Below are 144179 nucleotides of genomic sequence, written 5' to 3' on the forward strand. Positions count from 1 at the left end.
CAAGAGTAACGCTCCAACCAATTGCCTCACTGCCCTTCCCGTTGCTGCTCCAGAACCCTCCCCACCAGAATTTACCAATGGTTCTTCAAGTGATTGATCAATCCCATCATCTTCACGTATATCATCATAATGGAAAGGATCTATATTGCCTGCCCTGGCCTGAGCCCTTGTATAATATACTCAAGAGTGTCTCCTACCCCTCTCAGACATGCATTATTCCAGAAAATACCTTCATAAACAAAAATAAAATACCTGATAACTGCATATGTCCTCAGCACAAAGAACATAACCAACAGGATTGCCAAATGTGTTGTGGTTCATCAACACAGAGAAAAAATTGGTTCATCATAATACTCTTATCCTCTCATAACTCAGATTTAACATTTAGAAACAGTAACATGACAGAGAGTGAGAGAAGAAGTAACTCAGAAAAGAGAGTAAGAATGCTTCATTCATCAAGAAAGAACTACAGATATCTCAATACAATCCGCCCTTCACAGCGTATAGAACCAACTTATATAAACTTTCCCAAGAAGTTATAACAACCTCTATCTTGATACAGTATAACTGTAAAATATCCGATTAATCAGCATCCGACTGACTACAATCCAACTTACTACATATCCGATGAAGCATATCTGACTGACTAATAAAATAGACCTGACTAACTACTAAATTGTCATACTAATATGCCTGTCAACATTTGATTTTTGGGAGAGAAAACAAAATGATGAGTAATGAAGATGGGGAAAATTTTTAAACATAGGGGGGTATGCATTTTTTACCACCCCTGGTAGTTCTTGGACGTGTTGGACGTACAAGCACCCCCTTTGTCTCCTTCTCTGGGTGCGGGTTCTGTACAAAGCTACAGGTTTAGGGTATTCTTTGCGCGCAGTTTTTGCATAGAGCAGAGCACCTTTCTCTCCTTCTTCGTGCAGTGTTTCTGTAGCGCATTCCCTTTCTTTCCTCTACACGCGGTTATTTGCTATGTGTGCTTAGTTCTCTCTCTCTCTCTCTCTCTCTCTCTCTCTCTCTCAAGGATGGAACCTTCTCGCTAATTAGGTGTGTGTGAGTGTCTGTAACATGTTTGGTCTTGTTGATGCATGGGCTCTTCATGATGTATGTTCATGTGTTGAGATCTTTTTCTTTAGGTTTTCTTGATCCAGCCCCGTGCCCACCAGTACACAGTCGAGTAGAGTTTCCCGAGCACTTCACAAGCTACTTACGTGATTATTGGGCGGCAAAGAAAAGGGAACAAAGAGAGAGGCAAAGGTAGTATACTCTCTATACTGAAAAGCGAAAGGATGTCTAGCTCAATGAGAAGCAAAAAAGGAAGATTCTTTGTGCCATGTCAAGTAGCTAGCAAGAGCAGACGCAAGGATTGACAACCAAACTCCAAGGAGAGATTTTTGAATAGTTACTTAAGAAACCAGTATTTTGCAACCTGCAAAACTTGGCACATTCTATATAAAGAGCAGTGCCTTCCAACATTGCAACACCTTGTCAGAAGTCAAGGTCCCGCATTCAACCATGGAAATGCTTTTCAAGAGGGCAATAATGATGGCATGCATTAATTTGAGGGATGAAGTAGATGCACTTTCCCTTTATAGATAGAGCACTTGCAAAGTCGTTGGGCATACATAGAAGAAACATCGATTTTGTGAATGTACAACTCCATTTAGAGGATGAGAAGAGTCCTTTTCCAGTCTTAGCATGTCAACAACAAGCTCATGGTTCTACAAACATCATAGAGGACATTAAGGAGCTTGTGTTTGGTTTCTGGACAGCAGAGACCGGAGTCTCTCCAAACAAGAAAAACATATGCCAAAGGCGTATCGGCAGAAAGGTTATTCTTATGCATCCATTGCATTTGCTGGATCAACCTCAGGTATTATGAACTATGCATTAATACTTTGTCAAACTATAACAATGGTCAATTTGTAAAAAACCACTTTGAAGTAGTATATTGAACCCTATTCACCACTATCAAACTGTAAAAAAACACTTCCAAGTAGTATATTGACCAATGTTGACCACTGTCAAGCTGTCACAACCACAATCAAAGTGTAAAAAACCACTATCAAGTAGTATAGTGACCACTATTCACCACTTTCAAGCTGTCAGAACCATTGTCAAACTATGAAAAAACCTTTGAGAGGTGAGAAAACAATCGAAAAGTGGTTTGATCCCCCTTCTAGTACTTTGCAAAGCAATTAAATTACTGATAGTGATTTAAAGTACCTAAAATACTGCTTTCAACCCCCCTTCAAGTGGAAGCTTGTACTTTGCAAAGTGCTAAAATAGTTTGTCACCACTTTAAAGTATTTCAAGAACCACTTGCAATCTGCCAAGAGCTTAGGTGAGCACCTATGTAAGCACTTGGAAGTTTTCAAACCACCTGAAGGTGATTGAAAGTGAAAAACAAACCACTTGAAAGTGGTTTAATGACCACTTTAAATCCTTTCTAGGTGGTTTTAAGTGCTTCAGGTGGTTTGAAATCTGCCAAGTGATTGGGTGAGAACCTTGAAGATTTCAAACCACCTGAAGATGATTAAAAGTGGTTTAATGACCCTTTTCAATCACCTTTAGGTGGTTTTAAGTGCTTCATGTGGTTTGAAATATGCCAAGTGCTTAGGTGAGAACCTATGTAAGCACTTGGAAGATTTCAAACCACCTGAAGGTGATTGAAAGTGGTTTGATAAACTTTTTCAATCACCCTAAGGTGGTTTGAGGTGCTTCAAGTGGTTTCAAGTAGTTCAAAGCCACTTTCAAACATGCAAAACCACTTTTAAGTGGTAAATGTTCCTCTTGAGTGCTTTTACGAACCCAAGATTTGGGTATTATCCAACTGAAGGTGATTGAAAGTGGTTAACAAACCACTTTAAATTGGTAAATTGAAAGTGGTGATTGAAAGTGGTAAACAAACCACTTTAAAGTGGTTAAATGACCACTTTCAATCACCTATACGTGGTTTACAGTGCTTAGGTGAGAACCTATGTAAGCACTTGGAAGATTTCAAACCAGCTGAAGGTGATTGAAAGTGGTTTGATGACCTTTTTCAATCACCTATAGGTGGTTTAAAGCGCTTCACGTGGTTTCAAGAAGTTTAAAGCCCCTTTCAAACATGCAAAACAACTTCTAAGTGGTAAATGTTCCTCTTATGTGCGGTACCACCAATTTGGTTATTTGTTCTCACATTATCTCTTTATTGCCTACCTTTTTGTGTAGGTGGAATTTTACAGGCGGTTTTAGGAAATGCATCCAACGGTGCGCATTTCACTGAGATGCTTTGAGAATTTGAAGCCCTTTTTTAAAAAAAAATTTGCTTGACCGCAATACCTTCTGCTACGAATATAATGTGCAAGATGTCTACCTGAAAGATGCTTTCAACCAAATGCATCAAGGTATGTCTAGAGTACATGGAGGCTCTTGTCACTGTGCTTGTGATGTTTGTGACCCTACAGTAAGTGGCATTATATGTGTGGCTGCAAAGTCAACATTGGAGAGCCTCACAACACTATGTGAGTCTTTTTTGTGTCCTAAACCAAAAAATTTCATGTTTCATTTACACATCTTCTTGAGGGGAAAATGCGATCAGTGCGGTGCCAAACAACTCAGATGTTGTCCTCTTCAAGTACACAACAACAACTTTCAGGTGGTTGCTAAGGTTTTTGTTGGTGTGGAGACACAATCTATAGATGAATATGGCCAGCACCACAAAAGGAAAGATCTTGTTATTCATCAGATTGGGTGCTCCACTTTCATTTCATTCATGAAAGACCAAGTTTATCAAACATAACTACATCTACAGATGGAAGGCCAACCAATTCAAAGAGTGTCTATAGAGTTTTCCAAGTGATAATGCTGTCTCTCTTGTGGAATTTTCAAAAGATTACAATTTTAAATTTCAAAATGAGATCCAATCCATGCACTAGTACTCTAGTCACGTGAGCATTTTGGTCCACATCTAACACATTGTTCGTTCAACACTGCTTTCTTTTGCATGACCAGTGGTTGAAGGACCAGGGTTTTTGTTTAAAGTGACACTGGGTATGGTCTTATGGTGCAAGATCACAATTCAAAGCACGACGACATTTCTTCTTTGTTGCAAGGTTTTCTCAGCTTACTGGGCTTGAGATGATGCACAACTATTTTGGGTCAGGTCATGGAAAAGGTGAACATGACGGTGCTGGCACGGTCATAAAGAGGGCATTAACCCATGAGCAATTGAAGGTGGATGGACACCCCCTGTATAACGCAACAATAGTGGTCAATTACCTCACCCTAATGAACAATAGGAAATAATGTTGGTCATCTACGAACAAGGTTGATAGGGTCTTTTGGGAAATCAAGGTGGGTGATGTGCTGAGAGTTATAGAATGGGATTGCAAGAAAATGAGTGGATCACGTTCGATGCATTGTGTGAATGGTTTCTCTTCAATAGATACGGATGCACTGAGGTGTATAAATTTTTCCTGCTTTTGTCATGTTTGTGTGCATGGTCAATGGAGAAGATGTGAAAACAAAGCTCACGTAGAAGCATGGTAGTACTTGAGGATCATACCAACAGAGGCTGACATAGATGAAGATGTTTCAACTGATGAGGAGATTGATGCACCTATGTATGCTGGCCATCACGATGATTTGAGAGATGTCTTATGAGTTGGAGATAACTTTGCAATCAGCACTCAGGAGGAAGACTTTGATTTTTATATATTGAGGTGTTCCACGGAGAAGAGCCTACTCACCATGACTCAGAAGGATGTGTGTCACAATTAGATAAAGAAGAACTCCTATTATGTTGAGGGGCACTTTTACAATAAAGTCGAGGGACGCTCCGATCGATATGTGTTATTAGATGATAGATCTTCTGCTTCCATGTACTCGCACCTAGTTTGATGCCTTAAGTTCCCCTTGTATCCCGAGAGAAATGAGCCTAATGTCTACACTTTGAATGATAACGTGTATGAGCACATCCACAATAGCATGCCCTCTGATACCAAGCCTATTTAAAACACATTCACCTCATAAAGTATAATTGGGTACGACTTTCTTGTATTTGTTCCTCACAAAAACTTACGCTCCTCATCCAAAAGCTGAAGCGTTTTTGATACTTTTTATTCTTTCAAGTACATGTAGCTTACAACTTGCCATCCACTTGAAAGTGCTTTAAACTACCTTCAACCAGATTTTACAAAAATATATGGCCCTTTAAGCCACCCAAAAGTTGTCAAGACACCCTTATATACGTAGTTTTGATATCATTGACCACCTACAACAAGTGCTATCTAAACCACTAGAAAGTGGTTCAGAACCTTTTCCAAACCACTTTTAAAGCACTTGCAAGTGGAGGACAAGACCTAGCAAGTGATCTAGAAGGCCTTTGCAAGTGCTTTAGAACCACTTGCTTGTATACGTAGTTTCAATCTCATAGACCACATACAAGTGCTATCTAAACCACTAGCAAGTGGTTCTGAACCACTATCAAGTGCTATCTTAACCACTAGCAACTGGTTTTGAACCACTAGCAAGTGCTCTCTTAACCACTGCAAGTGCTATCTTAACCACTATAAGTGGTTCTTAACCATTGGCAAGTGGTTCAGAACCACCTACAAGTGCTATCTAAACCACTAGATGGTAGCAAGTGGTTCTGAACCACTAGCAAGTGCTATCTTAACCACTGGCCAAAGGCTATCTTAACCATTGTAAGTGGTTCTGAACCACTCGAAAGAGATTCTTAACCACTAGAAAGTAGTCCACAACCACTGGCAAGTGCTAACTTAACCACTAGCAAAAGGTTCAAAACCATTGGCAAGTGTTATCTTAACCACTAGCAACTAGTTCAGAACCACTTTCAAAGTGCTTGCAAGTGGAATAGAAGACCTAGCAAGTGGTCCAAAAGGCCTTTGCAAGTGGTTCAAAACCTCTTTCAAGTGGTTCTTGACCACTTGCTAGTGGCTACCAGTTTACATAATGCAAATGGTTTTCAACCACCTGCATGTGGTCCACAGTTTTGCCCACTAACCGTGCTGATTTTTATCTTCTACAAAAGCCCTAAGAAAGACTCCTAAAACAATTTAAAATCAACGTATAATAAGACTTCTTGCAAGGCACACAACAAAATGGTCGATTGAATAGCAAATCATGTTTCTACATTAGAAATCGGTATAGAATTCCGCAATACAATGTCAGTTTTTTTTCCATTTTACAAAACAAATGAATTTCTCATCATGAATTACTCTATCAAACTCATCATGGGTATCTACATACATGATCACGGGTACACAACTCTTAATATTTTTGTTGAGACCAAATATCAGAAGGTGGTCTTTTATAACGTGGTAGTGGAGGTGGTGGAGGCATCACTTTGCCTTTGCCGCTTTACAATTTTTCCCTCATAGATTCATCATTTCAAATTTGCTACCACCTTCTTCTTCTTCTAGCATCCAATTTACAAGCAGTGATCAGCTCCGATCGATTTTCTATTTTTCTCCCACTCATATAGACAAATGGTAGAACTTCATGATGCAGAAACTTCTCCCATCGGTCTTCCATCTGGTCCTCTAGAAAAGGCAAGATAACATAGGAGTCTTCGTCGTTCAAGCAGCACTTGGGATATTTGTCTTCTAGCAGGAGGGCGTTATCTTTGTTGAATTGTAGAAACTCTTTCCAAAAAGTGCCCAAGACTAGAAAGAAAATTTGAGCTTCTACTGCATACCTCCTTTGCAATCCACCCATTCAAGCACCTGTGGGCCTGAGGCAAGCACAATTCTAGCCTCTTTTCCATGTCTTGATAGGGGCTTTTGTTCATACGTACATTTCAACAATCTAGCTAGCCCCAAGAACAAACCACTCTGCAAAATGGTGCACATAGTGGTTCAGATTATTGTCCTGCTTCACCTTTCAAAAGTGCAGCATGTCCATGTTAAGCGGGCTTCGTCCCTCTCTCTTGTCATGAGTGACAATAAGCACATCATTAATATTAACGATCAAGGAATCCTTTGAAAGGTGAGGGACATGAAACTGAGTTACTAGGGGTGTCTCACAATCAAAGTGCCCCAGATCTTCTTGAGCACAATGTCGATGCCCAACATTACCAATCACTTGTATTTTTACTACAGTGCCCAAGAAATCACACCCAGTAAATTGTAGTGAATATGACACCATGAGAAAAAAATAGATCTTATATTCAAAATAAGTAAATAGCACAAAAAGCACACGGAACTTAAAGTTTCCGATGTGTGCGGGTTTTGGGGGAGTCTTGATTAGTACTTTTCTCTGGATCTGAATGATGCACTCCTTCCTCCTATTGTCGCTTGCTCTTCCTCAAGGAATCTGCAATTACTAGTAATGTCTCCACATCCTCTGCGTCCCCCACTTTATCCGCGGTTTCCAATTCTGGGATCACAATAAGGTTTAGGGGAAAAAAACCAAAATCTGCTCAAAAAAAAATGAAACACTACATATATGCACTTCATTACCTTCCTGGTTGTCGGTTGAGAGCTTGCTGGAGTTATGTCCAATGGTTTCCTTGCCATGATTCTCAACCACGAAGGGTTCATCCTTGGGGTCCTCCACTCTATCCCCGCTTTTTACAATAGCCTTGCCATGCTGAAAACCCTCAGATAGCTCTATATTGTTCTCATCAAGTTCAAACAGTTCTACATTATTCTCGTCAAGTTCAAGCAGAGGAGAACATTTGTCAACATTGGTTTTTGTGAAGAAAAAAATCATGTTAAGGGACTTATCTCATGACAAGTGGATTTAAGCTGAGTATAGTGAACCCACCCTCCGGCTTTGTATACTCAATTCCGAGTGCCCAACACTTGGCAATTTTTGGAATCTTTACTGTGCACAATGGGTGAGTGCACTCTACCATAGTGCCGCATAGAAATGCAAATTAAAATGGGTGATATTTGTGTTGACATTCTAGTGAGAAGACCCCTGCCACATGGTTAGCTGAGAGGGGTTTCCCACATGCAACATAGTCACCCCCAATGCACACAAACGGTTTCAAAACAGAGGCTTTAGTCAGCGGTGAAGGGACAATGGTGCATCTACCCTTTTCATGGATATATTGGATGCCTGTATCCATAAATTCTCTTTGAGACGTCAAGGCTTCTGATTCAAATTTCAAAGCCATATTCCTTTGATGCCAACCATAGCATAAACAACAATGTGGAGAGTAAGATCATTTCATGCTTGGATGGACTTAAGTGCACAAGCTTAAATGCTTCTATTCAACTTCTCTAAATTAATTCAAAGCAAATTAAAAAATGCTTGACAAATCTTATCAAAACATTTTCTAGGCATTTCTAAGCGCTTTCTAACCACTTGTTTTGTCATAAAATCTAATATCTAACCAACCCAAATGATTTTCTCATATTAAATTGATCACTTAATGTGGGAGAATAAACGGGAACAAGTGTTAAGATATAGATATGTGCTTATAGATCTATCTCAACACGGGGCCAATGGTAAAGGGGCCCAAAAGGGAGATGGTCTATCAAAGAGCAAGTCTAACCAATGGAGCATAAGACCTTAGGGTTAGCTTCATTGAAGACCTCCAATAAATGTGTGTAAAAGTCCTTTGACCTTAGGTAAGCTAGGGCTAAGCTTGAGGTGGGAACCCGGCCCAAGCTCGAGGTGCTTGTCCTGCTTGAGGTGCTTGTCGTGCTTGAGGTGTTTCTCATGCTTGAGGTGCTTGACTGGCTCCATGCTTGAGGTGCTTGACTGGCTCCATGCTTGAGGTGCTTGACTTGCTGCATGATTAAAGTACTTGAGGTGCCTTGAGAAGCTTGCCTGAGATGCTTGTGGGAACACCCCCTAGTGCAAGTGCTTTGTCATGCTTGGTGAGTAAGGTGCTTGATCACCTAAAGTCAAAAGCATTCCTACAAGAGGGGGGGCGAGCCCTTTTCCTAGGGGCTAGAGAGAGAACACCCACTCACACACACAAGGGAAGCCCCAACTTGAAGAGGCAGCAAGGACACATGTCAGGCCCCTACCCATGTTACCTTCATGTGTTGCTTGAAGCCTATTGGCTAGGCTTCAAAGGGGTCCAATGATAAATTACATGAATTATCTAATTGTTTTAGCATTTATCAAGTCCTCTCTCTCAAAGGGGAAAGGGGGACACTTGTCCCAAGGCTACCCATGTTGCTTGTAATGGCTCCTGCTTGTGATTGTCTAGGCCTGGAGGGGTCCAATGAGCTTCAAGCATGAGCTACAACGGGGGGTCGACCCAAGCAAGCTAGGGGGGTGCCTAGGGGGTATACTCACCCACACACACTCACAAGCACTCTCATTGTGTGCTATGCAAAGTGCAAGAGCTCCCTCTTCAAACAAGTAGAGGTTGAGAGCCTACACCAACACTCTTGGCTATGGAGTGCAAATACAACCAAGAGCCATGCTTCAATGCTTAAGCTTGCCATCTCCTTCTTCTTCATTACTATGCTATTATGTATGCTAGCAACAAGAGTATGATAAGTGAGGAACTAATTCTTTCTCCTACGAAATGTTTCTTCTTCCTCTTCCCTACCCTCATTCCCTGCTAGCTCTCTCCACCTTCGAAGGTGTTTGAGGTCTTGGGACTGAGGCTTGGGATAGTTAAAGCTTTCTTCAAGTTTATGTTATGTTTGTGATGCATGAAGCCTTCCATCTTCATGGCATCACCTAGGTCACAAGGAACACAAAGACTGTATTGTAACAAGACTCTCTTTATGGGAGAAATCATAATACAAATGCCTATTGGAGGGGGGACCGGCTCCACATAAATCTGGTCCTCAACTGTTGTCATGTTCTCTAAACTCTCTCTCTTGCAAAAGTATTGTCTATGCCAAGTTAACTAATTGCTATGATTATGTTGCTATCTTCAATTATGTCTACCCACTGTGCTCACAAAATCATTTCTTGAAAGTACTCTCCTTAAATTCCGCTATTCTCAAATTGAATAGGCAAATTCCATTACATTGGTATCAGAGCATTTGGTTTCTCTTTTCTTGCTTAAGAAGAGAGGTCCTTAAGTAGCCTATAAATGGTTGATGTTGTTAATTATAATAGAGTAAGTGGAACTGGGATCTAATATCGGTTCCTAAAGCACACCTCGGGAGCTTTGGACTTAATAATGGAGTCTTTTTAGACTTGCCTACGGCTTTACCATTATTGAGCCATAAGAAGTCCGAAAGGAGCTAGCCCTTGGCAACTCTGCTATGTTAGACCTACTCCTCTACTCTCTATAATTAACCACTTTGAGCCGTGGGTGTAGATACTTAAGAGCCAATTTTCAAAGGCTAAGAGGAGTGGCAACTAAGGTTTTGAATTGCCAAAGCATACACTAAGTACATACATAAAATTTTGTTAACATGGCTGACAATAATCAAGAGAGTAGAATGAACATTGATAGCTTTGATTTTGCACATGAAGGTGCTAATGATGATGCTCCCATGTTTGTGAATTATCTCGTCACTAGGTTGCAACAAGCTATGGGCAACCCTGTTTTGCAAGCCGAAGTTACTCAACAACTTCGTGCTTATGGAATTTCCCTTCCTCTCCCAGAGGAGAGAGAGCTTAGGAGGCCTCTTGAAGAGACCCCCAAAAGAAGACTCTCTCCCTTTCGAGAGGAGGAATCCAAAGAGAAAGAAAGCAATGAAAGTCTAAGTTCTTCTGAAGAGGTGGCTCCACGAAGACGGCGGTCTAGACGATCGCCTACTCCTCCCAAGAGGAAAAGAGCAACCTATAGTCCTTCTCCTCATCACTCTGAAAGACAAGAGAGGAAACAAAGGAAGAAAAGGGCTAGGAAGAGGTCACCCTCTTCTCCTTCTTCTTCACCTTCCTCCTCTTCCGATGAAAGTTATGGCTATTCTCCTAGAGAATACAAGAGGGGAGGACATCGCAAATCATTTCCTACATGACGAAGGTCACAAAAGCTAAAGAAGTTCAAGGAGGGAGGAAAGAGTATCTCTTTTCTCACCTATGATGGCACCTTTGGTGCTACCGACAAAGTGTTGGCCTTCATCTAGCAATTTGATGCGGCCTTTGGGGACGAGGGCTTCACAGAGTCCTCCAAGATATGCCATGTAGCTATGCACTTCCAAAAATCAGCTCGTCAATGGTGGGCTAGCCTTCGTGGCAATGGAGAAGCCCCAAAGACATGGAAAACTCGACGAGTTTCCATCATGAAGCAATTTCTTCCAAGCGATACTAAAGATAAAGTTCTTACCGAATGGCGCGGCTTGAAGCTTCTCCCTCATGAGTCTATCAACAAGTATGTAGACAAGTTTTGGGATTTACATCTCAAAGCTATTGTCTTTCAAAAGATAGACTTTGTCGAGCAAAGACAGCAATTCTGTGCGGGATTACCTGAAGAGATGGCCGAATACATCAACTCTCAACGGCCCGGTACTATTACCGAAGTAATCCACCACACCATGGTTGCTTCACGCATCAATTTCCATCAAGGGGCTAGACGTAATGTCAAGCCCATGGAAAACAAATATAAAAATGATGCAAAGGGGAAATCCAATGCTCAAAATAATTCCCAAGGCACTTCCAACAACAACAACAACAACAACAATCGGTCCAAGGAGAAGGGAGTTTACAAAGGTAAAAACAAACTCTCTCCTGAAGAGCTTGAAGATTTTCGCAAGGACCATAAGTGTTTCAAGTGTGGGGAGCAAGGACATGGCTATCGTTCTTGCCCCAAGAAGAATACTCGCAATGAGACTCCTAGGGCTTCCACCATCGAAGCTCCAAAAGAGGATGCTCATTGCAAAGGATCATCACTCTCCTATGCTTGGGGAAAGGTAAGAGAGCATGATGCCTTCATCTTGTTTGACCCTGGCTCTACTCTCAACTTCATATCAATAGAGTTGGCCACCAAGTTGGGCATTCAAGCTTTTGAGATGGGAGATATAGTAACAGCTGATGCAGCTTTCAAGGGACAACAAGCCTCCATTACTCCCTTGATTGGGAAGTTGAGGCTTCATGTCCAAAGCTATGTCGACAAAGAAGACTTCTTCATCTCTCCTCTCCAACATCAGGATGTTATCCTAGGGGCACCATGGTTTGATCGCATGGCTGCCAACATGAAGTTCCCTGAAAGGAGAATTTACTTCACCTACAGGGGAAAGAACATGTATATAGATACTAGTGAGCGTGGTTGCACTATTCCACTTGTAAATCCTCTTTCTTTTGATAAATCAATGAAGAGCTCCATTTCTGCGTACATGATTTATGTAAAAGAGTCTCTAAAAGCTAATAATGTTTCATCAAATGAAAATGATAGGAATCAAGAAGAGTTAGACTTGTCTACTTTTCTAAAAGGATTCCAAGATGTGTTCATCGATGATATCCCTATGGACCTACCTCCAAAACGAGGGGATGATGACCATCGTATTGAGCTCCTTCCAGGAAGCTCACCGCCTAACAAACCTCCTTATCGAGTCTCACAAGCTCAACAAGAGGAGATCATGAGGCAAGTACAAGAGCTGGTAGACAAAGGGATGGTGAGGCCTAGTTCCTCTCCCTTTTGTTCTCCAGTCCTTTTAGTGCAAAAGAAAGATGGTACATACCGTATGTGTGTGGACTATCGAGCACTAAACCATATCACTATCAAAAACAGATTTCCTGTACCTCGGGTAGAAGATCTGTTTGATAAGCTACAAGGCTCTACCTACTTCAGTAGGATTGACCTTAAGAGTGGCTATCATCAAATAAGGATAGTGGATGAAGATATCTTAAAGACCGCGTTTCGCACAACATTTGGTCTTTATGAATATCTAGTCATGCCTTTTGGCTTGACTAATGCACCAGCTACTTTCAATCGTCTCATGGAGAAAATTTTTAGACCATATCGTAAATTCACTGGAGTGTTCTTTGATGATATCATCATCTACTCCAAGTCTTTGGAGGAACATAAGCAACATCTCCAAGTGATTTTTCAAGCCTTGAGGGAGAACAAACTTTTTCTCAACCAAAAGAAAAGTGAATTCTTCCTTCAAGAGATTCAATATTTAGGTCATATTATCTCTCACGATGGTATTCGTATGGATCCATCAAAGTTAGAGGTAATAAAATCATGGCCTAACCCAAGGAATATACATGAGCTAAGAAGCTTTATTGGTATGTGTGCATACTATAGACGCTTCATAGCAAAATTCTCTCAAGTAGCAGGACCACTACACGACTTAACAAAGAAGAACGTTAAGTTTGTATGGACTGCTAAGGAGCAAAATGCTTTTGAAAAACTCAAAGAGAAGCTTACTTCCCAACCAGTCCTCGTGCTTCCGGATCTCTCAAAACCATTTGAGGTCCAATGTGATGCTTGTGGTGATTGCCTTGGAGCAGTTTTGCTTCAAGAAGGGCATGCCATAGCATATGAGAGCCGAAGGCTCAATAGTGATGAACGAGTCTTGGGCATTTATGAGAAACAGCTTTTAGCTGTTCTACATGCCCTAGACACATGGAAGCACTACCTATTGGGGACTCCATTTATCCTACGAACCGACCACCAAAGTCTCAAGTATTTCATGACGCAAACCAAGCTTTCCGACAAACAAATGAGGTGGGCAAAGTTTCTTTCGCAATTTAATTTCCATATTGCTCACATAGCTGGTAAGCACAATCAAGTTGCCGATGCACTTTCACGACGACCAAAAGTTAATGCGGTGTCTATAGCTACTCACAATGATCTATCCTCTATGATAGATGAGTATGCTACTGACCCTGACTTTAGAGACATAATGTCAGCCCTTGCTTTGGGGAAGAAAGAGGAACCATTCACCTTGCAGGATGGTTATCTTCTGCAAGGCAATAGGCTATGTGTAACCCATTCCCTTCGTGAGAAGGTTATGTATGAATCCCATGCTCCTCCATATGCAGGGCATAGAGGTATTCAACCTACTCTCCGAGGAGTAGAGACGTATTTCTATTGGCCTACCATGAAAGTGGACATACAAGAGTATGTTTCAAAATGTGTAGTATGCCAAAAGACCAAGTATGATAGAGGGAAGCAACCTGGATTACTCCAGCCATTGCCTATTCCAAATTCACCATGGGAGAGTATATCCATGGATTTCATCTTTGGATTACCCAAGTCTATCCATGGGAATACAGGAATATGGACAATAGTCGACAGGTTTAGCAAGCAAGCACATTTTATTCCTGTCAAAAAGACTATTAAGGCACATCAAATGGCAACTCTCTTCATATCTCATATTTTCAAACACCATGGATTACCCACATCCATCGTGTCAGATAGAGATCCTAGAATGACCAGTAATTTCTGGAAAGGTCTCTTTGAAAATCTAGGAACAAGATTGAATTTCTCTTCGGCCTATCACCCACAAACGGATGGCCAAAGTGAGATAGCCAATCTTACGATACTCGATCTACTCAAGACTTATGTTACCGAAATAGATCAACGCTCACAATGGGAAAAGTATTTACCTCTGGTAGAGTATGCCTACAATAATACTGTACATACTTCTACAGGGAAAGCACCTTTCGAGATCATAGAGGGAACACCTAAAAGTCCCTTACTACTCAAAGTACATGGGAAGATCTTCGCGGCCGATGAGTATAGCCGTGACCTACAAGAATCTTTTCAAAAGATTAGGGAGGCTATAGCCATCTCTCAACAAAGGCAAAAAGCTGCTGCTGATAAGCACAGAAGAGCCTTAATGTTCAAAGAAAATGATTGGGTCTTACTCAAGTTTCCTAAGGCTCGATTAAGGAAAACGACGGGCAAAAATCCTACGGGCCATCAAAAGTATTATGCTAAACTAGCAAAAAGATACTATGGTCCTTTCCAAATCTTGAAGCCCATTAATGAGACGGCTTATAAACTCAAGTTGCCCAACCATTGGCTTATACACAATGCCTTTCATGTAAGCCTGCTTAAGCCCTACAAAGGAGCGCCACCAACTGAACCAATTATTGAAGACCCTCCCGAAGTTGAAGACCAAGAAGAGGTGCTACAACCCGAAGCTATCCTTCGGCATGTTGACAAGGTACTACGACATGGTAAGATTATCCGACGGTATCTTATTAAGTTCAAAAATTATCCTTTTGAAGATGCTAGATGGATGCAAGGAATACAGCTTAAGGATAGTATGAACCTTGTCAATGCTTACAATGCTACATTAGAGTAAGCACATGTACAAATTTATTTTAAATCACTCATGTTTTTGTCTTATAAGACTAGTCCTCTTTTTAAGTGTGCACAAATTTAACTAATATACATGCTTAAAATCATGTTTGTGATGACGATGTCTCTCAAACACCAAGTAGAATTTGTCACTCTACTTTGGGAGAATGAAATGGACTAAAGAGCAGACATGCTTGCGGCAGCTATGTCTCCCAAGCACCAAATGGATTAGTCATCCATCTTGGAAAGATGTCGTAGGGTAAAAAGGGATCCTTTACCCGCTAAGTACGATTGACTAATGACTAAGACTTTATCTCTTCTACCTCAAAGTCGAGGACGACTATGATTTCAAGAGAGAGGTAATGTCATAAAATCTAATATCTAACCAACCCAAATGATTTTCTCATATTAAATTGATCACTTAATGTGGGAGAATAAACGGGAACAAGTGTTAAGATATAGATATGTGCTTATAGATCTATCTCAACACGGGGCCAATGGTAAAGGGGCCCAAAAGGGAGATGGTCTATCAAAGAGCAAGTCTAACCAATGGAGCATAAGACCTTAGGGTTAGCTTCATTGAAGACCTCCAATAAATGTGTGTAAAAGTCCTTTGACCTTAGGTAAGCTAGGGCTAAGCTTGAGGTGGGAACCCGGCCCAAGCTCGAGGTGCTTGTCCTGCTTGAGGTGCTTGTCGTGCTTGAGGTGTTTCTCATGCTTGAGGTGCTTGACTGGCTCCATGCTTGAGGTGCTTGACTGGCTCCATGCTTGAGGTGCTTGACTTGCTGCATGATTAAAGTACTTGAGGTGCCTTGAGAAGCTTGCCTGAGATGCTTGTGGGAACACCCCCTAGTGCAAGTGCTTTGTCATGCTTGGTGAGTAAGGTGCTTGATCACCTAAAGTCAAAAGCATTCCTACAAGAGGGGGGGCGAGCCCTTTTCCTAGGGGCTAGAGAGAGAACACCCACTCACACACACAAGGGAAGCCCCAACTTGAAGAGGCAGCAAGGACACATGTCAGGTCCCTACCCATGTTACCTTCATGTGTTGCTTGAAGCCTATTGGCTAGGCTTCAAAGGGATCCAATGATAAATTACATGAATTATCTAATTGTTTTAGTATTTATCAAGTCCTCTCTCTCAAAGGGGAAAGGGGGACACTTGTCCCAAGGCTACCCATGTTGCTTGTAATGGCTCCTGCTTGTGATTGGCTAGGCCTGGAGGGGTCCAATGAGCTTCAAGCATGAGCTACAAGGGGGGGTCGACCCAAGCAAGCTAGGGGGGTGCCTAGGGGGTATACTCCCCCACACACACTCACAAGCACTCTCATTGTGTGCTATGCAAAGTGCAAGAGCTCCCTCTCCAAGCAAGTAGAGGTTGAGAGCCTACACCAACACTCTTGGCTATGGAGTGCAAATCCAACCAAGAGCCATGCTTCAATGCTTAAGCTTGCCATCTCCTTCTTCTTCATTACTATGCTATTATGTATGCTAGCAACAAGAGTATGATAAGTGAGGAACTAATTCTTTCTCCTACGAAATGTTTCTTCTTCCTCTTCCCTACCCTCATTCCCTGCTAGCTCTCTCCACCTTCGAAGGTGTTTGAGGTCTCGGGACTGAGGCTTGGGATAGTTAAAGCTTTCTTCAAGTTTATGTTATGTTTGTGATGCATGAAGCCTTCCATCTTCATGGCATCACCTAGGTCACAAGGAACACAGAGACTGTATTGTAACAAAACTCTCTTTATGGGAGAAATCATAATACAAATGCTTATTGGAGGGGGGACCGGCTCCACATAAATCCGGTCCTCAACTGTTGTCATGTTCTCTAAACTCTCTCTCTTGCAAAAGTATTGTCTATGCCAAGTTAACTAATTGCTATGATTATATTGCTATCTTCAATTATGTCTACCCACTATGCTCACAAAATCATTTCTTGAAAGTACTCTCCTTAAATTCCGCTATTCTCAAATTGAATAGGCAAATTCCATTACATGTTTAGCACTTTTTAACCACCTATTGAGTACCATTGAGCACTTCAGAGCACTTTCTAACCACCTGGTCACCACTTTTTAAACACCTAGTTACCAATTTCTTGGGAACATAAAGCATTTCAAATCACTTTCTAGCAACATTGAGCACTTCAAAGCACTTTCTTACCACCAAGTCACTACTTTGTACTCCTTGTGAGCAGAGAAAATGCTTCAAAGTGTAGATTGGTTTTCTCGAAAGCACTTTGAAGTACTTTCTAAGCACCGTTCAGCATTATGGAGCGCTTCAAGGCAGTCTCTTCACTCAATCCTTACCACTTGGTCTAAACTTCATAACCACCTAGTAAGCAGTTAAGAGCTATGTCAAAGTACTTCAAAGTACTTTCAAGGACCCTTTCAGCACTTTCTCACCACTTTTTGACCGCCTATTAAGCCCTTTCAAGCATATTGTAGGCACCATTCAGTACTTCAAAGCACTTTCTAAGCACATGGTTACCACTTTCTTGGCTGACCACCTATTGAGCAACAATGAGCACTTCAAAGCACTTTCTTACCATCTAGTCACCACTTTTACTCCTTGTGAGTAGCTAAAGTGCTTCAAATTGCAGATTGGTTCCTTGAAAGCACTTTGAAGTACTTTCTCAGCACCATTCTGTATTGTGGATCACTTCAAAGTAGTCTCTTCACTCAATTCTTTCCACTTGGTCAAAACTTGATAACCATCTAGTAAATAGTATAGAGCTATATCAAAGCACTTCAAAGTACATTCAAGGACCCTTTCAACACCTTCAAGCACTTTCTGACCACTTTCTGACCACATGTTAAGCACTTTCAAACATATTGTAGGAACCATTGAGTATTTTAGAGCACTTTCTAACCACTTGGTTACCACTTTCTTTGCACCATAAATCATTTCAAATCACTTTCTGACCACCTATTAAGAAACATTGAGCACTTCAAAGCACTTTATTACCACCTAGTCACCACTATGTGCTCCTTGTGAGGAGTTAAGTGCTTCAAAGTGCTGATTGCTTCCTTGAAAGAACTTTGAAGTACTTTCTAAGCACCATTCAGCATTGTGGAGCACTTTAAAGTAGTCTCTTCACTCAATCCTTACCACTTGGTCAAAACTTCATAACCACCTAGTAAGCAGTATAGAGCTATATCAAAGCACTTCAAAGTACATTGAAGGACCCTTTCAGCACTTTGAAGCACTTTCTTACCACCACCCAAGCATTTTCAAGCATATTGTAGGCACCATTGAGAACTTCAAAGCACTTTTAGGTGATTTTAAGGCATTTGTAAGCACTTTCTAGGCACTAATGAGCACTATGAAGCTTTTTCTAACCACTTGCTCAGCACTTCCTACTCCAAGTAAGCACTTTAGACCTATCTCAAAGCACTTCATAACATGAAGCAATTCTAGTTTGAAGTCTAACCACTTGGTCGGCAGATTCTACTTATCTATTGAGCAATTTGAATTTATCACAAAGCATTGGGGATATCTTTATCTGTGAGCTCTTTAGGCAGCTTCCCCTCTAGGCTAAGAACGTATTCCTCATGTAGTTTCTCGGTCGAGAAGAAAAATCTTGATAGCCGTGGGTACTCCAATGCTACAAGCACCAGAAAATAGAGCTTGTTGAAAACCTAGCTTTGTAAACACTGAAGCAATGGAAAAAAACAATGCAAAACATACACATGCATACCTTTTGATGACTTTGTTGACAGCTTTGAGTTGGATGCAACACATTCTAGAGTGCCAGGCACAGCCTTTACCTACACTTTTGATGGACTTCTTTGCGTCGTTTGCTCATTGGTTGGAGGGGTTTGATCTTGAAGTTCAAGTTCAGATATTGTGCCTTTATCGGTCTTGTGCCTTGGTAAACCGTGTGCACGTGACTTCATCTTGCAACCTACATCTTGATTGTACAATAAATAGGATGAGCTTATGAGCACGCAAAGAAATACTAATGCCTACAGTTCCAAGTGCTACAGTATAATGCATGCAAAGCTTGAATTTGGTAAAGCAGACATGCAAAATTGGACATGCAGACATGTAAGCCTCAGTAGATCAAAACTGTTTATGAGCACCGCTGGCGACCTCTTTTTGCGGAAAGTATGCATGTCTTATGAGCACAAGGAGAAAGACTAATGCATGCATACATCTCCAAGTGCTACAGTAAAGCTTCACTTCAAAAGTAGTAGGAAAAACGGCACATGTAGACATGGAAACCTCAACAGTTCAAAACGGTTAGGAATCAAATAGACAAACTTGCTCAAATTGCTCAATAGGAATCAAATTGCTCAAAATCACCACTTTTGACAAGGAAATTCCCCAAAAGAGTAAAATCCCCCAATACTCAATCTATATGTCCAAATGAAATGAAACTTGGTGTATGTGCTCAACACAACTTGCAAAACATAGGTATAATGTCAAAAGTTCACTTTGGCTGCCAGATTTACTTCTCGGACATCATACACGTATGATGTCCGCTGATGGAATTTTTTCCAAAATTTAACCACAAGCATCCCCAAGTCTCGAGCACTAGTTTTCAAGAACTTTTACCAATTTTCATGCAAAGATACGCTCAGAATCACAAGTTTCTCTTTTTCCTATTTCCGACACTCCATCTTTTTCTTTTGGGTACCATATGTTGGTTAAAACTTTAGTCTCAAGGTGTACTCAGGGTAAAAAACCCCTTTTAAACACTATGGTTCAGTCTCTTTTGTCAAATTTGGTTACTAAGTGCCTCTTGAGACATCATACACGTATGATGTCCAAGTTTGCAAAATTTCATTTTTTCTTCACACAACTCTTGCAAATGCCCTCTTACATGCACAACATCAATGAGTCATGAAAATATATCAACAAAAACCTGTTTATTGCATTTTTACCCTCGAAATCGAACTTTTTCATGATTTTAAATGAAAACAAGCACTTCAGTGCTACGCCTGTCGGCAGACGTCCGGTATCCGGCCACCCGCCCACTGTGTATACACACTTCCATATTCTTTCTATACATAAGAATAAGGAGGACCTCACTCACTTGAGTTACTTCTAGAGGTTGCTCCACCCACACCGGTCTCGTGCTTCTTCCCTTCCCTCCACGCACCGCATCACGCACCCACGCACGCGCGCATCCGTGCACTCACAATTGGTATCAGAGCTACGGCTTAGCGATGGCGGGGATCACAACAGCTTTGAGGCGATAGCTCGCTCACTCTCGACGATGGAGAGATCAAGAAAGTTTGAAAGCTTTGTGAGAATTCATGCGAGCTTGTGAGCTCAGATGAGAGTGATGTATGCTCTTGTGGAAGCTCAGAAAGGAGTGTGGAAGATTGTGTGTAAGTAAAGGTGATGTCCTAAAAACTGTGTGCGTAGCAGCACTATATTTAGATTCATTTTTCTCCTTATAGAATGCAGATCTAAGAATTCAGCCTCATCAACTCATCTGTTTCGACGTGGTCTACAACTTTGCAGAAGAAACTTTTTGCAAATTCCTCACCGTTTTGCTGATATTCATCTCAGACTGACTATATACAGAAATTGTAGGTTTTCTGTTTTCGCATAGTGTGCGAGTTTGATGCACTTTTGGAAGCACGGAAGATGCTCCAAGTGGGTGCATAAATTCTAAGCTGAAGATGCAATTTTAGCTTGTGCAGAGCTTGTGATTTGAGGGTTTTTGGTACATTTGGGCAAAGAGTCACGGAGGAGTTTACACACCATCGAAGCGGGCTCTTGAGGAACACGGTTTTTGGACCACATAGGGGAGCTTATTTCACATGTTTTCACAGGATACTTTGGCAGTGATTTTATGCTTGGATTCATGGTCTTTGCAAACGGGTTTGCATATGGTTATGGCGCATGGTTGATACCCATTATACATGCATTTTTGCGAGCACTTTTGAGTGCCAGTGAGCTCTCTTGAGAGCATTGTTTTCGCATTGATCAAGTTTCTAGATTGCAACTCTTTTGGCACATGCTTATGCACGGTCACTCCGTTGATGTACGCTGAGTGAGGATTGCCATTGTATGTGAAAATGTGGAGCTAGTTTGGCATTTCTACTCATTGGCATTGAGTAGTGTTATGGTTTATGGTAGAGATTATACTTGAGTTTTTGCTCAGTTTCAAAGGGATACTGTGCCGGATGTTTCCCAGATTCTCGCCAAGGTTTGCACGTATTTATAGTTTACTCTCTGATGGTTTAGTGGTCGAGTTGACTCCCACTCTGGCAGTTATCTGTAGTTTTTTAGCTTGCAATTTGCGTTGAGTGTTGACTCATTTTGCAAAGGAAGTTTTTTTCCTTTTTCCCCGTCTTCTTGCCATAAAATTTTGCAATGTTATGCCATCTTGTACAGTGGTTGATATATTCCCACTTTGACAGCAGTGATCGAGTGTTTACTCTCACTTTGACAGGTTTGTCAACTTGGACACAACTTGGTGTTCTTGTATCCACTCTTGCAGGAGTGCATTTATAGTATGTTCATAGTGGTTACAGGTTTTCTTTGATTTTGCTTCATATTCTCACATCAACGTATATTCCAAGTGTGAGACTACAAGATGCAGGTTACAGGTTTTCACTATTGAGCTACTTGTTGGTTTGTGCTTGATTAGTGCAGTGGTCGAGTGATCTCCCAATTTTTACGTGTATGCATTGACATGATGTGTGACACAATTGAGTCTACATTGACGGATCATAAGAGACGGAGGTCTCAAACTTGCCGATAATTGCGTTGTTAGGATTGTGGTAACACAGGGCACATTAGACGCCATTGTTTTAGACGTATGAGATAGCAACGGATAAGAATGCCAGATGTGGATACGGATTTTGCAGATGTTAGAGAGGCAATCATAGCGACATTCTATGTCAGTGACGGCGATGTCATGCTTGCCTCGAGTTGACCTCTTGCAGATTTGTCTATGGATAGCAGTGACGGTGATGTCATTCTTGCCTCGAGTTGACCTCTTGCAGATTTGTCTATGGATAGCACACTTTCTCCACAGTGGTTACTAGATAGCAATGTTGCTTTCCACGTCACACCATGTCGTGAGTGGTATAGCAGATTTTCTAGTGGGAGACTTGGTTGTGTGTGTGTACTTGGCCGATGATTCGACGTTTGACATAGAGGGTGCCATAGACGTTTGTTTGTCATTGCCCAATGGTGCGTCATACACCCTACGACATGTGTGCTACGTTTCTTAGATGAGATAGAGCTTGATCTCAGTGAGACAGTTGGCAGCTTTTAGTTGTCAGATACTACTTAGAGAGAAAATCTTCCAGATACATTGCGGCTCATTAGTTATTCCAAAGGAGCCTATAGTAGCAGCCTGGTATATCCTATACATGTGTTTGAGGTTTGAGACGGCGTAATCTCGGTTTTGTTACTAGCATGCTTTGAGCGAGAGCCGAGACGTGTCTCTTTCACCAGTGATCTCCATCATGTTGAGGAGATAGAGCATTTAGTTGTGCAAGATGTGCTAGTAGACTTTGTAGAGACAAAGATAGAGCGGCAGTGCTCTAGTGAAACACATCAGGTGTTGTTCGATTTTGTACAGGCAGAGGTAGAGCAGGTGTGCTCCCTAGAGACACAGATAGAGCTGAGAGATATGGAGTTTTTTGACATGCTCATGTTAGAGGCTAATGAGTTGGTGCCAGGATGCACAGTTTTGCATATGGGTGACAGGGACCTAGGTTTCCCAGTGTCAATAGTGACACATCCATACGTGGTGGATAGTCCTAGTAATGCAGTGTTTGCAGATAGCACAGGGGAGGCGAGTGAAGCCAGTTTTGTGTAGATTTTGTCAGTGTTCAGGTGTCTCATGTTCGACTTGTTAGTGTCAAGGCCCGATCTAGAAGTTGCAGTGGGAGCATTTGTAGTAGGGATAGTCAGTCGTACGGTGACTGACACTAGCATGATGCTTCGTGGAGCTTTGCAAACCATACAAAGTAGTCTGTGAGATTTACATGCATGCTCTAGCATGGGTACGCACACTAGCCTACCACCAGAGCCGATACGACTACGTGTAGATTAACAGAGTGAGCCACTGGGCATAGGTTAAGAGAGTCTCTCACCTAGTTTTCTTGTATATACTAGTAGTTTAGCTAGTAGGTCTCACTTATCAGTGCATCGCCTTTAAGTGGGAGATTGTTGGGGTAAAGGCGCTACGCCTTTGCCCGCGGCCAGACGTCCAATGTCCGACCGCCTGCCCACTTTGTATACACACTTTCTTATTCTTTCTATACATAAGAATAAGGAGCACTTCCCTCACTTGAGTTACTTCTAGAGGTTGCTCCTCCCACACTGGTCTCGTGCTTCTTCCCTTCCCCGCACGCACCGCATCGCGCACGCACACATGAATCCGTGCATTCATGCACTCACAAAAGCAACAAAGAGCTGAGATTATATAAGTAAAGGATTAGAGGAACTAAACTCTTTGGTGAATCTAGAAATTAGGACAAATGGCAGAACTGCTCCTATTAACCTTGCAAACATTATGAATCTAGTTGAATTGAAAATGTAGGGAATGGTGTACTAGGAGGGCCTGGATAATTTGAGGATATTGGAACATCTTTACTTGGGGTCTTCAAATGAGCTGGAGTGTGCATCAGATATGGATGAGACAATGCTGGAATTTTACAAACGTGGGTACATTTTGTATGTGGCCCGTTTGTTGTACTTTTCTACAAAATCTCACAGACAGTGGGGTGATCTACTTAAGCATCTCAGACATAGGGATGGCATTGATGATCTTATCCATCTTTGTGGCCTTGGGTTGGATGCATGTCCATTGTTGAAAGAGCTACCTTTCTTGCATGTCCTGTAGAATATATAGTTTCTCTGGATAGTACACTATGTGAAGCTCAAAGGTGTGAGGGGTTGTGATGAAATGAGACAGCTAGAGAGGGTGAGGTTTCAAGGATGTGAAACCATTGAGCAGCTACCATTCAAGGACATCCATGTGCTCTCGTGCAGTCATCCGCAGTTGAAAAATATTTCCTTTGAGATAATAGAAACTCTAGCCCTTCAAAAGAACATCAATTAGAGGAGCTTGATCTCTTCAATATTTACTTGGTAACCCTAAGGTACTCATTTTAAATGAGGGCAAGAGATTGAGCCACTTGGCTCAATTCCTGTTGGGGTAAAGCCCCATGTGTCCAAGTAGGCCAGGTGCCCGCCCACTATACTTATTCATTATGTATATAATAGAATAAGAGGGCTCACATGTAGTGAGTGAGTTTTAGCCCCTACAAACACAGTTCTCCTCTCTTCTCCATTGTTTCACACACTCACACACGCTCCCGCATGCACACTTCAACTGGTATCAGAGATCAGGGATTGGGAGCACCATTGGAGCTCAGCGGGGAGGCAAGCGAAGAAGCAGCAAAAACTATAGCACATTTTTGCTGATCTGTTTTGGCCTACTAAAACGTCTTCATTCAAGCTAATTTTCCATGCTATTATCCGGTTTTTCATCCTCTTCAACTTTGCAGAAGAAAGGTTTCTCAAAATCTTCACCAATTTTGAGATACGTCACTCAGACTGCCTGCACGTCTAGGGTACACAGGTGCAGATTTTTACAGATCTGTTTCGACCTGTAAAAACAACACATTTCAGGTCCATTCCCGCGACCCCCAACTTTTTTTGTGTGGTCTACAACTTTGAAGAAGGAATTTTTTGCAAGTTCTGAAGCGTTTGGAAGATATGGGTTGATAGGCTGCAGGGTATTTGGAAAGTTGAAGATTATGTATGCATATTATTGTGGTGATTTGCTACATTCAGAGAGCTCGGATTGAGCTTTGTCATTCTCTTGTTTTGCACATTGATGTTTTGCTCTCAGTGAAGAGAGTGTGGATTGATATTTTCAACACATCTATGCGCACACATTGAGAACACTTCGTGGATGTATGCATTCTTGTGGACTCTCACGTTCGAGAGTGGATTCATCACAGGTTATGTGCATTGACTTATGCGATTCAGCATATTTCGAAAAGTGTGGTGCATAGATTTGCAGAGAGTTTTGCAAGCATTTTTAGCATGATTGTGAGCTGAATTTTCAGCTGATTTGGATGCTTTTTGATACACATTTGGTACATGCTTGATGCTCGTTTTATTGCCATGTGGATGCGCATGATGTGCACTTTTCGGCAGATCGTATTCTTCGCCTTGCAATGGCATATGTGGACTCATTTTCAGTTGTTTTGAGCATTCAATTTGTGTCATATTTTGGCTGGTTTGTATCCAAGTTTATGCTAGTATATGCCTCGCTTGTAGAGTGCGGTTGATGCACTTTGTGCTTTGGATTACAGGATTGTTTTCCAAGTTTACGGAGTTGAGACTTTGGGGTAGCTCATGTATGCTTGAGTATGGATTTTGCACAGGATTTGCTCATGGTTTTGAGCATGTTTATGGCATGTATGGTTATTATGGTTAGATAGCCAAATACTGTCAAAACTCTACAGGATTTTTCTTGCGAGTTTATTTGTTTATGTGCATGGTTTGCAATCGTGTTTTGATTGCATTTGGCACTCAGTGTTTGCTTTGCCATAGTGTTTTGGCATCACATTGTGAGAGTGTTTGCTCACCGAATTATGTCATTTGACATGCATGTGGTAATGTCTTCAAGAGGGAGATTGTTGATAATAGTTTCATCGATTACCACATAGTGCTCTTGGATTAGAGCTAGGTTTTTGGCATCATTTGAGCAGTTTTGCTCACTTGTTTGTTACATTGATCGCCATATTTGTTGATACTTCTCTTAGACAACTTATGTTGTATTTTGACAGTACTTGGTGTATGAGTTAGGCAGGCTTTGGCTATTGTCAGTTGATTGACTTGTGCTTGGTCTTGTCACTGGTTATCTCCATGGATTTGGCATGTACATCATTGTCAAGGTTTGTGCTTTTCCATACAAAGTTTGATGGTTCAAACTTTGAGCATTGGAAAGCAGGTATGCATGATGCATTGACTCAGTTAGGCCAAGTGTTGCCACTATAGGGCATGGATGCTAGGCCAGAGTCTATGACTGACAATGAGTGGGAGGACTTGGATGAGCTTGCACGTTCGACGATCATGTTATAGCTTGGTGAGTCTGTTTATCGCATTGGTTTGGATGCATGTACAACTAGAGAGTTATGGCAAAGATTGTGCAATGCTTTTGGCACAAATGAGTCTAGAGAGATGCCTACAGTCAAAGGACGATCTCACAGACATAGAGATGTTGTGTGTTGGCATTGTGGTCATACAACACATGTACATAGGCGTTGTTTTCGACGGATGAGACAACGCAGGAGATAGCACAAGAGGGATGCTATCACTTTGGTGGGAGCAGATGTAGAGTATGTGGCTACGCATGATGGATATGTCACCTTTGCTTCCATGTTTACTCTTGACTTTCTTATGTCAGTTTTTGATGACACATTACCTTTGCATTGGATACTGGATGTGAGTGCTAGGTTTCACGTCACACTGAGTCGTGAGTGGTTTAGCACATATGCTAGTGGTATGCTTGGATGTGTGTGTCTAGCTGATGGTTCAGCGCATGACATAGTTAGTGCAAGAGATGTCAGACTATTGTTACCAAGTGGTGCATCATATGTGTTGCGAGATGTATGCCATGTGCCAGGTTTGACGTAGAGCTTGATCTGAGTCAGTTACGAGACAATGGATGCCAGGTAGTGTTGGACGAGCAGAGTTTCAAATTGCATTGTGGACAGCTAGCCATAGCTAGAGGTGCTAGTGTTGGCACGATTCATGCGATGCAAGTACGTCATGTGCGAGGATATGACACATTCTTTGTGAGTACGCAGCCATGCATAGAGACAAGGCATGTCTCTTTTGCAGATAGGTTGCATGATGCTCCAATTTGTGAGCATGTTGAGCCAATTGTGTGGACAGTTGTACATCAGTGATGGATATGGATGGCTTGAGTGTTGAGGATTTAGCCGTGATTCAGTCATTCATGGATATGCTTAGGCCAGAGGCTGATGTGTGTGAGTTAGAGCTAGGCATTGCTCTTACCACACAGGGTTTAGGACATAAAGATGCTCTTGGTGTGCATGTGACATGCGATGGACACAAGGATGGACTCCAGGGATTGGAGTTTGGGTGTCACGGTGATTTCCATGAGTGGAGTTCTGAGCTAGATTTTACTGAAATGGTCAGATTGGCAGATATTGCTAGGATTACATCATCATTTGGGAGGCTCATGTACGAGATACTGATCTCGAGACCCAAGATTGCATTTGTAGTAGGTGCATTTGCAGTGGGAGCAGTTAGTCATGCAGTGACTAACGTTGGCCTTGAGCATAGGGGTACTTTGCAGCGTATGGTGAGATACCTACAGGATGTGTGCGGCTTTGGTGAGGAGTATGGTGTCGATTGCTCTATACTTTCTCTACGTTTAGATCTGGATGCACACAGATTCAGTGGGCCAGTGGGTGTTAGCTAAGGTCATACTTGTGATGGCCTTGTACAGATTTTGTATGGTTTTCTTTTATCTCTCACGACCACATTGGCCTTTACGTGGGAGGTTGTTGGGGTAAAGCCCCATATGGCCGGTTAGGCCAGGTGCCCGCCCACTATACTTATTCATTATGTACATAATAGAATAAGGGGGCTCACATGTAGTGAGTGAGTTTTAGCCCCTGCAAACACAAGGTCTCCTCTTCTCCTCTCTTCTCCATTGTTGCACACACTCACACACGCTCCCGCTCGCGCACTTCAATTCCAACCATGAAATATGCATTGATCCAACCTTAAAGCTCATCACTTGTGTTGACTATGGACGACATGAAAAGCTTATCGCCCTTCTTTTCTCATTCCCTGCGTTTGCTTCTAGCATCATCAAAAGCTGTCTTGCATCGCATATTGCCATGCAGAAGGACGACAATGGGCTTATACTTTAGAGGACTTTGTCCCTCATTTTGAAGGTCTCTTGTATCTTTTGTATTTATGTTAAATCATGTTCTGTGTGTCAAAGAAAGCACATATATTCACAACAATGGACGTTTTGACTACACAACCACAGCTCCAGCTCTAAAACATTGCAAGGTTGTTGACGAGTGTCATTAAATCTAATATCTAACCAACCCAAATGATTTTCTCATATTTAACTAATCATTTAATATGGGAGAATAAACAGGAACAAGGGTTAGCATATAGACATGTGTTTATAGATTTATCTCAACACGGGACCAATGGTAAAGGGGCCCAAATGAGAGATGGTATATCAAAGAGCAAGCCTAACCAATGGAGCTTAAATACCTTAGGGTTAGCTTCATTGAAGACCTCCAATAGTTAGTGTTAAAAGTCCCTTGACCTTAGGTAAGCTAGGGCTAAGCTTGAGGTGGGAACCCGGCCCAAGCTTGAGGTGCTTGAGGTGCTTGTTGTGCTTGAGGTTCTTGTCGTGCTTGCCGACTAGGGAGCTTGAGGTGCTTGTGGGAACACCACCCAAGCTTGAGGTGCTTTGTCATGCTTGCTGACTAAGGTGCTCGAGGGTAAGGAGGTGTGCAAAAGTCAACATCAATCCCTACAAGGAGGGGGCGAGCCCTACAAGAGGGGGGATGAGAGAGAACACACACACTCACACAAGTCATGCCTAGTACAAAGAAAGCAAAAGGGACACTTGTCAAGTTCCTTCTCATGTTGCCCTCATGGTGTGCCTAAAGCCTATTGGTTGGCCTCCCAAGAAGGGGTCCGATGATAAATTAGTTAATTTAATTAATTTTTTTAGCATTTATCAAGTCCTCTCTCTCAAAGGGGAAAGGGGAACACTTGTCCCCATACTAGTATGCCAGCTTGGTATGACTCCTTCTTGTGACTGGTTAGCTTCATTGAAGACCTCCAATAGTTAGTGTTAAAAGTCCCTTGACCTTAGGTAAGCTAGGGCTAAGCTTGAGGTGGGAACCCGGCCCAAGCTTGAGGTGCTTGAGGTGCTTGTTGTGCTTGAGGTTCTTGTCGTGCTTGCCGACTAGGGAGCTTGAGGTGCTTGTGGGAACACCACCCAAGCTTGAGGTGCTTTGTCATGCTTGCTGACTAAGGTGCTCGAGGGTAAGGAGGTGTGCAAAAGTCAACATCAATCCCTACAAGGAGGGGGCGAGCCCTACAAGAGGGAGGATGAGAGAGAACACACACACTCACACAAGTCATGCCTAGTACAAAGAAAGCAAAAGGGACACTTGTCAAGTTCCTTCTCATGTTGCCCTCATGGTGTGCCTAAAGCCTATTGGTTGGCCTCCCAAGAAGGGGTCCGATGATAAATTAGTTAATTTAATTAATTTTTTTAGCATTTATCAAGTCCTCTCTCTCAAAGGGGAAAGGGGAACACTTGTCCCCAGACTAGTATGCCAGCTTGGTATGACTCCTTCTTGTGACTGGTTAGCTTCATTGAAGACCTCCAATAGTTAGTGTTAAAAGTCCCTTGACCTTAGGTAAGCTAGGGCTAAGCTTGAGGTGGGAACCCGGCCCAAGCTTGAGGTGCTTGAGGTGCTTGTTGTGCTTGAGGTTCTTGTCGTGCTTGCCGACTAGGGAGCTTGAGGTGCTTGTGGGAACACCACCCAAGCTTGAGGTGCTTTGTCATGCTTGCTGACTAAGGTGTTCGAGGGTAAGGAGGTGTGCAAAAGTCAACATCAATCCCTACAAGGAGGGGGCGAGCCCTACAAGAGGGGGGATGAGAGAGAACACACACACTCACACAAGTCATGCCTAGTACAAAGAAAGCAAAAGGGACACTTGTCAAGTTCCTTCTCATGTTGCCCTCATGGTGTGCCTAAAGCCTATTGGTTGGCCTCCCAAGAAGGGGTCCGATGATAAATTAGTTAATTTAATTAATTTTTTTAGCATTTATCAAGTCCTCTCTCTCAAAGGGGAAAGGGGAACACTTGTCCCCAGACTAGTATGCCAGCTTGGTATGACTCCTTCTTGTGACTGATTAGCTTCATTGAAGACCTCCAATAGTTAGTGTTAAAAGTCCCTTGACCTTAGGTAAGCTAGGGCTAAGCTTGAGGTGGGAACCCGGCCCAAGCTTGAGGTGCTTGAGGTGCTTGTTGTGCTTGAGGTTCTTGTCGTGCTTGCCGACTAGGGAGCTTGAGGTGCTTGTGGGAACACCACCCAAGCTTGAGGTGCTTTGTCATGCTTGCTGACTAAGGTGCTCGAGGGTAAGGAGGTGTGCAAAAGTCAACATCAATCCCTACAAGGAGGGGGCGAGCCCTACAAGAGGGGGGATGAGAGAGAACACACACACTCACACAAGTCATGCCTAGTACAAAGAAAGCAAAAGGGACACTTGTCAAGTTCCTTCTCATGTTGCCCTCATGGTTGGCCTCCCAAGAAGGGGTCCGATGATAAATTAGTTAATTTAATTAATTTTTTTAGCATTTATCAAGTCCTCTCTCTCAAAGGGGAAAGGGGAACACTTGTCCCCAGACTAGTATGCCAGCTTGGTATGACTCCTTCTTGTGACTGGTTAGGCCTGAGGGGTCCAATGAGCTTCAAGCATGAGCTACAAGGGGGGGTCGACCAAAGCAAGTAGGGGGCATGCTTGAGGGGTATACTCTCCCCCCCCCCCCCCCCCCCCCCCCCCCCCCACTCTCTCTCTCTCTCTCTCTCTCTCTCTCTCTCATTGTGTGAAGTGCAAAGTGCAAGAGCTCCCTCTCCTTCTCCAATAAAGTAGAGAGGTTGAGAGCCTACACCAACACCCTTGGCTATGGAATTGAAATCCAACCAAGAGCCATGCTTCAATGCTTAAGCTTACCATCTTCTCCATCTTCATTACTATGCTATTATGTATGCTAGCAAGAAAAGTGAGGAACTAGTTTTCTCCTATGAAATGTTTCTTCTTCCTCTTCCCTACCCTCATTCCCTGCTAGCTCTCTCCACCTTCGAAGGTGTTTGAGGTCTTGGGGCTCAGGCTTGAGATAGTTACAACTTTCCACAAAGTTTATGTTATGCTCGTGATGCATGAAGCTTTCCATCTTCATTGCATCACCTAGGTCACAAGGAACACAAAGATTGTATTGTAACAAGTCTCTCTTGATGGGAGAAACTATAATACAAATGTCTATTGGAGGGGGGACTAGCTCCACATAAATCCGGTCCTCAATTGTTGTCATGTTCTCTAAACTCTCTCTATTGCAAAAGTATTCTTCATGCCAAGTTAGCCAAATTCTATGTTTGTTGCTACCATCAATTATGTTCACCCGCTATGCTCACAAAGTAATTTCACAAAAAAACTCTCTCTAATTTTCGCTACTCTCAAGTTAATAGGCCAATTCCATTACATTGGTATCAGAGCATTTGGTTTCTGTTTTCTTGCTTAAGAAGAGAGGTCCTTAAGTAGCCTATAATTGGTTGATTTTTTTAATTATATTAGGGTAAGTGGGACTAGGATCTATTTATCGGTTTTGTTGAGCCCACTATGTGGGATATGGTGCACGCCTTGGGAGCTTTGGACTTAATAATGGGGTCTTGTTAGACTTGCCTACGGCTTTCCTGTTATTGAGCCATAAGAAGTCCAAAGGAGCTAGCCCTCGGCAATTCTGCAGTATTAGACCCACTCCACTACTCTCTATAATTAGCCACTTTGAGCCGTGGGTGTAGATACTTAAGAGCCTATTTTCAAAGGCTAAGAGGAGTGGAAACTAAGGTTTCGAATTTCCAAAGCATACACTAAGTATGTACACAAATTTTGTTAACATGGTTAACAATAACCAAGAGAGTAGAATGAACATTGATAGCTTTGATTTTGCACATGAAGGTGCTAATGATGATGCCCCCCATGTTTGTCAATTATCTCGTAACTAGGTTGCAGCAAGCTATGGGCAACCCTGCTTTGCAACCCGAAGTTGCTCAATGACTCCACGCTTATGGGATTTCCCTTCCTCTCCAAGAGGAGAGAGAGCTTAGGAGGCCTCTTGAAGAGACCCCCAAAAGAAGACTCTCTCCCATACGAGAGGAGAAATTCAAAGAGCAAGAAATCGATGAGACTTTAAGTTCCTCTAAAATGTGGCTCCACGAAGATGGCAGTCTAGACGATCGCCAACCCCTCCCAAGAGGAAAAGATCAACACACAGTCCTTCTCCTCGTCACTCCAAAAGGGAAGAGAGGAAACCAAGGATGAAAAGGGCACGAAGGAGATAACCCTCTTCTCCTTCTTCTTCACCTTCCTCCTCTTCCAATGAAAGCTATGGCTATTCTCCTAGAGAATACAAGAGGGGAGGACATCATAAATCATTCCCTGCATGGTGAAGGTCACACAAGTTGAAGAAGTTCAAGGAGGGAGGAAAGAGTATCTCTTTTCTCCCCTATGATGGCACCTTTGGTGCTACCAAAAAATTATTGGCCTTCATCCACCAATTTGATGCGGCCTTTAGAGACGAGGGCTTCACGGAGTCCTCCAAGATACGCCATATGCACTTCCAGAAATCGGCTCGCCAATGGTAGGCTAGCCTTCATGGCAACTGCAAAGCCCCAAAGACATAGAAAACTCTACGAGTTTCCATCATGAAGCTTCTCTCTCATTAGTCTATCCACAAATATGTAGACAAGTTTTGGGACTTACATCTCAAGGCTACTGTCTTCCAAAAGATAGACAATGTCGAGAAAAAGAAAAAATTTGTGCGGGATTACCAGAAGAGATGGCCAAATACGTCAACTCTCAATGGCCTGGTTCTATCACCAAAGTAATCCATCACACGAGTTAGGTCTTCGAGTGAGCTCAACAGAGCGAGCTTTGGAGTGAGCTTTTTTTTTTTTTTTGGGGTGCCGCCCTCTCTACCTCCCCTTCCTCCTCTTGCCGCACATGTGCTTCCTCCTCTTCCCTTCCTCCTCCTCCACAGCCTCCTCCTCCAAAATCTTTCCTCTCCTCCACCTCCTCTCTCCATCTACTCCTCTAACCACCTTCCCTTCCTCCAACTCCTCCTCTAGAAGCCACCATCCCTTCCCTAAAGTCCTCCTATCTCCTACTCCCTTCTTCCTCTCTCTTTTCTTAGTCGCACTATAACCCCTCTCCTTATCCCTCTCTCTCTCTCTCTCTCTCTCTCTCTCTCTCTCTCTCTCTCTCTCTCTCTCTCGTCTGCCGACTACACAGAAACCCTAAGCTCCTCTACTTGTCTCCCCATGGGCGAGGGCGGCCCTGTGGGGGGGCATTAATGCGTCAGCCCCGCCCAAGGCCCAAGCTCAATACAAGCCCGCTGCCTGCTGCTGCTGACCCGCCACAAAGGGACTTCAACTGCGCCCTCCTATCGAATTCAACTGCGCCTGAGGCTTCTCTACATACAACACAGATTTGTTGTTGCCGATGCGACTATACAACTGCCGACTACATAGAGCGCTTCTTTGCCGACTATACAGCAAGCACATTTTCTGCCGCCAATAAGGCTTCAACTTAAATTAAAAAGCCTCTGTTCCCGCCTACACAGAGCACCCCTCAGGTCTCTGGTTTTCGAGCTAGGGCTCTGTTTTCGAACAGTTTTCGACTCACACCCTCAACAAGAAGGTGAACTTGTTTCAAGTTTTCAAGAGCTCTGAGAACATGTTCTCACCAAAGCCTCCAGCAAGCGAGAAGATGGCCACCAACAGCCCCAAAACATCGGGGAGAGCACGGGCTAGCTTTGCCGCTGTCCTCGCAGCTCCTAGCAAGACAGACCGCATCGGACAATTGCAAGCTTCTCTCGACATGGTCATGGAAGAAAACCGCGACCTCAAAGCGCGCCTTAGCACGCTCGAGGCACGATTTGACTCCATGATCGGCCTCACAACAGACAAGGTGAAGGAAGTCGAAGAAAAGGTCACTCAAGCTCATACGATTGCACTCGCCAAAGTGGAAACTTGTGTGAAGACAGAATTGCGGGAACGTCAGCTTCAAGAAGAGAATTCCCTCAAGCTTCGCATTGGAGGGCTGCCCCAAGCATGGGATGAGTGCCAACAAGACTTCTGCAAGTTAATCGACCTCCTCAATGAAACTCTTAAACCGGTCCATATCGACTACGATCCGGTGGAATGTATCGTCAACAAGTTCAACACCAAGCGCACACCTAGTGGACATGCCATTCTTGAGTTCAAAGACAAGGAGGAACAGCTCCGATTACTCCAGCAATCGCGTCTCCTTAGAGACACCGGATTTTGGATTGCCGAAGAACTCACCCCGACACAAGTCAAGCACAAAGGTGAAGAGTTGAAAAAAGTGTGTGAAGCACGAGCCAAAGGCAAGTGGGCAGTATACCGCGGAGGGAAGGCCATCATTCAAGAGTTTCGAACGCCTAAACTGGCCCCTACCCCATAGGACCTCTCCTTAGGCTTTTATTTTTCTTTTGATGGACCCTCAGTCCTTAACTGATATGTATCGATTGCCCGCACTTAGAAGAACTGGTTTTAATGTTTTGTTTTTGGTCCCATGGGTCATATCTGACCTCCGTGGACGATAATTCAATCTATCTATTTATCTATCTCTCTCTCCCTCTCCCTTGCCTTCCCTCCCTTCCTAGAGTGAGCTTCACCCCTCTCTCCCCCATGTCTTCTCTCTCTCTCTCTCTCTCTCTCTCACACACACACACACACACACACACACACTAGGACGAGAGGGAAGGGTGGCAAGGGTAGACTCTCTCTCTCTCTCTCTCTCTCTCTCTCTCTCTCTCTCTCTCTCTCTCTCTCTCTCTCTCTCTCTCTCTCTCTCTCTCTCTGACACACACATACACAAATGAAATGAAATGCTATGTTAACTGTCATCAAAAGGCCAAAATGACTCATGCGACCAAAATGATACATTCTTGGTGGATCTAATACAATGTCTGGGTACAAAATAAAATGAGAAAGAAGGGGAGAGAGAGAGAGAGAGAGATGAAATGAAATGAAATGTTATATTAACGTCTTCAAAAGGCCAGAATGACCTATGAGACCGAACTATTACAAAAGTGGTGAATCTGTTACAATGTCTAGGTACCTTAGTACCAAAGTACTAAGTGTCAAAAGTGTGAAAGTGTGAAAATAAATGTGAAAAATGAAATACAAAGTATTAAATAAACTTCTTAGGAGCATTCTGGGTGTCTGGCTAGAATGCTTCTAATCCTTTGTTGTAGTCTCCTCCAGTGAATTGTGCTTCTGCATCTCGGTCGTGGTCGTCTCGATTTCCTAAGCTCAATCGCCCTATCAATGAGGGTGTCTTTGGTATGAATGTGGGTACTCCTTTGTGCTGGCTGCTGGCCTCTTGCTTATCCTTCCACTCCTGCTTCTCTCGATCCGAAGAAATCTGTGATCTGCCTCTGAGGTTGTAGTGCTCTTTGTCTTCTCATTAGATTATCCCTGTGACGATGTAGTTCCAGTAGGTACAAGCCTAAGCATCTTTGATCTTGGTATTGCATGACTCTATCTAGAGGTCCCAAGCCTTCTTTAAATAGGCAATGGAAACGCCCACGTATCTCATAGTATACGGTGCAATGGCATATGTAGTGTAATTCTGTCTTTGGCTCCATTCTGAATATCTTGCAAATTCTGCTCTCAGGTAGGATTCCCCTAAATCTGCCAAATTCAATTTCCACTTGGTGTGAGGATGTACGAATCTAACCAATAGCACATCTCAAACCATGAGACAGGTGGGTATCCATGTAGCTCGGGCGAATCACAAATCCATCTTCAGATATCTGTAGGAAGTTTTCTTTGTAGTCGGCCATCTTCGTGCCCAATTCTTGTGTAGGGTCTACCCATGTCCTCTTAGTATCCAGTTGTATAAGATCCTGACGGATGATTTTATTAATCTCCGTTCGTGTAATTGCCAGTGATGGAGCCGCAAGAGAGTAGAGAGAGAGAGAGAGAGAGAGAGAGAGAGAGAGAGAGAGAGAGAGAGAGAGAGAGAGAGAGAGAGAGAGAGAGAGAAGGGGGGAGAGGGGTCCGCAGGGGAAGGGAAGGTTTGGGTACACGGGGGGGGGGGGGGGAATTGTGAGAGGGGAGAGTGGAGTGTAGTTCTTTTTTCTTTTTTTTTAAGGGAAAGAAAGGGAGAGAGAGGATTGCTTAGCCCCCCCCCCCCCCCCAAAAAAAAAAAACCATGCAAAGCGGTTTTTTTTTATTTTTTTGGGGGCCTAAGCAATCCTCTCTCTCCCTTTCTTTCCCTTAAAAAAAAAAAAAAGAACTACACTCCACTCTCCCCTCTCACAATCCCCCCCCCCCGTGTGCCCAAACCTTCCCTTCCCTTGCGGACCCCTCTCCCCCCTTCTCTCTCTCTCACTCTCTCTCTCTTCCAATACTCTCTTGTGGCTCCATCACTGGCAATTACACGAACGGAGATTAATAAAATCATCCGTCAGGATCTTATACAACTGGATACTAAGAGGACATGGGTAGACCCTACACAAGAATTGGGTACGAAGATGGCCGACTACAAAGAAAACTTCCTACAGCTATCTGAAGATGGATTTGTGATTCGCCCGAGCCACATGGATACCCACCTGTCTCATGGTTTGAGATGTGCTATTGGTCAAATTCGTACATCCTCACACCAACTGGAAATTGAATTTGGCAGATTTAGAGGAATCCCACCTGAGAGCAGAATTTGCAAGTTATGCGGTATATATATATACACACACACACACACACACACACACACACACACACACACACACACACACACACACACACACACACACACATAGAGAGAGAGAGAGAGAGAGAGAGAGAGAGAGAGAGAGAGAGAGAGGAGTGAAGCTCACTCCACGAAGGGAGGAAAGGCAAGGGGGAGAGAGGGAGAGAGGGGAAGAGGGGGGTGGGGAGAGAGAGAGAGAGAGAGAGAGAGAGAGAGAGAGAGAGAGAGAGAGAGAGAAGGGGGGGGGGGACAACAAGAGAGAGGGGGTGGCGGGCAAGAGAGAGACACATGCACAGAGGGAAGACAGCAGGAGAGAGAGAGAGAGAGAGAGAGAGAGAGAGAGAGAGAGAGAGGAGGTCCTTGGCTACTCCACTGGAGAGAGGGGCGGCAATTGGCAGTGGTGGTAGGAGTAGGGGCGGCACATGGTGGTAGTAAGTTAGCACCACTAACCACCAGTGGTGGGCTAGGGTGGTGGGTGGTGATGGTTACTAAGGGGCGGCAATGGGAGGTAGTGGTGGTGGGATGAAAAAAAAAAAAGCTCGCTCCTTAACCGTCCCCTCCATCACACCATGGTTGCTTCACACATCAATTTCCAACAAGGGGCCAGACGAAATGTCAAGCCCATGGAAAACAAAGATGAAAATGGTGCAAAGGGGAAAACCAATGCCCACAATTCTTCCCAAGGCACTTCCAACAACAACAGCTAGAATCGGTCCAAGGAGAAGGGAGTTTACAAAGGCAAAAACAAACTCTCTCTTGAAGAGCTTGAAGCTTTTCGCAAGGACCATAAGTGTTTTAAGTGTGGGGAGCAAGGACATGGCCATTGCTCTTGCCCCAAGAAAAATTCTCGCAATGAGACTCTTAGGGCTTCCACCATCGAAGCTCCAAAAGAGGATGCTCATTGCAAAGAATCATCTCTCTCCTATTCTTGGGGAAAGGTAAGGGGCATGATGCCTTCATCTTGTTTGACCCTACCTCTACTCACAACTTCATATCAATGGAGTTGGCCACCAAGTTGGGCATTCAAGCTTTCGAGATGGGAGATGTTGTAACGATTGACACGGCTTTCAAGGGACAGCAAGCCTCCATTACTCCCTTGATTGGGAAGTTGAGGCTTCATGTTCAAAGCTATGTCGACAAAGAAGACTTTTTCATCTCTCCTCTCCAACATGAGGATGTTATCCTATGGGCGCCATGGTTTAATCGCATGGTTGCCAACATGAAGTTCCCTAAAAGGAGAATCCACTTCACCTACAAGGGAAAGAACATGTTTATGGATGCTAGTGAGTGTGGTCATTCTATACCACTTGTAAATCCTCCTGCTTTGATAAATCAATGGAGAGCTCAATTTTTGCGTACATGATTTTTGTCTAAGAGTCTCTAAAAGATCCTAATGTTTCATCAAATGTAAAGAGTAGGAATCAAGAAGAGTTACACTTGTCTAATTTTCTAAAAGAATTCCAAGATGTATTCATCGATGATATCCCTATGGACTTACCTCCAAAACGAGGGAATGATGACCATCACATTGAGCTCCTTCTAGGAATCTCACCACCTAACAAGCCTCCTTATCGAGTTTCTCAAGCTCAATAAGAGGAGATCATGAGGCAAGTACAAGAATTGGTAGACAAAGGGATGGTGAGGCCTAGCTCCTCTCCCTTTTGTTCTCCAGTCCTTTTAGTGCAAAAGAAAGATGGTACATATCGTATGTGTGTGGACTATCAAGAACTAAACCATATCACTATCAAAAACAAATTTATGGTGGCTCGGGTAGAAGATATGTTTGATAAGCTAAAAGGCTTCATTAGAATTGACCTTAAAAGTGGCTAACATCAAATAAGGATAGTGGATGAAGATATCCTAAAGATTGCGTTTTGCACAACGTTTGGTCTTTATGAATATCTAGTCATGCCTTTTGGCTTGACTAATGCACCAGCCATGTTCAATCATCTAATGGAGAAACTTTTTAGACCCTACTGCAAATTCACTGGAGTGTTCTTTGATGATATCATCATCTACTCCAAGTCTTTGAAGGAACATAAGCAACATCTCCAAGTAATTTTTCAAGCATTAAGGGAGAACAAGCTTTTCCTCAACCAAAAGAAAAGCTAATTTTTCCTTCAAGAGATTCAATACTTAGGTCATATTATCTCTCAAGATGGCATCCGTATGGATTCATTAAAGTTAGAGGTAATAAAAGCATGGACTAATCCAAGGAATCAACATTAGCTAAGAAACTTTATTGGTATGTGTGCATACTATAGATGCTTCATAGTATAGATGTGTGCATACTATAGATGCTTCATAGTGAAATTTTCTCAAATAGCAGGACCATTACATGACTTAACAAAGAAGAACTTTAAGTATTTATAGACTACTAAGGAGCGAAATGCTTTTGACAAGCTCAAAGAGAAGCTTACCTCCCAACCAATCCTCATGCTTCCGGATCTCTCAAAGCCATTTGAGGTCCAATGTGATGCTTGTGGTGATTGCCTTGGAGCAGTTTTGCTTCAAGAAGGACATGCCATAGCATATGAGAGCCAAAGGCTCAATACAGATGAACATGTCTTAGGCATTTATGACAAAGAGCTTTAGCTGTTCTGCATTCCCTAGGCACATGGAAGCATTATTTATTGGAGACTCCATTTATTCTACGAACCAACCACCAAAGTCTCAAGTACTTCATGATGCAAACCAAGCTTTCCGACAAAAAAATGAGGTGGGAAATTTTTCTTTTGCAATTTAATTTCCATATTGCTCACATTGTTGCTAAGCACAATCAAGTGGCTGATGCACTTTCACGACGACCAAAAGTTAATGCAGTGTCTATAGCTACTCACAATGATCTACCTTCTATGATAGATGACTATGCTACTGACTTTGACTTCAGAGACATAATGTCAACCCTTGCTTTGGGGAAGAAAGAGGAACCATTCACCTTGCAGAATGGTTATCTTCTCCATGGCAATAGGCTATGTGTTACCGATTTCCTTCGTGAGAAAGTTATGTATGAATCCCATGCTCCTCCCTATGCGGGGCATAGAGGCATTCAACCTACTCTTCGAGGAGTAGAAACATACTTCTATTGGCCTACCATGAAAGTGGACATACAAGAGTATGTTTCAAAATGTGTAGTATGCTAAAAAACCAAGTATGACAGAGGGAAGCAACTTGGATTACTACAACCATTGCCTATCCCAAATTCACCATGAGAGAGTATATCCATGGATTTTATCTTTGGATTACCCAAGTCTATCCATGGGAATACGAGGATATGGACAATAATCGACAGGTTAAGCAAGCAAGCACACTTCATTCCTGTCAAAAATATTATTAAGGCACATCAAATGGCAACTCTCTTCATATCACAGATTTTCAAACACCATGCATTTCCAACATCCATTGTGTCAGATAGAGACCCTAGAATCTAGAATGACTAGTAATTTCTGAAAAGGTCTCTTTGAAAATCTAGGCACAAGATTGAATTTCTCTTCGGCCTATCACCCACAAATGGCCAAAGTGAGATAGCCAATCTTACGATACTCGATCTACTAAAGACTTATGTTACAGAAGTAGATCCAACGCTCACAATGAAAAAAGTAGTTACCTCTTGTAGAGTATGCCTACAATACTAATGTACATACTTCTATGGGAAAATCAACTTTTGAGATCATTGAGGGAAGACCTGAAAGTCTCTTGCTGGTGAGTATAGCCGTGACCTCCAAGAATCTTTTCAAAAGATTAAGGAGGCTATATCCATCCCTCAACAAAGGCAAAAAGTTGTTGCTAACAAGCACAGAAGGGCCTTAATGTTCAAAGAAAATGATTGGTCTTACTTAAGTTTTCTAAGGCTTGATTGAGGCAAACGACGGGCAAAAATCCTACAGTCCATCAAAAGTATTATGCTAAACTAGCAAAAAGATATTATAGTCCTTTCCAAATCTTGAAGCCTATCAATGAGGTGGCTTACCAACTCAAGTTTCCCAACCATTGGCTCTCCTTTGTAGGGATTAAGTAGGCTCACATGAAAATCATTGTGTATGAGCCAAGTGAACCAATTAATGAAGACCCTTCTCAAGTTGAAGACCAAGAAGAGGTGCTACAACCCGAAGCTATCCTTCGGCATGAAGACAAGGTACTACGACATGGTAAGATTATCCAACGGTATCTTATTAAGTTCAAAAATCATCTTTTTGAAGATGCTAGATGGATGCAAGGAATACAGCTTAAGAATAGTATGAACCTTGTCAATGCTTACAATGCTACATTAGAGTAAGCACATGTACAAATTTCTTTTAAATGACCAATGTTTTTGTCTTATAAGACTAGTTATCTTTTTATTGTGCACAAATTTAATTAGTATGCATGCTTAGAATCATGTTTGTGATGACAACGTCTCTCAAACACCAAGTAAAATTTGTCACAGGAACCCGGCCCAAGCTTGAGGTGCTTGAGGTGCTTGTCGTGCTTGATGACTAAGGTGCTTGAGGTGCTTGTTGTGATTGATGACTAAGGTGCTTTCCGTGCTTGCCGACTAGGGAGCTTGAGGTGCTTGTGGGAACACCACCCAAGCTTGAGGTGCTTTGTCATGCTTGCTGACTAAGGTGCTTGAGGGTAAGGAGGTGTGCAAAAGTCAACATCAATCCCTACAAGGAGGGGGCGAACCCTACAAGAGGGGGGATAAGAGAGAACATACACACACTCATACAAGGCATGCCTAGTACAAAGAAAGCAAAAGGGACACTTGTCAAGTTCCTCCCCATGTTGCCCTCATGGTGTGCCTAAAGCCTATTGGTTGGCCTCCCAAGAAGGGGTCCAATGATAAATTAGTTAATTTAACTAATTTTTTTAGCATTTATCAATTCCTCTCTCTCAAAGGGGAAAGGGGGACACTTGTCCCCAGACTAGTATGCCTGCTTGGTATGACTCTTGCTTGTGATTGGCTAGGCCTGAGGGGTCCAATGAGCTTCAAGCATGAGCTACAAGGGGGGGTCGACCAAAGCAAGTAGGGGGCATGCTTGACGGGTATACTCTCCCACACACACACACACACACACACACTCATTGTGTGAAGTGCAAAGTGCAAGAGCTCCCTCTCCTTCTCCAAGAAAGTAGAGAGGTTGAGAGCCTACACCAATACTCTTGGCTATGGAATGAAAATCCAACCAAGAGCCATGCTTCAATGCTAGGGTGGAGAGTAGAGAAGAGAGGTGGCTATGGAGACAAAGCTCCCCTCTCACATTGTAGCTAGCATTTGGGTGGTAATGCAAAGCTATTTGTCTCTCTATGCTTCTGTCTCATGTCTCTATGTGTTGTGATGTTTAGATTTGTGATTATTAGTCTCTAATTTCATCTAATCATTCTCTCCTCTTGCTAATTTTCTCATGTGTTGTGCACTTTCTTCATGTATGTGCTCAATTAGAGTGTGTGTGTTGAGCAATGGCATTGCATTTCTCTAATCTTGGCTTTATATGCTTGTGTGTGCTTGATTTTGTGTGTGAATGTTAGTCATTAGTAAGAGATTAGCATCATTTCCTTGCGCTTATGAGAGTTGAGTGATGGATCGAGTTTGCGAGGAGCTTCCCATCTCTTCTTGCATTCCCTTTTTTCTAATCACTAACTCCTACTCTCTCATGAGAGTCCTCAATCCGTCCCATTTGGTGCATCCATGCCTCCATTCTTGTTGATGCTTGAGATAGACTTACGGAACATATAGCCTATATCCGATGACGAGTCCCTAGATAGACATACTCATCCTATGTTGGTAGAGTTGCATAGACTTGAGCATACACAAACATATGTTGATGATGGTGGGCGTAGGTATTTACGAGAGTCTAGCACACCTTGTGAGTCACCTCCGAGTGTGAGCACCATGCTTTTGTTCAATCGAGATCCTCGAGAGCGAGTATATAGAGGCACTGATCACGCCATCTATGTGTTGACCACAGGATTGCGATATACGCCGCGACCACTGCTAGACCCAACATGCTATAGAGCTAGATTACCTACGAAAACTCCCACCTAGTCAGGTCATAGATCACCTCCTAGATCGATGAGTGATCGTGTTCCTTTGTGATGGATTCCTAGGACTATGCCACAAAATGTAGCTCTAGAGCCTAGCCTACCATAGAGTGAGCCCCATCATTATGAGATTGACCCCATTGAGTCGACAGATGTTGCTCATCACTTTGATACGCAGGAGAGTGACACACCATCGAGCGATTCACCTACAAAGCTGACACATCACATAGATGTTTCCACCCAACCATATATTGCTACTTCTAAGACATGACCACATTCCCTAACCCTTGAGCATGCAGACACGACTTGTGAGACACTGCCACTTCAGGTTCCTATAGGCCACGTTGACAAGACCACCATAAAGGCCACACCACATATACTAGAGCCATTAGAGCCTTTAGCCTCTACACCCCAATGTAGTTCTACTTTAGCATGGCACACGCAAGATCCTAGCCATAGCTCGACTCATAGAGCTTACCATAGGACTAGACGGGTTTCTTGTTCCCCACAGAGAGATTCATGATAGATGTTTGTCTAGTGACGACACACTTGTGTGGATAGCAAGCCATAGAGCACATGAGGGTGCACCACAGGGATGGCTAGCTTCTAGACGATCACTAGAGGCACATGGATTTTATGAGGGACATAAACAGGTTTGGGTTCCTAGAGGTCGGATAGTAGCACACACCACGATGAACTCGTAGCTCTTTTACACTTCCGAGAGCAGATACATTACATCAGACATGTCTAGTAGAGGAACCACAACAGGATACAAGACGTTCACGATGACGACAATGGCCATCTACTACGAGATGGTATAGACCTAGAGTTATCCCAGCTAGACAGTCAGGACCACATGTGAGGAGAGCTCGACAGACTTTTGTTGAGATACCGTGGACATTGAAGGTCTGGCTACCAAGGAGCCGACCACCTATCACACCACAGGTTGACACAAGCCATAGCTCATTTGAGATTTCTAATGACCATGCTATTGACTTAGAGCTTGGCACGAGTCAATCTTTGAGGGATCTTGAGCCACAGAGTTCATTGACCATACATTCACAGGCTAATGTCATCCCTAGAGCCATTACTTGTGCTACAGATTTTACCATTGACATGGAGCTAGGTGCTAGCCAATCGATGACCATTAGACAGAGAGATAGGAAATTCTAGAGTTTATTGTATGGGGAGAGTTCTCTTATCTCTCTTAGTTGCACTAGACCCTTGGCTTGTGCAGATTGATTACGGTGCACTAGATACATGTGCACATACTAGAGACACTTTTATCCCTTTGGGTTTTTTTCCTCTAGGCATCTAGGTATGAAACCTTAGTTTAGGAGTTCTTTTTATTTGCATTTAGGTCAACTTTCATTTCTATGCTGACACACCTTTTTAGGTGGTAGTGTTATGTTTATGATTTTGTAGCATAGATGGACTTCAACTCGCGCAGCATGGATCGATCGAGTTCCAGCATTGCATAATTATTTCCACAGCTATCAAAGAGATTCATCACATACCTCGAGGTGTACTACTTTCCATGATTTATGCTTATATATATTTATATTTGCTGATTGTGGTTTTTCATGGTTTGATTGAATACATTTAGTTATGTTTTATTATCTACCATTTTAAATGTATAAATTTGTCTTTGCTTAAGTTAATTGAATTAGAGTTTAGTCTTATAAATGAGCCTTGAGGTTAGAAAGCCAAAACTTTAGGTTGACTCATTTACTTGACCGCTAGTTCTAATAAAAAAAACTATGGTTTATGTGTTATAATGCTTAGATTTGCGATTATTAGCCTCTAATTTCATCTAATCATTCTCTCCTCTTGCTAATTTTCTCATGTGTTGTGCACTTTTTTCATGTGTGTGTTCGATTAGAGTGTGTATGTTGAAACAATGACATTGCATTTCTCTAATCTTGGCTTCTATATGCTTGTGTGTACATGATTTTGTGTGTGAATGTTAGTTATTAGTTAGAGATTAACATCACTTCCTTGAGCTTATGAGGGTTGAGTGATGGATCGAGATGTGTGTGCAAAGAGCTTCCCATCTCTTCTTGCATTTTCTTTTCTCTAATCACTAACTTCTACTCTCTCATTAGAGTCCTCAATCTGTCGCATTTGATGCATCAACGCTTCCATACGCTAGCCAAGTTTCGATCCACCGGATTGACATTATGTCGGTGGGTTGTACGCTATGCTATAACCGCCAACAAAGGTATGTTATCTACATCCAATTCCCCATGCCTATGCATTTACTTGGTCCAACACATAATACCTACAAGACGGGCCACGATTTGCATTTCTTATAATTTTTGGAGAGACAACAATACCAACTCTCCGCCATACTTTTGTGTGGCACTTTTACATGGCATGTACTTTATGTTTAGCATTTTCACTCTGTGATGCTTTATTGCAAGATGAAATGTTAAATAAACTATTCACATTGTTTTTATGTAGCTTGACACAAACATTGTCCTCCGGCTTTCGCAGATGGATGACATCCATACACGATTATCAGGTCGGTAGTGCAATTTAATTTTTATAGTCTGTTGAAGCTTTTTGTATTTTTTTACTTGTCAATGCTTCCTTAACTTTACTTTAGCTACATGTTTTTCTCACTAGTACATGTTTAATCTCGATCATCTTGTCTATATATCAAATACAGATGCACTTCTTTTTTAACAATTTGCCAATGTACTTTGTAGTTGTTCCCTTTAGTGCTCGATGCTTGATGTCAATCTTAGCATGTCTTGTTATGATCTATAGCAATGGCCACCACGCAAAAGAATTCGTGGAAAATAAGAGCTCAAAGGAAGAAGTTTTGAAAGGGAAGGTGCTGTCGAAAGTTGCGGACAAAAGACTTGATTCTGCGCAACTGTTGCACATGGGGCTCGTCTGCTTCAACCGGAATGATGGGGGCCAGCTTGCCCTCCCCAAAATACTCCACCACTCGGTTTGCAGCTTCCAGTCCGGTCACGTACGCCTTTTCCTGCGCTTCATAGCTTCACTCTCACTCACTCTCTCTCTCTCTCTCTCTCTCTCTCTCTCTCGTTAAGAGTACAACCTGAGACCATGAGCCATGCCGGTTGACAATCCAATCGCCTGCCATAAATACGTTTGGAAAGCTTGTGGTTCCTCGCATTAGGTAATCATAAGAACCTGCAGGCACAGTTGATGTCAAATTATCTGATATGTACGAACATTGCATGGTGTCACATGTTTACAATGCCTACCGCTTTTTGTGAAAAAGAGATTAAGGCTGGGTTCAGACTGAACCGGTGGAAGAAACCTTCCTTCGCAAATCTGGCGCCGCCTAGTGTGAACAGCGCGGAGGAGGAAAAGCGAAAAAGTGAAGGGGGCTGAGAGAGGGCCTGGAGGCCATCAACTCTTCCGAGGGGGGAGGGGTCGGAAGAAAAATGGAGGGCCCGGCGGAAGAGTGCCTCAACTCAAACCAATCAGATTTCGCCATGGAGCATCCGCGCCCCTTTGCATTTCTCTTCCACCGCCTAGTCTGAACCCACCCTAAATAAGCTTTGAGATGTAGAACACCATTCAATTCCAGTTGCTATTTGCCTTTTAGGGAGCTACATATTACAAGTGCTCTAGACTCAACATTTGCAAAAATGCATTCAAATGGCACCTTTCTGTGTAGTGTACTTAACCAGTGCTTTGGGGGGCCCTTCAATGCCATCAATGAAAGGTTCATTTTCATTTCCGACCTAAAGGACTCCACCCATGATAGCTAGAAGGTTCTCACAAAATAATACCTAAATTACTCATGTCTTGGAGTTAAGTGAGCACAAGTAAACTTTATTGCAGGTTAAGAAGTGAGTTGCTGACTTTCTTTGCTTGTATAGGTATAAATTCGTTGTGTATTTTCTTTGTGCTGACTTTTCTGCATTTTACCTTCACAATGTTTGATGTAGGAATGAATGCCGGTTGACAGTCTTGATTGCAACCTTTTTGACTGATAATTTGAGTCCTGACTTTGGTGAGTCCAATCTCTAAAGGTGGTCGTGCATTTGTCACCAGGGACGACATTTTTTGCAATCCTAAGTTTGCCTGCTTGTGGCCTCACTGCTTATATACATCCTCACCCATCACATACATATACACACACCCATGTCAGTCTTTTGTTTTGTAGTAGGTTTGTTTTCAACACTTTTGTCTTTTTTGTTTGGTGCCGCCTCCCTTGCCACCACCTCCCCTCTGTTTTCGCAAATCGATGATGTGGCATGGCCTAACGGGCAGGCGAGGGCCTAAACCCTAATGGAAGAAACAGAAGAAGTTTTCACCAACTTTCTGATTCTGGCCGAGTGCCCAAAAGATAAATAGAGTTAGGTTTTAAAATCCTAACCCTACCAAATTATTAGAGTTTGGCCGAGGGGCTTTAAAATAAAGTAGGACCTGCAAATTGCGTAGAAGTTGATGATGTGGTAGATGTACAAATTTCCGCGATTGGTTGGTTGATGACGTGGCAGCTGTACGGATTTCTACGATTGCGATGAGGCTTTTGGTGCGCCAGCTTTTGATCCAGCTGCTTTCAGAACTGAAGCTTTTCATGTAACTTCTTTTGGGATAGGCCAAGGGTCTTTATAAGTATGACCAAGGCCTCATTCTCCTCAGATTAGCTTGGGAGCATTGAGATAGTGGAGGAGAGCCTTCGGATATTGTACCTTGTGAAGCATAATAAAAAAGAAATACCAAGAATGGGCGCCAGTCTTTGGGGCTAGTGCATTTGGGAACTCCGCCGTGCCGTGTGAACTCTCCTCTTCTCTCTCCCTCTCTCTACTCAAATTTTTCTTAGTTATTTGCATTTCTCACGTGTTGCATTCTATGTTTGGCTTGGAGTGTCCAAGTCCATTACAGTGGTATCAGAGCTCAAATGATTCTTCTTTTACGAAAGATCCGATCCCTTTTCCGCAGCACTCATGAATTCTGACACTAAATCCGGCAGAGAGGAAACTATTCCATCTACTCACATGAGTGAAGAGATAAACGGAGATCCTAGCTGGAGCCTTTTTCCGAGGAATCGAGAGCACCGTATGGACCACCTCCACCAACTGACCTCGACAGGGTAGGTTTCAGCTCGTGCTAATCAGATGCTCCATAGTACTCCAAAAATCCACAGTATGCAAAATTTCTGAAGAATCACCCGCTTGACGATATTCATTCATGATGGCAAGTTGCCATTTACTCACCTCTCAAATCGGCCATGAAACAAAAAGCAAAGCCAAGTGCAAATAAGCGAAAATTGTATTCACAAGATGAATTTGATACGGCTGTAGAGTAACCGGTTAATAAAGTAATGAAGACTACAAAAAGCTCTCCGTGGAAGAAGAGTCGCGTAGCGGACTATCCTGGCATTTGGGTCGGAAATTTACTTTTGAGGCAGCCAACAAATCCAAGAATCGTGTACGCTCTGCAAATGACCTTTGTTCATCTTCACCTTCTGATAGCTCGGAGAGTTCCTCTTTCTTCGACTCCTCTCCGACTCTAGCGAGGAAGACGGAAAGCACTGGAAGCGGAGAAAGATTCAAAAGAGCAAGAGGAGCAAGAAGGAAAAGCGAACCAATAAGAGAAAATCCCATAAGAAATCTTGAGAGCATCGGAAACACTTTGAAACGAGGACATCTTGTTCTCTGATAGTACCGATTCAGTTAAGTCAATATTTGGAAGACACTGGAACCAAATGAACCTGTATGACCAGCTTGAGAAGAAAGGCGGGAAGACCAAGGACTTTAAAGAGGGTGGCAAGCACTTCAGGCTACAAAGACACCCACAGAGCTCTTGCATTCATGCAACAGTTTGACATTGTCTTTTTGGGCGGACGTTTTTTCGAACATTATAAAGTACGAAGAGCGTCATCTTACCTAAAAGGGAATGCCCATGTTAGGTGCAGCAGAAGTGTTTAAGGATTTAGCTTGGATCTAGTACTCCGCACAAACACAAGGAACACTTTACTTCGCTTGAAAGAACTGAACTGAATTGAATGAAAGAGAGAGAGAGAGAGAGAGAGAAGGTGACGACATTGAATGTCGAGTCCCAAACCCTCAAGGGCCCCCTTGCTCTATTGCTAGAGCAAGTACTTTTTTTATTCTTGCACAACGCTGATACAATGACTAAATGCTGAGATGCTAATGCTAATGGGTACCGAGCCTACTAATGCTGGGTACTACTGAGATACTGAAGGGTACTGGGTACTGAGGGGTATTGATGGGTACTACTAAGGAGTACTGCGGGGTACTGAGGTACTACAGGGTATTGAGGGGTGCTGAGGTATTGATGGGTTCTGTGTGGACGATGATGACGATGACGATGACGACAAGGTACTGATGGGTTCTATGTCGACGACGATGACAACAACGATGAGGTATTGATGGGTTCCGTGTCATCGATGACGAGGTATTGATGGGTTCTGTGTCGACGATGACGAGGCTATGCCTGAATGCCAGAAACGATAGCGATGTCGATGGCTAGAATCTGCAACCAAGACGAGGCTAGGGGCTGAAGTCTGATGCGATCAAGGGCTGAAAATGCTGGCTGATCTGGGCTGAGGACACTGCGTTGATCAAACGCTGATTCGTGCTGAGAAAAACGCTAGGGATTTGCTGGGTCCTGTGGGTACCGCCTTGTGCTACTGCATCTCCGGTATCTTCTGTTGTCTTTAGCGCTCAAAGGGCCCCCTTTATAGGTCTAGGTCGAGCAGCATCAAAACAGCTCCACAATTGGGAATGTAAAAATTCTTTTAATAAATAAAGAGCACACAAGAGGCGGTTCACACGCGGTAATGCCTATAGGCTAAAATGCTATACTGTGCAAGAGAGGGTATGCAACCATAGTCACTACCCGAAATGCAAACAGGAGAAACGGAAACGGAAAAACTGGTGTTTCGGAGTTTCGCCCGAGGCCGAAATGGTTAAGGGCACTTTTTTTTTCAGTTTGTAAACAATGTATTTCATAAAACAAGTAGTCTAGGAGGGGCCATAGGTGTATTCAGAATTGAAAAATGATAAGACCTAATTCAAAGGTTTCAAACTTAATGCTCAAACACAGAAACGGTAAACCTACTAGTTACAAGTTTACAATTTACCACTTCATAGACTGTTTTCAAACTAGAACCTAGTACTTCATGGTGTGATGAGTCAAACCAAGATACAATCACACATGATACATGTAAGTTTGTGACATTTCAAAATGTCAAGAGCCATGACTCATAGTATCCATGATCCAAAACATCAATGTCATAAAACACCATCAGAGGTGAGAGTCCTAATATGTCTAATATGTATCACTGAAATCACTACAAACATAAGATAGGGTCCATAATCAAAATAGTAGTCCATAATGTGAATGATCATGCTCAAGAATTTTTTAAAAAAAATCATGCTCAAGAATCTTTTTAAAAAAATTGTCACGTGCACATCTAACCCTATGTGCATGTGGACAAGCTACTTCAGGTCCAGGGTTCACGTCAGCTTAGGAAGTGTTCTGGCACCTTTGTGAACCTGTGCGCAGGCCGTGCATGTCTAGGCACTTAAGAGTAGTTGCATATCCTCTGGTTGCACACAGCATGATCATCAGCATGACAGTCAATACCCATCATGAGCATTTTACAGTGCACAGAACCCATTTTCCCTATTTTAGCCATTTTTCACTTATTATTAATAACTGACTTTGTTCGGAAACTGGGTAGGGCAAATTTGCTAAGCTCTATAATAGAAACCTAGCGCTAGCAGAAGAGGCAGTAGAAGTCCTACAACTTGCAAAACCCTTCTCAACAAGACCGGCAGAACTCCCTTGCGTTTTCAGCCATCAAGAAATCTACGTTTTCTGCAGCAGATCAGCCTTTGCATTTTTGCTACAGATCACTTGGTGGTTCCAGTTGCGAAGTGCCTAGCGTTTTGCAGATCCCCACACAGCCTCGCGTTTTTGCAACTTGCAGATCAACATCAACGTTTTGCACATTCCCGGCGACAGAATCAGCCCTAGCATCAGCGTTTTCTATTTTCAGTACTACATTCTGCAATAGCAGCCCCAAACCTCGCAGATCTCACCTTCCCACAGTAGATTCTCGCTGCACAGTCAGACCAGCCAGCGTTTCTAGTTTCAGCCCGCTATTCGCAGATTTCAGCATCTGCGTTTTCAGCGCATCGTCGTCGCGTCGTCGTCGTCGCCATCCTCGCCGACATAGTGTCAGAATTCAGCAGTTAGCAGATTTGCAGATTTCAGCCCCTAGCGTTTTCAGATTTCAACCCGTCTCATCGTCGTCATCATTGTCGTCGACATCGTCGGCAAGTCCATTGCATCTAGACCATTGTACCAAATTTGTGCAATCAATAGCATAGACCTCTCTCGCCATAGAGAGTGGGGCCCTTGGAGGAGGGTTTGACAACAGTCTGGTGTCATATTCTTTTCTCTCTCTCTCTCTCTCTCTCTCTCTCTCTCTCTCTCTCTCTCAGCCTCAGCACCTTCATTCACAGTGTCATTCACTTTGTTTGTGATCATTTGCACTCTCTCACTAAAGGAACGGAAGGCTCTCCCTTCCGTAAGTAAAAAGAACTCTTGAGCACAGTTCGGAGCACTCGTCTTGAGCAGAGTTCAACATTCATTTCCGTTGCACCTTACATTGGTATCAGAGCTTTGATAGTGTTCTCTATCACTCAAGGAAAGAACCACATAATTTTTTTTTGCTTGTTGCGGTCGCACGTAACCCAAGTCCACTAGGGCGTGTCAATTCCTAATCATGCTTTTGAAGAGTGACAGGTAACCCAAGAAAGAAGGACTTGTTGTAACAAATTTGGACACCCCAAGTCAAGATTCTACCGCGACACAACAGAGATTCACTTCAAAACAGTTCCCAATTCACACTTGAGTCGACACGGCCCGACGTAGTTCCGTGCCTAGAGATATTGGCCCCAAAGACTGGCGCCCCTTTCGGTATTTCTTTTTGTATTAATCTGTGTTCAAAGTACAAGAGAGTCAGTAGGTGCTCACTCTCAGACTCTGCGTCCAGATGCTCTGAGAAGTGAGGCCTAGCCCACTTATTTATTGGTACAAGGGATGCCCATAAGCAGAGCCCCAAAAGATGTATTTTAAAATCTTTTAATTTTAAAAGCAATAGCCCAAAAGCAGTGCTAAAAAGTACAATTCAATCAGTATCATATTCATTTTCGGGAATTCCAGTTCATAAAGTCATACAATAGAATATTGTCAGCTCAGCACTATCCCTGAAACCCAAAGGGACATCAATGACTCTATATCAAAAATCGGGGCAATCTGTTGACAAAGGAGCGGAGTGACTCCCCTCTTGTGCAAACCCGCTGCACTAGATTCGCCCATGCTGAAATCGGGGCTCTATCGGAGTAGCCTATGCTTAAACCGAATGCTTCAAGGTAAATTTCCACAATCTGAGGAGTATCTGCTAGGTCCTCCTCCTCCATCCACTTCGCATCCAATGCAGGATAGTTCTTGAATTTAACCAAGAACCGCCTAATCACTTTACCTTTAATCTTTCTATCTTTATGTGCCAGTATCTGTTCTGGAACGAGTATCCTCGCTTACCTCCACTTCGGGTTGCTCATCTAGCTCCCCATCATCAGGCACATCTCCTTTAAAAGGCTTCAAAAAACTCACATGAAAAGCATTGTGAATTCTCCAAGTATCGGGCAGCTTCAGTCCAAAAGAGACATCATTTATCTTTTCTTTTATCTGGAAAGGCCCATGGTATCTCATGCTAAGCTTTGGAAAAAGCCGCTCCTTTCCTTTGTTCTTTCTCAGGCGTGCCTTCTCAAAACGTAAGAGCACCCAATCGTCTTCCTTTAATTTCAAATCATGACGGTGTCGATCTGCTGCCTTCTTGTGTCTTTCCTGAGATTTCGCTAAAGCCTCCCGGACCTTGCAAAAGCAATGTCCAAGTCCCTCGTGTACTATTCGGCTTAAAAATCTTATCTTTTGTGCTTAGGAAGGGTGGAACCTTCGGAGCACCTTCAATAATCTCAAATGGCGCCTTCCCCGTCGAAGAGTGAATAGTGTTATTGTAGGCAAATTCCACCAAAGGCAAAAACTTTCCCCATTGAGTCTTCTAATCCAAAATGTAAGACTTCATAAATCCAGTACGACTAAATTTGCAATCTTAGATTGCCCATTTGTCTGCGGGTGGAAAGATGACGAGAACTGCAACCGTGTGCCAATGTTCTCCCAAATAGCCTTCCAAAACAAACTCGTGAATCGAGATCTCTGTCAGAGACAATTGTCTCAGGCATGCCATGTAATCTGAATATTGGGCAATGAACAGTCTCGCTAAATGATCCGGCTTGACTGTCTTCTTCACTGGAATGAAATAAGCATACTTGCTAAATCTGTCAATGACAGTCCAGATACCATCGTGCCCACTCCGTGTCTTCGGGAGATCAAAAATGAAATCCATAGCAATACTTTCCATGTGCTTTATGCCTATCAAACTTGACCTTTTGGCATACCAAGCAACTGCGTACAAAATCGTCCATGTCCTTGAGTCTCGGTCAAAAGAAGTATCGTTCCACACCTTTCAAGGTGGTATCACTGCCGCGATGACCCGTAAATGGTGGACAGTGGCATTCGGTTAGAACCTTTTCCCTCAACGGCTGTGTAATGCACAACATCATTTTCTTCATTAAGTAGCCATCTCGAATGGAATATCCCGCTACTACCTTCCCATTATGTATTCGACTGAATACCTTTTTTCCGCGGCACCTATGGATTCAAGCAAGGACCAATCGACTCCCTCTGCATCCGGAGATGCGGCAAGGGATCACAACGAAGATTGCGGCAAGGAGTATGGCCTGCCTCGGCCTACTCAGGCGAAGCGTCGAGAGATGGAGCGTTGTCAATTGATCGGCGATGCAACAAAGATGATGCTCAATTTTGCGAAGGACCCAAAATTTGCAAAATATATGAGCGAGACTTCTTTTCAGGAAGTGCATGCGCAGTGGCAGAAAACCACACCACCACCCCCAAAACCCACTCTCAAGAAACCTTCTGCTCACAAGAAATATTCAGAGAAGGAATTAGAAGAGGTGGTTGATGCACGGATTGCTCAGCTTTTTGACGTGCAAAATAAAACTAAAAAGCACAAGAAAGGCACTGACTTCCCGGGCTATTTGGGTCGTCAGTCGACATTTGAAAAGGCAAAGAAACAGAAGAAGCGTGTTCGATTTGAAGAAGTGCCCAGTTCTTCTTCTTCTTCTTCTTCCAGTTCTTCTAGCTCATCTGACTCGAGCAAAGAAGACCGCAAAGGCAAAAAGCAAAGCAAGAAACAACGCTTCGGAAAGCGCAAGAAAAAGGCAAAGAAGTCTAAATCTCGCCCAGTGAGAGACAGTTCTACGGAGGACTCGTCTACAGACAGTTCAGACTTTGATGATCGCAACTTGATTGCAAAGAAGGAGAATTTTTATAAAGCCAACCAATATGACTTTCTGGAAGATAAAAGCAAGAAAGTCCGAGAGTTTAAGAAAGGTGGACAATCAATTAAATTTGACACGTTTTCGAGATATAGAGATACTTCGAAGGCTTTGTCTTTTGTACAGCAGTTTGACATTGCTTTCGCGAGAGGACGCTACTCAGAGCACTCAAAGATTCGGAGAGCTGCCTCTTACTCTAAGGGGAATGCTCGAACTTGGTGGTCCACGCTTCTTTTCAACAAGACTGCGCCAGTTAAATGGCTGAAATTTAAGAAGCTTTTTATTTCTTCTTGGCTGACTCGAGAGTATGAACGTGATAACGAGCTGCTTGGAACCATCTTCGGATGACCAAGAAAGATACAGTGGACGCTTATTGCGAGAGATTCTGGAGCTCTTTTCTACCCGCCTCTTCATTCAAGAAGATCTCGTTCCGAGAACAGATTGAGCGATTTACCTTGGGTCTACCTACAGAGATCCGAGATCACTGCTTGGAACAGAAGTCAGCTTCTATTCAGGAGTTGATGAGTCATGCGTAACGGGGTTTTTCCATTCACTCTGGCAGTCTAACCCACCCCACCGATGAGGTCATGACACAAAGAGCCGAACAGACTTCAGCAAATGAAAGTAGAAAGAGAAAGAGCAACCCAGAAAAGAAGGATGCACGACCCAAGCTTACTCCTCAAGAGCGGGCTCGCTTCATCAGGATAGGAAAGTACTTTGGATGCGGGGAAACTGGACATATCTCCGCAAAGTGCCCTAAAAAGGCACAGAAAGGACAGAATGACAAGGACTACGAAAGGCCTGAGAGTTCGATAGCAGCTGAGGAACGTGGAAGAAAAGGCAAGATGAAAACAGGACTGGTTCCAGATTGCGTGGGTACCTATCCCAGCACGATGGACGAGATTACAGAACTTTGCCGAGCTTGGGACAAAGTGAAAGACCAAGAGGCCCTGATCTTCTTTGATGGAGGAGCCAAGGCCAACTTCATTTCACCGGAATTGGCGGCGCGGCTCGAGATCACTCCCAATCGGATGGGACCACTTGCGGAGGCAGTTCTAGCGGCACCCGACAGGGACGTAGCCATTACACCTATCATTGGCAAACTTCAGTTGCATTGTCAGGGGTATTTGGGGCATGAGGACTTTTACATAATACCTTTGGAAGGTTGTGATGTTCTCTTGGGAATTCGCTGGTACCATAAGAACAACGCCGTGGTCGACTATCGGGCGAGGAAAGCGACATTGAGTACAGAGAAGGGCAGAACCATTGTACTTGACATTAAACTGAAGGGCGAGTCTGTCCCTATTGTATCGGCTTCGGCTATTTCCAAATTAATAAAATCTAGTCTGTTTGTTTTTCCGATCTTTATGAAAGAGTTGAGTGATGAGGATAGGACAAATATGTCTAAACTTGATAAAGAACGCCAAGATTTTCTCTACTCTCATGCCGATTGCTTCTCAGAGGGCTTGCCAGGCGAGTTACCACCTGCTCGTCCTGAAGATCGTACTATTGATCTGATTCCTGGAAGCACACCACCGAACCAGCCACCTTATTGTGTGAGCCGAGCACAGAACGAAGAGATTATGAACTAAGTGAAAGACCTCTTGGAAAAGGGTCTTGTCCAGCCTAGTACTTCACCGTATTGCTCTCTAGTGTTGTTGGTTTTGAAGAAAGACGGATCTTGGAGAATGTGCATCGACTATAGAGCTCTCAACAAAATTACCATCAAAAACAAATTTCCGATTCCTAGGATCGATGATATACTCGACAGATTACAGGGATCCTCGTGCTTTAGCAGGATTGACTTGAAGAGTGGATATCATCAAATCAGAATTGCGCCAGGAGACGTCAACAAGACAGCATTTCGGATGACTTTTGGGTTATTTGAGTTTTTGGTGTTTCCTTTTGGCTTAACCAATGCTCCTGCGACATTTAACCGGATGATCGACTGGATTTTTCGAGAGTACACGCTATTTGTTGGCACTTCTTTGACGATATCATTGTTTTCTCCAAGAATGAGGCAGAATATAGATTATCTGCTTCAGGTTTTTCAGGCATTACAATATCACAAGTTAGTGATTGATGCGAAGAAAAGTGAATTTTTCCTACCAAAGATACACTTTTTGGGACACATTGTGTCAGCAGCAGGAGTGAAAATGGATCCGACCAAGATAGAGACTATCCGTGATTGGCCCGATTTAAAGAATGTCTATGAAATTAGAAGCTTCTTGGGATTGTGTTCGTACTAAAGCCTACAGGCGGTTCATTCGAAAGTTTGCAAAGGTTGCTTCCCCTTTGCATATCTTGACACAGAAAGGAGTCCCTTTTGTGGGAACCCACAGAGCAACTGCCTTACAGACATTGAAAGAGAAATTGACTACGGGACCAGTTTTGACTTTGCCGGACTTGCAGAAGTCATTTGAAGTTTATTGTGATGCTTGTGGTCATAGTCTAGGTGCGGTCTTAATGCAAGAAGGCCATGTCATTGCTTACGAGAGCCGATTGTTCTCAAGGCCGGAAATGACAACACAAATTTATGAGAAAGAGCTTTTGGCGGTTATCCATGCTCTTACTCAGTAGCGGCATTACCTACTCGGAGCGGATTTTACTGTCTTTAGAGACCATCAGAGTTTGCGCTACTTCTTGTCACAGAAGCAGCTATCGGAAAAGCACATGTGGTGGGCGAACATCTTGTCACAGTTTCACTTCCAGATTGTCCATGTTCAGGGATAGAAGAATGTGGTGGCAGATGCTTTGTCTCGGAAGCCGTTGGTTCTGGCTATTTCCACGATACATTATAGGAGCTTCGAGATACATTATAGGAGCTTCGAGGATATGGTCAACCAATATGCCACGGATACGGATTTTGCAGACGTTTTCACACGGATATGGGATAGGGAGACAGTAGCTGGATATTCCATTCGGGATGGCTACTTGATCAGAAAAACCATGTTGTGCGTTACACAACCATTGAGGGAAAATGTTATGACCGAATGCCACTGTCCACGTTTTACGGGTCACCGTGGCATTGCTACCACCATGAACGGGGTAGAGAGATACTTCTTTTGGCCGAGACTTAAAAAGGATGTGGAAGAGTTTATGAGCAGTTGCTTGGTATGCCAGAAGGTCAAGTTTGACAGGCATAAAGCACAGGGATTGTTACAACCTTTGCCCATACCCACCCGCCCATGGGAAAGTATTGCATTGGATTTCATTTGTGATCTCCCGAGAACACAAAGTGGTCACGATGGTATCTAGACTGTTATTCATAGATATAGCAAGCAGGCTCATTTCATTCCAGCGAAGAAAACAGTCAAGCCGGATCACTTAGCGAGACTGTTTGTGGCACAGATTTTCAGATTACATGGCATGCCTGAGACGATTGTCTCCGGCAGGGACCCCAGATTTACGAGTTTGTTTTGCAAGGCAATTTGAGAGAACATTGGCACGCGGTTGCAATTCTCTTCATCTTTCCACCCGCAGACTGACGGGCAATCTATGATTGCCAATTTAGTGGTTTTAGATTTACTGAAGTCTTATATCTCGGATCAGAAGACTCAATGGGAAAAGTATCTACCTTTGGTGTAATTTGCCTACAATAACATGATACACGTGGAAGGCGCCATTTGAGATCGTTGAAGGTGCTACGAAGGTTCCACCCTTCCTAAGCACGAAAAATAAGATTTTTGAAGCGGATGAGCATACGCGTGACTTAGACACGGCTTTTGCCAAGGTCCACGAGGCTTTGCAGAAATCTCAAGAACAACAGAAAAAGGCAACGGATCGCCATCGTTGTGATTTGAAATTGAAGGAGGATGATTGGGTGCTCTTACGTTTCGAGAAGGCACGCCTAAGAAAGAAAAAGGGAAAGGAGAGGCTTTTTCCAAAGCTTAGTATGCGATACTACGGACCTTTCCAGATCTCTGAAAAGATCAATGATGTCTCCTTCCGACTGAAACTGCTTGATGCTTGGAGGATTCACAATGCATTTCATGTGAGTCTCTTGAAACCTTGTAAAGGTGATGTGCCTAACGATGGGGAGCCCGATGAGCAACCCGAAGTGGAGGAAAACGAGGAGATCCTTGTTCCTGAACAGATTTTGGCACATAAGGACACAAAGAATAAAGGTAAAGTCCGAAGGCGGTTCTTGGTTAAGTTCAAGAACTATCTTGCATTGGATGTGAAGTGGATGGAGGAGGATAACCTAGCATATATTCAACAGATTGTGAAACTTTACCTCGAAGCTTTTGGTTTAGCATAGTCTACTCCAAATGGAACCCAGAATTCAGCTTGGCCGGAGATCTGGTGCAGTGGGATGCACAAGAGGGGAGTCACTCCGCTCCTTTGTCAATAGATGCCTCGATTTTGATACTAAAGTTACTGATGTCTCTTTGAGCTTCAAGGATACTGAGAGCTGACAGTATTTTGCTGTATGACTTTATGAAATGGAATTCCAGAATAGGAAACTGATTTGTTCTTGACTTGTTTTTATGTGCAGGAACTGATAGACGAAGTGACTGTAGCATTTTGGTCTAATTGATCTTGAATAGACATGGTTGCAATAGGGGTTAGTCAATCGGACATCTATGAGGTCCCGATTGGATCTAGATGCGATTGCTAGCTACATTGCCGATAAATCATGGTCTAAGATCCGAATGAATGTTGAATGTCATGTGATGTCGACTGATGTTCTGTGATAACATATGATGTGACTGTCGATTGGTACATGTGTTAGATGTGTGTTCCCGTAGGTACTAACAGTTAGTGTCTGCTAAGACGGTTCATGGCCTCTGTCTGTTTTGCACGCATAATTGAGGGCGACTACAATGCTTTCAAGAGGGGGGTATGTCACAAAGTGATGACGTGGCTGCCCGCTCTGCTGAAACCCTAACCCTAAAAATCTGAAACCCTAATTTTGCTGAAACCCTAACCCTAAAATTAGAAACTCTAATTCTGCCCTAACCCTAATCCCGAATTTTTGCTGACGTGGCAGTTGACACGTGGCAGTTGTATGGATCTCCGTGATTTGCGGCGTGAATTGCACCGGCAGCTTTTTGACAGTTTTTGAGCCATGCTTTTTTTCCACGCAATTGTTGAGAGAGAAAGAGGGAACCTCTTTGCTTTTATTTGACTAAGCAAGAGAGAGAGAGAGAAAGAGAAAAGCCTCTTTGCTTTATTTTAGCAAGAGAGAGAAACTGCTTTATTTTTGCAAAGCTTTTAAGCTTTTGATTTTCAGCTTTTGGGGCTCTGCTTTTGGCATCCCTTGTACTCTTTAAATAAGTGGGTAGGCCACTCACAACTTAGAGCATCTGGACGCAGAGTCTGAGTGTGAGCGCCTACCCGCACTCTGTAATTTGAACTCAGATTAATACAAAAAGAAATATTGAAAGGGGCACCAGTCTTTGGGGCCAATATCTCTAGGCAAGGAACTTCGCCGGGCCAGTGTGAATCAATTGTGAATTGTGAACTGTTTTGAAGTGGTTATTTGGTGTTGTCGCGGTAGATTCTTGACTTGGAGTGTCCAAGTTTGTTACTCTCTATTTTCATTGTTCGAAGTCTGTCTAGTCCTTTGAGTCAAGATTTCATCAGTGGGGTAGGTCAAATTTCCCAAATGTATCGAGAACCCCCGTTTTGCATGACCCATTAATTCTTGAATAGAGTTCGACTTTTGTTCAAGGTAGTAATCTCGGATCTCTGTAGGGAGTCTGCAGCAAAACCGCTCAATCTGTTCCTTAAAGGTGACCTTCTTAAATGAAGAGGTCGGTAGAAAAGAGTCCCAAAACCTCTCGCAATATGCGTCCAAAGAATCTCCCTTGGTCATCCGAAGACGGTTCCAAGCGGTTCTTAAATCCCGTTCGTACTCCGGGTCAACCAAGAAGAAATAAAGAGCCGTTTGAATTTCAACCACTTGACTGGGGCTTCTTTCCTCAGAAGAAGAGTGGACCACCATGTTCGAGCATTTCCTTTTAGAAAAGATGCAACCCTCCTGATCTTGGAGTGCTCTTAAGTAATGCCCTCCAAAGAAGGCTATGTCAAACTGCTGGATGAAAGCTCTCAACAAAATCACCATCAAGAACAGGTTTCCAATACTGAGGATTGATAATATACTTGACAGACTACAAGGTTCTACGTGTTTTAGTACAATCGACCTGAAAAGTGGCTATGATCAGATTAAGATCGCTCATGGAGATGTATACAAGACCAAGTTCTTTCTTGGGGCTACGTGTTTTAGTAGAATCGACCTGAAAAGTGGCTATGATCATATTAAGATCACTCATGGAGATGTATACAAGACCGAGTTCTTTCAACCACTTGACGAGTTCTTTCAACCACTTGACTGGGGCTTCTTTCCTCAAAAGAAGAGTGGACCACCATGTTCGAGCATTTCCTTTTAGAAAAGATGCAACCCTCTTGATCTTGGAGTGCTCTAAGTAATGCCCTCCATAGAAGGCTATGCCAAACTGCTGGATGAAAGCTTTCAACAAAATCACCATCAAGAATAGGTTTCCAATACTCAGGATTGATGATATACTTGACAGACTAAAGGGTTCTACGTGTTTTAGTAGAATCGACCTGAAAAGTGGCTATGATCACATTAAGATCGCTCATGGAGATGTATACAAGACCGAATTCACGACGTCCTTTGGAATATGAATATTTGGTGATGTCTTTTGGGCTCACAAATGCTCCTATAACGTGCAACGTTCAATAGGATAATGGACATGATTTTCGAGAGTACATGTCACAAAGTGATGACGTGGTATGACCTAAAGGACAGACTCCGGACAAAGACGGGTCAGAGCCCTACTGAAAGATGCAAAAGAAGTATTACCAACTTGCAAAGCCTAGCCGAGAGGCTTAAATTTAACCACCAAAGACTTTATAAGTTGTTTCAACTTATAGGACCTTGTCTGATAGGACCTAAGGGGACACAAGAGGATGAAAATAGAGCTAGGACCCCAAATCGCGTGGAGGTGTTGACGTGGCAATGCTACACGGACGTTCCACGATTTGCACTGGCTATTGACATGGCACTTGTACGGATTTCTGCGCTTTGCGTTGGCTGTCCTAGCGCCAGCTTTTGGGACCCGTCACAAGGACCTGGCAATTGTTAACTATGTCACGAGGACGTGGCAACTGCTAACCTTAGTTGTTGGTTTCTTTCCAATGATTTTTGTTTAATTTTTGAGACCCTCTTTTTGAAGTTGCAAATGGTTGGACATTGTATGGCCAGTGTGAATGGTAGTTTCTGTAACAGACTTGGATACTGCAAGTCAAGAATCAACCACGACAGCACCAAATAACCACTTCAAAACAATTCACAGATCACAATAGATTTGCACTAGCCCGGCGGAGTTCCGTGCCTAGAGATATTGGCCCCAAAGACTGGCGTCCCTTTCGGTATTTCTTTATGTATTAATCAATGATCAAAGTACAAGAGAGCGGTTAGGGTTTCACTCTCAGACTCTGCGTCCAGATGCCCTGCAGAGTGAGCTCAAACCGCTAATTTAAACTTTACAAGGGATGCCCAAAAGCAGAGCCCCAAAAGCTTCAGTTCCAAAAGCAAACTCTCTTTTTCTCTCACAAACTCACTTGAGTTTTTACAAAATAAAGCAAGGGAATTTCTCTCTCTCTCTCTCTCTCTCTCTCTCTCTCTCTCTCTCTCTCTCTCTCTCTCTCTCTCTCTCATGTTCAATGCGTAGAGAAAAAGCAAAATTGCCGTCGCTTAAAAGCTAAAAATCCGCCGTAAAATCTGAATTCTACCACGTCATCATGCCAACGCATTTCATGGAAATTTCTCTTGTTGCTAGGGTTAGGGTTAGGATTTAGGGTTAGGGTTTTTGGCAGATTTTAGGGTTTGCAGGTTTTAGGGTTAGGGTTTGCAGAATTAGGGTTTTCAGCAACAGCCAAGGCTAGGGTTTCCCGCATGCTCTCGGGCAGACACGTCATCACTTTGTGACATACCCCCCTCTTGAAAGCATTGTAATCGCTCTCGATTACGCCTGCAAAACAGACAGAGGCCATAAACCGTCTTCGCAGACACTGACTGTTAGTAGCTACGTACTAGGAACACATCTAGCACATGTACCAATCAACAGTCACATCACACGACATCATAGGACATCACATGACATTCAACATTCATTCGGATCTTAGACCATGATTTATCGGCAATGTAGCTAGCAATCGCATCTAGATCCAATGGGAACCTTATCGATGTCCGATTGACTAACCCCTATTGCAACCATGTCTATTCGAGATCAATCAGACCAAAATGCTGCAGTCATTTCGTCTATCAGTTCCTACACTCAAAAGAAGTCAAGAACAAATCAGTATCATAATCAGGAATTCCATTTCATAAAGTCATCCAGCAGAATACTGTCAGCTCTCACTATCCCTGAAGCTCAAAGAGATATCAGTGACTTTAGTATCAAAATCGAGGCATCTGTTGACAAAGGAGCGGAGTGACTCCCCTCTTGTGCATCCCACTGCACCAGATCTCCGGCCAAGCTGAATTCTGGGTTCCATTTGGAGTAGACTATGCTAAACCAAAAACATCGAGGTAAAGTTTCACAATCTCAGGAGTATCTGCTAGGTCCTCCTCCTCCATCCACTTCACATCCAATGCAAAATAGTTCTTGAACTTAACCAAGAACCGCCTTCGGACTTTACCTTTATTCTTCGTATCCGTATGTGTCAAAATTTGTTCAGGAACAAGGATCTCCACGTTTTCTTCCACTTTGGGTTGCTCATCAGGCTCCCCATCATCAGGCACATCACCCTTAAAAGGTTTCAAGAGACTCACATGAAATGCATTGTGAATCCTCCAAGTTTCACGCAGTTTCAGTCGGAAGGAGACATCATTTATCTTTTCAGTGATATGGAAAGGTCCGTAGTATCGCATACTAAGCTTTGGAAAAAGCCTCTCCTTTCCCTTTTTCTTTCTTAGACGTGCCTTCTCAAAACGTAAGAGCACCCAATCATCCTCCTTCAATTTCAAGTCGCGACCATGGCGATCTACTGTCTTTTTCTGTCGTTCTTGAGACTTCTGCAAAGTCTCACGAACCTTGGCAAAAGCCGTATCTAAGTCTCGCGTATATTCATCCGCTTCAAAAATCTTATCTTTCGTGCTTAGGAAGGGTGGAACCTTCACAGCACCTTCAACAACCTCAAATGGCGTCTTCCCCGTCGAAGAGTGTATCGTGTTATTGTAGGCAAATTCCACCAAAGGTAGGTACTTTTCCCATTGAGTCTTCTGATCTGAGATATAAGACTTCAATAAATCTAGAACCACTGAATTTGCAATCTCACATTGCCCATCAGTCTACGGGTGGAACGATGACGAGAACTGCAACCGCATGCCAATGTTCTCCCAAATTGCCTTCCAAAACAAACTAGTAAATCTGGGGTCTCTGTCGGAGACAATCGTCTCAGGCATGCCATGTAATCTAAAGATCTGGGCCACAAACAGTTTCGCTAAGTGATCCGGCTTAACTGTTTTCTTCACTTGAATGAAATCAGCCTGCTTGCTAAATCTGTCAATAACAGTCCAGATACCATTGTGACCACTCTGTGTTCTCGGGAGATCAAAAATGAAATCCATTGCAATACTTTCCCAGGGGCGGATGGGTATGGGTAAAGGCTGTAACAATCCCTGTGCTTTATGCCTGTCAAACTTGACCTTTTGGCATACTAAGCAACTGCGCACAAACTCTTCCACAATCTTTTTGAGTCTCAGCCAAAAGAAGTATCTCTCTTCCCCTTTCATGGTGGTAGCAATGCCGCGGTGACCCGTAAAAGGTGGACAATGACATTCAATCATAACCTTTTCCCTCAATGGCTGTGTAACACACAACATGGTTTTTCTCATCAAGTAGCCTTCCCGAACGGAGTATCATGCTACTGTCTTCCCATCCTGTATCCGTGTGAAAACGTCTGCAAAATCTGCATCTATGGTATACTGGTCGACCATATCCTCGAAGCTCCTATGATGTATCGCGGAAATAGCCAGAACCAACGGTTTTGAGACAAAGCATCTGCCACCACATTCTTATGTCCTTGCACATGGACAATCTGGAAGTGAAACTATGACAAGATGTTCGCCCCCCGCATCTGCTTTTTCGATAGCTACTTCTGTAACAAGAAGTAGAGTTTGGACAAAAAGTAGCGCAAACTCTGATGGTCTGTAAAGACGGTAAAATCCGCTCCCAGCAGGTAATGCCGCCACTGAGTAAGAGCATGGATAACCGCCAAAAGCTCTTTCTCATAAATCTGTGCTGTCATCTCCCGCCTTGAGAACAATCGGCTCTCGTAAGCAATGACGTTGCCTTCTTGCATTAAGACTGCACCCATACTACAACCACAAGCCTCACAATATACTTCAAATGACTTCTGCGAGTCTGGCAAAGTCAAAACTGATCCTGTAGTCAATTTCTCTTTCAATGTTTGAAAGGCAGTCACCTCTGTGGATCCCCACGAGAAAGGGACTCCTTTCTGTGTCAAGATTTGCAAAGGGAAAGCAACCTCTGCAAACTTTCGAATGAACCGGTACGAACACAGTCCCAAGAAGCTTCCAACTTCATGGACATTCTTCAAATCGGGCCAATCACGGATCGTGTCTATCTTGGCCGGATCCATTTGCACTCCTGCTACTGAAACAAAGTGTCCCAAAAAGTGTATCTCTGAAGCAGATGATCTCTGTGTTCTGCCTCATTCTTGGAGAATACAATGATATCATCAAAGAAAGTGCCAACAAATAGTCTGTACTTCGGAAAATCTTGTCCATCATCCGGTTAAATGTCGCAAGAGCATTGGTTAAGCCAAAAGGCATTACCAAAAACTCAAATAACCCAAAAGTCGTCCGGAAAGTTGTCTTGTAGACGTCTCCCCGCGCGATTCTGATCTGATGTTATCCACTCTTTAGAGCAATCCTGCTAAAGCACGAGGTCCCTGTGATCTGTCGAGTATATCATCGATCCTAGGAATCGGAAATTTGTTCTCCAAGATCCGTCTTTCTTCAAAACCAACTACACTGGAGAGCAATACGGTGAAGTACTAGGCTGGACAAGACCCTTTTCCAAGAGGTCTTTCACTTGGTTCATAATCTCTTCATTCAGTGCTCGGCTCACACGATAAGATGGCCGGTTCGGTGGCGTGCTTCCAGGTATCAAATCAATGGTATGATCTTTAGGCCCTCTAAAAAGCAATTGGCATGAGTGTGGAGAAAAATCTTGGCGTTCTTTTGTTCAGGTCAAAACATATTCAACATTTATCCATCGTTCACTTCTCTCCCAAAAGAATGAGTAAAGAAACTGAAGTTCATCAAGTACAATCTCTGAGCCCTTCATTTGTCAAAGTCGCTTTCTTGGTCCGGTAGTCAACCACGGCATAGTTCTTGTGGTACCAAGGAATTCTGAGTAGAACGTCACTCGCATGCCCTAAACACCCTTGTCATTGCAAACGAAGTTTGCCAATGCTCGGTGTAATGGCAACATCCCGTATCCGGGTGCCAGTCGAACTACCTCCGCATGTGGCATCAGTCTGTCCTGTGTAATTTTAAATCGAGCCGCCAATTTCAAGTGAAAAGAAGTTGGCCTTGGCTCCTTCAAAAGAGCTTCCCGATCCTTCATTTTGCCCCAAAAGTGGCAAAGTTTGTACTTTCATTCATTTGATTAGGTGCAGGTCCCACGCCATGTGCTACCAGTTCTGCTTTTTATTTGCCTTTTCTGCCACGTCTCTCAGCTGCTTTAGAACTTTCTGGGCTTTCTTCATCTTGTTCATTCGGTGCCTTGTTAGGGCACTTCGCGGAGATATGCCCATGTTCCCCGCATCCAAAACACTTCCCCTCCCTGATGAAGCGAGCTCTCTCCTCAGGAGTAAGCTTGGGTTGTGCATCCTTCTTTTTTGGGTTGCTCTTTCTCTTTCTACTTTCATTCGCTGAAGTCTGTTCGACTCGTTGTGTCATGACCTCATCGATGGGGTAGGTCAGACTACAAGAGTGAATGGCAAAACCCCGCTTCGCATGACTCATCAACTCCTGAATAGAAGCTGACTTCTCTTCCAAGCAGTGATCTCGGATCTCTGTAGGTAGACCCAAGGTAAACCGCTCAATCTATTCTCTGAATGAGATCTTCTTGAATGAAGAGGCGGGTAGAAAAGAGCTCCAGAATCTCTCGCAATAAGCATCCACTATATCTTGGCCATCCGAAGACGGTTCCAAGCAGCGTGTATATCGCGTTCATACTCTTGCGTCAGCCAAGAAGTAATAAAAAGCTTCTTAAATTTCAGCCATTTAACTGGCGCAGTCTTGTTTAAAAGAAGCGTGGACCACCAAGTTCCAGCATTCCCCGTAAAATAAGAGGTAGCTCTCCGAATCTTGGAGTGCTCTGAGTAGCGTCCTCCCGCGAAAGCGATGTCAAACTGTTGTATAAAAGACAAAGCCTTCGAAGCATCTTTGTATCCTGAAAAAGTGTCAAATTTGATGGACTGTCCACCTTCCTTAAACTCTCGGACTTTCTTGCTTTTATCTTCCAAAAAGTCATACTGGCTGGCTTTATAAAAATTCTTCTTGTTCGCATAAAAGTTTCCATCATCGCAGTCTGAACTGTCTGTAGACGAGTCCTCTCGTAAGGTGCAGCGGAATGAATGTTTGAACTTTGCTCACGATGAGTGCTTCGTAATGTGCTCAAGGTTCCTTTTGTTCTTATGGAAGGGAGAGCCTTCCGTTCTTAATGAGAGAGTGCAATGATCACAAACAAAGTGAATGGACACTGTGCGTGCAAGTGTATGGGACTGAGAGATAGAGAGAGAAGAGAATACGACACCAAAGACGTTGTAAAACCCTCCTCCGAAGGCCCCACTCTCGTCGGTGAGAGTGGTCTACTATTGATTGCAAAAATCTCTACAATGCTTGGACTTGCCGACGATGTCGACGACGATGAGGACGATGACGAGACGGGCTGAAATCTGAAAATGCTAATGGCTGAAATCTGCAAATCTTTATCTGCTAAATTCTGACTCTTATGTCGATGGCGACGATGCAACGACGATGCGCTGAAAACGCAGATGCTGAAATCTGCGTTTCCCAGGCTGAATCTGCGAACTTCGCTGGATCTGACCGTGCGGTGAGGATCTGCTGCGGGAAGGTGAGATCTGCGAGGTTCGGGACTTGATCTGCGAGTGCTAAAGGCTGAAAACAAAACGCTGGTGGTTCTTGATGTTCCATCGCGGTAAATTTGCAAAACACCGGGGCTGATATGCAAACCAAAAACGCTAGGGGCTTATTTGAAGTCTTTTTGCAAAAACGCTAGGGCTTTTGCTAGCTCTGCTATTGCCGGATGTCTTGCAAATGCAAAACACTAGGCTGATCTGTGGTTCTACTATCGCCGGGAATCTGCAAGTGCAAAACGGTGGCTGATCTGGGTTCTTGATGCAAACGCTAGCCTCACTGCTGTGTAGCAAAAACGCTAGGCCTTGCTGGGGGCTCCTGCTGAGAAGGTGCTTGTTCAACCGAAGCTCTTGCTGCCTCTTCTGCCAGAAAGTGCTAGCGCTAGTTTCTATTTGTACAAACTTAGTAAATTTGCCCTATCTACTTTCCAATAAAAGTCACTTAAAAATAATAAGTGAAAAACATCAAAAATAGGGAAAATAGGCCTATGCACTGTAAAAATGCTATTGATGGGATCTGACTAGAATCTGATGGTCATGCTATGCGCAACGAGAGGATATGCATCTAATCTAAGTGTCTGGACATGCACGGTCTGCGAACAGACTCACAAAAGTGCCAGATCACTTCCTATTCTAGACTAACTTGACTGAACCGAACCCTGGTCATGCTGTAGCTTGTCCACGGACACATAGGGTTGGATGTGTCACGTGACATCCCCTCCTTTTCAAAGTGAGGTATTGGTACCGAACTGTATGGCATCGAGGGAGATCGCCAATAGCATCCGGAATCCTGGAAGAGACTCTTCCCCGGCCCACTCGAATGTGTGGGTCGTGCGGTACTTGAACTTCATAAAGGTCTGCAACGCTTACTTCTTTGGGCCGCGCCGAAAGCGACACAAAGTCATCTGTGGCTCCTTCCATGCTTCAACTTCGTCTATAGTCATGCGTCTACCTTCTTCAAGAAATTCCGAGGATGAAAATTCCTGAAACCACTTCCAACACAAAAACATGAACATACCCATTCCATGTAAAGTGATTGGAAAAATACTATTCCTTTCAAAAAACTGTGCGTGCAATGCAAAGAGTGCCAAACCGTTCATCAAACACACGCAAACAATGAAATCGAATCTTTCCTTTATCATCTAAATCAATCAACTGTGGAAAATCGCAATGGACACGCCGATGCTTGATGCTCAATCTTTCTTGTGCTCTTTCTACGACTCTGTCATGCCAAGGAAGAGACATGGAATGTGACTTTCTTGAATGCATACTTTTCAGTTTTTCATGAGAAATCCACATACATCCGTGCTCATTCATGAGTGAATTATGCTCATCGAACAATATGGCATGCCTGTGAAAAGGGATCACATAAAGACGCTGACTAAAATACAGGAAACGACCACGAATGAAACACTCGAACAATGCGTGTTGACTAATCATTATTCATACGGAATGAATGATTGATCTTTGCTCAAGATGAGTGCTCCGTAATGTGCTCAAGGTTCCTTTCGTTCTTATGGAAGGGAGAGCCTTCCGTTCTTAATGAGAGTGCAATGATCACAAACAAAGTGAATGGACACTATGCGTGCAAGTGTATGAGACTGAGAGATAGAGAGAGAAGAGAATACGACACTAGAGACGTTGTAAAACCCTCCTCCCAAGGCCCCACTCTCGTCGGCAAGAGTGGTCTACTATTGATTGCACAAATCTCTACAATGCTTGGACTTGCCGACGATGTCGACGACGATGAGGACGATGACGAGATGGGCTAAAATCTGAAAATCTTTATCTGCTAAATTCTGACTCTTATGTCAATGGCGACGATGCGGCGACGACGCGCTGAAAACGCAAATGCTGAAATCTGCGTTTCCCGGGCTGAATCTGCGAACTTCGCTGGATCTGACCGTCCGGCGAGGATTTGCTGCAGGAAGGTGAGATCTGTGAGGTTCGGGACTTGATCTGCGAGTGCTAAAGGCTGAAAACTGAAAACGCTTGTGGTTCTTGATGTTCCGTCGCAGTGAATTTGCAAAACACCGGGGCTGATCTGCAAACCAAAAACGCTAGGGCTGATTTGAAGTCTTCTTGCAAAAACGCTAGGGCTTTTACTGGTTCTGCTATTGCCGGATGTCTTGCAAATGCAAAACGCTAGGCTGATCTGTGGTTCTACTATCGTCGGGAATCTGCAAGTGCAAAAACGTTGGCTGATCTGTGTTCTTGATGCAAAACGCTAGCCTCGCTGCTGTGTAGCAAAAACGCTAGGCCTTGCTGGGGGTTCCTGCTGAGAAGGTGTCTGTTGAACCGAAGCTCTTGCTGCCTTTTCTGACAGAAAGTGCTAGCGCTAGGTTTCTATTTATACAAACTTAGTAAATTTGCCCTACCTACTTTCCAACAAAAGTCGCTTAAAAATAATAAGTGAAAAATATCAAAAATAGGAAAAATAGGCCTATGCACTGTAAAAATGCTACCGATGGGATCTGACTAGAATCTGATGGTCATGCTGTGTGCAACCAGAGGATATGCATCTAATCTAAGTGTCTGGACATGTACGGTTTGCGAACAGACTCACAAAAGTGCCAGATTACTTCCTATTCTAGATTGACTAATGAGCACGAAGCGGTGTGTGCAAGTGAAAGAGCACGAGAAAATGTGCAGGGTGTGTACCTTGGAGAGGGGCGAGTGCAAGCAGAGAGGTGGGCGCTAGCAGAACGAAGAGGGAGAGAGAGCAGGAGCACTACACGATATGGGAAATAAGTGAGTGAGTTAAAATTGACTCACATTCCCTTTATTAAAATGTATAGGACCAATTTAAAGTTAGTGGCCAAGTTCAATGTGCCAAGTTCACATTGAACTTGGCCAAAGGTTAATAACCTTTAAAACTATACACAAAGGGGGCCATTTGGGCCTTTAACCCAACAACCTCCCACTTAAAGGCATAAATGGCATCTTTAAGCTACGTGACTCCCACCATCTCTATGCATAGGTGATGTTGTGCTTTGGATAAGCACTTACTGAGAGCATCTGCTGGATTTTGTGATGTATGGACCTTAACCAATGTAATAAAGCCATCCTCAAGTACTTCTCGTATGAAGTGATACCGCACATCAATATGCTTTGTGCGTGCATGAAACATGGCATTCTTTGCCAGACATATGGCACTCTGGCTATCACAACCAAGCATAGGTGCCTTGGCAGGCAAACCAAACTCACTGCATAGACGTGCTAACCAAATAGCTTCTTTAGAAGCCTCAGTGGCTGAAATATATTCAACCTCTGTAGTAGACAATGCAACGATCTTTTGCAATCTAGAACACCATGAAACAGCACCTTGCAAGAGTAAACACATAGCCACTTGTGGATTTCCGTGTATCCACATCACCAGCCATGTCAGAGTCACAAAATCCCTTCAACTCCAATGGTCCTTTACCATAGCAGAGGCATTTGTTTTTAGTCCCTTTCAAGTATCTCATAATGGACTTCACTGCATCCCAATGCAACCTACCTAGATTAGCCATAAACCGGCTCACAACTCCCACTGCATGGGCTATGTCAGGCCTAGTAGCAACCATAGCATACATAAGTGAACCACAAGCTGAAGCGTAAGGCACACTTTGCATGTCATTGGCTTCTTCCTTTGACTTGGGACAATCATCCTTGGAGATCTTGACATATGGCTGTAATGACACGCCAAGAGGCTTTGCTTCGGCCATGTTAAATCTGTCCAGCACCTTTTCAATGTACTTTTCTTGCAACAAGTACAATAGGCGCTTGTCTCTTTGCCTTGTAACACGCACTCCAAGTATATGTTCAGTTGCCCCAAGGTCTTTCATTGAAAATGCAAATTTCAGCTACCCTTTAAGAGCATCAACAGTGCTTCTTCTCTTTGCAGCTATCAACATATCGTCCACATAGAGCACAAGAATGATAGGGTTGCCATCCTCATCACGTTTGGTATACAAACAATGGTCTACATGGCTTCTTTTGTAACCATGTTTAAGCATGAAGCGATCAAACTTCTTGTACCATTGTCTACATGATATAATTGTTTCAGCCCATACAAGCTTCTATTGAGCATACATACCAAATGTTCCTTGCCAAGAATAACAAAACCCTTGGGTTGCTCCATGTAAAGCTCTTCTTCCACATCACCATGCAAGAAAGCGGTATGTACATCCATTTGGTCCATTTCCAAATCAAGAGCAGCCACTATGGCAAACAATACAAGCAAAGTGGTCATCTTCACAACAAGAGAGAACACTTCCTGAAAGTCTATACCCTTGGTTTGAACATATCCCTTTGCAACTAGCCTTGCCTTATACTTGGGTTTTGCATCAACTGTCTTGATTTTATACACCCATTTGTTAGAAATAGCCTTCCTTCCTTTGGGCAATTCCACCAAATCCCAAGTATGATTAGCATGCAAAGCTTTAATCTCTTCTTGCATAGCAAGCTCCCACTTGTCGCTGTGCTCACATGTCTTTGCCTCTTTATACGTAAGAGGCTCTCCCTCATCTGTCAACATAATGTAATGCAAAGAGGGATCATATCTGCTCACAGGCCGTCTTTGACGAGTAGACCGCCTCACCCAATGATCCACATTATTTGGCAATGGGTTTACATCACGTGGCATGATAAAATCATCAGCAATGGGCTGTTGTACATCATTTTCAGCACCATTTTCAGCATTGTTTCGTGGCTGCAAATGCCCTTCAGGAGCCTCAATTTGCTGCCCAACATCATCTTGCTTAAACACCACAGGATCATCTACATTTTCAGCCATATGTGGTGCATCCTGAGGGTCAAAAATAGGCCTAACAGGCGCCTGGTCATGCTGAAATTTGACCCTTTTATGGTCATGCTTTGAGGCACAATTGTTTTGAAGCAGCCTTGCCTCATTAAAAACAACATCCCGGCTGCGTACAACCCTTTTGAGCTGAGGTAACCAAATCCTGTAACCCATTTCGCCTTCTTCACCATGTCCCATGAAAAGACCTTTAATGGACTTGGCATCTAGTTTACTCCTCAACTCAGGTCTAACATGCACAAAAGCCTCGCAACCAAAAATGCGTAAGTGATCATATGAAGCAGGCTTGCCAGACCAAACCTCTTCAGGGATGTCACCTTTCAAAGACATGTGAGGGGATCGATTGCATATATGCACTGCAGTTTTCAAAGCTTCTCTCCAAAATCCATGAGAGAGATTAGATGTGGGCAGCATGCATCTCACCCTCTCACAAAGTGTCCTATTGAATCTTTCAGCCACACCATTAGAAGAGGGGCTGTATGGCACAATAAGCTTCCTCTTCATGTCCAAATTTTCACAAAATTTGTTAAATTCAGCACTTGTGAACTCCCTCCCATTGTCCGTACGCAAGCATTTTAGCTTTCTACTTGTTTGGGTGGTCACAAATGCATGAAATCTCTTAAACGCAGCAAAGGCTTCATCCTTAGATTTAAGCAAATAAACCCAATTTTCCTAGAATGATCATCAACAAAGGAGACAAAATAGCATGCACCTCCCATAGACTTAGCAGGCATGCTACATACATCAGAATGTACAAGATCAAGCACACAAGATTTACGAGAGACACTAGAGTAATAAGAACGCTTTACTTGCTTGCCATATTGACATTCATTACAAAAGTCAAGCTTTGTGCCTTTAGTATCAAGCTTGTTCAAAGTACAAAGCTTAGAAAGGCCCTTTTGGCTCATATGGCCAAGCCTCTTGTGCCACAACTCCATGTGAGAGTTAATTTCAGCCAATGCAATGAACTTGCCCAACACGGTCTTTCCGTGCATGCAGTAAAGTGTCCCTTTCTTTGTGCCCTTTACAATCAACATTGAGCCTTTAGTCATTTTCCATGATCCTCTCTCAAACAAGATGCTGTAACCATGCATATCCATCTGACCAACAGAAAGCAGACTCTTCTTGATTCCCGGCACATATCTAACATCATGCAAGACAAGCTCATTTGTGCCATCTATGGAGAGATGCACAGTGCCAATACCTCAATGGAACATGCATGATTGATTCCAAGGTATACATGGCCATGCTTGCCTGCATCAAAAGTAGAGAAACACTCCTTGATAGGAGTCACGTGAAATGAAGCACCGGAATCAACTATCCAAGTCTGGGATAATGCATCATTGACAGTCAACAAAGCATCAATAAGATCGCTCTTGGTGATTTACATGTCCTGTGTATGAACATTAAGAGAGGCATCAAGGTCATAAGCATCATCATCTGACAAAGTGGCACACAAGATGTCCTCTACATCTGACAGCTCCTCAATCACAACACTAGAAGCCACATTGGCCTTCTCTTTGTCCTTTGAGCTATCCTTGCATCTGTCTTGACTTCCTTCTTCTCTTTCTTTTTGTCTCCGCCATTCTTTTTCCGTTCTAACTCGGCTTTATAGTACCTGCAATCGGATTTCTTGTGACCTTTCCTGCCACACTAATAGCAAGTCACATCACCCTTGCCTTTGCTGGCATTTCCCCTTTCCTTACTCTTACTCTTACTCCTTTGTGCATAGGCATTCTTCTTTTTTGTCCTGCCTCTAACCATGTTGGCAGAGCTGCCTCCCTCTCCACTTGCTTTCCTCCTTATTTCCTTATTCAAGATAGAACCCCTAACACCATCAAAGGTCAAATTGGGGTTATTGGACAATGAAACCACCAATGTTTCCCATGACTCAGGTAAGGTCATAAGCAAGAAGATAGCTTTCAGCTTATCATCAAAAGGGGGCAAGCCTGAATCTTGTAACTGCGACAAAGTACCTGCGAACAACGACAAGTGCTCTGCAGCGCTCTTGGACTCATCTAGTTGCATGCCAACAAGTTTTCGCATCAAATGCACTTGGTTGACAGGCGTATTCTCATACATTCCCTTTAACTTCTCCCACACATCAAAAGCACTTGTGAGATCTTTCACATCAATGATTGTCTCATCGGTCATGGCATTTTAATGTATGTAACAGCCTTCCTGTTCATGCTAACCCATGCTTCATCCGTCATATTCTGTGGCTTTACTTGTTCAAGTGTCCCTGGATTCCCTGGATCCTGTCTTTCCAAAGATCAAAACCTGTTCCATCAAACCTCCTAATCTCGAAGAGATTCTTCACATCCGAAGAAGAAGAGGCCATAGTTGCACGAATAAGAGGACTAATACGCTGAATTTTTGGAAAAAATGTACAAAAACCGGAGTATAGCCTCACAGAGGTGTGCACTACAGCTCCAAATGGTCACAGAAGCAATTTGGGGCAAAATAGGTCGATTTATGCAAAAAAAACAATTTCTAACATTTATGCGCAAGAAATTTCAGCGAGCGAATTTGTGCTCAAAAACAACAATTTTAGTTGTTTTTAGCTTCACAGAACATACATAAAGCTAATGCACAGCCTTTAGAAGCATGTATGAGCAAAAGCCCCAATTTGTAGCATCAAATTGCACAAAAATGAGCCACAAATGGTCATACATAGCCAAAACTTGTCAAATGTGCGTAGATTGCATCAATTTGCACTTTCCCCAATGTAGTCGCATCATAAAAACACTTACACAAACCTGCGTAAATCTGAAATTTGCTGAAAACACTTGTTTTGGGACTTGTTTTTCGGCATTTTCAGTGTCTTCGGGTAGCGGGGACTTAGCAAAGATGTTCCCACACCTTAATACATCATTTGCAAAACCTATATTTTTCTGTCATAACCTGTAATTTGCTGATTTTGACCTAATTTCAGCCTGTTTTAGGTCAATTTGACTTGCCAGGAGCTCTCTAGTATCCGGGGACGAGTCCTTTGGCGATGAAATTGCAAAATCTTGCATGAAAGTTAACCTCCTTGGCTGAAAATCAGCGTTTGCAAGTTTGGAAGCAAACCCTAATTGGGCTCTGATACCAGTTGATGAACGCGAAGCAGTGTGTGCAAGTGAAAGAGTACGAGGAAATCTGCAAGGTGTGTACCTTGGAGAGGGCTGAGTGCAAGCACAGAGGTGGGCGCTAGCAGAACGAAGAGGGAGAGAGAGTAGGAGCGCTCCACGATATGGGGAATAAGTAAGTGAGTTAAAATTGACTCACATTCTCTTTATTAAAATGTATAGGACCAATTTAAAGTTAGTGGCCAAGTTCAATGTGAACTTGGCCAAAGGTTAATAATGTTTAAAACTATACACAAAGGGGGCCATTTGGGCCTTTGACCCAACACTGACTCGATTGAACTGAACCCTAGTCATGCAGTAGCTTGTCAACGGACACATAGGGTTGGATGTGTCACGTGACACACTGGGCGAGATTTAGACTTCTTTGCCTTTTTCTTGCCCTTTCCGAAGCGTTGTGTCTTGCTTCGCTTTTTGCCTTTCCTGTCTTCTTCGCTCGAATCTGAAGAGCTAGAAGAACTGGCAGAAGAAGAAGAAGAAGATCTGGGTACTCCTTCAAATCGAACACGCTTCTTCTGTTTCTTTGCTTTGTCAAACGTCGACTGACGACCCAAATAACCCGGGAAGTAAGTGCCTTTCTTCTGCATTTTGCCGTGCTTTTTAGCTTTCTTCTGCGCGTCAAAAAGTTGAGCAATCCGTGCATCAACCACCTCTTCTAATTCCTCTGAATATTGCTTGTGATCAGAAGGTTTCTTGAGAGCGGGTTTCGGGGGTGGTGTAGTGGTTTTCTGCCACTGCGCATGCACTTCCTGAAAAGAAGTCTCGCTCATATATTTTGTCAACTTCGGGTCCTTCGCAAAACTGAGCATCATCTTTGTTGCATCGCCGATCAATTGACAACGCTTCATCTCTCTTTGCTCCGCCTGAGTAGGCCGAGGCGGGCCATACTCTCTACTGGAATCTTTGTTGTGATCCCTGCCTGCATCTCCAGATGCAGAGGGAGTCGACTGATCCTTGCGTGAAGCCATAGGTGCCGCGGAAAAAATTGGGGATCGGATTTCCCGTAGAAGGGAAATCGGTTGTGCTCTGATACCACTGTAACAGACTTGGACACTCCAAGTCAAGAATCAATCACGACAGCACCGAATAACCACTTCAAAACAATTCACAGATCACAATAGATTTGCACTGGCCAGGCGGAGTTCCGTGCCTAGAGATATTGGCCCCAAAGACTGGCACCCCTTTCGGTATTTCTTTATGTATTAATCAATGATCAAAGTACAAGAGAGCGGTTAGGGTTTCACTCTCAGACTCTGCGTCCAGATGCCCTGCAGAGTGAGCCCAAACCGCTAATTTAAAGTTTACAAGGGATGCTTCAGTTCCAAAACCAAACTCTCTTTTTCTCTCACAAACTCATTTGAGTTTTTACAAAATAAAGCAAGGGAATTTCTCTCTCTCTCTCACATGCTCAATGCGTAGAGAAAAAGCAAAACTGTCGTCGCTCAGCAGCTAAAAATCAGCCGTAAAATCCAGATTCTGCCACGTCATCATGCCAGCGCATTTCACGAAAATTTCTCTTGCTGCTAGGGTTAGGGTTAGGGTTTAGGACAGGTTTTAGGGTTAGGGTTTCTGGCAAATTTTAGGGTTTGCAAGTTTTAGGGTTAGGGTTTGCAAAATTAGGGTTTTCAACAGCAGTCAGGGCTAGGGTTTTCCGCATGCTCTCGGGCAGACACGTCATCACTTTGTGACAGTCTCACCTGCAGATGGGAAGTTGGTCGGCACTTGAATTCATGTAGTAAAAGGATGTCTAGGCTCAGTTCAAGATCATGTAGGTCCCCCCGCCGCACTTAGCAAGATTGGTGGATACTAGGAAATGAACTCAATAAAGGCACAATGCCAAGGTGGGGTCACCAAAGGAAAGTATCCGCTGACAGTTGGGCTACATTGCATTTTTGAATGCGGTCCCAGTGGGGATAGATGGTCAGATGACCAGTGGGCGTCCAAAAGAAGCATCCCCTAAAATTTAGGGAACTGCTATTTTGGACCATAAAATTTGTTCGCGTCATTACCCTCGGAATGACAAGGGGAACATTTTAGAACTCTGCTGCAAAGTCAACTAGGCAACGAGTCGAGAGATTTTTAAGCTGCAAGCCCGAAACGGGAAATTGTGTGTAAATAGTTGTGTAAATGTGCCAAGTGGCACATTTTGGTGCACTTTCCTCTTGCAGCAAGAAGGGGCGCTCAATTTCTACTTGGGAGAGCTTTATTTGCAAGCTTGTCACAGGTTAAGAGCTATGAACTGCAAGCTTTCCCTCTCATGTACAATGTAGTGCAAGAAGTCATGTCCTGCACACCTTACACTGCTCTCTCTCTCTCTCTCTCTCTCTCTCTCTCTCTCTCTCTCTCTCTCTCTCTCTCTCTCTCCCGTAAGTGCAGAAATGTGATGCCCCTCAAGAGGGCTTTTCATTTGACAAGAACCTCTCTGAACTGGAACACAAGTAGCTAATTGCTGCTCCAAAAGCAAGCACCGGTGAGGGTGGTAACCTCACCATACGACTGCGTTTTCAGTATTGGTTATGCGCTGAATTTGCACTGTTTTTCAGCCATACGGATGCCAGAACCGTTGGGAACACTGCCCCATTGATAGAGGACAGTTCAGGGACTGTTTGGAGCTGAAAACAGGGCAATAACCAGAAAATACAGCGTGCTATATTTCCTGTTTTTGGGCAGAAAACAGAGGGTTTATGTCAATGGAAGCGAGTTCCAGCAGGGGAATTGGTTTTGAGCAAGTTTTGGGGTTGTTATGCTACCGAAATTTTGCCAGAACATGTGTTATCTAGCTGGATACAAGTAAAGATTCCGAGGGCTCACCTTTTGTAATTTACCCTTTTAAAGAATAAAGAAATACCGAAAGGGGCGCCAATTTCGGGGCCAACAGGTTGTCGACGTCTGCTCGAAGCATTCTAGCTTCCGAGCCGCGTGTGCACAAAGTGATAATTCCCATTAGAGGTTCCTGATGGGAGCTAGGGGGGGGGGGGGGGGGGGTACCAACAGGTGCAGCAGAGCGAGAGCAAGAGAGAGAATTGGACACAGCAAGAAGAAATAACACGCTATGTATGATTGATATATATTATGCTTGTAAACCTTACAACATATATAAAGCAAAATTTGCCATGCACAACTCATCCTTAACTAAATCTTATCTGCATGCCTTATGAGGCTTGTTCCCACGGGCTTGGAAACCTAACTGAAACCTAACAGTTCCTTTTGCAAAGGTTTCTCTGTGTGTGAAAGTCTAAAGTAAAGTAAAGAATTTGGGTAAAAGCCATAGCCTACCGCCCTACGGGCCGGTTTCAAGGTTCCGTCGTCGGGACTAAATCCCTTTTTCCTCAAGAAGTGAGCCTCGGTTGTTTGGGGTAAAGACACAAAGTATAGGAACGCGGGATTACACTATGGCCGACAAAGGGAAGGGCATTACGGAAGAGGGTTCCTCTTCGAAGGACAGACACGAAATTCCTAGAGTGTTTGAGGTTGGCGAGAGTTCACGGCCACATCTGTCGGTACCTCCTATTGATGTGAATGTTCCCCCAGTGCAGGGCTTTATGACTAGGCAGCTTGAAGATGATGCGTTCCGGACTCAGTTGGTTGCCAATGTGAACGTGTTTTCTCGATTGGTGCAGAACCCAAGGTTTATGGAGTTTTTTCAAGCACCACCAGTGCCACAACAGTCAAGGAAACTCACACAGCCCGTGGAGCCTGTTGAGGCTCAAGCCCAAGTACTTCATGCGTCTCAGTAGGATAGGGAGCACTCGCATGTTGCGAAGTCAGGGGCTCCAAAACATGTTCCTTTTGTCCTTGAACAGGTGGTTAGGACGCCTATTCTACAGGATTTGCCAGTTCAGCCCGCCACCTTTCCAAGCCCACATGTTGTGTTAAATGGACAGGGAACTGGTTACCAGGCAATGCATCAAGTTTTTCCACCACCCACGGTACATCCTGGGTATTTTGGGGGTGGATCTGTGTTCCAGAGTATGGCTGGTTATTCGCTTGGAAGCCAGCCGTACATGCCAGGAACAGTGTTCGGGGGTATGCAAGGCATGATGCCAAACCCCATGTATGGTAGTATTGGCATGCAGCAGGGATTTCAAGGTAACCATGGCCAATTTGCGGTGCCATAGGGCAATTTTGGCATGGCTGGTTTTTCTGGACAACACCTAGATATGACACCTTTGACGCAGAATGTCAATAACCAAGGCGTGTCGATACTTCCAATGACAGTTCCGATGTTGCAGACAGTTCCTTATGACAATTTGGGGGCACTAGAAAATCCAAAAGCTTACAAAGAAGGTGGTGCAACGGTAAATTTTGAGACTTTCAGTGGCTTTGAAGATAAAGCAAAGGCTCTCACTTTCCTCTAGCAGTTTGATACAGCTTATGTAGGGGGGAATTTTACAGAGGCCTCGAAAGTCAAGAAAGCTGCCACTTTGTTGAAGGGCATTAATGCGTTGACATGGTGGACGATGCTGCTAATGCAAGGACAGGCACTTGCCACATGGGTTTACTTCAAGAAAATATTTGCATCTGCTTGGCTGTCAAATGAATTTGAAGCTGACGTCATGACAAATTGGCACCGGCTTACTTCGACTACTTGTAAGAGTTTGCTGGAGTACTATAGGAGATTTTGTAAAGCGTTACTCTCAGTAACCTCCTACACATTTGTGCCATTGACAGAGCAGATAAAGAAGTATTGTTGTGGGTTGCCTAAAGGGCTTCGGGACTACTGTACCAAGAACAGAGTGGCTACCCTCACCCAACTCATGGAAGTTGCTAACACTAGTCTTGCCTTGTTGAAAGGAGAAGACAGTGGGTTTCTGAGGAACGTGAAAGGGGGGCAGCAAAAGAAAAATTCACCAAAGAAGCCCTTTGTGAAAACGGCTCTTGAAACGTCACAAGGGTCAGAAAAGGTCAACAAGGATAAGGATTCAGCCGGGACTTCTGGAGCGCAGGCAAAGAAGCCAAAAAGGAAGCCTTTTGTGCGCAAGTCGCTCGTGGAAAAGAAGGTCTTGATGGCTGAAAATAAATGCTTTATATGCGAGTAGCCTGGTCACTTTGCTGCAGATTGTCCACAAAGGAAAAGGCCAGCTGATTCGGATGATAAAGAAGATAAGAAAGGAAAGAAGTCTAAGCCCACGGCAGGTTTGTTGCTAGATATGGTGGGTGACAGGCCAAGTACAGATGCCAGCGAGTTATGCAGAGCATGGGGTAAAGTCAAAGATCAAACGGCACTCATCTTCTTTGATCTAGGTGCCAAAGCAAACTTTATCTCACCAAAGTTAGCTATGAAGCTGGGCATCATAGCTGAAGAGATGGGGTACACGGCAGAGGCAGGGTTGGCATGTCCTAGCCACTCAAAGTGTGTTACTTCCATCATTGGAAAGTTGCGTCTGCATATTCAGTCGTATGTGGACACGGAAGAGTTCTATATCATGCCATTGGAAGGGTCTGATGTGTTACTTGGAATTCCATGGATGTTCATAGTACATGGCGTGCTGGATGCCTTCAGCAAGACGATCACCCTTCAACATAGGGGCAAAACTCATGGTTTGGATGTAAAGCTCAAAGGGGAGTTTGTCCCTATTGTGTCTACTTCGACTATCACTTCTGTAATAAAGAATCATCTTTCTATGTACTTGATTTTTGCACATGATGTCTCTGATAATTGTCAGTCAAATCGATCCGTGTTAGACAAAGAAAGGTCAGCATTTTTGCGAGAGTTTAGTGATTGTATTTCTGATTCATTACCATCGCAATTGCCGCCAGAGAGACCTGAGGACCATCGGGTAGATTTGGAGCCAGGGTGTAGCCCACCAAATAGACCTCCCTACAGGGTTAGCACGGCGCAGCAGAAAGAGATTATGGGCTAGGTTGAGGAATTATTAGAGAAGAAGCTGATCCAGCCTAGTTCTTCACCCTTTTGCTCTCCAGTGCTCTTAGTACAGAAAAAGGATGGCTCACGACGCATGTGTATTGATTACCGTGCGTTGAATATACCATCAAGAATAGGTTTCCTATTCCAAGGATTGATGATGTTTAGAGGGTGCTGCAATTTTCAGCAGGATAGACCTTAAGAGTGGATACCATCAGATTCGTGTAAGGCCAAAGGATGTGCATAAGACTACGTTTAGAACAACATTAGGTCTTTATGAGTTCCTAGTGATGCTGTTTGGTCTTACAAATGCTCCTGCCACGTTCAACAGGATGATGGACCGGATTTTCCGCTCGCATCAATAGTTTGTTGGGACATTCTTCGATGACATGATCGTCTATTCGAAGAATGAAGAGGAGCATAGGCGTCACTTGACCATTGTTTTCGAAGAGCTGCACAGTCATAGGTTACTTGTCAATCCTGAGAAAAGTGAATTCTTCTTGGAAGTGATCCACTTTCTTGGCCACAGAGTGTCAAAAGATGGTGTCAGAATGGATCCCGCAAAGGCTGAAGCTATTAAGACATGGCCAGACTTGAAGACTGTGCACGATGTCAGAAGCTTCTTGGGATTGTGTTCCTACTATAGAAGGTTTATCAGGAATTTTGCAGAGATAGCATCACCTCTTCACGCCTTGCAAAAGAAAGAGGTCACTTTCAGATGGACCCAAAAAGAGATTTCAGCTTTTAATCTCTTAAAAGAAAAGTTGACTTCAGATCCAGTAATTGTTTTGCCAGAACTAAGGAAGTCATTTGTGGTCTAGTGTGACGCGTGTGGCAGTAGAATTGGAGCAGTGCTAATGCAAGATGGACGGGTAGTAGCTTAGGAAAGCCGAATTTTGCAAGGGCCAAAGAAGACTATGAAAGTCTATGAGAAAGAGCTCTTGGCCGTGATTCATGCCCTTTCTAGTTGGAAGCACTACCTCTTAGGTGCTGATTTTGTTGTCCAAACAGATCATCAGACCTTGCGATACTTCTTGACACAGTCAAAGCTATCCGAAAAGCATATGCGATGGACAAACATTCTTTCTATGTTTCACTTCCAAATTATGCTTGTGGAAGGCAAGAAGAATGTTGTGGCTGATGCGTTATCCAGAAAGCCACAAATTTCAGCTGTGTCAATTCCTTATCATCATGAGCTTAATGACATGAAGGAACAATATGCTACAGATGAAGACTTTGCAAGGATTTTTGAACAATTGCAAGAGGGACAACGTCATGAGCACTACCCTCCTCAAAACGGTTTTATGATGATGCATGGCAGACTTTGTGTCACTAGGCCATTGCGACTACGGTCATGGTAGAATGTCATGTCCCACCGTATGCAGGGCATCGTGGTATTGATGCGATAGTTAAAGTGGTAGAGACATTCTTCTATTGGCCTACCTTGAGGAGAGATGTGGATGCCTTTGTGCGCATGATTTGCCAAAAAGTCAAGTTTGACAGGCAAAAGGCACCAGGGTAGTTACAACCACTGTAGATTCCGGATCGGCCATGGGAAAGCATTGCTATGGATTTTATCTTTGATCTTCCAAGAACCCCAACAGGGAATGATGGTATATGGACCATTATCTGCAGGTTCAGCAAGCATATGTCATGAGGACGTGGCAACTGTTAACTATGTCACGAGGACGTGGCAACTGCTAACCTTAATTGCTGGTTTCTTTTTAATGATTTTTGTTTAATTTTTGAGACCCTCTTTTTGAAGTTGCAAATGGTCGGACATTGTATGGCCAGTATGAACAGTAGTTTCACCCGCAGACGAGAAGTTGGTCGGCACTGGAATTCATGTAGTAAAAGGATGTCTAGGCTCAATTCAAGATCATGTAGGTCCCCTTGCCGCGCTTAGCAAGATTGGTGGATACTAGGAAGTGATATCAATAAAGGCACAATGCCAAGGTGGGGTCACCAAAGGAAAGTAACCGACAACTAGGCTACATTGCATTTTTGGATGCGGTCCCAGTGGGGATAGATGGTCAGATGACCAATGGAAGTCCAACGGAAGCATCCCCTAAAATTTTAGGGAACTGCTATTTTGGACCATAAAATCTGTTCACGTCATTACCTCCGGAATGACAAGGGGAACATTTTAGAACGTTGCTGCAAAGTCAACTGGGCAACCAACCGGGAGATTTTTAAGTGGCAAGCCCGAAACGGGAAACTATGTGTAAATGTGCCCAGTGGCACATTTTGGTGCACTTTCCTCTTGCAGCAAGAAGAGGCGCTCAATTTCTACTTGGGAGAGCTTCATTTGCAAGATTGTCACAGGTTAAGAGCTTTTGACTACAAGCTCTCCCTCTCATGTACAGTGTAGTGCAAGAAGTCATGTCCTGCACACCTTACACTGCTCTCTCTCCCCCCTACGTGCAGTAATGTGATGCCCTTCAAGAGGGATTTTCATTTGACTTTTGTACAACTGTGTGGTCAGGCAAGAGCGTCTCTGAGCAGGAACAGGAGTAGCTAACTGCTGCTCCAAAAGCAGGCACCGGTGAGGGTGACAACCTCACCGTACAAGTGCGTTTTCAGTGCTGGTTATGCGCTGAATTTGCACTGTTTTTCAGCCATACGGATGCCAGAACCATTGGGAACAATGTCCCATTGTTAGAGGATAGTTCAGGGACTGTTTGGGGTTGAAAGCAGGGCAAAAACCAGTAAATACAGTGTGCTGTATTTACTGTTTTTGGGCAGAAAACAAAGGGCTTATGTCAATGGAAGCGAGTTCCAGCAGGAGAAATGGTTTTGGGCAAGTTTTGGGGCTGTTATGTTGCCGAAGTTTTGCCAGACAGGTGTTATCTAGCTGGATACAGGTAAAGATTCCCAAGGCTCGCCTTTCGTAATTTACCCTCTTAAAGAATAAAGAAATACCGAAAGGGGCGCCAATTTTGGGACCAACAGGTTGTCGGCGTCTGCTCGGAGCATTCTAGCTTCCAAGCCGTGTGTGCGCTTTAAGTGATAATTCTCGTTACAGGTTCCTTCTGCAAAGGTTTCTGTGTGTGTGAAAGTCTAAAGTAAAGTAAAGAATTTGGGTGAAAGCCATAGCCTACCGCCCTACGGGCCGGTTTCATCGTCTCTCTCTCTCAGTTTGTTCAGTTCTTTCAGTCTGCTCTCGTGTGTCGTGATAGATTCTCGACTTGGAGTGTCCAAGTCTATTATAGTGGTATCAGAGCTCACTCGATTCTGCTTCTACATAGGATATGATCCCTTTACTCACATCACACATGGATTCAATCAACGAATCCCGCCAGGAGGAATCTGTGACACCCGACCACTCTGGTTCGGGAGACAATACTGAAGATTCCAACAGACATCGTCCATCCTTGGAAGACTCGGAACAGTACGGATTGTCTCCACCTACTGAGTACGAAAGGATGGAGATGCAACGGCAACAGCAAATTGATGCTTGTGCCAGCACGCACACGCGCGCGCACACACACACACACAGAATGAACAAAAAAGCTCACTCCAAAAGCTTGCTCCGTATCAATCCCAGAAGCTTATGGAGCGAGCTATGAAATGCAAGCAAAAGAAGGGTAGAAGCTCACCCCACAACTCACTCCGTATCAATCTCCGATGGGCTGCCAATATTCTATTGTATGACTTTATGAAAAGAAACACTCCAAATGGGATTCCTCAACTAAATTTGATATATGTGCTCTCTCATGTATGTGATGTTCGAAAGACGAAACGACTGCAATATTTCGGTCTTGTTCACCTAAGGGGTGATGTAAATATGATAGTAACAAGATTTAGTCAATCCCGACATACGCTAGAGATCGGTGAGATCTAGGTGTGATTGCTAAATACGTTACGATGATCATAATTCTCATCAAAGATCTCGACGGGGATAGTGATGTGTTCAGTGACTGTCGTCTTCTTGCAACTACTGGATGTGTTGTCTAGTGCATCGGTACTTAAGAGTCAATGTCTATTGAACTAGTTTTTGGCTTATGTTGGTTTTGCAGGCGTAATCGAGGGCGATTACATTTCGTTCAAGAGGGGATATGTCACAAAGTGATGACGTGGCATGACCTAAAGGACAGACTCCGAACAAAGAGGGGTCGGAGCCTTACCGAAAGATGCAAAAGAACTGTTACCAACTTGCAAAGCCTAGCCGAGAGGCTCAAAATTAAAGACCAAAGACTTTATAAGTTGTTCCAACTTATGGGACCCTCTCCAACAAGGCCTAAGGGGATCCAAGAGGATAAAAATAAAGATAGGACCCCAAATCGCCTAGAGATGCTCACGTGGCACTGCTGTACAGACGTTCCGAGATTTGCGTTGGATGTTGACGTGGCACCTGTATATGGAATTCCGTGATTTGCGCTGGCTGCCCTAGCGCTAGCTTTTGGGACCTAGTGGACTTGAAGCTTTTCATGTACACTGCTTTTGGAAGGCCCAGGGCCTATAAATAAAGTGCCACGACCTCAGTTTCGGGCAGGTAAGATTGGGATTACTACTGAGACAAGGACCCTCGAACATTGTACTTTGTGAAGCATTAATAATAAAGAAATACCGAAAGGGGCACCAATCTTTGGGGGCCAATCTCTTTGGGCGCGAAACTACACCGGGCCGTGTCGTCTCTCTCTCAGTTTTTTCAGTTCTTTCAGTCTACTCTCGTGTGTTGTGGTAGATTCTCGACTTGGAGTGACCAAGTCTGTTATAGTACAGGTCGTTTGTGGACACCTTTTTCGACGACATCATTGTGTTCTTCAAGAGTGAGACAAAACATAGACTCGGGAGATTGGTGGTCAATGAGAAAAAGAGTGAGGCTTTCTTGCTAGAAATACACTTTTTGGGACACATTGTCTTTGCAGAGGGTGTCAAGGTCATCCAAAATAGAAACTATCAAGATTTGGCCAGATTTAAAAAATGAACATGAAGTTCGCAGCTTTTTAGGCTTATGTTGATACTACATGCGGTTTATTAGCAAGTTTGCGGAGATTGCGTCTCTCTTACACATTTTGACTTGGAAGGAGTTCCCTTTGCTTAAGGACCATCAAAAATTGTGGCATTCAAGACTCTTAAGGAAAAGTTGACAATTAGTCCTATATTGATTTTACCATATTTGCAGAAACAATTTGAGGACGTCTTAATACAGGAGGCACATGTTGTAGCCTATGAGAGTAGAACGTTCTCTCGACCAAAGCAAGTTGCACAAATTTATGAGGAGCTATTAGCCGTCATACATGCTTTTACTCACTGGCGATATTTCTTGCTCAGAGCAGATTTTACAGTGTTTACACATCATCAGAGCCTCAGATACTTCTTGTCCCAGAAACAGCTTTCAGGTAAGCAAATGAAATGGGCGAACATTTTGTGGTAGTTCCACTTCCAAATTGTTCATGTTATGGGAAAGAAGAATTCGGTGGCAAACAAGTTGTCTCGAAAGCCAAAGGTATCGGCCATTTCGGCGATACATCATCATAATTTTGAAGATATGATTGATCAGTATGCTACTGCCACGAGACGAGCACCACGTGCCAACGGAAAAGAACAGACTGAACAACTTTAAGCACTTCAAATAACAACCGAAGTGAAAGAGATGCACAATAGGTGATTCTAAGCTTGTTGGACGCTCACTGCTGCCCTCGCCCTCTCCCCTTGTGCACGCACTGCACTCCCCTCTCTCTCTCGCCACCCCCCCCCCCCCCCCCCCCCCCCCCCCCCCCCCCCCCAGCTTGTCTCGCGCTGATATGTCATATGTCCTGCCTTGCCCGCTGTCAGCACCAGCACACAATCAGCCCCAGCCAGCAGCCCGCCATGCCTCAGCCCCCTTTTGCCGCGCCTCAGCCCGCCTGCCTCAGCCTCGCACTCCCGCTCTCTCCGCATTGCAACTCTCCCCCCACCCCTGTTTCTGCTCGGCTGAAGTCATCAGCTCCTTCGATGCACTCGATCGTAGAAGGCCACCATTCGTTAACGACTCTTCGCCCCTTCTCCACGGCAGCAGACACTGATGGAGGCTCATGCTCCACCTCAGAGGGACTCTCAAGAAGCCCCCTCGCCCGACCCTGCAGAGCCCACCATCCGACTTGCTCTTTCGACGACAGACCAAGCAAGCCTCACAGCAGAGGTGCGCCTTCAGGCGACTTCCGTCATCTGCAAGATTCTCAGTACCAAACCGAGCAAACGAGACGTGCGTGACCTTCTCCAGGACCGCCTTCTCGCAGTCCGAGATGGCGTCCAAGGTCATCGCGATGAGCCCTTTGGCCATCCGAGCAGTTCGAGCCCACTTTCGACAGTGGAGCATGGTTTCGATCTAGCTACTGATGTTTTGGTAGAGGAGGCAGACCTTCCCATCTCCATCTGCTTTCCAGGTTTGAAGAGGGAGCACCTGCCACTTTTGTCCAGGATAGGCTCAAAGATTGGGACTGTCCTAGAGACACCTCGCACGGCAGCCTGTGTAGCTGCCAAGGCAGTCGACATCCCCACAGTACGTGTTCTGGTTCTGGACACCCACACTCTTCCGAAGGTCATCCTACTACCTCGGGTGAGTGGAGGTTGGTTCCATCAGAGCGTGGAGTATTCAGGCCTCTCGAATCAGTGTTTCATTTGCAGACAGATGGGCCATTTGGCAAAGGCCTGTCCTCAAAGGAGACCTCGACCCATAGCGCAAGCACAGCCACCAAGGTTGAGCATGCCCAGCAGCTAGATACTCAGACACACAGGCTGGTACCTCGACTGAGACCAACGATCAGGCAGCTGACGTTTGGCAACAGGTGCCTGGCTGCCGCCGATAGGGGCGGGCTCGCTCCACTGCTCCCCCTGATGGCCGACCTGCTGCAGCTCAGCAGCACTGGGTTCCAACTGGGAACCGTTTTGATCCCCTTCAGCAAGACCCGCCTGAGGAGGCCTCGTCTACTTCAGCTCCTCCACCTCCACCTCCACCTCCGCCTCCTCCTCCAAGTTGACGCAACTTACTTGGCTTAAAACAAGTACTCAACTTTAAGCAAAAAAGAATAAGACATCTTAAAAACTTAATCCTACAAATCAAACTTCACACAACTTCTAAAGGAGCACATTCTTAAGTCCTCAGGTAAGCTAAATACGAAATCGAAAAATGAATACTACTACAAACCTACGAAGAGCAAAGATCCAAACTTGACAATATGTGACCTCAACTTCGCTGCTTGTCCAAACAGGAAGAATAATATTATCACCTTTTCATGCATAGCTTGGACAACAGCTATGACATCCCTACTCACGTCGTCCGTGCCCAAAAGTAGGTGCACGTTTGTATAGAAGTCATTCATGCTTTGAACATACTCTACAAAACCAACAAGCTGAGTTTCTATCACCCTCCGGAGGTGATGGGCATACTCAGCCATGATAAAGGCTAGCATTTGTCAAGCTATAGTATAAATACAAGAAGCGCTAGAGATCAAAACAACAACATAAGGTGTTATTCAGTCAAACAATAAGTGGGCTTTTTAGCTCCCCACTTCTATTGAATTTACTACTAATTATCTTGAACATTCCAAAGGAAGAAACATTAAAAATGAACTTACTACAATGCAAAAATGAACGAACGGTTTTTATAATTCTTTTGAATGAGTATCCTTTTTCAACTAGTAAAGAAATAAGATGGCAAGATTGAACAATAAAAGCAGATTTACTAGAACAAAGACGAGAAAATCTAAATAATTGAGAGCAAATGACACTGTACTTAGCTAAAAGAGAAGTGTTTGAAGAAATGTGAGGCATACGAATGATATTTAGATTGGCATATTCTGGTTCAAGGCGCTTATCATAAATATCTACTTCTAATCCCAAGGGATCTTAAGGTCTAAAAAGACACAACAATCACTATTTGTGGTGCAGTTAAGTTCACAAAACTCCTCAAGATAAATTCCTCCGCCTACAGAACTCGAATTCAAATACATAAAATCTTGAATAGAAGGAACTTCACGAACAAAAAGATCATCTACAAAGCGTCTAAAAAGATCATTGGGCAAGTGTTAGCAAGGACAAGACGCTCCATAAAATCAAACTCATAAGTAAAAAAATAGAAATTAGCAAGAAAAACAGCACAATTGGTGCCCATAGGAATACCAATTGTTCGCTTGAAAAGAGAGTCACCGATCGTTATATATAAATTGTCCAAAAGAAAATCTAACCAAGATATGATGTCAATGTCATCTACAATCCCGATGAATCTCTTTCTTCCTATGTCTACATCTACATTCTTACTTTTCAGCCATAAGAAGTCAAAGTTAAAGATTTGTGGCCACAAAGCACTTACCTTCTTTGATCCCGGAGCCATTGAAAATTTCATCAACCCAGAATTCCTAAAGCTCAGTAATGTTCTTTTCAGTTGGCATATAGTGCACGTTGGTTACGATTGACTTCTAGAAGACGTCAATAAAGCTAGCTCTCTCTCTCTCTCTCTCTCTCTCTCTCTCTCTCTCTCTCTCAACCCTTTACATTACATAAAATCGACCAAATGGCCATATACAAGGAATATGGCAAAAACCCTGAAAGATATACAATGATATCATAGAGAAAAATACCCATACAATCACAGGATACATTAAAAAAAAAGATACTCAATCATGAAGCGATGAAGAAGCTCTACCTGGCTGTAGGAAGCATAGCTACACAAATCTGGCAAAAGCTCTCTACACCTTTTAACGGTGTGGTGAAACCATAGAGACTAATTCTAGCTACCAAAATGATACAAGGCATTTGTTGTAACAATCTCCTATGGAAGCTCATAAAAGCCAAGGGACTAAAATACCCGTGTTGTGCCTCCAAAATCATCTCCATCCATTCCATCATCTTTGTATGTGGTACTCCCAAATAAGATGCAGATCTCCCGTGCAACGAAACTGTGAGAGAGAAAGGAGGCACCCCTTTGTCCTCCTTTACAAAAGCCAAGGCAAGGTACCAAGATGAGCATTTCTCTGACCAAACAGGCTTTCCCAAGGCATCAGTAATTTGTCTCTAATACAAATCTGCAAACTGTTTGATATCCATGTACTAATTTGCCTCAACCATCGGTTGCTCCTGTAAGATATTGTAGACACTCTCCCTTATCTTGTAATGTCTACGCTCTGAAATTGATCATAGGTTCTCTCACTAGACCTAGTAAAATCTGGACTCTAGAAAACTGCAAGAGGAACATATCGACACATAGTGACCCACTCCGCAAAGATATCTCATGAAATCTCCATGGACCACATGCAAAGAAATAAGTAGGCATTGTCAAAGAGCGTAACCACGAAACGTTTTAGACTTGAAACGTTTCACCCTTGAAACGTGGTGTTCCACCTTGAAACGTTTCACTCTCAATTAAGCTCTCACTAAAACGTCAAACCGAAATGCCAATTTTGTGTTTATGTATGCACAAAATAATTATTCACAATGCAGTGTATATGAGCACACATTTTTGCCCAATGATCAATGTTGGTTACAACTTAACACAACTCTCTTGTCATAGAGAGAGAGAGAGAGAGAGAGAGAGAGAGAGAGAGAGAGAGAGAGAGAGATGAGAGATACAAGAAATACTCCAGTTTTGTTCACCTTCTATATGACAAGTATATACAATGAATGCATGTGATATGTGCACGAAACAGAGCGAGAGAGGAAGAAAAGGACCAAGAATAGCCGCTAACTAGAGACACATGCTATGTTAACCTTGAAATAGCATATACATAATAAATAAATAAATTTTTTTAAGGCCAAATTTTCTCAAGAGAGAAGTTTTTTTTAGGCGTTTCACTCCAAGCGTTTCACCTGCAAGGTGAAACATTTTGGGCTTTTCCCCCATTTTGCATTTTAGGCCAGCTGAAACATGTTTCACGGTAACGAGAAAAGACACGAAAACAGGACCTCTACCGGTGATGCAAAATCTGCTAAATAATCAAGACTCCTCAACTAACGGAGGAAACCCACTATCCTGCTCTGCCCCAAAAATGCTTGCTATAAGAGGCACTTACGATTGGATCTCAAAGGAATCCAAAGGTTGTTGAACCGGGCCTATCCTGGGGCACCTCAGGATGATCCTAAGGTGCCTCCAACTACCGAACCTCATGCTCTACCTCTCTGTCCAAATGCTTTGAAACATCCTCTCAATCCTGATCTGGTAACCTCTCCTCAAGATGTCTAGTCGGGGCTGCTCTGCCTCATCCAACCTTTGTCTCACTACCCGTCTGTAAACAAGGACAGGATGTCCGTGCCCCTGTTTGCTTGCCGTTGCCTCTCTCGCTTTTGGTGTCTACTGCTCTCTCTACTGCTGCTAAATCTGACCCCTCTAAGCTCTATCATGCTATCGTGCAGGGTTCTATTGTTGTGGGGAACTTTGCTTGATCTAATGTGGCCACGAGGGCCGTCCTCTTCTATGACTAGTATGTCTTTGCTATCGCCCCCTAGGGCAATCCCTTACTAGATGCCCTATAACATGACATCTAAGGCACCCGTTTGGTTTGCTTGTAACCACAATCCTTTGCAAGTGTAACATCACTTTCCACTCGAAGTGAGTGTCTCAAAACGTTATGGAAGCGGTGGTAGCCACCTTAATAGATGGCATAGATGTTTGGGTCTGTATTGAGCACATGAAAGGTACGCCAAAGATAGAACTCATCTGCCTCAACATGTCCCGCAACCAAAATCGTGCAAGTAGCCGTTGAAAAGCAATTTCTGTAGGATACATGAAGACCTGACATTTGTCCTCAAAAGTAGCTAATGTAAATCAATATGTCCCCAGAAGCGAGAGGATAGCAGCCAAGGACTCTAGAGGTAGTAGGGCGAAGGAGCGCGGATGAAATGGGGTGAAGCACACAGCCTAGAAGCGGACACGCGGGCAGCAGAGGTGGGGCTACCTATGTGAATCGGGCCTGGCGTGAAGCTTAGGATTTTGACTTAGGGTTTGACGTATGGTTCTCTCTCTCTCTCTCTCTCTCTCTCTCTCTCTCTCTCTCTCTCTCTCTCTCTCTCTCTCTCTCTCTCTCTCTCTCTCTCTCGGGAGATGAACATTCTTTAAGCAGGCAAACAAGAGAGGATTTTGTATTGCAAGATTCTGTCATGTGGCATATAATGCCTTCAAAGAGGTTTGTTCTGATATTCACATCATTTCTTTAAACATCCCACACAGCTTGCTTTATGAAGCAAAACTAGAAACAGCCAAAGTGCATACTTGAGAAGGACTGCTTTATGGTGCGCATCAGCAGCAAATTCATATGCTACTTGCAATACCCTCACATTGCAGAGCTTCTCAGACAACATTCTGTTCAAGTGTTTTGGTGCGCATGCTATGCATGATGATGAATACCTGCACATCAGCAGCAAATGCATATGCTACCTGCAATACCCTCACATTGCAGAGCTTCTCAGACAACATTCTGTTCAAGTGTTTTGGTGTTCATACTATGCATGTGGAGCCGGTGGCTGTATTGTCATGTGGATGACCACCATGAGTCTATACCTTGTACTTCCTTTAAAGGTGAATCTGGGCTTATCCTGGATTTATCTAGGAATATATGTTTTGGTGTGCAAATTGGGCCTAATCACGTAACAATTTACAGGATTTACTCAAGGTTAATGTAAGAGGGTTCTTTAATATTGCTTTGGTTTTGTGATTGACATGTGACCGTTTGAAACAACCAAACTTTAACATATTTCAAATTGAAACGCTATAGTTCTGAATGAGTAAGCAATTCCTAGCTGTAAGTGCAATTGGTTTACCTGGAGAAAAGTGAGTCACGGCTTTGGCAAACCGAACAACCGCATAATCCACAACTTGCACCTCTTTGAATGCTGGAATGCAGGTGCTAAGATAGCCTTTGACCTTGTGTATGATCTGAGTATCTGATAAGGGTAGAAACTGGTTTGCATGATACTGTAGAGCAAGTCAAGCAAGTACAATTCAATGAATCCACCTCTAGCCAAACTTGCTTAAGACAAACAAACCATCTAAACAGAGAGCAGAGCATTAGAGTATCTTGGACTTACAAAATCAGCCTCCACAACTGTACCAGGTTCATCTTTGTATTCATCATGCAAAGAGTTCAAATCAAAGAATGTCCAACCTGTAGTATCGTCAAACCCGAAACAGGCATTACTAGGTTTGGGAATCTTTACCTGAGCATGATACCAAGTCGGCTTGAATTAGAACAATACAATTGCATTATCACCTCTATCTCTGCTAACAACAGCTGTGACAAAACAGATCTTGATGTTGGCAATTAATGAGCTTGAGCAGATGGGTGCAATTTTTCACAGACAATCGAAACTGATGGAGCATTATCCTAAGTCAAGGAAAGAAGTCAGCTGCTGTATGCCACCTAAGTTCTCCTTTTGTAGTAACCTATAATTTACACACCTTGCGATCGAGCCACAGTCTTACTGCAAGGATATCGATGGCACCAAGGTTTGCAACATTCAAAAATTCTCCCCTAGCTTGGAGAGAGGAGCTGCAAATAAAAAATTTTACAACAACATTTGGAGCCAGTTATTTACTTGAACAAAATAACACTCACATAGATGAGATGAGATGTGTACCTATTAGCGACTATTCGTTGCATCCCTGTAATGCCCACTGAAAAGACAACAGCATCTGCAGGTATTGTCTCATCTCCACAGACCACACCCTTGACGATTCCACTCATCTCATCCACATGTAAATCGGTGACTCTTCTTTTTGTAAGAAAGTGGCACCCCTCTTGCTCTATAAAATGTACCCAAGGCTTAAAAATCTTCTCTCCAACAGTTCCTCTGCACCACACCACATCGAAGTCTTGCTGCAAAGCACAAGAGGATCAACCAAAATCTCAAAGAAAACATGGCCAAGAAGTGACCTTCTCAAGTGAACATCTACTTAATATGTGCACGCTCCAAGAGCAATGTAGCACAGAAATTTCTCAACGAATTGGCACCTGATGAGCAAGAATGAAATAGTAAAGCATGCCAAGCGCTGCTGCTGCACTACATTGCTCTCCTGGGGCAAAAAGGCCCACCAATAACATAGGATTGAAAGCATCTAGATAAAGACGCTCCGAGCATCCAAACTCTTTAAACAGTTCCCTTGCAGTTCCTACATGGATGAGCAGAAAAGACATAAATGTGCCATGCTATATACAAGCATTTCAACTTCTTGTTTTGCCGTTTTGCTCACTCTTGTCATAGTTTCTCCATGAAGCATCACTGTTGTCAAAATCGATCACTATGAAAACCATAAAGATGCATCAGCACCTCAAAATGTTTTGCGTTAACACATGCATGCTGAGAGAAGCATGAAGCTTACCTGCATACATGAGAGGTAAGGCTGTAAGACGATCAAGCAATGACAACCGCTTGAACTAGATTCCAATGCAAACTAAATTACACTCGGAAAACGCTTCACAGTAGCAAATATCAATATGGTAAAAGCAGGTAGGCAGAGCAAACATTGTGAGAGAGAAGAACCTGCGTGTAGATGAAAGTTCCCAAAGGTGTGGGCAAACGTGGCTGTGCCTGGAATATTGGTGACTCAACCTGTCAACGTCCACAACATGCTATGAGATTGGCATGATACTTGATCAAGCTCCTCTTTTCCTTTAGGACTTGAAATACCTCTAAACCTCTGGGCGAGTATTGAGAAGACTGGGTCCAGTTTGTGAAAGGCTGTATTCCCAATTCATCTACCAATGCAAAAATATTTTTGTACGGATACCAGAATCCTGTATCAAACAAGAGAGGGAGAGAGAAAATTATTCAGTGGAAACTATGTTGCCGACTTAAAGAACTCAGCAAGACGTTGACACTTCTAAAGAGTCATTAGCCATATACAATACAACTAACCATCGACTGTACTCTTCAAATAGACTGCATCGTTGTTTGGAAAAAATGACAATAGAGAACAGTAATGCCCCCATGTGTGTACTAACACTAACAGAGCTGTAAGTGTTGTGTTGTGAAGGTGATCCATTAAATAGCTTACGACTCAGTATTGAAATTCCAACCCAGTGGTAATATTTTATAAGACAGAACATCACACACAGGTTCAGATCAAACTGGACTGTCACATGTCTGCTGAAGGAGAATATATCTCTGAAGAGCTCAATGACTGACAGAGCCATTATCGAACAGATTCTCCTTTGGCGCTGTGATCGGCAACCCCATAGCCAGATCCCAAATGAAGTGTGGTTCCCTGCAGCTCCAATGGTCCAGCAAATTCTGTTGATAACAGCTGAATCTACCTGTTGTATGTCTAGCTTATTAGTTGGTTGGTAGGATGGGAAACTTGAAAGAGCGGGTGTGGAAAAAACGGCAGCGAGAATGTCGAATTCCATGAGTGATTCGGAGGTTAAATCTTTTCATTAGATCTCAATTGAGTAGCCTCATCTATTGAAACAAAGATGACGGGAGGATCTCCCAGCTACGAGGACCGCCTATGGACACTCGTCAATGGACACGCATCAGACGAACCACCCGACCATAGCCACCACCCGGCAGCACCCCCCTTGCTGGGGCACTCTCTAAGGATGTAGGCATGCACTTGTAAGACTGGGCATCCCATACCACCCGGCCTCACCTCCTCAAGGTGACCTTGCGCACTTCTAGCTTCACGGGCTAACCACTAGCGCTCTGCTAGTGGGGGTTGATAACTAAAAATGAGGCTTTGGCCTCCTTTTATAAAAGTGAACGGCCACATTGGCCGGGTTCACGGTACGTCCGCCCGAACACTGGACACCCATAGACTAGAACCCCTCCTGTAAGCGACATAGCGGCTATAATACGCGTACTTTATTTAGAATAAGAGACGTCCCGTATTGAAACGTACAGTAGGTCTCATAGCGTTTTCTATTCTAACGTTTTTTTGCTCAAAACATATTCTATTCTAATGTCTTTTGCTAGTTAATCAAGTGTGATTTAGAGCTTCATGGTGCTTGTTTATGTATGTTAAACATTGAAGAGTCCTTGAGGAGGTGTATGACTCGCTTCATTTGTCCTTATTAAAGAATCATATCTAAAAAAGTCGACGTATTTTATTCTTGATTTTGAAAAGTACGTCTAGTACACGCATTGTATACCGCGTATTAAACGTCCCGTCCCGCCCGTGGCTGCTATGGTAAGCGGAACATAACAAACTTCCCCCCTTATGTGGGAATACTAAGCTTTCAATTCTCTAATTGATCCCCAAGTAGCAAACTTTTTAGATTGACCCTTCCATTTAATTAAGTACTCATCGTAAGCACATCGGTGTGAATGATGGGTACGGTGATCTAAAACGGCCTCTAGTTCTTGAGGAAGATACTCAGTTTGGATATCTTCCCGAACATTTTCCTCGACAGTGCAAAAAGCACCCAAAACATACTTTTGACCATGTTGCAGAAATCCTAATTTGCTACTAAAACCCTAATTTTTCAAAAATTGTCACAATCAAAATTTGCTCGCAGCGTAGAGCTCGTCTAGAGAATCAACTTTGATGTCTGATGCAGATCCAAGTTCTCAACTGTTGAAGAGATTTTTAAAGGCCTCCGCATCACCAGAAAGCGTCAAAAAGTATGTCTTTAAAGCCTTTCAAGGCAAACAAACTCCTTCATCTCGTCCTCTTCTTCTCGTTTCTTCTTCATCCATTAGTAAAACGCCGGCATCACTGCTTTGCATCTCCATGCGGAAGCATACAAGAAAGTGAGCCCTTGGCACATATTTAAAGGCTACATAAAAAGCAACTTATCCAAAAGCATCTGGTCTCAAAAGCTGGCGCCCAAAATCCACCAACATAATTTGCGGAAAAACCGTACCACTATCACGTCAGCGCAATTCGGGAAAGATCCATACAACACCCACGTCAACATCCTTTATGCTAGTTTGTGTGTGTGTAAAATGTCCTGCCTTAGGCCCCATCGGACAGGGATACCATAAGATGTTGGGGGTTAGGATTTTAATCCTAATTCTATTTAATAGTTGGGCCACTCGACGAGGATCTAAAGTTGGTAAGAACTTCGCCTTCTTAAGATTCTACTAGGGTTTAGGCCCCTCATCCAGGATTTGTACGTCAGCTAGGGTTAGCTTGACACGTCAGCAATTTGTGAAAGCAACTATATATGCACCCCCCTGTTACTTTTGGCTTATCAGATTAGCAGAGCTAGCCAACGTTTGGGTCCATTGTACTCTCTCTAGAGAGTTTTGGCTCTCTAGCGTGTGTGCATCTCTAGAATTTTCTCTCTCTGGCGTTTTTCATTGCTCCAACGTTTTCTCTCTCTTGCGTTTTGCCTTGCAATCTCATTTTGTCTCTCTCTAGCACTCGCACTTTCCTCTGCTCGCCTACCCTTTGTTGCAAGTTGACTTGCAGATCGGCCATCTATGCTCGCTCAATGGGTGGTATGCGATAGGAGGACGTTTTCGAGGAGACCTGTCATAATAGATCCAAGATCCTTTGGTGGCCCGGTTCCGGAAGGAGGTTTGCTCGTTGTTGCAGACTAGATCATCACCTGATTCACCCTTTTCCATTGCACCGTTGACATGGTACTAGAGCCACGGTATGCTCTTGAGTTAGCTTGGTGATCTCTACGAGTTTTTGGTGCTGAAATTTTGCAACGAAAAGAAACAGTTTGTTAGTTTTCTACTGTTTTTCACTCATTTGGGGTTGATTTCAGCCAAAGTGGACTAATTTGAAGGTTTCCCTTCATCCGACATCCATACTGACATAGCCTCGTCACATGTCCAAGTTCTCCCACACAATGGAGAGGGGTGATTAACTCGGTCCATGATGAAGAAGTACAACGAGAGGAAGTTCATGATAGAGGCTTTGTCAACGAGGAGTCGAGAGATTGGTCCCAATTCTACTCGGCCGTAGGAATCAAGATACCTATTCTGCCTACCTTTCCCTCGGATCTCGGCAATTGAATAGCGAGAATTATGCCATTTGGAAAGCAACCATGATGGTGGTCTTCGACTCTTACGAGCTTGGAGGTTTTGTCAGAAGTAACTTTCAAAGGCCAAATGTTATGTACGACGTAAGTGATTCGGTGATAACTCAAGATGAGTGCTCAATGTGTACTGAAGGTTCCTTTTACTTCATGAGCAAGTTCCTTTTACTTCATGAGAGAGATGTGCAATAGACTAGAGAGAGAAGAGAGAATGATACTTTGAGTGAAGCTTCTGTGAGTGAAGAGAGAGAAGGAAGACTTAACACCGGATGGGGTCCCCCCCCCCCCCCTCCCGCCCCCTTCCAAGGGCCTTCCTCTCTATCGCTAGAGAAGTATTTGCTTTCGATTGCACAAATGTTGATATAGTGGTCCTAGATGTTGTGGTGTTGATGGGATCTAGTGGTAGATGCTTGGATCTGCGAGGCTAAGGGCTGAAAGCTGAAAACGCTAGGCTGATTCTACTATTGAAGTTGGCGATGGGCTGATGGCTGAAAAACGCTGATGTGGTGGATGGAGAGGAAAACGCTAGTGCTGCTGGGTGCTTGTACTACAGGTTCCTCACTTGGTTGCAGAGGTGACTCCTAGGGTCACCTATATAGGTAAAAGAGGTTGGGTTGAATAGTGTCTGCGAGAGTCTCCCACGACTTTTAAATATGTTGATTGAACATGTCACTTCATAATAACTCATTATAAGAGGTGCTTTACATACAATTAACTTCCTAGGCCAGTACTAATACTAGATTGTGGAAACACTTCCCAGTGCCTACACCATCCATACTTCGGTGGTGCTCATGTGCAATCAAAGAATATGCAACTACGCTAAAGTGTCTGAATATGCAACTACACTAAAGATTGACAAAGGACACCAAGCAAATTTGGGATCGGCCTTCATCTTTATATGTTTGAGTTTATCCGATGAAGCAAATAGCTTTAGAGGTGCACTTGCGGGCCCTAAATGCCAAGAAATCATCGATGAGAGATCGTATCAACTGTAACAAACTGATGACGTGGCATGACCACCCGGGCCAAGACCTGATGACGTGGCAGAGCTGTACGGATAGGCCCGTAAAAAGCGCTGACATGCTGCCGTGGACTGCCGTACGGATTTTCGTAAAAAGCGTTGACATGCTAATGTGGCAGGCTGTACGGATTTCCGTTGGCTGCTTTTGGGCCAAAGACCTTTTGAGTTTGCACCTTTTCATGTACTTGCTTTTGATTTTGAGACCAAGGGCCTTTAAATAAGAACCCAAGGCCACTTCTCTCCGCAATTAGCTGACGAGCTTCTGAGCAAAGAGGACCCGCGGAAGTTGTAACTTTGCTCAAGCATTAATATAAAAATAAATACCGAAAGGAGCGCCAGATTTTGGGGCAAATACCTCTGGGTACGAAACTACGCCAAGCTGTGTTGACTCTATTTTCTTAAAGTGTGATAAAGTTGTCAAGTATGTTTATTGATTTTCTCGTGTGTCGTGCTAGGTTTCCGACTTGGGGCGCCCAAGTCTGTAACAATGGTCTCAGAGCTCAGTCTATTTTCCTTCCACCGAGAAATCTGATCCTTTTATTGTGACACAAATGGATTCCGACGACGAATCCCGTAAGAATCAAACGAACCCACCCGACAATTCCGGATTGAGTGAAAGTACGGAAATTCAAATGGGCAATCGGAACAAGAGTACGGGTCTCGGCGGCCTATGGAGTATGAACGAATGGAGATACAACATCAACAACGAGTTGATGCCTGTGCCAAGCAGATGCTACAATACTCGAAGGATCTCTAGTACGCGAAATTTTTGACCCAGCACCCGATTGATGAGATGCATTCGTGATGGCGTACGACCATCAATTCACCATTAAAATCCACATTGAAGAAACCACCTGCCCCACGGATGTACACTAAAGATGAACTTGATGATCTGATCGAACGATGAGTCAACCAAATATTGAAGACCACAAAGCATTCAAAGAGACGCAACAAGGGAACAGATTACCCTCGTTATTTAGGCCGACAGTCTTCTTTTGCAAATGCACGAAAAGCCAAGAAGTGTGTACGCTTTGAGGGTGTGTCCAATTTGTCCTCATCCTCTTTTGACAGTTCCAACATCTCTTCCTCTTCTAATTTCAGTGATGAGGACAGAAAGGGCAAGAAACAACGAAAGAACCAGAGACATGGAAAGAACAAGAAGAAGGCCAGGAAAAGCAAATCCCACCAAAGATCTCGAAAATCTTCTGACATGTGAGAGCAATGCCAAGGACTACCCGTTGAACCATTTCCAAATGGATACACCACGATTCCTGACATCCCTCCCACTTGAGTATGAACGGTTAACAAATCCATCTTTGAGAAAGGATTTAGGTATACCTCGTTACCATGGAGAGGATTAATCTCGTAGCTAGGAGCGGGTTAAAGATTTGGGTCTTCCAATGACAAGGAGAGGAAGGATAACCCTACTTGGAACGGGATCCTTCTTTGAAAGAAAACTCCTTTGGTTATGATAAAATTACCTTTCAAAACTCAACTTCCTCTTGAAAGAATTAGATACTAACTTCGTTAGATCCCAAAAAGAATCTCACACATACCATGTAGAGAGATAAGATGAATGCATAATCAAGAAAAGCTGTGAGTCTTTTCATTTGGAGAAATTATAATTTCTCTTTAAGAAAATGAAGTTAGTTCCAAAAATTTCAATACTTAGTTGCCTTTGATTTATGGCATTTACCTTTATAAGAGTAATTTAGGTAAGAGAATAAAAGTAACTTAAAAATCAATAAAAGGTTTATGCGGGACATTAAGGGATAGTTAAGGATATTAGTCACCATTCATCATGCATACTATTTAGGTAAATATAATCTCCAATCACCTATAGTTAAAGAGAGTGCTTTCTACTCTCTCGATGCCATTTAGTCCGGTAATCTAAAGAAACTTGAAATAACGGAACTTGAAATAACATCGTGGTTAGTTGTTAGCAATGCAATTAGTTATGATTAGTAATGAACCATAATTAGAAGAAAACAACAAAAAATAGGAAGTTATACTTCTTCCCAAGCAACCAAGAGAAAGGCTTGCTTATGGAAATGTAAGAGCTTAAGCATGAAAGGTAAATCACTTTCAAGCAAGTGCAATAGCATAAAGAGAACAAGAAAACATTGCCTTAGTGTGTGTATGGTAGTCCTTCGTGTAATTTCCGAAAATCCTTACAGATGTGCCATGTTAGCAAGTCAACGCAAATCCCGGAAATCTGCTTCAACTCTTGAGCTCTGTCTTTTTAGGATTTTGGGCCCCTCAATTGGTGCTCCATAAGCCAGTTAGAGTTTTTAAATTCTCCTAGGCCCCTCGGCCACATCTTCAAGTTCTTCTCGGTTAGAGTTTTTAACTCTAACCCCTTGTCCCAAGGTTGGATCAAAACGTACATACGGATCGGTTCCGTACGGTACGGACGTTCTGTACGGGTCCGTACCGTACGGAACGATCCGTACGCCTTTTTTGTTTGGGTTGTTTTTTTGTGTGGCAAGCCCGTACGGTGCTGATTTTAAAATAAAAATCTAAGTCTCTTGCAGTAGTTACACAGTAGGTGGTTGTCTTGTAAAACGTGTCTTTGAATGTCTCTATAAGTTGTTGGCTTCTCTCTTGTTTTTTATTGGAAATGTCCTAGAAACTTTAGTACTTTGCGGTTTTTTTACAAGAGTACGTATTTTTACGTACATAAAAAATTTTCTTGTACAGAATAGCGTACAGTACGTACATATACGCCACGTACAATACGTTTGGTACCACCTTGCCTTGTCCTCTCAAGCAATTCCTTAGGTTGGGCATGCCACATCACAACCTTGTGACACATTGAGACATGCCCAACAAACTTGTGACTGTTGAGCGCGCGGCAGTGTGTGCAAGTGAAAGAGCACGCGAGGAAGTGCAGTGTGTGTGCAGAGAAGGGTGGCGAAAGCCAGCAGGAGAGGAAGCGCTAGCAGAACGATGAGGGAGAGAGAGAGAGAGAGAGCTCACGTTTTTGGGAAAAACTCAATAATTGAGTTTTGGGTTTTCCCACTTTTATTATAAGTGACCTTTATAAAATGTGTCCAGGTTCATATGACAAAGTAAAAAAATGTACAAAAAGGGGTTATTTAGGCCTTTAGCCCAACAACCTCCCACTTAAAGGCATAAATGACGCCTTTAAGTTAACCAACTCCCACCAGCTGTATGCAATGCTCATGTTGAGCCTTAGCAAGACTCTTGGTGAGAACATCTGCAGGGTTATCCTATGAGTGAATCTTAGTCAAGGTGACTAGACCATCCTCCAATACCTGTCGTATGAAGTGGTATCGCACATCAATGTGCTTTGTCCGTGCATGAAACATGGCATTCTTGGCCAAATAGACAGCACTCCGGCTATCACATCCCAAGACAGGAGTACTAGCAGGCATACCAAGCTCTTTGACAAGTCTGCCCAACCATATGGCCTCTTTAGAAGCCTTAGTGGCTGAAATATATTCAGCCTCAGTAGTACTCAATGCCACAATTTTCTGCAGTCGTAAACACCAAGAGACAGCACCACCAGCAATAGCAAACACATAGCCACTAGTGGACTTCCTGGTATCCAAGTCACCTGCCATATCTGCATCACAATAGCCCTGCAACTTCAGGTCACTTTTGCCATAACATATACACCTAGATTGTGTACTGACAAGTATCTCAAAATGCATTTCACAGCTTCCCAATGTGCTTTGCCGGGATTGGACATGTATCTACTAACAACTCCCACCGCATGGGCAATGTCGGGACGAGTGGCAACCATAGCATACATAAGAGAACCACAAGCTGATGCATAAGGGATTCCCTTCATAGCATTCACTGCCACGTCATTCACTGCCACGTCATCCTTTGGGCAATCGGCTTTGCTAAGTTTTGTGTGTGGAGGTAAAGGTACTCCAAGTGACTTAGCTTCAGCCATGTTAAACCTGTCAAGTACTTTAGCAATGTACTTTTCTTGAGATAAGAAGAGCAATTTCAGCTTTCTATCTCTCTTGATTCTCATGCCCAAGATGTGCTCAGCATCACCTAAATCCTTCATTGCAAAAGCTGAATTCAGCTAATGTTTAAGAGCATCAATGGTAGACTTATGCTTCCCAGAAATCAACATATCATCTACATATAGCACAAGGATTATAGGACTTTCATCATTATCTTTCTTTGTATACAAACAATGGTCTGAAAGGCTGCGTTTAAAGCCTTAAGACAGCATAAAAGTATCAAACTTTTTGTACCACTGACGTGATGACTGCCTCAAACCATACAGTGCCCTTCTTAGTTTGCATACAAGTTCCTTTCTATCAGGAACTACAAAACCCTCAGGTTGCTTCATGTAGATATCTTCATCAATGTCACCATGAAGAAAAGTTGTTTTTACATCCATTTGATTCAATTCTAAGTCAAGCACTGCAGCGAGAGCAAAAAGGACACGCAATGTCGTAAGCTTTACAACAGGAGAAAAGATCTCTTGAAAGTCAATCCCCTCTTTCTGTGCATACCCTTTGGCAACTAACCTTGCTTTAAACTTGGGCTTTCCATCAACACATTTGACCTTGTAAACCCATTTGTTAGGAAGAGCCTTTCTTCCTTTAGGCAATGGCACAAGATCCCAAGTATTGTTTGCATGCAAAGTGAAACCGGCCCGTAGGGCGGTAGGCGTTGGCTTTCACCCGAAATTCTTTACTTTAGACACACACACAGAGCACTTTGCAAAGGAGACATGTAACGGGAATTAACACTTAATCACACACCCGGCTCGGAAGCTAAAATGCTCCGAGCAGACGCCGACAACCTGTAGGCCCCAAAATTGACGCCCCTTTCGGTATTTCTTTATTCTTTAGGAGGGTAAAGTACAAAGAAGAGTCATGGGAATCCTTTGACTGGATCCCACTAGATACCGCCTGTTTGGCCAAATTTCGGCAGCATAACAACCCCTAAACTTGCGCGAAACCAATTCCCCTGCTGGAACTCGCTTCTACTGGTGTATACCCTCTGATTCCTGCCCAAAACAATAAATTCAGCACGCTATATTTACTGGTTTTTGCCCTGTTTTCAGCCCCAAACAGTCCCCTAACTATCCTCTGCCAGTGGGGCACGATTCCCAAAGGTTCTGGCGTCCATATGGCTGAAAAACAGTAAAATTACATCGCATACACAGCGCTGATTTTGCACCTGTATGGTGAGGTTATGACCCTCACCAGTGCCTGCTTTGGAGTAGCAGCTAGCTACCCCTGTTCCTGCTCAAGGAGGCTCTTGCCTCAGCACAAAAGCATGAACCCACACAGCTGTACATCAGTCAAATGAGGAGCCCTCTTGTGGGGCATCACATAACTGCACGTAGGGGAGAGAGAGAGCAGTGTGTAGTGTGCAGGGCATCCCTCCTAGCACCACACTATACATGAGAGGGAAAAGAAGCACTCCATAGCTCTTAACCTGTGACAAAATGCAAATGAAGGCCTTCCCAGCTTAAAAATTCAGCGCCCATTTTTCTGGAAGAGGCAAGTGCATGAGAATTTGCCACTTGGCGCATTTACAAGCATTTTCCCGTTTCGGGTTCGCCGCTTAAAAATATCCTGACCGGTTGCCCAGTTGACTTCGCGGCAGAGTTGTAAAATGTTCCCCTGGTCATACCGGAGGTAATGACGCGAACACATTTCACGGCCCAAAATAGCAGTTCCCTAAATTTTAGGATATGCTTCCGTTGGGCTCCCACTGGTCTTCTGACCATCTATCCTCGTAGGGACCGCATCCAAAAGTGCAATGTGGCCCAACTGTCGGATACTTTTTGTTGGTAGTCCCACCTTGGCTTTACGCCTTAATTGAGTTCACTTCCTAGTATCCACCAACTTGCTAAGTGCGACGGGGGGACCTATATGATCTTACTCTGAGCCTAGACATCCTCTTACCATACGAATTCCAATGCCGACCACTACCCATCTGCGGGTGAAACGACCGTTCACATTGGCCATGCAATGTTCGACCATTTGCTACTTCAAGAAGAGGGCCTCAAAACAAATAAAATAAACCCCATTGGAAAGAAACCAACAACTAAAGTTAGCAGTTGCCACGTCCTCGTGACATAGTTAACAGTTGCCACGTCCCCGTGACATACCCCCCTCTTGAAATCGCAAACGTCCTCGATTGCATACCATAAATACACGCCATTGATGATCTTGTGCTATTAACACTCTTTTATCATCGCATGTATCCGCAAGAAAGGTCATAACATATAGATATCCCAGCAATGGAACCATGAAACCGGCCTGTAGGGCGGTAGGCGTTGGCTTTCACCCGAAATTCTTTACTTTAGACACACACACAGAGCACTTTGCAAAGGAAACCTGTAACGGGAATTAACACATAATCACACACCCGGCTCGGAAGCTAAAATGCTTCAAGCAGACGCCGACAACCTGTAGGCCCCAAAATTGGCGCCCCTTTCAGTATTTCTTTATTCTTTATGAGGGTAAAGTACAAAGAAGAGTCCTGGGAATCCTTTAACTGTATCCCACTAGATACCGCCTGTTTGGCCAAATTTCGGCAGCATAACAACCCCTAAACTTGCGCGAAACCAATTCCCCTGCTGGAACTCGCTTCTACTGGCGTATACCCTCTGATTCCTGCCCAAAAACAGTAAATTCAGCACGCTGTATTTACTGGTTTTTGCCCTGTTTTCAGCCCCAAACAGTCCCCTAACTGTCCTCTGCCAGTAGGGCACGATTCCCAAAGGTTTTGGCGTCCGTATGGCTGAAAAACAGTAAAATTACAGCGCATACACAACGCTGATTTTGCACCTGTATGGTGAGGTTATGACCCTCACCAGTGCCTGCTTTGTAGTAGTAGCTAGCTACCCCAATTCCTGCTCAAGGAGGCTCTTGCCTCAGCACAAAAGCATGAACCCACACAGCTGTACATCAATCAAATGAGGAGCCCTCTTGTGGGGCATCACATAACTGCACGTAGGGGAGAGAGAGAGAGCAGTGTGTAGTGTGCAGGGCATCACTCCTAGCACCACACTATACATGAGAGGGAAAAGAAGCACTCCATAGCTCTTAACCTGTGACAAAATGCAAATGAAGGCCTTCCCAGCTTAAAAATTCAGCGCCCATTTTTCTGGAAGAGGCAAGTGCATGAGAATTTGCCACTTGGCGCATTTACAAGCATTTTCCCGTTTCAGGTTCGCCGCTTAAAAACATCCTGACCGGTTGCCCAGTTGACTTCGCGGCAGAGTTGTAAAATATTCCCCTGGTCATACCGGAGGTAATGACACGAACACATTTCACGGCCCAAAATAGCAGTTCCCTAAATTTTAGGATATGCTTCCGTTGGGCTCCCACTGGTCTTCTAACCATCTATTCTCGTTGGGACCGCATCCAAAAGTGCAATGTGGCCCAACTGTCGGATACTTTTTGTTGGTAGTCCCACCTTGACTTTATGCCTTAATTGAGTTCACTTCCTAGTATCCACCAACTTTCTAAGTGCAACGGGGGGACCTATATGATCTTGCTCTGAGCCTAGACATCCTCTTACCATACGAATTCCAGTGCCGACCACTACCCATCTGCGGGTGAAACTACCATTCACATTGGCCATGCAATGTCCGACCGTTTGCTACTTCAAGAAGAGGGCCTCAAAACAAATAAAATAAACCCCATTGGAAAGAAACCAACAACTAAAGTTAGCAGTTGCCACGTCCCCGTGACACAAAGATTTGATTTCCTCTTGCATCACAAGCTCCCACTTACTGCTTAACTCACATGATTTTGCCTCTTTATATGTAAGAGGCTCACCCTCATCTGTCAACATAACATGATGCAAAGAGGGGTCAAAGCGCTGTATCAACCTTCTCACACGACTAGACCTGCGTACCCAATGATCTACATTCTCAGGCATAGGTTCTACATCAGGAGGCAACTCATTTTCAGCATGCTCATGCTGCTGAAAATCATTTTCAGCCATGACAGGTGGCTATCCATCCTCATTTGGAGCATCTAAATCATGTCCTACCTCTTCTGGCTCAAGGTTAACCGGCTGATTATCAATTTCAGCTTGCGGTAATGCATCCCGAGGCTCTTTTTCAACATCAATAGGTGGCAAGAGAGGCTGAAATTTGACCGATTTCTTGTCAATTTCAGAAGATGTAGCATTTTTCAGCAATTTAGCCTCATTGAACACTACATCTCGGCTGCGTACTACCCTCTTAAACTGAGCTGTAGCCCATTTCACCCTCTTCCCCATAACCTAGGAAGATGTAGCATTTTTCAGCAATTTAGCCTCATTGAACACTACATCTCGGCTGCATACTACCCTCTTAAACTGAGGCAACCATATCCTGTAGCCCATTTCACCCTCTTCCCCATAACCTAGGAAGAGTCCTTGGATAGACTTGGCATCTAGCTTTGTCCTCAAGTCATTACGAACATGGACAAAAGCCTCACAGCCAAACACTCTCAAATGATCATAAGAGGCAGGTTTGCCACACCAAACCTCCTCTGGAATGTCATTTTTTAGCGTACTGTTAGGAGAGCGATTGCATACATGAACTGCAGTTTTCAAAGCCTCTCCCCAAAACCCATGAGGGAGATTAGCCGTGGACAACATGCAACGCACTCTCTTACATAAAGTACGGTTATACCTCTCAGCCACACCATTAGAAGATGGATTATAAGGGGCTGTCAACTCCCTTTTAATCCCATATTCTTCGCAATAACGCTGAAATTCAGCAGACGTGTACTCCCCCCCATTGTCAGATCTCAGACATTTAAGCTTACTATCCTTTTGCATGGTCACAAAAGCATGAAACCTCTTAAATGCATTAAATGTCTCACTCTTATTCTTTAACAAATATGCCCAGCTTTTCCTAGTGCAATCATCAATGAATGTAACAAAGTATGATGCACCACCAAAAGACTTAACAGGCATTGAACATACATCGGAGTAAATTAAATCAAGAGCATTAGCTTTGCGCGAGACACCAGAATAATAAGAAGACTTCTTTTGTTTACCATACAAACAGTCATTACAAAAATCTAACTTGGTGCCCTTTACATCAACCCTCTTCAAAGAGGAGAGCACATCAAGTCCCTTCTGGCTCATATGGCCAAGTCTTTTGTGCCACAACTCCAAATGAGAAGCAACTTCGGCCACTGCAAGAAACTTGTCAGGCAAAGCTTTGCCATGTAAATAGTACAATGTACCACTCTTGCATCCTTTGACAATGAGCATTGATCCCTTAAGCAACTTCCATGAACCCCCAACAAAAATGGTTGTATAACCCTGTGCATCCATCTGGCCAACAGACAATAGACTCTTCTTGATGCCTGGCACATACCTTACATCTTTAAGCATAAACTCTTGGCCATTGTTTAATGCCAAGCGCATTGCCCATTCCTTCAATGTCACAAGCATGGTTATCCCCAAGGTAAACCTTGCCATACTTGCATGCATGATAAGAAGCAAAACACTCCACAGATGGAGTCACATGAAATGAGGCACCCGAGTCTACTATCCAAGACTGTGTAAGGCCATCATTTGCACTTAGCAATACATCAATGACATCTCTACGTGAGATAAGCATGTCTTCTGCATTTGCTACAACAAAATCTGAGGGGCATGAAGCTGCAACCAAGATCTCCTCACGGTCGGATAACTCTGTGATAACCACACTAGAGGATACATTGACAGTCTCCGAATCCTTGGAGGAGGTACCTGCTGATTTTTCCCCTTTCTTATCCTCTGTCGTCTTCTTCTCCTGTGATTCCTTCTTTCTTTCCTGCTTTTTCTTGAAATACCTGCAATCTGGCTCCTTATGGCCTTTTCTGCCACACTCGTAACAAGTCACATCCTTATCCCTAGACTTGCTGTTGCTCCTGTTTTGAGTTTTGATACCTGTATTTTGCTTCTGACTTCTGCCTCTCGCATTGTAAGCAGAACTGCCACCTTCCCCACCACTAGACTTGCGTCTAATTTCATCATTTAAGATGAAGCCTCGCACTCTATCATATGTGAGGTTGGGGATATTACTCAAAGAAACCACAAGCGTTTCCCAAGAGTCTGGCAAAGTCATCAACAAAAATATGGCTTTCAACTTGTCATCAAAAGGTTGAAGCCCAGTATCCTGTAGCTGACTCATAACACTGGTGAAAGCACTTAAGTGCTCAGAAGCCGACTTAGCTTCGTCAAGCATCATGTTCAACAGTTTGCGCATCAAATGCACCTGATTCACAAGGGTGGCATTCTCATAAGTGGCCTTCAACTTATGCCAAATTGCATGTGCACTGTCCAAGCCCTTTATGTCCACCAGAATGTCATCGGTCACAGCCATTTTAATGTAGGCCTTTGCCCTCTTGTTGAGCTTGGCCCAATCCTCATCCGGCAGATCCTCAGGCTTTACAGCCAAAAGGGCGTCCTCACAATCCTTGAGGAACAAAATCCCCTGCATCCTGTCATGCCATAGGTCGAAACCTGTACCGTCAAATCGCTTGATTTCCATCAAGCTCTTGGCATCAGACAACGAGGAAGTAGAGGCCATTTGCACGGATAAAAATGCAGCAGAAAGTGTCTACACAAAATCTGAAAATTTTCAGTGATCACAATGTACCGCACGTTGCATACAATGTGCTAAAAATTTCAGCAATTAACAAGTATCCCCAATGCGTACTTGCATAAACCCACAAAAGACGTACATAAACCTCAATTTGTGTACATAAAAACAGTCCAATGCTGAATTTTCTGCAAATTTACTGTTTTGGCGCATCAATTTGCATCAAATGGACCTATTTTGAGTGGGAAAAGCAAGGGACATTCACGGGAATCGATTTAAAACACCTGCGTTTTGCTATCTGACCTGTAATTTTTTGGTTTTTACCTGTTTTGACCTAATTTCAACCTGTTTTATGCTGTTTTGGGAACCCTAATCACCCTAGGTAACACCGGAAGCAAGGGGCTTCGCGATGAAAGCGAAAATTTGACGCAAGAGAAGCCTTTTGCCTGCTGTCCAGCCACCTGCACAAAGCTTCTGAAACCCTAATCTGGCTTTGATACCAGTTGTTGAGCGCGTGGCGGTGTGTGCAAGTGAAAGAGCACACGAGGAAGTGCAGTGTGTGTGCAGAGAGGGGTGGCGAAAGCCAGCAGGAGAGGAAGCGCTAGCAGAACGATGAGGGAGAGAGAGAGAGAGCTCACGTTTTTGGGAAAAACTCAATAATTGAGTTTTGTGTTTTCCCACTTTTATTATAAGTGACCTTTAAAAAATGTGTCCAGGTTCATATTGAACCTGGAACCTGGACAAAGTATAAAAATGTACAAAAAGGGGTTATTTAAGCCTTTAACCCAACAGTGACACATTGAGAAGTTGACCCAATGCAACTGCCCAGGGACTAGACAAGTGATTCTACAAGTTGTTGAGCGCGTGGCGGTGTGTGCAAGTGAAAGAGAGCACACGAGGAAGTGCAGTGTGTGTGCAGAGAGGGGTGGCGAAAGCCAACAGGAGAGGAAGCGCTAGCAGAACGATGAGGGAGAGAGAGAGAGCTCACGTTTTTGGGAAAAACTCAATAATTGAGTTTTGGGTTTTCCCACTTTTAATTATAAGTGACCTTTAAAAAATGTGTCCAGGTTCAATATGAACCTGGAACCTGGACAAAGTATAAAAATGTACAAAAAGGGGTTATTTAGGCCTTTAACCCAACAGTGACACATTGAGAAGTTGACCCAATGCAACTGCCCAGGGACTAGACAAGTGATTCTACAAGTTTCTAAGAATGCCAGTCTTTTTCAAGAGTCTCTCCAAAAACTCACTTAAAGACACTCTCTTTCCGATGCAATCTCGCTAAACATATATATACCTAGATAAATCCACGATAAGCCCAGATTCACCTATAAAGGAAAGTGCAAGGTATAAACTCATGGTAGTCATCCACAAAACAATATAACCATCAGCTCCATCATGCATAGTATTGACTAAATACTACGACATCCCCACAAATGTCATCAATGCCCAATAGTATGTGTAGAACTACTATATGCTCCCACACCCACACCCACACCCTTATCTCCCTCACACACACACACACACACAGACTCACATGAGCATCTGAGCATACATCATAGGCAAACCATATTGTTAGAGGTTGGACATGAGGCCAGTGCCACTGTAGGATCCACTTGATGGTCTCTCGCTCATCTCTTAAGTAAATGACATGCCTCCAACTACTTGTAGCCGCGCTTGTGGCCACGAGTGGATATTGAATGATGAATCTTCTACTAGTAGAAGAAAATGTATTAACGACCATAGATTCACAAACTTTGAGGGTTGAACCTTCTGCTTAGGAATGGTTCACGACAAGGGTTTACCAAATGCATAGACCTTGAAAAAAGACACCAACAATTTTCCCCAATGTATGCTCATCACATAACATTCGACGCCAAGTAGAGGAATGTAGAGAAGACACAGACAGAGATATACCGTGAATACCAACCTCAACTGATTTTCCTGACAGTGTTTTCCAGCCTGCCACGAGGCCTCCAGGTTGGGCACCAGCTTCCACTAGTATGACGTCAAACCCCTGGCCAAAACAAAATCTCTCTCTCTCTCTCTCTCTCTCTCTCTCTCTCTCTCTCTCTCTCTGGATAGACCTTTGTGAAGTCTGTCTCTTGGGATTGTTCCTAAGACATTAAAATTTCTCTTCTTCTTCTTCTCCCTCTCCCTCTCTCTCAACCCCATCCAAATCTCTGTCTCGGTACCTGTTTAGAGAGATGATGAGCAGCACCTAAGCCAGCCCAACCAGCTCCAACGACGACGACTTTCTTGGAAGAAGAAGGGGATTGAACAAGCTGGCATTGCACAGGTGAGGGAGACGGAGCTGCTCTTGTGAAGCTTGATGCACTGCGTTTGTGAGCACTGTAAAAAACCGAACCCCATGGACAGTACCGTAAACCCAGAATAGTCAATTCCATCGCTGCAGAGAGAGAGAGAGAGAGAGAGAGAGAGAGAGAACCACGACTTGAGCTAGTGATAAGCTCAAAATGTGGTAGTTGCATTTCCGGCTCCCAGGAAGCTTTCTTTAGGAGGTCCTCTAATCTTAAGAGTGTGTTCAGACTGCACAAAGCTACGACTGCCCGTTTGGGCTTGGCGACTCTTTAGTCCTTTCACATTGGGTGCCCATAGCAGCGCGAGGGATCGAAGTAGAAAGCTGCAATGATGCCAATATTCAAGGAAACTTCGCTACCTTATTACTACGTTAGCGTAGGACCCAAAATCTCAATTATGCCCTCTCCTTTGTCCACGTGGCTTTTCATGCTGAACGTTGCGTTTCTTGCGCCGTTCTGAAGGTCCGCACATCTGTGAGCAAGTATGGGACTCTCTCAACAATTCACCAGTGCGCCATCCCTCTCATCACGTGGCTTTTCATTTTGAACGTTGCTTTTCTTGCGTTGTTCTGAAGGTCCGCACATCTGAGAGCAAGCATGGGCCTCCCTCAACAATTCACCAATGCGCCATCCCTCTCATCACGTGGCTTTTCTTTTTGAACGTTGCTTTTCTTGCGCTGCTCTGAAGGTCCGCACATCTGTGAGCAAGTATGGGCCTCCCTCAACAATTCACCAGTGCGCCACCCCTCTCATCCCTTTGTCCACGTGGCTTTTCATGCTGAACGTTGCGTTCTGAAGGTCTGCACATCTGTGAGCAAGCATGGGCCTCCCTCAATAATTCATGTCATAAAATCTAATATCTAATATCTAAACAACCCAAATGATTTTCTCATATTAAATTGATCACTTAATGTGGGAGAATAAACGGGAACAAGTGTTAAGATATAGACATGTGCTTATAGATCTATCTCAACACGGGGCCAATGGTAAAGGGGCCCAAATGAGAGATGGTCTATCAAAGAGCAAGGCTAACAAATGGAGCATAAGACCTTAGTGTTAGCTTCATTGAAGACCTCCAATAATGTGTGTAAAAGGCCTTTGACCTTAGGTAAGCTAGGGCTGAGCTTGAGGCGCGGGAACCCGACCCAGCTCGAGGTGCTTGTCATGCTTGATGACTAAGGTGCTTGATGATTGAGGTGCTTGAGATGCTTGAAGTGCTTAATTATTGAGATGCTTGAGGTGCTTCACATGCTTGAGATGTTCGGGTTGCACTTGAGGTGAGAACCCAGCCCAAGCTTAAAGTACTTATGAGCCAAGCTTGTGGTGGGAACTGGGCCTATGCATGAGGGGCTTGAGGTGTCAAAAAGTCAAAGATTCAATCCCTACAAGGAGGGGGCGAGCCCTACATGAGGGGGGATGAGAGAGAGCACCCACACACTCACACAAGGCATGCATGGTACAAAGAAAGCAAAAGGGACACTTGTCAAGTTCCTCCTCATGTTACCCTCATGGTGTGCATGAAGCCTATTGGTTGGCCACCCAAGGGGTCCAATAATAATTTAGCAGATTTAATTAATTGATTTAGCATTTATCTAGCCCTCTCTCTCAAAGGGGAAAGGAGGATACTTGTCTCAAGGCTACCCTTACTGCTTGTAATGCCTCCTGCTTGTGATTGGCTAGGCCTGGAGGGGTCCAATGAGCTTCAAGCATGAGCTACAAGGGGGGGTCGACCCAAGCAAGCTAGGGGCTTGCTTAGGGGGTATACTCACCCACACACACTCACAAACACTCTCATTGTGTGCTATGCAAAGTGCAAGAGCTCCCTCTCCTTCTCCAAGCAAGTAGAGGTTAGAGCCTACACCAACACTCTTGGATATGGAGTGAAAATCCAACCAAGAGCCATGCTTCAATGCTTAAGCTTGCCATCTCCTTCTTCTTCATTACTATGCTATTATGTATGCTAGCAACAAGAGTTATGATAAGTGAGGAACTAATTCTTTCTCCTACGAAATGTTTCTTCTTCCTCTTCCCTACCCTCATTCCCTGCTAGCTCTGTCATAAAATCTAATATCTAACCAACCCAAATGATTTTCTCATATTAAATTGATCACTTAATGTGGGAGAATAAACGGGAACAAGTGTTAAGATATAGATATGTGCTTATAGATCTATCTCAACACGGGGCCAATGGTAAAGGGGCCCAAAAGGGAGATGGTCTATCAAAGAGCAAGGCTAACCAATGGAGCATAAGACCTTAGGGTTAGCTTCATTGAAGCCCTCCAATAAATGTGTGAAAAAGTCCTTTGACCTTAGGTAAGCTAGGGCTGAGCTTGAGGTGGGAACCCGGCCCAAGCTCGAGGTGCTTGTCCTGCTTGAGGTGCTTTTCATGCTTGAGGTGTTTGTCATGCTCGAGGTGCTTGATTAAGATGCTTGAGGTGCTTGACTGGCTCCATGCTTGAGGTGCTTGACTTGTTGCATGATTAAGGTACTTGAGGTGCCTTGAGAAGCTTGCCTGAGATGCTTGTGGGAACACCCCCTAGTTCAAGTGCTTTGTCATGCTTGGTGAGTAAGGTGCTTGATCACCTAAAGTCAAAAGCATTCCTACAAGAGGGGGGGCGAGCCCTTTTCCTAGGGGCTAGAGAGAGAACACCCACTCACACACACAAGGGAAGCCCCAACTTGAAGAGGCAGCAAGGACACATTTCAGGTCCCTACCCATGTTACCTTCATGTGTTGCTTGAAGCCTATTGGCTAGGATTCAAAGGGGTCCAATGATAAATTACTTGAATTATCTAATTGATTTTGCATTTATCAAGTCCTCTCTCTCAAAGGGGAAAGGGGGACACTTGTCCCAAGGCTACCCATGTTGCTTGTAATGGCTCCTGCTTGTGATTGGCTAGGCCTGGAGGGGTCCAATGAGCTTCAAGCATGAGCTACAAGGGGGGGTTGACCCAAGCTATCTAGGGGCTTGCTTGAGGGGTATACTCACCCACACACACTCACAAGCACTCTCATTGTGTGCTATGCAAAGTGCAAGAGCTCCCTCTCCAAGCAAGTAGAGGTTGAGAGCCTACACCAACACTCTTGGCTATGGAGTGCAAATCCAACCAAGAGCCATGCTTCAATGCTTGAGCTTGTCATCTCCTTCTTCTTCATTACTATGCTATTATGTATGCTAGCAACAAGAGTATGATAAGTGAGGAACTAGTTCTTTCTCCTATGAAATGTTTCTTCTTCCTCTTCCCTACCCTCATTCCCTGCTAGCTCTCTCCACCTTCGAAGGTGTTTGAGGTCTTGGGACTGAGGCTTGGGACAATTAAAGATTTCTTCAAGTTCATGTTATGCTATGATTGTGATGCATGAAGCTTTCCATCTTCATTGCATCACCTAGGTCACAAAGAACACAAAGAATGTATTGTAACAAGTCTCTCTTAATGGGAGAAATCATAATACAAATGCCTATTGGAGGGGGGACCGGCTCCACATAAATCCGGTCCTCAACTGTTGTCATGTTCTCTAACTTCTCTCTCTTGCAAAAGTATTGTTCATGCCAAGTTGACTAATTGCTATGATTATGTTGCTATCTTCAATTATGTCTACCCGCTATGCTCACAAAGTTATTTCTCGAAATTATTCTCATTAAATTCCGCTATTCTCAAGTTGAATAGGTTAATTCCATTACATTGGTATCAGAGCTTCTGGTTTCTCTTTTCTTGCTTAAGAAGAGAGGTCCTTAAGTAGCCTATAAATGGTTGATGTTGTTAATTATAATAGGGTAAGTGGAACTGAGATCTAATATCGGTTTTGTTAAGCCCACTATGTGGGGGATGGTGCACACCTCGGGAGCTTTGGACTTAATAATGGAGTCTTTTTAGACTTGCCTACGGCTTTACCATTATTGAGCCACAAGAAGTCCGAAAGGAGCTAGCCCTTGGCAACTCTACTATGTTAGACCTACTCCTCTACTCTCTATAATTAACCACTTTGAGCCGTGGGTGTAGATACTTAAGAGCCAATTTTCAAAGGCTAAGAGGAGTGGCAACTAAGGTTTTGAATTGCCAAAGCATACACTAAGTACATACATAAAATTTTGTTAACATGGCTGACAATAATCAAGAGAGTAGAATGAACATTGATAGCTTTGATTTTGCACATGAAGGTGCTAATGATGATGCTCCCATGTTTGTGAATTATCTTGTGACTAGGTTGCAACAAGCTATGGGCAACCCTACTTTGCAAGCCGAAGTTACTCAACAACTTCGTGCCTATGGAATTTCCCTTCCTCTCCAAGAGGAGAGAGAGCTAAGGAGGCCTCTTGAAGAGACCCCCAAAAGAAGACTCTCTCCCATTCGAGAGGAGGAATCCAAAGAGAAAGAAAGCAATGAAAGTCTAAGTTCTTCTGAAGATGTGGCTCCACGAAGAAGGCGGTCTAGACGATCGCCTACTCCTCCCAAGAGGAAAAGAGCAACCCATAGTCCTTCTCCTCATCACTATGAAAGGCAAGAGAGGAAACAAAGGAAGAAAAGGGCTAGGAAGAGGTCACCCTCTTCTCCTTCTTCTTCACCTTCCTCCTCTTTCGATAAAAGTTATGGCTATTCTCCTAGAGAATACAAGAGGGTAGGACATCGCAAATCATTTCCTGCATGGCGAAGGTCACAAAAGCTAAAGAAGTTCAAGGAGGGAGGAAAGAGTATCTCTTTTCTCACCTACGATGGCACCTTTGGTGCTACCGACAAAGTCTTGGCCTTCATCCAGCAATTTGACGCGGCCTTTGGGGACGAGGGCTTCATAGAGTCCTCCAAGCTACATCATGTAGCTATGCACTTCCAAAAATCAGCTCGTCAATGGTGGGCTAGCCTTCGTGGCAATGGAGAAGCCCCAAAGACATGGAAAACTCTACGAGTTTCCATCATGAAGCAATTTCTGCCAAGCGATAGTAAAGATAAAGTTCTTACCGAATGGTGCGGCTTGAAGCTTCTCTCTCATGAGTCTATCAACAAGTATGTAGACAAGTTTTGGGATTTACATCTCAAAGCTACTGTCTTTCAAAAGATAGACTTTGCCGAGCAAAGACAGCAATTCTATGCGGGATTACCTGAAGAGATGGCCGAATACATCAACTCTCAATGGCCCGGTACTATTACCGAAGTAATCCACCACACCATGGTTGCTTCACGCATCAATTTCCATCAAGGGGCTAGACGTAATGTCAAGCCCATGGAAAACAAAGATAAAAATGATGCAAAGGGAAAATCCAATGCTCAAAATAATTCCCAAGGCACTTCCAACAACAACAACAACAACAACAATCGGTCCAAGGAGAAGGGAGTTTACAAAGGTAAAAACAAACTCTCTCCTGAAGAGCTTGAAGCTTTTCGCAAGGACCATAAGTGTTTCAAGTGTGGAGAGCAAGGACATGGCTATCGTTCTTGCCCCAAGAAGAATACTCGCAAAGAGACTCCTAGAGCTTCCACCATCGAAGCTCCAAAAGAGGATGCTCATTGCAAAGGATCATCACTCTCCTATGCTTGGGGAAAGGTAAGAGAGCATGATGCCTTCATCTTGTTTGACCTTGGCTCTACTCTTAACTTCATATCAATAGAGTTGGCCACCAAGTTTGGCATTCAAGCTTTTGAGATGGGAGATATAGTAGTCGCTGATGCAGCTTTCAAGGGACAACAAGCCTCCGTTACTCCCTTGATTGGGAAGTTGAGGCTTCATGTCCAAAGCTATGTCGACAAAGAAGACTTCTTCATCTCTCCTCTCCAACATCAGGATGTTATCCTAGGGGCACCATGGTTTGATCGCATGGCTGCCAACATGAAGTTCCCTGAAAGGAGAATTTACTTCACTTACATAGGAAAGAACATGTATATAGATGCTAGTGAGCGTGGTCACACTATTCCACTTGTAAATCCTCCTTCTTTTGATAAATCAATGAAGAGCTCAGTTTCTGCGTTCATGATTTATGTCAAAGAGTCTCTAAAAGCTAATAATGTTTCATCAAATGAAAATGATAGGAATCAAGAAGAGTTAGACTTGTCTACTTTTCTAAAAGGATTCCAAGATGTGTTCATCGATGATATCCCTATGGACCTACCTCCAAAACGAGGGGATGATGACCATCGTATTGAGTCCTTCCAGGAAGCTCACCGCCTAACAAACCTCCTTATCGAGTCTCACAAGCTCAACAAGAGGAGATTATGAGGCAAGTACAGGAATTGGTAGACAAAGGGATGGTGAGGCCTAGTTCCTCTCCCTTTTGTTCTCCAGTCCTTTTAGTGCAAAAGAAAGATGGTACATACCGTATGTGTGTGGACTATCGAGCACTAAACCATATCACTATCAAAAACAGATTTCCCGTACCTCGGGTAGAAGATCTGTTTGATAAGCTACAAGGCTCTACCTACTTTAGTAGGATTGACCTTAAGAGTGGCTATCATCAAATAAGGATAGTGAATGAAGATATCTTAAAGACCGCGTTTCGCACAACGTTTGGTCTTTATGAATATCTAGTCATGCCTTTTGGCTTGACTAATGCACCAGCTACGTTCAATCGTTTGATGGAGAAAATTTTTAGACCATATCGAAAATTCACTGCAGTGTTCTTTGATGATATCATCATCTACTCCAAGTCTTTGGAGGAACATAAGCAGCATCTCCAAGTGATTTTTCAAGCATTGAGGGAGAACAAGCTTTATCTCAACCAAAAGAAAAGCGATGTCTTCCTTCAAGAGATTCAATACTTAGGTCATATTATCTCTAAAGATGGTATCCAAATGGATCCATCAAAGTTAGAGGTAATAAAAGCATGGCCTAACCCAAGAAATCTACATGAGCTAAGAAGCTTTCTTGGTATGTGTGCATACTATAGACGCTTCATAGAAAAATTCTCTCAAGTAGTAGGACCACTACACGACTTAACTAAAAAGAACGTTAAGTTTGTATGGACTGCTAAGGAGCAAAATGCTTTTGAAAAACTCAAAGAGAAGCTTAGTTCCCAACCCGTCCTCGTGCTTCCGGATCTCTCAAAGCCATTTGAGGTCCAATGTGATGCTTGTGGTGATTGCCTTGGAGCGGTTTTGCTTCAAGAAGGGCATGCCATAGCATATGAGAGCCGAAGGCTCAATGGTGATGAACGAGTCTTGGGCATTTATGAGAAAGAGCTTTTAGTTGTTCTACATGCCCTACACACATGGAAGCACTACCTATTGGGGACTCCATTTATCCTACGAACCGACCACCAAAGTCTCAAGTATTTCATGACGCAAACCAAGCTTTCCGACAAACAAATGAGGTGGGCGTATTTTCTTTCGCAATTTAATTTCCATATTGCTCACATAGCTGGTAAGCACAATCAAGTTGCCGATGCACTTTCACGACGACCAAAAGTTAATGCGGTGTCTATAGCTACTCACAATGATCTATCCTCTATGATAGATGAGTATGCTACTAACCCTGACTTTAGAGACCAAGTAGAATTTGTCACTCTACTTTGGGAGAATGAAATGGACTAAAGAGAAGACATGCTTGCGGCAGCTATGTCTCCCAAGCACCAAATGGATTAGTTATCCATCTTGGAAAGATGTCGTAGGATAAAAAGGGATCCTTTACCCGCTGAGTACGATTGACTAATGACTAAGACTTTATCTCTTCTACCTCATAGTCGAGGACGACTATGATTTCAAGAGAGAGGTAATGTCATAAAATCTAATATCTAACCAACCCAAATGATTTTTTCATATTAAATTGATCACTTAATGTGGGAGAATAAACCGGAATAAGTGTTAATATATAGATATGTGCTTATAGATCTATCTCAACACGGGGCCAATGGTAAAGGGGCCCAAAAGGGAGATGGTCTATCAAAGAGCAAGGCTAACCAATGGAGCATAAGACCTTAGGGTTAGCTTCATTGAAGACCTCCAATAAATGTGTGAAAAAGTCCTTTGACCTTAGGTAAGCTAGGGCTGAGCTTGAGGTGGGAACCCGGCCCAAGCTCGAGGTGCTTGTCCTGCTTGAGGTGCTTGTCATGCTTGAGGTGTTTGTCATGCTTGAGGTGCTTGATTAAGATGCTTGAGGTGCTTGACTGGCTCCATGCTTGTTGAGCTAGCAGAGCCAGCAGAGGATCACACCCACATTTTTGCTCACACTCATCATTTTTGTAACCATTGATTGTAATAAATGTTTTTCCGACATTGATTTTGAATTGAGCCATTCATTAAGTAACGGGACTCAATTGAGTTTCCAGCTTGTAATCCCGAAGTAATTTCACTCACTGATGTAATTAGTTAGAGATATTCTCACCTCCAAGGCTGAGGTATATAAGCCAAAGTTTTGTAACCTAAAAGAAGATTCAGATTATTAATCAAAGTGAGTTTTTGGAGCGCCATGACTGTGTCTGAGAGAGAGAAAGAGAGAGAGAGTCTTATCTACTTGCTACGCGAGCTACGGAGCCGCCATTGGAGAAGCGACACCGCCATTGTGTTAGCAACGGCGAGAGCTACGCACAGATACCAAGAGTGCGCGCTATCGGCTTCTATGTGTGGTAAGTTCCTACGAGCTTCGGTGTGAGTTTTCTTCCAACTCGTGTGTCGGAATGGAGCGTGCAGCATATCTATAAAACCACAACGAGTAGAGCTACACATTAGTACCATCGGGGTCAAGTTTTGGTCACCTGTATTTTTCGGCATGTCTTCATACGCGTTTACCGCACGGAGTGGTTATAGGTTGATTTTGCAGTTCAAGTCTTTAGGGTGTTGCGCTTACCTAGTGCATAGACTTCCCCTTGAGTTTGAGATCGATTCAATGATTCTAGATCCTGTTTCGTATAGCATTCGTTCGTAGTACGGATTTCAGTCACTTGCGTATTTTAGAACTTAGATTTGATTTCCTTAGTAGTGATTGTCATTAGAAGGTCGAGTAGGTCATTTGACACCCACCTAGTTGTTTCCATGCGCCTGCAGGTCAAGCTCCGTCCTCGTCTGACAAATTCTGTTGTTGGTTGAGTTCTCGCTATTTAGCTTCCGCTAGCGGCGTAACCGCCTTAACATTTGGCGCCGCTGCCGGGGACGAGAGCCCTAAGTAGGTGACCTTAGACTAATCCTACGAGGTGAGTCGTATAAACTACTTTGTATACTTTAGTTAGAAAAGATCTAGGAGTGGTGGACTCTGAAGATCTCGAGAGATACTAGGAAGTGGGGTATTCCTGGGTCTCCCGTGTTGACAGTATTTTTAGTTTAGCTTAGATTTGTTGTTGTTTTGTTGGTGTTGAGTAGTTGTTGATAGAAGAAGAATTTGCTAGTCCGTGAGTGACAGTGGATCTCTTTAAAATCACAATTACCAAACCCATTTTATGATTAGGAATAGCTTAGGTAGGACTTCATTTGATCCTGATCTGGAGCTAGTAATCATTGGAGTATTTGCTTGATATGGTTGATTGCATGTTAGATCACTAAACCGTCGAGTTAATAGTGAAACTTGCAATAAACAAAAGTCAGAGAAATTTTCTGTGTATCTGGGAGTTGCTGAGCACTAGAGGAAGCTTTAGGAAGGATTCTGTGCCAAAAAACTGGAAATCTGCAACTTTAGACATCATACGCGTATGATGTCTAAATGACCAAACAGAGACCAAAACAGAAATTTTGACTTTACCAGAGTGTTCAAAAAGGGGGTTATACCCTTATTTCAACTTAAAACAAGAGCATTAACACTCAAAGAAACCCAAAAAGACAAGTCGGAGTCCAAGAAACGCAAAGAATAGGAAATTTTGGATTCAGATCTTGTTTTTACATTCAAACCTGACAAAAACACTTGAAACTCAATTGTAAACATTGGAGAAGGCTTAAAACCAAGAATAGTCAAAATCTGGGACAAAAGACATCATACGTGTATAATGTCTTTTGGCACATCCACTGCTTATTTTTGATATCTGACCTGACAAGATTGTTGCAAACACTGTAGAAAGCATAAATATCAAGTCTTGACCCAAATTGATGAAAAAGACATCATACGTGTATGATGTCTTTGACCTAATTTTGGACATATTTTGATACTTTGCCAACACAGATCCATTGTAATAGCTGTCTAGAGGTTATATTTCAAGTTTCATTCCATTTGGATCACAATTGACCCAAAAAACAAGTCAAAAGCGGAAAATTGCCAAGAAAAGCCTAAATTAGCCATAACTTGCTCAAACAGAGTTCAAACTAAATTTTGTGAGTGGACAGAGCATAAGGGGGCTACTGAGAGTGAGCATAACCAAAATAGTCCAAATCTGTGAAAAAAAGACATCATACGCGTATAATGTCTTTTTTAGCATAACTGCAACTAAATTCTCACTTGATGAAACAGAAGTTGTCCAACTGACAAGATTAAACAATTGACCAAGTATCAATCAGTTTGGATCAATTCTGACCACAAAAACTTGGGGAAAACAAATTGCCGAGACGGAAAAGGTAAAGTCCTTTAGGGGAATTGATGAATTTGAGATCGGGCAGGAACCTCCAGAATAACCAACCAAAACAAGGGGAACCAGCAAGTGTCATATCAACCGAGGGAAGTGTAAACCAAAGTTGGGTGCAACCATTAGAGCCGATCTTTGAAGTAAGTGTCTCTGATACTTCTTCGGAGAGATCTTACGAGATTTTCACCGAACACTTGGAACACTTGAACCTGAACAACAGAGAAAATATGGCAGCAGGATCATCAAACCCTTCCGCCACAATGAGGCTATTGTTCATAAAATACCAGTACGACAATGAGCAAGGTGCCAAGATCTACAAGGATGGAATGGACCGCTATTGTGTGAAGATAGAAGATAGACCTAGTGAGTTCAAGGACTTAGTGCCTGTGAGCTATAGCGGAGATAGATATCTAGATGACGAGGGTACCATGTACTTGGTAGTCCTAAACCCTAACATTGTGGACAAGTGGGGATTGATGGGCACCAAAGCCAAAGTAGATGAAGAACTTGAGGAGAAAGCACCAATAATGAACTTCCCTGATGCGAGGTTAAGAAGAGAGAATGAAACTACAAGGATCAACACTGATAACATCTATGTGGGGCTATACAAATATAATAATGGGGAGCAAGATCTCTATTATAGATGTGAAGAACCCTACACCGGAGAGTTGACAGACCAAAAAAGACTTTATGTCTTTACCTACACAGAGGGATCGGAAGTGAAAATTGCCACTTACGACAAGTATGGCAGGCAATACTCAACAATGGGCAAGAAAGAATTAGAAGGATATACATACTTTGGGGGACCACTACATCAGTATTATGTTACTTCTAGCTCACAAAGACCAACACCAACAAATGGAGGGCAAAACCCAATGACGACAGGAGGACAAAGAACTCAGGCTGCTGACTCTTTCAGTCAACCTCAGTACTCGAAGCCAGGACCAATGGGATCATTACATTCCAGAGAGTCAATGGATACGAATTGAGGTAGTGCAGCTCCAATCCCCATGTATACCACTCCAGGTCCAAGGTTCGAAGCGGAACCATCACATTTACCTCCTAGTAGTAGATTCAGGGTAGGGGAACCGACAAGAGTAATCCATGAAGTCCATGATGCTAGAGAAAGCTTTAGCCGGGACACAGGAGCAATGAGATTGGTAGCAGACCATAGACGTATGAGACCATCTCAAGTAGCGAAGTGTATGCCAAAGAAGTATGGTGGTTCAGGAGATCCGTATGCACATGTGTCACTCTTTAAGCAAGTCTTAAGAGCTGAGCAGATAACAGATTTCCATACACAATACGAGGGATTTGGTCTTACTCTAGAAGGTACGGCATTGACATGGTTTCAACCACTGAACATAGGGGGATTCCATGACATTGACCATTTGCTAAGAGAGTTTGCTGAGGAATTCTCAAAACGAGGGATTAAGCACAATACGGTCTCACAAATATATGCTTTTAAACAGAGAGAACACGAAAAAGTGAAGGAAGCTTCACTTCGCTTCAAACAATACATTGAGAGATGTCCAGTACGTGAACGACCACAAGATGACAGACTATCTGTTCTCTTTATTGAGGGACTGAGAAACGACACTCTCAAGAAGGACTTGCACTTGAAAGCTTGTACAAGTTTCGAGCAAGTAACGAGAGAGGCATTGTACTTAGTGGATAACTGTACGGTTTATGGAGAGGTGTCAGCGGATACAGATTTTGCATCCAGTAGCTCCTCCTCCGTAGCGAGCGAGACTACCACTAAAAAGAATGTTCAAACAACAACCATGCCAAATGTAGAGCAAATGATAGAAGATGCTCTAAAAAGGATGGCACCATACCAAAAACCATTGCCAAAAACACTGAAATGGTGTGCTATTGAACAAAAATGGACAAACCATCCAACAGAGGAGTGCTATTACAACAAAGGGTATGTAAGGGAGCGTCAGTATGCACCTCCTGCTCAATTAGCACCACCTCAAGTACATCCAGTACCTCGATACCCAACGGGAAATGTACCAGGACCTATGGGGATAGAAAGACCGCAACCGGTATTGGGACAACAACCACCTTTACCAGGAGCAAGACCAGTGGGCATTAGATATGCACCAACCTTAGAGAATCAGGAAGAACAAGCCTTAGTGCCTGTTCAAGCCTATTATGAAGAATCTGGTGCACACATGTCTCCAACTATGTATTACCCACCAGAAGAACCCAAACAACCAGAACCATGGGGCATGATTGGGAATGTTGGAACACCAACAGTTACAAGTGCTTTTGATGAAGAGAGATACAATTTGGACGCAAGAACATTGATGTTCATAGCTCAGGGAGGGTTAACAGGACAAAGACCATCCTATCCACAAAGGACGAATCAAATGGGACCAAGACCAGCACTAGGACCCTGTTACAAGTGTGGAGGTGACCATTTGATGAATATTTGCCCACATACGGAAATCATTAGAATTAACGCTTATTGCACTGAGTGTGGGGTTACTCACTTCATTGAGGATTGTTCAAAGAATCCAAACAAAGTGCAAAAGACGACATTGAATATGCTAGAAACTAGTCCTACCAGCAGTGGGTCTGAAAATGAAACTCTGATACCAACGCAAGTTGTTACTAGAGCTCTAGCTAAGAAAACCACTAGAGAACCTGAGAATGGAAAGTTAGCGACTGAAGTGGTTAGTCAAGGACCGCGGAGTCAGAGAAACACATGGAAAGCTAGAAAAGCACGCATGAAGTTGAGAAAAGAACGTGAAGACGCTATTCTAGCTGAGGAACTAAAGCGAACTAAAGATAGATTAGAAAAACTTGAGAGTCAAAACGGGAAACGAGAGATGAGCCCTGAAAGAACGAAACAAAAGAGTATCAAAGAAACAACGAGCTTAAGCTCAGGGGGATCAGTGCTAGTCGACAAAGTACACGAACCATTGGATGCACTGATGAGAGCTTACGAAGCTAGGTTAAAGAACAACCAAACACAAGAACAGAGGTGGATGACATACCCAAACGCGGAATTGGAAAAGCAGAGACTTGAAATGTGCCAGAGAATGATCGAGACTGCACAAGCCTTATTAGAACCACCAAAAGAAACAATGAATTGTGGAACGGAAAACCCAATTCAGCAAGAGACTATTGTTTCACGGGTAGCTGAAAAGACTCCCAGTGCACAAAAGCCTGAAAATACACACAAGGATGACCGCATAGTGTTGAACACAACCGATCAGGAGATAGAGAGTTTTCATCCAGTCATACAGAGGTCTTACGGAAGAGATGAGGATTACAATGAATTTTGGAAACAAGTGAGAGAGGCAAACTTTGCAAACGAGCTAAGTTGCCAAGCTAATCAGACAAATTGGGAAAAGGACATCAGGAATCCTCCCATAGTGGAATTTGAGGCAGGATCTCAAGTGGACTTGGATCTGCAATCTTACTGGGGAGATGGGGGCTCTGTTAGAACAATGGAGAGCAAACCTCACTCACTGAATACCTTACCTTCATACTTAGGAGAGTATGAAGCAAATCCGAGATTAGAGCACTTCCCTCACGAAGAATCTCATCAGAAAAAGTCATGGACTCGCAAGGATTGATAGAGATCTTGTCAACACCAGTGACATGCACTATCTCTCTAGCTGAGCTTTTGAGGTTAAGACCACATATGTGGACCACTGTAGGAAAATGCTTGGAGAAATTTGGGTAAAAGACCCAACATCGAGACTGCAAGAGGGTATACAAGAGCTGACAAACCACAAAAGAACGCTAAGCCTGTACCCTTAAACAAGGTCGGAGAGTATTGCGAAGGTGAAGAGGGGAATACAACCTTACCAGTTGAATTCCAAGGAGTGAACACGATGGCAATACTAGACAGCGGAGCTGGGGTAGCCATTGCTACAAAAGAAATCTGGAAAAAATGGGGGAAACCAGCAATAAGGAAGACTAGGTTGAAACTCCAATTAGCAGATGGACACATGGAGAAACCTATGGGGTTATTAGAGAAAGTCGTAGTGACTTCTTGTGGCATTGAATACGAACATACTTTTGCTATTGTCGATTTTGGCAAGGAGAATAACTATGATATCATATTGGGAAGACCATTCATGAGACAGTTGAAAATGGTCCAAGATTGGGGCTACGATCACATATACCTGAGACATATGGAAACCACTACACGTGTGAACCTGAAAGACCATAGCTACAAAGATGTGAACCGAACACCGGTGGAGGAGTTTGATTCAGCTACTTTGGCGAGATCCGAATTTCCAGCTTGGTTAGGTAAACCCAAGGAGTTATGGATGTGTGGAGCTTCGAAATGTGGAAGTCTGAAACGAGAAGAATGTGTTTTAGAAAGGGCTATCGAAGACGAAACTTATATAGGAGAACCCTTTCCAGAGGACACGCTTGAACCATTAGAATGGACACACATTCTAGCAACCCTAGATGTTTGTGCAATTCCGGATGGTCCCACAATGAAATTTTGCGACAAGGACGGGTACGATGTGGTTCCGTACTTCATGTTGAGAACTGTACATGAAAAAGAAACTGAAAAGAACGATACACTGGAAAAGGAAGATGAAGAGGAGGTGTTTCACGACATTCCCGATCATCCAGAATGGGGAAATGAAGCAGACAACGAGTCAACGAACAGTTCAAGCGGAAACGAAGAAACTATAACGGATGTCAGATTTTATGATTTTCCGAACCAAACTAAACCACGCCAGAAACGCTATAGAGCAAAGAGAAAACAAAGGGGGTTAGAACCAATCCGATGCCTAGAATAAGAGGAAAAAATCAATTCCTAATCCTAGTAAAGGCGGAAGATTGTGTTAAGGACAAGATTTCTGGAAGAATGAAAGGCAATGATCAAAAGAGCTTACGAAAAGACAAAAGAGGCTCAAGAAATCGAGTTCAAAGGAATGGAACGAAAATTGAAACTGAAAAATCAGAAAAGAACAAGCGCAACAGAGAACACACGGAGTCCAAGTTAGAACGTAGAAACAAGTACAGAGAGCTCAAGGAAACTCTGAAAGAAGTTTGGACGACAGAAATTGAGAGTGGAGAGGACGAAAACGCCAAAATCAAGGAAAACATGGATGTTCCCTCTCACTATAGGAAATTCACAATAGAGGATAGGAAGGTGGTATTAACCCCACCTATTCGAGAGAGGAAGGAGAACGAATCTTATGACGGACCGGAGGATGCAAAAAAAGTTGATTTAGCAGCTCCAGGTGAGCCACCTAGACCGGTGTACATAGCCACAGATTTGTCTCCAGGCGAGGAAGAGAGACTTTTGAGTCTTCTCAGAGAGTATAGGGATGTGTTTGCATGGTCTTATAAGGACTTAAAGGGAGTTGACCCATCGATATGCCAACACACAATCCCACTAAAACAAGACGCAAAGCCTAGCAGACAGAGACCATACACATATAATGATACGTTTGCTAAGCGAATCAAAGAAGAGATAGATAAGCTAATGGAAGCTGAATTCATATACGAGATTGAACACACCGATTGGGTATCTCCGATTGTGGTAGTACCCAAGAAGAACGGAAAACTCCGAGTGTGTGTCAACTTAAAGAAAGTGAATGCTGCAACAATCAGGGACAATTATCCCTGCCGATAACTGATCATGTTCTAGAGCGTGTATCAGGGAAAACAGCATACTCCTTTCTTGATGGTTTTTCAGGATATAACCAGCTAGCCATAGCACTGGAAGATCAACATAAAACAGCTTTTGCAACGGAGTGGGGAATTTATGCTTATCGGGTTATGCCTTTTGGTCTAACCAATGCTCCCGCAACCTTCCAGAGGCTGATGACGCATGCTTTCAAAGAATACTTAAGGTTGTTTCTAGAAATATACATGGATGACTTATGTGTACATTCTCTTCTGAGAGATGAGCATCTAGAACACCTAAGAAAAGTATTTGAGAAATGTAGGACATATCGCATTTGTCTCAATCCTGAGAAATGTGTGTTTATGGTCCGACAGGGCAGAATTCTGGGACATATTGTCTCACAAAACGGAATATCCACGGATTTAGAGAAGATAAAAGTTATAGTGGATATGCCTAGACCAACCAATGCGAAACAAGTACAGAGCTTTATGGGACATTGCGGATATTATAGACGATTCATTTACATGTACGCTATAATAGGCCAACCACTTTACAGGCTAATAGTGAACTTTGAATGGACAGAGGAGTGTGAGGAATCGTTCAAGAAATTGAAAGAGGCACTCATTACTGCTCCAGTCTTGAAATCACCAGATTGGGAGAAGATATTCCATGTGCATATAGATGCTTCGGCATATGCAATAGGATGCATTCTGGCTCAGCCAGAAGAAGGAAACATGGATTTTCCTATCTGTTACGCCAGTCGACAGCTCAACAATGCAGAGAAGAATTACACCACAACAGAGCGAGAAGGATTAGGAATGATATATGCTGTGAAGAAATTTCGGCATTATCTTCTAGCCAACAAGTTTGTGTTTTTTACGGATCACCAAGCCTTGCTCTACCTAGTGAATAAACCATGCAATACCGGGAGAATAGTGAGATGGTTCATTATCTTACTGGAATTCGACTTCACGGTAGTAGTAAAGAAAGGAAAAACACATCTTAGAGCTGATCATCTTTCGCGATTGACGAATGGAGAAGACCCTATAGGAGTAGATGACGACATGCCAGACGCGTACTTGTTCAACATAGAAATGATACCGAAGTGGTCTCAAAATGTCGTTAACCTATTAACCTATGGAGGAGAGTTCGATAGAAGAGAATACAACCAGAAACATATTGCTATTCAGCAATCCAAGAATCTTCAATTGGTTGCAGGAAGGTTGTATCAATTGGGAAATGATCATGTTTTACGACTATGCATCAATCCTGAGGAATATAATATATATCTGCGCGAAGCACATGTTCAGGAATGTGCATTTCATTGTTCAAGAAGGAACACATATAGGAATTTGTTACAATTGGGAGTCTATTGGCCAGGAATGAAAGAAAGCGTACATGAATATGTCACTGTATGTATTGTATGTTCATCAAAACCGCCAGCAGAGTATTCGACATTATATCAGATAATGATCGCTCCAGAATGGAGTCAGTATATTGTTGAATATCTCACAAATAGAACTTTCCCAGAAGGAACGTCAAAAGCTCGTCAGAAATCTGTAGAGACAGAAGCTAGAGATTACGCTTTAATAGGAGATCAACTCTATAAGAGAGGTAAAGACAACCAGCTTAGGATTTGCGCATCAGAGTCTGAGTATGTGATAATCCTGGAGCAAGCTCATGGAGGAGTAGGTGGAGGCCATTTCTCAGGTGATAAGACAGCAAAACTTGTCTTAGCCGCAGGAATATGGTGGCCAACATTACATATGGACGCTGAGGAATACGTTAAACGGTGTGATGACTGTCAGCGGACCAAAGTACCACTTAAAAGAGATGATATGCCGCTTAGACCAATGATGGGGGCAAGAGCTTTTGCAAAATGGGGGATTGATTATGTCGGACCCATTTCACCTCCTGCATATAAGACTCATGCACAATACATCATTGTGGCTACAGACTATCTAACAAAGTGGGTCGAAGCAAAGGCAACTCAAAAAGCAGATGCCAGGACCACGGCACAATTTCTATATGAATACGTCTTTGTACGATATGGATTGCCAATAGAAATTGTGAGTGATCGAGGCACACATTTTATAAATGAAGTGATAAGATCCTTCTAGATGAATTCATGGTAATCCATAGGAAATCAGCCCCGTATCATCCACAAGCAAACGGACAAGCTGAAGCAACAAACAAAACCATATGCACGGTCCTTACGAAGATTGTATCTGAGTCGAGAACTGACTGGGACCAGAAGTTGCATTCAACATTATGGGCATATAGGGTAGCATATAAAACATCAATAGGAACGACCCCATATAACATGGTTTTTGGGCTAAATGCTATCTTACCAATAGAATTCTTGATTTCAACCTTAAGGGTGGCTAAGGATCTAGAGTGGACAGGGCACGAGTTCTGATAGAATAGATGACCTGGAAAAGCTAGATGAGCTTCGCCTAAAAGCAGTAGCTTCTATCTACGCTCAAAAAAGGCGACAAAAGGAATTTTTTGATAAGCATGTGCGGACTAAAGAGTTTAAGGTTGGGGACTATGTCCTAGTTTACACTCTGAAACAGCATGCTAAGAAGCTTAAAAAGCGAGGGATGGGACCTCTGGTGATTAAAGATCTATCACCAAGTGGAGCCGTCAAGCTTGCTACATTAGACGGAGAAGAAATGCCCAATTGGATTAGTGGATGCAGAGTGAAAAAGTATCTTTTGCCGCTAACCCAAGACATGCTTCTCAAAATACATCAAGAAAAGCTGCGTGTCCAGAAAAAGAAAAAGATTGTGGAGGAAGCGCAAGCCGAGGCGAAGGAAAGAATGGAGAAAAGAAGACTACTGCGTCAGAAACAGCGCAATGAAGGAGCAATACGAATAAACGCAGTCAGTATAACAGAAATGGATAATGACAAAGAAGAACCCATCATTGAATGCAAAGTAGGAACCAACCAAATCAAAGCCAGAGCACTATTGGATTCAGGAGCTCAAGCTAACCTACTTTCACTCAGTTTGTATAGACAATTGACAAATGACACTAAACTACAAACTGCCAAGCAAGAGTTAAAGAGTTACTCTGAGAATTCAATCAAAACTGTCGGATGCACAGTTTTACATATACAGATTAACCAGTATGTGTATCCTCATATGTTTTACGTGGTTGAAGACCAAGCTACACAACATCCATTATTGCTAGGACAACCATGGCAGAAGCAATACAATGCAATGATTGACTGGAGTTCTAAATCAGTGCTTATCAAATACGAAGGTGAAAGTCAATCAGTTAAGTTCACCAAAGGAGCAGAGCCAACTCCAAAGGAAGAATCCAGAACAAAGGTAAACAACAACCAGAGAAAAAGAAGAAGCAATGGCAACCAAAAGTTTCTATACAACCGGATTACTCTTCGACGAGGAACTCTCAACAGTGGATAAGGAAGACAAGCAATAATATAACAGCTCAACCTTGGAAAAAAAGGAGTCAAAGTTGGTATGGAGACCAAAAAAGGTTGTGCCAGAGAACACAAAGGTGGAAAACAGAGTCTTCAATACCAGACAACAGAGTGATTCCAGACAATCAAGGACAGTGAAACAGATCTGGATTCCAAAGAAGTTCATGACGGCACAAAGCTATAGCAAGCAAATTTGGATCCCAAAGATTTGTAAACAGGAACTCCCTACAATCAACGGAAACTCCTAGGTATTTCAAGGCGAGGAAATCAACACAAAGAACAAAGCAGGTTTGGGTCGCAAAGAGTTTGTGGCAAGCACAAGCGAAGCGGAAGCAGATTTGGATTGTAAAAAAGAACAACAAGGTAAAGAAGAATCCATCTACTGATTCTACTACCGAAGTGCCAAAACCAACCCAAAACCCGACCACCAATCCTTCAATCAAACAAAGAGCAGCTTTATTGGAAAGACTGTTGTATCATCGCTCTACAATTGCATTGGGAACTTATGACCAAAACAACTACAATGCTTCGCCCACAGACACTTCATAGTCGTCCGGGAGGACTCAGACTAGGAGGGGGGGAGGTATACAGGTATACAGGAGTTACAAAGCAGCTACAAGCGCCAAAAACAAAGAAAAACAAAAATTATATTACAAGGGCAGTGTCTTACATGATTTTGCAATTTTTATGTTTGATTGCGGATATTGATAATATTTATGCCCTTATATACCTTGTTTTGCAACAAGAAGAGATCAAATGATGAATTTGGGTCTCTAGACGTGTAAATATCACTAAATAAGAGTGTTTTTGGAGCTAAAAAGTGGAAAAAAGTGGTAATCCAAGTCCAGAAATCACAAATAAGTGTATATTCATATACACAGGGTTACCAGCTATTTATGTGTATGTTTGGAATTTTTTGGCTTCAATTTGCTATTTTCCTTTATTTATTTTTTATGATTTTCTTAATAAAAGTAAAAGAAAAATAAAAAAGCAGGTGAAATGAGATCGGAAAAAAGAAAAGAATAGACGGTGATGATCCTAATGACAAGGGCAACCCATGGTAAAAATGGGTACAATTCTGAAAAAGTTGCGGAAAGCCCGAAATGACAGAATTTTGGCAAAGTGGACAGATTTCTCAGAAACAGGTCAAACGGAGTCCAAATTGAGAAATTTCAAATCCTAAAGTGCATTTCACGACGAGATAGGAGCACATGTCAAATTTGGTAACAAGTGATCCGGGAAGCCCGAAGTTAAGTATTTTTTCACTTTCAATCATCATTTCTATTACCTTCTTGGAGAGAGCAAAGAGCACACAGGAGCATCCGCCTTCTACACGCCTTCTACGACTGCTACGAGAGCTCAGAGGACACCAGACATGAGAGGTAGACTCGTTGCCATAAGCTTTTGATGCTTATCGTTAACTTTTGTCGCGAAAACTGACCAAAACCAAGAAACAAGAGCAGACGGGGAATGGGGAAGAACGCTAGGTAGGGGCACAACCGCCTAACCAAACCTTGCAAGAACTTAGAGGTGGGTTACCCTAGTATAGAAGATGGGTTTCTAACACTCAAAGCTCGAGAAAGAACGACTGAAAAACCCTAGGTCAACAGAGCCTGCAAGAGGCAAACAGGAAAAAGTTGTCGAAACGACACAAAACTTCTCAGGAAGCTTAACAACATCGAGGGCAATGCAACCATGGAGTATCTCCAGGTTTGGATCACCAAAAGTAGGTCGGAACAACCGATTCGGCTGCGGACACACAAAGCGTCATTTTGGCATAACGGCTAAAATTGACGACCAAATGACATGAAACTTCACAAGCAGCTTCAAATATACATGGATGACTTATGTTTGCAAGCAAAACCCAAAAGAAAGCTGATTCACTTACCGATGGTGAAAAAGACGCTTTCGGGCAACCAAATGGAGAAAGATGGAGAACGGGGAGCCAAAGTCAAGTTCAACCAAATAGTGGCTTCACAACATATCCAATGAGCTGGAAATGCAACTCTCGAGAAGAAAAGTTGAAGAAATTCAACTCCAAGGCAAAAAGACGACTTCGGAGACTGAAATGCCTATAAGGGGGCTTTTTAGCTAAACTGATGACTTTTTAAGTTGAAAACTAGTTAGCAGGGCTTAGGGCACTAGCACAAAGCATTCTTTGCACAAAAAGACCAACATTTCAAGAAAAGACATCATACGCGTATGATGTCTCACAGCATGATTTTCACATCCATTTCAACATTTGAGTGCATAGCCTCATTCCACATGTTAATCACATCCTATGAACCAAGTATCATGAGAATTGGAGTTAGAAAACCCAAGGAAAACCAAAAAGACGCAAAGTAGGCCATAAAATTGATTTTTGGTCCTAATTTTGTCAAAATAACTCCAAACTCATTGAAACTTTGTAGGATTGTTGATTAACACATCTACAAGCTATCTGGAACCAAAAAGCACCATTTTGACACAAAAGACATCATACGCGTATGATGTCTATTTGCACTTACAGAGCCAAAACTGCTCATTTGTCATCATACATCCATTATATATATCTAATACATGCTACATATGAAGTTTGGAACCATTTGGTCAAGTGGATCACCCCATTAGCCCAATTGAGGGAAAATCCTTCATCCAAAGCCTATTTTTGGCCCAAATCCAACATACTCAAGTCCAAACCAAGATTTGAGTAAGGACAGTCCTTCACTAGTACATGGGGAGTCCACAGAACCAATCCCATGAAAAATTGATGAAAAAGACATCATACGCGTATGATGTCTCCAGAGCCATTTTTAGCCCAAAATCTATCCAAACTTCATAAATCCACTGAATAAGCCTATCTAAAGCCAAATCCAAGCTTATAGAGAAATTTGGTCCAAAAATACACTAAAAGACATCATACGCGTATGATGTCTCACTATGTGATTTTGGCACCTCAGGGCTTCAACCACCAAACAGAAGTGATCTACATGCCATTTGAAAGTGAACCACCAAGTTTTATCCAATTTGGATCATAAAATCCAATCCCTTTCAAAATTTTGCCAAGAGCCTGAACTGGACTAAACTGGCCAAAACTTGACCAAATGGGATCCAAACTCAAATCCAAGCATATGATACTCATGTATACACTATCAGCTACAAGCACAACCAATATGAAGTCATTTTGACACAAAAGACATCATACGCGTATGATGTCTCCAGCATGATTTTGAGCCCAGTTTGCATATTTTTTCACCTACCTTGCATCCTTAGGCCCTGAATAGCTCATGTTTCAATTTTCAAGTCATTTGAATAGTTAAAAGCTTCATTTCGGCTTTCAGTACTAAAAAGACGCTAACTTCTGAAATTGGAGTTACAGGATCCATGGATTCCGCCAAGTCATCGGCAACGAAGAGAAAAAGACCGACAATCAAAGATGCTCTTGCAGAAGCAGAACCTTTGACATTCCAACAGAAACCCTCAAGCCAACCAAAACTTGGGTGGAGGAAGCAGTACTGGAAAAGAGGGAATAAAGATCTACCAGGGGACTTTCAGAGATCCTCAAGGGCAAGCGGTGGATGTACCGATGATCCCACAAGAATTGGTGGATTATAGCAGGTCAGAGAACATCAGCAGGTACCTGGAAAGGGCAGACTTGCACAGATTCTTCACCTCGAGACCATCAGGTGTAGATACAAGAAGAGTGTATGAGTTGGCAAACTCCATTCAGAAGGATGGGAAAGCCACATTGACAGCCATGGATGGAGAGAAAGTAGAAGTACAGATCACTCCACAGCTCATTGCAGATGCATTGAAGCTGCACAACAAAGGGAGCTCTGTCAGGGAAAGAAGGGAGGCATAGAGGTCTATGGGTCCAAGAAACAGAATGCAACCTATGGAGATATGGCAGACCAAAGAGCGGCAACCCTTTGCCGACTGTACAACCAGTTTCTCCATGTTTGCAGTAAAAGACCGCAAAAGTATACGACACCACCCCATGCCATTGCAACTACCATCACATGGGCATTGAAGAGCAATATGCCAAAAGAGGTGAATTACGCTCAACACATCCACGAGCAAGTAATTGCCATGCACAACGAGAAGCCAAAGTACATAGGAGGAGCGGAAATTCTGACAAGAATAGCTTATGAAGCTATTGGAGCTAGAGATCAATGGCCAAGGTTCCCTCCCAGAATGAGTGGCTTAGAGAAGCCGATGAGGAGGAAGAACAGCCCGAAGTATCCAAGAGGGCGTCCACAAGAGCACGCAGGAAACTAGAAATAGTTTCAGAACCTGAAGAGGATGTGGACGAGCCGCTTAAGAAGAAAGTAAAGAAGAAGGTTGCTCCCAAGCAAACCAAAAGTCAAAAAGCGGCAAGAATGGAAAGACTAGTGGAGCAGTTTAGAGCGGAAAGAGCTCTAAAGGGGGACTTTGAAGAAAAGTGGGTGCCAGACCCCACTAAAGTCGGAACTAGCTCAGCCAGGCCACATGTTGATCAATATGATCAATATATTAGAGCTTATGAGGAGTCAGAGGCTATACTGGAGCAGCAACCTGTCGAGCCATACACTGAAGAGGAAGTACAGCTTTTAAAAGCTGAGCTGAAAAAGGACGACAAGGGGAAGAAGAAAGTAGATGAGTCTACTGAACTCAAGAGAAAGACGGGCAAGCAAACAAAGGGAAAGCCAAGATGACTGAGGACAATCAGCCCTCCTTTACTGATGTACCAAGCCCGAAGAAGACGGAAATTATTGTGGAGGAGACCACAGTAGAGATGGACACAGCTGTTATGGAAAAGCCGGAGGCCGGGACCAAGAAAAGGAGATAGATCCAGTTCAGCAAAAGAAAGAAAAATGATTATGAGGATCTGGTAGCGATAGGATACACTGAAGAAGAGGCCCTTGAGGCAGTTTATGGGATCACCCTACAAAAACAAGATGATCGGAGAGGGACAGAGGAAAAAACAAAGAGTACAAAGAGGAGTGAGAGAAACTGGACGAACAGAACGTACTAGAAGAGCCGAAGCCAGTGGAGGTGGTGGCAGAAAGAGCTTTAGAGTTGACAGATGAAGATGAAAAAGACATGCACATGGTGCATGAACTGCTCAGCAAGATCAAAGAAAGATCCAAGGCAAAGGAAGTAGAGATTGAGACAGCCAAACAAAGGAAGCAGAGTTGCAGAGGAAATTAGAGAATGCTATGACTGAATCTGAAAGTCATAAAGCATCACTCTACGACGCGGAAAACGAGAGAGACGGCTTGATACTCCAGCTAGCCGAGGCTTCAAGAGAAGTAACAAGTGCACAGGAAGCAAGGAGCGGAATGAAGATGACTTGGAGGCGGCCAAGGATGAGCTCATTGAGCTAAGGGAAAGAGTCGAGCTCCAAGAAAGAACAATCACTAGACTCAGGACTACCCCTAGAGCTAGCAGAGCAGGAAGAACCGAACAAGAGGGAGCTCTCGTACCAGCTCTGGAAGACCAGGTCCGAAGCTTACAAAGAGAGCTGAGATTAGAGCAAGTGCAAAGGTTGCACATTGCGGAGGGATCATTGGCGCAGAGGAGAGGCTCACATTAGAAAATCAAACACTAAGACAGAAGAATGAGGCCCTCCGCAAACAGCTCCAAGATCTACAAGAGCAACAAAGAAGAGAGACAGAGACACCACAAGAAGAATCAGGTGGAGCAGCCATAGAGCTACCAGAAACTGGAGAGGCAACCACAATTGAAGATCCAGCCCCAGTTCAAGAGGTGGCCTCGACTTCAGGAATCTCTGAAGAAGAAGAACAAAGGCTCCATGACCAAATAGAAAAGTCAGCAGAGGAGAGTGCCAAGGCGGAAATGGAATGGGAGAGGAGACTCCTAATCTCCATTAGACTTCAGGGATTAGACACAAAAGTGCTCCATGAAGAGTGGATGCAACCCAGCCTGCCTTTCCCTTGATGAATTTGAAGTGATAAAGACGAAAAAGAGAATAGAGGAGGAGCAGTATGTCGCTCTTTACGAAGGCGACATCACAAAGGATGAACAATCAAAGAAGATTGTAGATTCTCAACCTAGATGGAGGAAAGGTTGGCTGAACAAATACCCAGCCTACCTCATCTACTTGGTAGAGGCACAAAGGAGATTCGGGAGGATGCAACCTTCTGCCCGGTGCCAAGAGTCAGAACTGGAAAGAGCATGGCAGGATTGCAGAAAAGAAGCCAAATTGGCTTAATTACCCAGGATGCCAGGACCAAAGGCAGGAGAGAGAATAGGTAAAGCCTACATGGTGAAAACCCTAACGGGCACCATCAAGCTCTTTACTGGCTCTCCTGACCTTTCGTGTCAGATGCTCAAGAAAATCTGCAGGACTCTCTTAGCTTGCATTGAAGTGTTCGCGCCAGATAAAGCCACGACCTCGAGTCTACTATCGACGGCCGACACAGTGACTGATATGATATATGATTTCATTGCAGCCTTCTCCAAAAGTGTTACACTCCTATACCAAAGGATTATGTTTTTGCCTAGCTTCCACATGCAACTTTCGAAGGAAGCCTTCTACACCGGCTTTTTCACCCACGAAAGCAAAATATTCAGCCCAACCTTGACCATCGGCAACCTACGATACGAATCACATTTGCAGATGCTCAAGACGACAGGACTTTATTGACCAAGCATAAAAGTCATGTCAGGGACGACATGAACGTGGAGGGGGGGAGTGTTGAGCCAGCAGAGGATCACACCCACATTTTTGCTCACACTCATCATTTTTGTAACCATTGATTGTAATAAATGTCTTTCCGACATTGATTTTGAATTGAGCCATTCATTAAGTAACGGGACTCAATTGAGTTTCCAGCTTGTAATCCCGAAGTAATTTCACTCACTGATGTAATTAGTTAGAGATATTCTCACCTCCAAGGCTGAGGTATATAAGCCAAAGTTTTGTAACCTAAAAGAAGATTCAGATTATTAATCAAAGTGAGTTTTTGGAGCGCCGTGACTGTGTCTGAGAGAGAGAAAGAGAGAGAGAGTCTTATCTACTTGCTACGCGAGCTACGGAGCCGCCATTGGAGAAGCGACACCGCCATTGTGTTAGCAACGGCGAGAGCTACGCACAGATACCAAGAGTGCGCGCTATCGGCTTCTATGTGTGGTAAGTTCCTACGAGCTTCGGTGTGAGTTTTCTTCCAACTCGTGTGTCGGAATGGAGCGTGCAGCATATCTATAAAACCACAACGAGTAGAGCTACACATTAGTACCATCGGGGTCAAGTTTTGGTCACCTGTATTTTTCGGCATGTCTTCATACGCGTTTACCGCACGGAGTGGTTATAGGTTGATTTTGCAGTTCAAGTCTTTAGGGTGTTGTTCTTACCTAGTGCATAGACTTCCCCTTGAGTTTGAGATCGATTCAATGATTCTAGATCCTGTTTCGTATAGCATTCGTTCGTAGTACGGATTTCAGTCACTTGCGTATTTTAGAACTTAGATTTGATTTCCTTAGTAGTGATTGTCATTAGAAGGTCGAGTAGGTCATTTGACACCCACCTAGTTGTTTCCATGCGCCTGCAGGTCAAGCTCCGTCCTCGTCTGACAAATTCTATTGTTGGTTGAGTTCTCGCTATTTAGCTTCCGCTAGCGGCGTAACCGCCTTAACATTTGGCGCCGCTGCCGGGGACGAGAGCCCTAAGTAGGTGACCTTAGACTAATCCTATGAGGTGAGTCGTATAAACTGCTTTGTATACTTTAGTTAGAAAAGATCTAGGAGTGGTGGACTCCGAAGATCTCGAGAGATACTAGGAAGTGGGGTATTCCTGGGTCTCCCGTGTTGACAGTATTTTTAGTTTAGCTTAGATTTGTTGTTGTTTTGTTGGTGTTGAGTAGTTGTTGATAGAAGAAGAATTTGCTAGTCCGTGAGTGACAGTGGATCTCTTTAAAATCACAATTACCAAACCCATTTTATGATTAGGAATAGCTTAGGTAGGACTTCATTTGATCCTGATCTGGAGCTAGTAATCATTGGAGTATTTGCTTGATATGGTTGATTGCATGTTAGATCACTAAACCGTCGAGTTAGTAGTGAAACTTGCAATAAACAAAAGTCAGAGAAATTTTCTGTGTATCTGGGAGTTGCTGAGCACTAGAGGAAGCTTTAGGAAGGATTCTGTGCCAAAAAACTGGAAATCTGCAGCTTTAGACATCATACGCGTATGATGTCTAAATGACCAAACAGAGACCAAAACAGAAATTTTGACTTTACCAGAGTGTTCAAAAAGGGGGCTATACCCTAATTTCAACTTAAAACAAGAGCATTAACACTCAAAGAAACCCAAAAAGACAAGTCGGAGTCCAAGAAACGCAAAGAATAGAAAATTTTGGATTCAGATCTTGTTTTTACATTCAAACCTGACAAAAACACTTGAAACTCAATTGTAAACATTGGAGAAGGCTTAAAACCAAGAATAGTCAAAATCTGGGACAAAAGACATCATACGCGTATAATGTCTTTTGGCACATCCACTGCTTATTTTTGAAATCTGACCTGACAAGATTGTTGCAAACACTGTAGAAAGCATAAATATCAAGTCTTGACCCAAATTGATGAAAAAGACATCATACGCGTATGATGTCTTTGACCTAATTTTGGACATATTTTGATACTTTGCCAACACAGATCCATTGTAATAGCTGTCTAGAGGTTATATTTCAAGTTTCATTCCATTTGGATCACAATTGACCCAAAAAACAAGTCAAAAGCGGAAAATTGCCAAGAAAAGCCTAAATTAGCCATAACTTGCTCAAACAGAGTTCAAACTAAATTTTGTGAGTGGACAGAGCATAAGGGGGCTACTGAGAGTGAGCATAACCAAAATAGTCCAAATCTGTGAAAAAAAGACATCATACGCGTATAATGTCTTTTTCAGCATAACTGCAACTAAATTCTCACTTGATGAAACAGAAGTTGTCCAACTGACAAGATTAAACAATTGACCAAGTATCAATCAGTTTGGATCAATTTGGGTTGGTTAGATATTAGATATTAGATTTTATGACATTACCTCTCTCTTGAAATCATAGTCGTCCTCGACTATGAGATAGAAGAGATAAAGCCTTAGTCATTAGTCAATTTTACTTACCATGTAGAGGATCCCTTTTTACCCTACGATATCTTTCCAAGATGGAAGACTAATCCATTTGGTGCTTGGGAGACATAGCTGCCGCAAGCATGTCTTCTCTTTAGTCCATTTCATTCTCCCAAGTAGAGTGACAAATTCTACTTGGTGTTTGAGAGACGTCGTCATCACAAACATGATTCTAAGCATGCATACTAGTTAAATTTGTGCACAATTAAAAAGAGGACTAGTCTTATAAGACAAAAACATGAGTCATTTAAAAGAAATTTGTACATTTGCTTACTCTAATGTAGCATTGTAAGCATTGACAAGGTTCATACTATCCCTAAGCTGTATTCCTTGCATCCATCTAGCATTTTCAAAAGGAAAATTTTTTAACTTAATAAGATACCGTCGGATAATCTTACCATGTCGTAGTACCCTGTCCTTATGCCGAAGAACAGCTTCGGGTTGTAGCACCTCTTCTTGGTCTTCAACTTCGAGAGGGTCTTCAATAATTGGTTCAGTTGGTGGCTCTCCTTTGTAGGGCTTAAGTAGGCTTACATGAAAGGCATTGTGTATGAGCCAATGGTTGGGAAACTTGAGTTGATAAGCCGTCTCATTGATGGGCTTCAAGATTTGGAAAGGACCATAGTATCTTTTTGCTAGTTTAGCATAATACTTGTGATGGCCCGTAGGATTTTTGCCCGTCGTTTGCCTTAATCGAGCCTTAGGAAACTTGAGTAAGACCCAATCATTTTCTTTGAACATTAAGGCTCTTCTGTGCTTATAAGCAGCAGCTTTTTGCCTTTGTTGAGAGATGGATATAGCCTCCCTAATCTTTTGAAAAGATTCTTGTAGGTCACGGCTATACTCATCGGCGGCGAAGATCTTCCCATGTACTTTGAGTAGCAAGGGAATTTTAGGTCTTCCCTCAATGATCTCAAAAGGTGATTTTCTCGTAGAAGTATGTATAGTATTATTGTAGGCATACTCTACAAGAGGTAAGTACTTTTCCCATTGTGAGCGTTGATCTACTTCGGTAACATAAGTCTTGAGTAGATCGAGTATCGTAAGATTGGCTATTTCACTTTGGCCATCCGTTTGTGGGTGATAGGCCGAAGAGAAATTCAATCTTGTTCCTAGATTTTCAAAGAGACCTTTACAGAAATTACTGGTCATTCTAGGATCTCTATCTGACATGATGGATGTGGGTAATCCATGGTTCTTAAAAATGTGAGATATGATGAGATATCCATATGGACTTACCTCCAAAACGAGGGGATGATGACCATCGCATTGAGCTCCTTCCTGGAAGCTCACCACCTAACAAGCCTCCTTATCAAGTCTCACAAGCTCAACAAGAGGAGATCATGAGGCAAGTACAAGAGCTGGTAGACAAAGGGATGGTGAGGCCTAGTTCCTCTCCCTTTTGTTCTCCAGTCTTTTTAGTGCAAAAGAAAGATGGTACATACCGTATGTGTGTGGACTATCGAGCATTAAACCATATCACTATCAAAAACAGATTTCCCGTACCTCGGGTAGAAGATCTGTTTGATAAGCTACAAGGCTCTACCTACTTCAGTAGGATTGACCTTAAGAGTGGCTATCATCAAATAAGGATAGTGGATGAAGATATCTTAAAGACCGCGTTTCGCACAACGTTTGCACTTTATGAATACCTAGTCATGCCTTTTGGCTTGACTAATGCACCAGCTACGTTCAATCGTTTGATGGAGAAAATTTTTAGACCATACCGCAAAGTCACTAGAGTGTTCTTTGATGATATCATCATCTACTCCAAGTCTTTGGAGGAACATAAGCAACATCTCCAAGTGATTTGTCAAGCATTGAGGAAGAACAAGCTTTTTCTCAACCAAAAGAAAAGCGAATTCTTCCTTCAAGAGATTCAATACCTAGGTCATATTATCTCTAAAGATGGTATCCGAATGGATCCATCAAAGTTAGAGGTAATAAAAGCATGGCCTAACCCAAGAAATCTACATGAGCTAAGAAGCTTTGTTTGTATGTGCGCATACTATAGACGCTTCATAGCAAACTTCTCTCAAGTAGCAGGACCACTACACGACTTAACTAAGAAGAACATTAAGTTTGTATGGACTGCTAAGGAGCAAACCAAGCTTTCCGACAAACAAATGAGGTGGGCAAATTTTCTTTCGCAATTTAATTTCCATATTGCTCACATAGCTAGTAAGCACAATCAAGTGGCCGATGCACTTTCACGACGACCCAAAGTTAATGCGGTGTCTATAGCTACTCACAACGATCTATCCTCTATGATAGATGAGTATGCTACTGACCTTGACTTTAGAGACATAATGTCAGCCCTTGCTTTGGGGAAGAAAGAGGAACCATTCACCTTGCAAGATGGTTATCTTCTCCACGCCAATACGCTATGTGTTACCCATTCCCTTCGTGAGAAGGTTATGTATGAATCCCATGCTCCTCCATATGAAGGGCATAGAGGTATTCAACCTACTCTCCGAGGAGTAGTACTTCTATTGGCCTACCACGGAAGTGGACATACAAGAGTATGTTTCAAAATGTGTAGTATGCCAAAAGACCAAGTATGATAGAGGGAAGCAACCTGGATTACTCCAACCATTGCGTATCCCAAATTCACCATGGGAGAGTATATCCATGGATTTCATCTTTGGATTACCCAAGTCTATCCATGGGAATACAAGAATATGGACAATAGTTGACAGGTTTAGCAAGCAAGCACATTTTATTCCTGTCAAAAAGACTATTAAGGCACATCAAATGGCAACTCTCTTCATATCTCAGATTTTCAAGCACCATGGATTACCCACATCCATTGTGTCAGATAGAGATCCTAGAATGACCAGTAATTTCTGGAAAGGTCTCTTTGAAAATCTAGGAACAAGATTGAATTTCTCTTAGGCCTATCACCCACAAACGGATGGCCAAAGTGAGATAGCCAATCTTACGATACTCGATCTACTCAAGACTTATGTTACCGAAGTAGATCAACGCTCACAATGGGAAAAGTACTTACCTCTTGTAGAGTATGCCTACAATAATACTGTACATACTTCTACGGGAAAAGCACCTTTTGAGATCATTGAGGGAAGACCTAAAAGTCCCTTGCTGTCTACATTGGAAGATCTTCGCCGTCGATGAGAAAAGCCGTGACCTACAAGAATCTTTTCAAAAGATTAGGGAGGCTATATCCATCTCTCAACAAAGGCAAAAAGCTGCTGCTGATAAGCACAGAAGAGCCTTCATGTTCAAAGAAAATGATTGGGTCTTACTCAAGTTTCCTAAGGCTCGATGAAGGCAAACGATGGGCAAAAATCCTACGGGCCATCAAAAGTATTATGCTAAACTAGCAAAAAGATACTATGGTCCTTTCCAAATCTTGAAGCGCATCAATGAGACAGCTTATCAACTCAAGTTGCCCAACCATTGGCTCATACACAATGCCTTTCATGTAAGCCTACTTAAGCCCTACAAAGGAGAGCCACCAACTAAACCAATTATTGAAGACCCTCCCGAAGTTGAAGACCAAGAAGAGGTGCTACAACCCGAAGTTGTTCTTCGGCATGAAGACAAGGTACTACGAAATGGTAAGATTATCCGACGGTATCTTATTAAGTTCAAAAATTA

The 144179-nt window shown here is 43.2% G+C and overlaps 1 protein-coding gene and 1 pseudogene across 1 annotated transcript; one reads left to right on the top strand and one right to left on the bottom strand.

Moving 5' to 3' along the window:
- The first annotated feature begins 21940 nt into the window (after positions 1-21940).
- Positions 21941-24178, top strand: LOC147430377 (uncharacterized; annotated as a pseudogene).
- Positions 24179-45153: 20975 nt separating this feature from the next.
- LOC147430378 (uncharacterized) lies at positions 45154-112109 on the bottom strand. The gene is made up of 13 exons (XM_086494840.1): positions 111803-112109; positions 111525-111624; positions 94739-94845; positions 94592-94660; positions 94431-94485; positions 94302-94349; positions 94063-94220; positions 93689-93927; positions 93510-93600; positions 93140-93268; positions 92873-93026; positions 45798-45892; positions 45154-45722 (listed from the first exon to the last, which is right to left on the bottom strand). The coding sequence occupies exons 1-13, from the start codon at positions 112097-112099 to the stop codon at positions 45540-45542; spliced, it is 1725 nt and encodes a 574-aa protein (XP_086350966.1). The 5' UTR covers positions 112100-112109; the 3' UTR covers positions 45154-45539.
- Positions 112110-144179: the final 32070 nt, after the last annotated feature.

Source organism: Adiantum capillus-veneris, chromosome 22, assembly GCF_014529385.1.
Source record: "Adiantum capillus-veneris isolate H3 chromosome 22, ASM1452938v2, whole genome shotgun sequence".
Taxonomy (NCBI): Eukaryota; Viridiplantae; Streptophyta; class Polypodiopsida; order Polypodiales; family Pteridaceae; genus Adiantum; species Adiantum capillus-veneris.

Coding starts and splice junctions, on each gene's coding strand:
- LOC147430378 (XM_086494840.1), bottom strand. CDS start 112,099: ATGCAACTACCACATTTTGAGCTTATCACTAGCTCAAGTCGTGGTTCT. Junction 94,350..94,430: donor CTTACCTCTCATGTATGCAG/GTAAGCTTCATG, acceptor TGGTTTTCATAG/TGATCGATTTTGACAACAGT. Junction 45,723..45,797: donor GGCATGGCTCATGGTCTCAG/GTTGTACTCTTA, acceptor TATGAAGCGCAG/GAAAAGGCGTACGTGACCGG.